At 47.4% G+C, this 142671-nt stretch overlaps 1 protein-coding gene, 1 long non-coding RNA gene, 14 other non-coding genes and 2 pseudogenes across 17 annotated transcripts in view; 2 read left to right on the top strand and 16 right to left on the bottom strand.

The window, feature by feature from the left end:
* Positions 1–17419: 17419 nt before the first annotated feature.
* On the top strand, positions 17420–95325 carry Liprin-beta (liprin-beta 1). Of its 2 annotated transcripts, none has more exons than XM_084602554.1 (18): positions 17420–19600; positions 24452–24532; positions 25273–25386; positions 26835–26966; positions 30475–30616; positions 31964–32016; positions 35749–35895; positions 52719–52935; positions 62735–62849; positions 65073–65195; positions 66619–66766; positions 67585–67794; positions 85714–85839; positions 91362–91490; positions 91575–91763; positions 92019–92186; positions 93995–94051; positions 94825–95325. In XM_084602554.1, exons 1-18 carry the CDS (start codon positions 18866–18868, stop codon positions 94873–94875), a joined length of 2937 nt encoding a protein of 978 aa, XP_084458680.1. In that variant the 5' UTR covers positions 17420–18865; the 3' UTR covers positions 94876–95325. The 2 variants fall into 2 exon arrangements, with proteins under 2 accessions (XP_084458680.1, XP_084458681.1); XM_084602555.1 differs by having other exon boundaries at positions 52719–52878.
* A 27163-nt stretch (positions 95326–122488) lies between these two features.
* Positions 122489–122607, bottom strand: LOC146192667 (5S ribosomal RNA). The gene has a single exon (XR_014707125.1). It is a non-coding gene; the product is annotated as a 5S ribosomal RNA (ribosomal RNA).
* Positions 122608–123171: 564 nt separating this feature from the next.
* Positions 123172–123290, bottom strand: LOC146192668 (5S ribosomal RNA). Its single transcript, XR_014706920.1, has one exon. It is a non-coding gene; the product is annotated as a 5S ribosomal RNA (ribosomal RNA).
* Positions 123291–123862: 572 nt separating this feature from the next.
* On the bottom strand, positions 123863–123981 carry LOC146192669 (5S ribosomal RNA). The gene has a single exon (XR_014706931.1). It is a non-coding gene; the product is annotated as a 5S ribosomal RNA (ribosomal RNA).
* Positions 123982–124550: 569 nt separating this feature from the next.
* Positions 124551–124669, bottom strand: LOC146192670 (5S ribosomal RNA). Its single transcript, XR_014706942.1, has one exon. It is a non-coding gene; the product is annotated as a 5S ribosomal RNA (ribosomal RNA).
* Positions 124670–125241: 572 nt separating this feature from the next.
* LOC146192671 (5S ribosomal RNA) lies at positions 125242–125360 on the bottom strand. The gene has a single exon (XR_014706953.1). It is a non-coding gene; the product is annotated as a 5S ribosomal RNA (ribosomal RNA).
* Positions 125361–125936: 576 nt separating this feature from the next.
* LOC146192672 (5S ribosomal RNA) lies at positions 125937–126055 on the bottom strand. The gene has a single exon (XR_014706964.1). It is a non-coding gene; the product is annotated as a 5S ribosomal RNA (ribosomal RNA).
* A 571-nt stretch (positions 126056–126626) lies between these two features.
* On the bottom strand, positions 126627–126745 carry LOC146192673 (5S ribosomal RNA; annotated as a pseudogene).
* Positions 126746–127957: 1212 nt separating this feature from the next.
* LOC146192674 (5S ribosomal RNA) lies at positions 127958–128076 on the bottom strand. The gene has a single exon (XR_014706975.1). It is a non-coding gene; the product is annotated as a 5S ribosomal RNA (ribosomal RNA).
* A 569-nt stretch (positions 128077–128645) lies between these two features.
* Positions 128646–128764, bottom strand: LOC146192675 (5S ribosomal RNA). The gene has a single exon (XR_014706986.1). It is a non-coding gene; the product is annotated as a 5S ribosomal RNA (ribosomal RNA).
* Positions 128765–129337: 573 nt separating this feature from the next.
* On the bottom strand, positions 129338–129456 carry LOC146192676 (5S ribosomal RNA). Its single transcript, XR_014706997.1, has one exon. It is a non-coding gene; the product is annotated as a 5S ribosomal RNA (ribosomal RNA).
* A 571-nt stretch (positions 129457–130027) lies between these two features.
* Positions 130028–130146, bottom strand: LOC146192677 (5S ribosomal RNA). The gene has a single exon (XR_014707008.1). It is a non-coding gene; the product is annotated as a 5S ribosomal RNA (ribosomal RNA).
* A 565-nt stretch (positions 130147–130711) lies between these two features.
* Positions 130712–130830, bottom strand: LOC146192678 (5S ribosomal RNA). Its single transcript, XR_014707020.1, has one exon. It is a non-coding gene; the product is annotated as a 5S ribosomal RNA (ribosomal RNA).
* Positions 130831–137069: 6239 nt separating this feature from the next.
* On the top strand, positions 137070–139782 carry LOC146192679 (uncharacterized). The gene is made up of 5 exons (XR_014706776.1): positions 137070–137598; positions 137764–137907; positions 138058–138204; positions 138345–138478; positions 139589–139782. It is a non-coding gene; the product is annotated as an uncharacterized LOC146192679 (long non-coding RNA).
* A 746-nt stretch (positions 139783–140528) lies between these two features.
* On the bottom strand, positions 140529–140647 carry LOC146192680 (5S ribosomal RNA; annotated as a pseudogene).
* A 561-nt stretch (positions 140648–141208) lies between these two features.
* LOC146192681 (5S ribosomal RNA) lies at positions 141209–141327 on the bottom strand. The gene has a single exon (XR_014707032.1). It is a non-coding gene; the product is annotated as a 5S ribosomal RNA (ribosomal RNA).
* A 573-nt stretch (positions 141328–141900) lies between these two features.
* Positions 141901–142019, bottom strand: LOC146192682 (5S ribosomal RNA). Its single transcript, XR_014707043.1, has one exon. It is a non-coding gene; the product is annotated as a 5S ribosomal RNA (ribosomal RNA).
* A 569-nt stretch (positions 142020–142588) lies between these two features.
* Positions 142589–142671, bottom strand: part of LOC146192683 (5S ribosomal RNA) — a 119-nt gene continuing 36 nt past the window's right edge. Inside the window, exon 1 of the ribosomal RNA XR_014707066.1 lies at positions 142589–142671. This exon is cut by the window's right edge and continues 36 nt beyond it. This is a non-coding gene — a ribosomal RNA (5S ribosomal RNA).

Genomic DNA, 142671 nt, shown 5'->3' on the forward strand with positions numbered 1-142671 from the left:
CTTTTTGTGCACTGCTTTCTTAATTCCCAGGCCTCCATTTGGTTCTTAAGCTCGATTGTTTCCCTTTTTTTATTGCCTGTCATATTTCTCCATTTTTCTTCGTCTTTAGCTGCCTGCTTTCTTCTCCATCGTGCGTTTGCTGCGCCGCACGACAATTCCAAACCTTTGTTCACATTCGCGGTCGCTCTTTTCACTTCTTTCTCCCTCCCTTGTAGGCGACACGTTTCTTTTCTTTTTTTCTGTGCATCCTTTACTTCCCACTTCTTCCACCTTTCCTGACCCACTGTGTTTAGTTATTTAGTAGCCGTTTACCTGGTGTAGTGTCGTTCGTTTTTGATGTCTCTACCTCTATGCGGGGTAGTCCATATTTATTTCATTCAAACTGAATGCCGACTTTTCTTGTGGCTTCAGGTGACTTACTGTAGTCGGCATAGTCTGCGCTTGAAACAACGGAATATACCATGTTTGACTGTTTTGATAATGGGGTTACTGTGGCCAGCTTTATTCAGCGCTCGAACGCACATGCTGCATGTTCGACTTTTTCATACATCCTGCCTCCACACGGCCCTCTTTTCAAAACGAGTGCTTTTCTGAACATCAATTAGGTGCTTCAGGAATGCTAAAGCAAGCTGTACGGCGAGTGAAGCGTGGTGTGCGAGTCTGAATTTGTACGCCCTCTGCCATGTTCCTTCCGCGAGGTGTTGCCGACGGCCAAAAGGGAAAATAAATTAGGTGATTGCTAACAGTACTGAGCCCCATTAATGGGCATATTTATAAAATCTTGTCGCGAACAGCTCGAGACGACGCACAAGCAAACAAGAACGTACAGTCCGCGCGGTATCCACCCTGCTGCACAGCGCGCCTACGCGGACGCCCGGACGGCTGACACACCAGTTGCTGGTGGCGCCCTCTGCGCAGCGGCGCCTCCGTCATCGCAAAAGCGGCCCCCCGCTCCCATGCATTTCGCGGCGCGGTCGACACACTGCCCAATCTTCTAGAGCACTATAGCAGCGTGTCTCCACAAGTGTGCAACACATGTCATCCGCGAAGACACGGTCCTATTTTTGTTTTCCTCGCGGTGATCCCCTGTTCGCGTTCGTCGTGCCGTCTAGTTGGGTTCTGTAGCTCCAACGTCGACACCAGACAGTACGTTGCGTCAGGCGTGAGGCCAGAAGGATGCATGTACGCTTGAACCGCTTGAACGTGACCGTAGGGCAAGCGCCGCGCATGTGAGCCCGCCATAGAGAAAGAGATTGAGCCCGCTGCATGGTGTAGATAGACTGTCAGTTAATATGACTTCTGCTTTGTGTGTTTTTATCTGACTGCTTTTTTTTTTTTTAATTCCAGGAGACCTCCCATATGTTCCAACAGTTCAGACCGTGTACAGGTGAGTTTCGCATGACAAACGAACTAAAAACTAAAAGGTGTAGAGATGTTTCAAGACGAAGGAGGCTAGCAGGATTGCAGTGGTTGACAACAGATTCACATCTTCAATACCTGCATATAAACTAAAGTGAAAGCTGTCCCGTTAAAGCGCATAAAACCACCATGTATTTTTTTTTTTTTTTCGTTTCGCCCCGAGTTCTTTTGTTGTTGCCTCCGTTCGCTCCACTTTTATGATGCAAACGTATCACAAACTGCGCAATGAACAATTGGCTGGCGCCAGTGACAAGAGAGAGCATCTGTTTTTTGTTTCATTCGACTAAAGTAATGAACCTTTAATTTTATTTTTCAAATTTATTTACACCGAATTTAAGCCGCAGTTTCGGTTTCTGCGCAATCATTCTTGTTCTACTGTTGCACGTGCGGGGGCGCGGGCAGCGCATAAATTTCAGGGCGCGTTACAAATGGCTGAATTTATGGCAGACGACTCGCTAACAAGTTCTTGACGTTGGTTTTTGTTTATTGCAATCATCGCGCAGTTGCTTCTTGGAAATTCAAGGCGTTGGCTGGTAAGCTAACCTAAAACATGCGGCTCATTTCTTCGTGTTGCTACACGGCACCTGAGGGAAACGTGCGAATTCGTAGTAATGCTGACAAAGTGGTGGGTGCCGTAGAATAAAATTTGCCTATGTTGTCGAAATTTTCTAAACTTCGTTTATTTTTTAAACATTATTTTAATTGACTCAGCGGCTCCTGTAGCTTGTGCGACTTTTGGTAGCCGACGAATTGACAGCTGTTCATGCGTCGCTGATTGTTCCGACCCAATGACCAACGTAGTGGTCGGGAGTGTTGGTGATATGGGTAACGGTTCATCGCGTGTGTCCCCTCGAACTGTGGAGGTCAGTGCGCTTGAATAGCTGAATAGATTGCACGTCCTGTTTCATTTCACTGTCGATCTGACTGAAATAAAAACGCTGGAGTTGTACGCTCGTGTTCCACTTGCGGTCTGAAATGTGGGCGCAGTCCTTCCTTTTGCCGTGTTGCATCGCTTTGCTAATCTAACTGCTGGCAGTGTGTTTCCTGGCGTCACAACTTATCTGCGAGCGTGCAGAAACAAACTCACTTGGTAAGGTAATGCTGCTGGTGTCATATGCTGTAGTGGTACGGATCGTGTAAAAAAAAAAGCGGGCACACCTTGTGCGAGCAGCGGATCGTCATATTCACTTCGCGATGAAACGTAGAGCCATTGTTTGGTCTCGACAGTAGGCGCGTGATCTGCGGAATCAAGTACTAGGTATTTTTCTTTGGCCGAAAATGAACGTAACGGTATCAATCCGTTGGGGTGAAGCACCTCGGTGGCGGCCAGAGGGGTGGTTTCAGAAGCGAGATGCCTGTGCTCGTCAAAGAAAGAGCACGCTGCCGATGCAGTCGACCTTCATAATCCTTGTGGCTAACTCGCGCTTGGCTCGATGTACTGTTACTGCTGCACGCCCTTCGGTTCGCACAATGCGATGCGACCCGTCTGTTGTGCGCCCTGCCCCTGCTGTGCCGCATTGCAGTCGTGCGGGAGCCACCTTGTGTTCGTTGTGCTTGATCATACGCGCGGCCCTTCACAGGCATGGACCGGGAGTGCGACGCCAGCCAGGTGTTGGCAGCAGCCCTTCAGCAGATGGACGGCATCATCTCGGGTGAGTGCTCTCAAAACTCTCGCGCACCTACCTCTCTAACAACTGTCCACGGTAGCAGTGGGTGACCGTGATGTTTGTTCAGCGTGACGGTGGACAGCTTAGTAAAAACATGTTACTCGTTCAACACCAGCAACGTTCACAGGGCCACATTCGTTGAGCACCATCAAAGCCAGCATTATCTGCACTAAGGCAGTGTGGTGTGCTGCTGTTACATGGACAGATTCAGCATGTGCTGATGGGTCTTGCACTTCCTTCCTGCTGTTAAAACCCTTAACATGTCAGAAAGTACATGTTCAGTGTATGCTTTGTCTGGTGCAGCGCAAACAGCTGCAGTGATTATCCGCAGCTTTCCACCAAGGCATTCCACTCAGCCAGAATTGCTTCGGTACGTTAAGGCCTATTACTCAAACCATACCTTGCCATGGCACACATTGTCACAATGCATTTTTTGTAGGGAATATTATGGACTAAGGTCGAGTCAATGACTGTTGACCTACTTGTTTTCAGCTGGTTTCCAGTAAGAGAGTTTCACTGTTGATGAGCTTTAGCGGGCATTTACCTCATTGGGGTCATTAATCTCTGTTGTTACTAATAGTGCCCGCATGGACTGTACAGAAGCAATTGCTAATTGACTTGGGGCATGCTTTTGGACACAGAAGAAGAAGAGAACAGATGTTTGTTTGTCCTGTAAAGCTGTTCTGAGGCAGCAAGAAGAGAACAGATGTTTGTTTGCCCTTAAAGCTGTTGTGAGGCAGCATCTGACAAATTTTAACCACTTGTAGATTCCGCATGCCTTCCTATTGCTGGTCCCGTTAGAAATCAACATTGTGGAAAACAAGACTTAATTATTGTGGATTTTCTGGTGTATGGGAGATTCACAGTTTCCTTCCATAGACACGGAAACAAAAACTTGGTCACTAAACCAGAGTACCCAGGTTCAAATGGCGGCTTTGTTGTTGTCATAAAATGTATCATAGTGATATCAACACTGTATCATTTTGCTATCGCTCTGTAGAACAAAAAGTTGATGTTTGATAAGGGTTCTATAAAAAAGTCTGTTACTACTGTTGGGAGGGAAATGTGGAAAGCCAAAGCTGGTTAATATTAGTTTTGTTAAACTGGCATGTTGTGCCGTACTGTGTTACTTCACACAAGATTAAGGAATTGTTAATTTGGTTGTCTTTTGAAATGCTTCAGTTCCATTCACAAATTATTCTTGAAATTTTTGACAGGAAATTGTGGAGCATGAAGAGGTTACCCTTCACTGAATGCGGAGGCACATGTTTAGGGCTTTCAGTGTGTATATGAGGTGTTGATATTTTGGCATTGTTTGAAATCTGGCATTCGCTTATATTTAATCTTTTGTTGCCTTGATTGAAGATAGGTAAAAGGCAGTATCTATTTCATGTGTCTTGCAAGGACATTTTTTTTCACACAGTGCCGTCTTATGCAAAAATTGCTTTATCTGCTGGACCAGCGAATAACATGTGCAGCTCCATACCAAGCAGAGTGTGTGGACAGAGCTGCTAGAAAATCGGGAATCTTTGTAGCTACTATCAAGTTATTATTGGTTTACTAATGTTTTGCATTATTTTTGTATTCCCTGCCTCCAGGCGCTGCGCTGGACTGTGCAGAGGATGAGAACTGTAACGGCCGCAGCGGAGTCGACCGACTGCTGGCAGAGCTGCGGCATGCAGTTGAGTGGAGCCGCTCATCCGGTGACGGCAGCATGCACTTCCTGGATCCTGCCACAGCCAAATTTGTCCATTCCTGGCTTGACCAGGTTGTGAAGGCCACACCCAACGGAACGGTGAGCCTGTCTGTTGTGTTCTCTCACTCTCTCTGAGTCATTAGAGCCATTCCTTTTTAACCTACACTAGCTGCACCAGTATAGCAAAACAATTGGAGGTACTGGAGATTTGCTACACTAGCATAGTCGGTGTAGGTAAAACAAATGGCCCTATTGTCTTCAGGAGCCATGCGCATGCTGACCTCTTTGTAAACAGGTCCTGAAAACCTCTACATGTGGAGCTCAGAGTAGACATGGCTGTGAACAGCACTGTTTGTTGAGGTGCCAGCGAAACACTTAAGGAGCTAATGTGGTAGCGAGTGATAGAGGTACTAAAAGAGGAGCCGTATAGTATGTGTCCCATGATTGGCGCATGGGTCTAAAGGTGTGTGCATATGCCTTAGTTTGGGTGAGTATGGTGGCTGCCCAACTGGCAGGAATGCATCGAGACGCAAAGGCTTCATATGATGGTGCGAGTAGCTGCACGTGGAGGTAAGACAAAAAGATGTGGTATATGTTCATGCCTAAATGACGTCTTGTAGATGCTTGAGGATATGCGGAAAAAAGAAATGGATGTGTACACACATCAAAGGGAAGATGGGAAATTAAAACCTGACACATGCAGCATTATTAGCTGTGCTGTCTTGGGAGAAGAACTGAGGTATTTTACTTGAACAAATGTCATCAGGACAATAAAAAGAGTAAAAAAATGAGCTTAGCACTAGGTTTAACGGCAGCGATGAAAGATGAGAAACAAAGCTAGCACGTGTGCACCAAGTTGCAGCCTGCACCACTGTGTGTCTATGTGTGCACAGTGGCAATGTGCCACACATCATGTGCATCTTTAGGCTTTGTATTCCTTGTTTGCACCTGTTCTTAGTGTTCATGTGGGCTCCGAAATTTTCACTGCTACAGTGCAAGTATAGTTGCTTCATCCCAGACATTTGCGTTCCACTGCATTGCCATCCTTGTAGGAAAAAGGTGGTGCCAGTTGTCTAGCGGTAAAATGCCTTTATTGCCCCAACTTCAGGGCTTGTTTACTTTCCTTAAGGAATCTGGCTGATCTGATGCCAATCTGTGGAAATATTGTCAAGCTGGAGTAGACCACAAGGACCTCAAAGAAGGGATGGCCTTGTTTGCAGGATCTAAAGAAGCCTGCTCCTGTCAGGACATATGAAATACATTTGCTTACTTGGCTCTCATTTGCATAGGCTCTCTTTTTGCACCACATATTAACACCGCATTGGAAGGAAGTAGCTGAACGTGGTCAACAGTGCAAAAAAACGCATGGACAAAAGAAGCATTCATTTCAAACCAGCCAAAAGACAAGACACAGAGAATAGAAGCGAACAAGACGAGGCTGGACTAACAACTGAAGATTTATTGAAGGAAAGAAGACAACAAGGATTCGCACTGAGATGCGCGCGCACAATACGGAAACCAGTGAAAGGGCAGAAAGAATTCAAAGTCATGGCCTAACTATCGATTTATCTAACAGAGCCAGCCTCGTCTTGTTCACTTCTGTCCTCCGTGTCTTGTCTTTTGGCTGGTTTAAAATGAATGGTTACCAACTCGCCCAGTTGTCCATCTTGTTGACAAAAGAAGACTGTGCAGGACAAGCAATTTTAGTGCGAAAGGACAAATCCGGAAGTTTGAGGCTTAGCAATATCATCTAACATCTGCATGTCCTCATATAGCGCTTTCACACTACTTATATATAAAAAAAGAGAACAACGGAGCAGTGCGGATTCAAACCGGTCAGTTTCAATAGCTGAGCGTCTTAAACACTGAGCTTCCGCAGCGGGTGTTTTCACTTGATACAACCAGGCTTATTTAGGGCTTAGCCCCCACCATTTTTTGTTCATGTCTTTTTGCTGGTTAGGGTGCTGAACCCACGGACACGGGTTCAGTCCTGGTTGCGGCGGCTGCTTTTTGGTGGAGGTGAAAAGGAAGGCACCCCTGTGTACCATCCATGTACTGTGTGACGTCAGTGCATGCTAATTAAACGCAAGGGGTCGAAACTTCCTAAGCCCACCACTACAGTGTTCCTTGTAGTCTGAGTTGCTTTGGGACATTAAACCTTATAGTAAACCAAAGCATGTCTTTTATTTTACACTGTTCACTACCCTTAGCAGTTTTGAACCAGCGAGCCGAGCTTGCCATTTTTGGCCCAGCAAAGTGGCAGCAGCTAAGTATATGAGCAGTGCCATCTGGAAAATGTCCAACCATGGACATATTCTTGATGTTGCTGAGAGTCAAGGTGCTGCTCCAGTTTTCCCATGCCTGTTTTGATACATATTTTTATTTTTGCAGCAGCAATAGTATGTCTTTTGAAAACATATTTTTGGACGTACAGCCCCGTCCACTTCTAGCTATAACAAGATCCCTGCTTTCAAATCGTTATTGCGTCCGACCTGGCCGCGCAATAAAGTTAAGTGAAGGCCACTTGAACATATTCTTGATGTTGCTGAGAGTCAAGGTGCTGCTCCAGTTTTCCCATGCCTGTTTTGATACATATTTTTATTTTTGCAGCAGCAATAGTATGTCTTTTGAAAACATATTTTTGGACGTACAGCCCCGTCCACTTCTAGCTATAACAAGATCCCTGCTTTCAAATCGTTATTGCGTCCGACCTGGCCGCGCAATAAAGTTAAGTGAAGGCCACTTGAAGTTCAGGCCACGTGAAGCAGCACGTCTGGTTGCCTCTGTGCTTGCATCGTTTTGCATCGATATGCGTCTGCGTGCGACACAGTGTTGCTGTGAAAGCAGTGACCATGTTATAGCTAGAAGTGGATGGCCCTGTACATGTCGGTGAAAAAGAAATTCTGACTGGTTTGTGCAGCTGTTGATAGCTCTGCAGTTTTTATCGCATTTCAAAGGATTTCAATGGGTTCTGAAAAACTGGTTTGGTTGGTTTGGTTAATGGGGTTTAACGTCCCAAAGCGACTAAGGCTATGAGAGACACCATAGTGGAGGACTCTAGAAATTTCAACCACCTGGGGTTCGTTTATGTGCACTGACATTGCACAGCACACTGATGCCTCTTCGTTTCACCTCCATCGAAAGGCAGCCGGCGGCAGCCGAGTTCGAAGGTTGTGCAAAACTGCTTGCGTTTTCTTTCCATGCGTAAATTGAACAATGAACAACATAGATGTTTATCATTGTCAAACCTAAATAATTTGATTTAGTGGTTATTTGAACACACAGATCCCCTTTTAAAAATTATGCATAAATTTTTAGGAAAGTTTTGTCGTATACTGAACTCCAGTTTCGTGCTCACTCAACACACCGAACCATGCACAGCATACAGGAAGATATGGTTCTCCGAAGAGGTTCACATCTTCCACAGTCATTTGGCAAGCAGCGGCGCGTGACATCTGCATACCAAGTGCTTGAATGAACGATAGGGAACTGGTTTGGTAATAGTTGGTACGGACCAAACGTAGCCATTGCGGGTAGGTTGAGGGAGAGGGGACACGACGCGGAAGAGTGAAGCGCGGGAGTGTGTTGGACGCACACTAGCTGCAATGATGCGTGCCGCCATTCCTGCTGAACTCCCTCCCTCTTTTCATTTGCTCATTCGCAGCAGTGCGTACTGCGCAGCTGCCAATAAGCCAGATAAGCACATGGCAGCCAGAATATTCGACGTTTTCTCCTCCAGTGTGTATAGTGATTGCTCTGTGCATGGTGTGTGTGAAGTCATGCTGAGCGTGCAGCTTTGTCATGTTGCATAACTATGGCAGCTGCGGATGTTAAATGGAAAAAGTTGGCTTTCACAACCAAGTTGGTGGCCGTGCAGAGTGTAAAAAGAGGCAAGAAGGTCCAAGTGGTAGGTGGGTTTGATGGAGAAATTTAGGTATGCTGCTTTAAAAAAAGTCAGACACCAAGCTCTACTGTGCCAAGTGGCTCTGAAGTGTGTTGTGCACACCGTGGGCTTTTTAGAAAGTTGTGAAAGCATTTTATGCATGGCTTCTGGAGGTACAAGTTAAATATATTTTATGGGTGGTCCCATATTTGTGAAAAAGCTAAGGAAAACTTTTGTGATTGTACTGGGTGGCTGTAGATGTTCAGAAGCCACCATAACATCGTGGGAAATGCAATGACAGCCTCACGTGAGGCTGTTAGTAGCCGGGAAATGCAGAAACGGTTTTCCGAGTAATGGCTGAAGATTGCCGCAGAGTTTTCTACCGCAGCAATCCTTAATGCGGATAAGGCTGGACTCCAACCTTTGGCAAATGTTGCCGTGCAAGACGCTCGACCACTGAGGGAATTCATGTTATGATGGGAAGATGAGCAAAGTGCACATGGCTGTTGTGCTGGCAGCAAATACTAATGGATCCTGGAGACTGGAGCCATTTGTAATTAGGAAAAGCATGCGACTTCGCCATTTCAAGAGAGCAAGCAGCTTCCAGCACGCTACAGCTTTAACAGGAAAGCATGAGTGACAACTTCTTTCTGAATGGCTTCAGGCACGGGAAATTGAGTTAGGCAAATCAATCAGCGGAGTTTGCCTTCTCGTCGACGACTTACACCGCCTCTACATTACTTACAAGCTGAACCGTATAGAACTGATTTTCCTTCTTCCTAACATGAGAGCAAGATTACAGTCACTGGACAAGGGCATTAAAAGAGCTCTTAAGGGTCGGCTACTGGAGGAAACTTGTTCCATAGGCTCCTAATTAACCTTTGCATGGGAGTAGATCTGAAAGTTGGCATGCTGGGGGCCGTTCACGTGATCACCAGCCCTTAGAACATCATGGAACAGGAAGTGGCTAGTTGTTTTCACAAGGCAGATCTTGCAGTTGCCATAGAAGGACGTCTAGAAGCATAGGACAAATATGAATATTTATGTGAGGAATTTGGCAACTTGTCCTGCTTTCCCGGTGCTATCCCAAAGTGGCTGTTAATGATTTTCTTAACACTGACAGCAAAGTTAAAGGTGTAGCCGCTCAAGTTGACTAGGAGATTGTGGCGAGAATTGCTGGCACTTGAGGACGAAGGCAGTCCTAGTGGAGACGGGAGACCGCTGCGGTCAGGAAGAAATGCACCCACGCACAACCACTAAGCTGGTGTCAGCACATTCAGTTCTGGTTCAACATTGTTGCAACGAAGTGGAGTGTGCCAGCCTCTCGCCTCTCGTACCTGGACAACCTCAACAAGATCGAAACCAATGTCCTCAGCCTTATTGTTCAAAGGAAGAAGCAGTCAAATATTAGTTTTTTTTTTTTTTTTTCTGTGAAACAAAATGTTCATTTACATTGTGTGTATGGGCTTGGTTGTTCTTAAATACTCTAGTCGTTAAGCTGCCATTTGTCACGACAGAGAGCAGTGTCTCAAATTGATTTCTTTATATCAAATTATTGATATACTATCAAGCTATTTTCAATCCTTTTCGAATTCAGTCCATTTGAGTTCTGCTGTAGCTCACTCTGTAAAGACAAACTTTGTTGGCTTTCTGAGCTAGTGTGTTCATGAAATAGCTCTGGTTAGTCGACAAACTTCAACTGTACGGGCTATTCTCGCACCTTTGTGAAGGCTTCAGAAGTTATCTTAACAACTGTTCGAATATTGTGTCTGATCTTCAAGATACCTTATGCACTGTGTTGTGTCGAACTGTCCAGGTTTGTCGCTGTTATCCAATATACTTGTGAACACTGTTTTAGTTTATGTTATAATAGTATAAGCCACCATTTCAAAACATCATTTTATCCAGAACAACCTGGCACATATGTGTGACCCTCCGAACAGAGACGAGTGATTATGGTGGGTATATACAGATGAAAAAGGTGAAAGCTTGCGCACTGCATTCACAATATATTAAAGACTTACGTGCTTCTGTTAGGACAAGCTTAGTTAATTAAGACGAATTCTCAGGTTCGATGAATGGTGGGAGACGATTTGGTTGGTGTTCCACGGGGTCCAGTGTAAAAAAAAACAAGTACGGCCGATTTGCTTAAATAATCGAACGAAGTGATCCGCTAATCGCAGAGCAAGTAAATGCGCATGATGGCGTGCACGGTGGTAAGCGCAGGCTGCTTTACGATACGACGCAAAGCTGAAGTCTAGGGAGCACAACGCGTGCACCTCTGCTGTTCGTGAAGCCTCAGGGGTGACTGATGCGGGGGAGAGGCAGAAATTGAGCAGCGCGAGCGACATGCCACTGCTAATTTACGGCTTCGCAACGCCGCGCGGTAACATGCGTGGCAGCCACAGCTGTGATGCGCGCCTCTCTGTTGGCTGCAGCTGAGCGGCCGCTCCGCCTCCTCTCTGCTAAGCCGCGTGACGCGCGTCGCCACCTTCTCTCTCCTCTTCAGGTTCACGCAGAGAAAACGAGAGAGACAGCAGCGAAATCCGTGATTGCGGCTAGTGGCTACGCGCCAAAAAATACCAGTGAGATGGACAGCTGCTCAACATGCTCTTTGTTCAGTTTTTGGTCAGGACGAGCCATGGCGCGCTTTACGTAGTGGCACTCAATGGATATCTGTGCAGCTCTGTCAAGGAAGGAAAAAAAAAATATTAGCGAATTTCCTAAGTCTTACAACGGATACCCGCCCTCCGTTGGGAACTGTGCCGTTCCGGAGGGTGTGCCCAAGCAAACGCGATGGGACACGGTGCTTGCGGATAACCGGCGCCTCACCGCTCGGCAATCGCCTTGCATGGTGGTCGTTACGCTGACGTCATCAAGCATGTACGACACTGCCGGTGTAACCGAGGTGCTCTTAGGCAGGGCACATGCAGTCACTCGGCGGCGACACGCGATGCTCCTATGGCGTGGCGACGCGCCAGCCGCGTGTCTCCAAATGTCAGTGACCGCTGGCATCTCTGTGTGCCGCGGCCTTTGGCACCTGCACATTCTCTTGCAGCTTTGCTAGAGTCCCTGGAACTGCTACTTTTGCTAAGTCGCACAATTAGTGGAGGCATGCGCTGAGGACGGAAAATATTTCGACTGCAACTTGTCACCTGCTGGCACGTTGCCCGAGTCCGGATATTTTGGCCGCGGTTAGGTTCGCGCATCTCTGCAGTTCGTCGAACCCGAAAACGATGACGACTGAAGCGATGAGTTTTGTTCGCGTATTTTTGCCTGCGTTGGTGATGCGCGCGTGTCGGACAAATGAACGGTCGAACATGGATGCGTGTTGCTGGCGTTTCCGACCGGGATCAAGTCATTACATTCTTTCACTGCGTGCGACAGTCGGTGACAGTCGGCTTCATTGAGCTGACGGTCGCAACGCAACGCCCCCACGCACGGCTTCGAGCAGCGGATGCGCCCCTCTTCCCGCGGCGCCAAGGTCGGGGAGAGAAGAGCGACGGTGACCCCGTTATACGTGCTAACCCCTCCTTCTCGGCCCTTGATGGACGCTCATTACGGAGACACATGGGCGCTGTCCTTGGCCGAGAAGGCTGCGGCAGCGTACGCCGCGACAGTGGCACGCAGACCCATCGGCGCCGTGCGACGATGACTGCTCGGTGGGAGCCGCTTCCGGACTGCCACACAGAGAGACCTCGGCCTTTGCGGAGCCTCGCCTACTGACCGTCCGCAGTGCGACCGCGGGCCACGCGGGACAGCGCGCTCTGCGCGCACCTTGAGTATCGCCAGCTCCTGTTGCATTTTCGGATGCACCAAGAGCGATGCGATGCCCATTGCGACGATTGATGAACTGTATGTAACAGTTTGCCTAACAGGTCTATTTTATGCTGTGGATTAACGGTGCCCGAGTGCGGACGGCTTCTGTGGTCCCCTCGGATACGTGATATCTTCTTGGCGCACACTTCAGTTTTTTGAAATACAATGTGCAGCAGAATTGTGTAGTAACTTGCACCGAGGACTCGACTTCCTTCGCGGCATCAACCTCTGTCGATAGTGGTGTAGTGGAAACTCGCGTCTCTAGAGCGGGCTGTGGTTGCCGCACCGTGCGACCGCCATGATCCTTCCGGACCCGACGCCGAAGTTTGTGACCCACAGGCCGCCGCGAAGTCCGTCCCCTCGCCCGAGTCTACGACGCCGCGAGGCGTCTCCACACCGTTACGTCGCCCGCAGCAGGCGCAGCTCGGCCACGTCCTCGTCCACGTCGGCCGCCAGCGGCGAGGCTGACGATGGTGGCGACAGCAGTGACGGTGGGAGCACCGTGAGCGGGATTTCTGCCGGATCGCGCTGCCAGCTGTCCGCTGTGGAGGATGCCTTCCGCAACCCGTGGCACTGGGGCGTGGTGGCTTCGGCCACGCCGCTCAGACCCCGGTTAGCCCCTCCGCCGCGGCCAGCAGTCGGCCGCCGGTACCCGGAGAACGCCGCGTGGCTGTCACCGCCCTGGTGGTGGCCTCCGCCACCCGTCGCCGCGATGCCTGTTCGTACACCCGTGAGTCTACACTCGCTATGGCGCAGGACCGCCAGCTACACTGTGCGGCCGTGAAGGTGTTGAGGGAAAACGCGTGTTGTGGTCATGACATGCGGTACCTCTTCGGGGTTGCAGAATGCATTTTATGGCATTTTAGACGCTCGTCGAAAAAAGTGACGCCGCGGCCTGTAAAAACAGCTTTTACGTTAGCGTCACTTATTTTCCTCGTGAAGGTAGGAGGAAGTCAGGTGTACACTGCTGGCGCTGACAGCGCCGCGAGTGAGGTAGAGGAATATAGGAGATCGGCTACCCTGAAAGCAAAGACTGCACCACGACGACACAGCTAACTCCTTCAGCAGGTAGCAACAAGGTGATGCTCTGGAGACTGCTGTTGTAAGCCTTCTGCCCTGCGTGTACATGGTGGCCAGTGTACACGTGCGAGTCTGTTGCACCTTCCAAACGGTAGATGTGGTCTTAGTATTTACAGAATACGGAGAAAGGAAAAATTATACATGCCAGTCCTTGAAATGTAAGTAGCTAAGATGAGTGCGCGGCAGGAGTAGGACGCACATAAAAGCTAGGAACAAGGGAAGATTGAGTACGAGGAATAAAATGTTCAGATGTAGGAATTTTTGTCTCGTCTGGAGAATGTGGATACCATTAGCTGCCGTAGCTCGGATACTGAACTGGTGTGACAATAATTGGAACAGCGAAAAGGCACTTTTTATGGAGAGCATATTTAAGTTGCACATCGTGGCGCGTCCCACACATTGCATATCGATATGGGAATCATTTTGCAGGAGCAGAGCAGTATGAAAGGCAACGTTAGTGCCAAATGCACCATGAAGTGCTCATAAGTGCACTGCAGAGTCGAACTTGTTTCTCGAGAGGAAATAAAGCATGACGTTACGCTTTTCTGACGCTCTTCCGTAGGATGTTTTATGGCGGCGGATGCATTCCCAACCGTCTGATACGCCCACACCGCGGGGCGGCTGTGGTTTTCGTGATGTAGTTAGTGCCAAAAACGAGGACAAAGGTGAGAGAACGTCCGTTGTCCTCGTTTTTTGGCGCTAAGTACACCGTAATCATATTCAACTCGCCCAACTTTACGGTTTTTTTTAGAATATTTTCTGCGCCACTCCGTGCTTCCTCTCAAATATATGGCGCTTATTTTTGGAGCACCGCCCAAAGAGTTAGCCGCGGCTGAATTGCGTTCTAGCGTGTCAGCGTGCAATCAGAGCTGTGATCTCCCAACCCACGGCGCGGTAAGTCGCCACCACGGAGGATACCATGCCAGAGAGGGCAAGCATCAAGGAGCAACAGCAAAAATGTAGCCAGGGAGATTGCGCTCGCGTGCATGGGAGAGGAGCGTTAAGCCACGGCCAGTGTCAACGCGCGCGCTCGCTCTTCTTGAGGGAAGCTCGCACGTCGAGATCGGCCGTGGTTTAACTCACTTCGCGCGTCTCCGTGCTCGCTGCCCGCAGCGGTCAGCGCATGATAGCCGGACGATGGTGACTGGCTCCTCGGCGGATGTCTTGCACGTCAACCCGCCGATAGACGAGAGCCCCAGGGGAAACGCTCTCCTCGTTCCCGTGCTGTGGAAAGGCCCCTACGAAAGAGGGAAGGCCTCCGCGATGGCGTAGCGCGGTAGTGCGAAAGGCAGCTGGGCGGCGTGTGTAATATCCCTCGAACTTTTGGGCGTTTCTGTCTTCCACTTGCCAAGCTCCATGCGCATAACACGATGGGCGGCCGTTACTTTACCGCCGCTTTTGACGTCACCAACGCCCGCTGAGGTGGTCGGCGGCGTGTTTTGGCTCATGCTCGCGGCCGTGACCCTGTTAGTCCGGCTACGAGAAGTGCCACACTTTGCGAGATTGCGAGGTCATCGGCCATGACGCCCGGGATCAGGAAACGCACATCATAATTCTCCTTGTCTACCGTGAGGAAGGCAGTTAGAAATAAATATGTCCTGTCTCCACCGGGAATCGAATCTCCATTCCTTGGATACCCAGCCGAGCGCTTTAACCAACTGCAACACATACGTAATTCTCCTTGTCTACCGTGAGGATGATGGTAGCGATGGCAATGACGCTGCAGTTAGTGATAATGACAATGATGACATTGTCAATTATAATGACGGTTCATTTAGTTGATAATGAGATCAAACGTGAAGCACCGTGTGCACCTGCAACGCTTTTGCTCTCGCATTTCTGCAGTGTAGATTCCACAGTGCTCTCGGAATTCTTTATAGCGCCACGGTTGTACGGGGCCTTTTTCCCGCGCCCGATTCTTGGAATAGAGTGTCAACATCCGGTCACGTGACCGGCGTAAGGTACGTTGCGATTTTGCAGCAGGCCTGATTGTCACCAAGTTTGTAAGTCTCGGACTTTACTGCAGCTCTTCGCCAGTAGGCAAAACGCATGCAGGCAGCACCACGGCGACAACTTTCGTGTAGTGCAGCAGGGTGTAAGCTCGGGCAATGTTCGTGCTACCCACGATGTGGATAAGGCTTTCAGTGAATTATGGCTGTGCGGGCTGGTTGGTACATGGTTGAGTTGGAGAGTTGAGTGGCATGAGCGCAACTCCCTGCGCTCATGCCACGCTCCATTTTGTCATGCATATGAGATCAAAGGGTTCCCGATGTGATTAACGGTGCATTCCAGATGATGATCCGGAGCGGAATCATAGACAGATCATGTTTCAATTGATAATTTTCCGAGTCGTACGCTGCGTATGCGGACGAGGGCAGAATTAAAGGATTTAAAATAATGGCTGCGTTTGGGCGAGTTAGCCGTGTCGATCGTGAAAGCGCAAAAAAAAAAGGCGAGGGGGGGGGGGGGGGGGGGGGGCAACAGTTGTCATGTGCTTATCTTTTGCTGTTGTCCGTACTTTTTTTTTTTTTTGCACTGTCACGATCAAGAGGTAAAATTAACGGTTTTGCGTCCAACCGTTGATTTGGCTCCTTTAACTCTGCCCTCGTCACATAAGCAGTGCACGTCCTGAGAAAATTCATGCCCTCAGTCCTGATTGGAGCCTAACCTTTCCAGTTAGGCATCTTCACGGAGACGACTGCCAGTCATCCGCAATTTCACGCTAGGGGATGAAACTTGATGTCAGAAGAACTGGTCGACGCTATTGGCTGGATGCCTTTGAGCGACGTTCGTTCTCGATTTGTATCAGGCTATGGCAAACAGTACGAACACGTGGTTATAGCCGTCATCAGTTTTGTCATCTCCCGATTGCAGTACTCGCCTTCGAAGTGGTCGACGTGACTTTTATTTAGTTTTTTCATTTCATATACCTCACCTACTGAACTACAAATTGCTATGAAGCACTCGCGCTGCTATACTGATTTACATCATCTGCGTGAGAGCAGCGAATGTGGCCTAATCGCTGAATGTCAGAACAGAACCGAGTTCTGTTCCTGCGAGAATGTTCTGTAACATTACACCTTGGTGTTCGCAATGTATTTGTTGTCGCCTCGGGAGATTTATATATGGCCGGTACGCTTTAGCTTCTGCTCGAGGATAGCGCGAAAATCCTGAATTCTCAAAACCGAAACACGGCAAGAGCTATAAAAATTGTCGCAGGGCGTACTATGTCGGCTGGCGAAGGTACCGGGGTGGTGTCATACCATTTCACTTTCGGTTGTATTTCCATCTTCTAGTCAATGTGGAGGCTATATAGTTTGAGATAGGTATTCGAACCAATGAAATGTACAAATTGTTGATGGAATATTTAGAGGAATCCCTCCAGGTGGAGTAGATTTTTAATAAGAAAGTCATCATCATCAGCCTGACTATACCCACTGCAGGGCGAAGGCCTCTCCCATATTTCTCCAATTAACCCGGTTCTGTGCTAGCTGCATCCACTTGACCCCTGCGAACTGCTTAACCTCATCCGCCCGCCTAATTTTCTGCCGCCCCCTGCTACATGCATAGATTGGTACATAGGAGAGTAACTTGTCCCTTATGTACCGATTGTGTGCCGTTCATTGCAAGTGTCGCGGTGTCCACCGAGAAGCGAAGTATATATGCTGCGCGTTTATTTCCTAAAAATCGAAAAACTAGAGGCGTCTAACACTTTGCCAAAGTCTGGCAATCTGTCAGTGCCAAAAAAATTGTGGAATGACAAGGTGGTTTTGAAGGCGCGCTGCCGCGTCTACTTTTGAGGTGAAGCGTCCTTTTAATTTTTTTTCGTTGCCATTTCGCTCGTTTCCTGATTTCAGCTACGTTTATTTATTTATTTGTTTTTTGTCGAGGATGGCATGCAGTCGGCTGAGATAACTTTATTTTTGTTTCTTTTTTGAAAACTCCACATAACCTTTAATCATTGAAACTGTTCGTGAACAGTTAAATGAGTCCAGTGACTGCGCGATCGCCCCCTACGTGGTGCCGAAGAGTGCCGATTCCGGCCTTTATAATCGTTGGCTACCTTCGGGCGCACGCATTTCACTTTACGCGAGGCATTGGCGCTGTAAGGAGAATCGCGCGCCCAGCAGTGGAGCGTGGTAATCGAATAGCGCCCTGAGAGGCCACCCCTCTCGGACCTGAAATAACGGTACCTTTTAAGGAGCGTCGTGCGAGAAGGGAGGAGGGGAGGTCTGCAGAAGAAGCCTGGTCCTCCGCCGCGCTCCCGCCCAAGTCGGCCAGACTGGCACTCTTCCGGCGATGTCTCGGGAGGACACCGGATCTTGGCAGCTCCGGCTGTCGAACCGCGGACACCGGCGATCGTCTTCGACGGCCCGCTGTCCGGAGCGATACACACTCACGTGGCCGGCAGACAAGGGGATGGGGAGGGTTGCGGCCAAGAGCCGGCACGGATCCCGGCTCTATTTGAGGAGCGCGGACCCCGGGGTCTAAACTTAGCGCCGCTTCCGCGCGGCACCACGAACTGCGGGGAATCCCTTCTCGTGCGCGCGAACGAAGCGAAGCAGCGCGTGTGGCGAGGAGCTCGCGCACGCGCCTGCCACGCCACTTTCGAAAAACGCGCACAACGCGACGAACCGACCGATATCGACTCGAAGAAGCCTGGCTCTTCCGTGCGCTGCTCCGTACTGCCCACGGGATAATTTTTCTCTTGCGCTCGAGGAGGTTCCGTCTCAAGCACCGCACGGACCCATCTTCCGAGTGCGCCATCGATAGCACCGTGCGGGGCAAGCTGGATACCGTCATGCGGCCGGCAGTGCTCTGCGTGTGGTCACGACGTCGGCCGTCATGACGTGGCCAGCGACGGCGCCAGTGCGCGCGCGAGTTCCTCCGGCGAGAGTCCCGGCACGTGTCCGCGAGTCGACGGTGCGGCTCTAGCCCGGGTGCACAGGATGACGGGGAAAAGACGGCGCCCGGCTTAAGCCGCCGAACTGCGGCCTCAGCGGACTACTGACAAGAACCAGGAACCGCGTGGATGCGCCGACGAACTTCACCCTCTTTTCGACAGCGCTCGTTCGACCACAGCAGTGCGGATTCAAGCCACTAGTGAACGTACGGTGCTTGTGCGCACCAGTGCCTGAGGGCCGAAATTCGCTTGCAACGAAGTGACGCTCTCTTGTGGGCTGGACACTGGCAGACTTGGAGCAGCGATAAGGATTTACGCCGGGATCTTAGGGAGGGAACCTGGCGCCGGCTTAAGATTCCGCTCGGCCGCTTGGAACAGAGACGCGGCTATGGCCCGTGATGTACTACGGTCCGCGACTGCAGTCTAGCATGAGCCGGCGGGCATGGGCCGGGCCCGAAGGCGGTGGCGCCGACATGAGCGAGGACCCGGCCAACTCGTCGCCCAGCACGTCCGGCTACTCGACCCCCTGGTCCGCGTCGCTGCAGCGCTCGCAGGGGCGCCGCCGCTTGGACCACCTCGACGACCGCGCTGACGACGACGACGACGACGACGGGGGCACGAGCACCCCAACACCGCTGCACCAGCCGCAGCGTGCGGCGGTGCCTCCTGGCGAGGGTCCCCCTCCGGACTGGGGCGGCTCTGACTGGAGAAGCAGGCCCCCGAGGCGGCGGCGCCCCGCGCGCGCCTCGGAACACGAGCGGTCTCCCCACACGCGACAGCCGCAGCCCTCCTGGACAGACGAGCGTCGCAGCCTGGATGGTGGAGTGTGCGACTCGCACCTGCTGGCCGTGATGGCGGCGGCTGCACAGCCCTGGATAGCCGCCGCGGCGGCGGCGTCGTCGCCTCCTCCGACGCCCTGCTGCTGTTCGCCGCCACCGCCACCACCCTGCGGAATGGGCTGCGCATCGCCCTGGACATCCCACCAACAGCAACGCAGGCGCAGCTGCTGTTGCGGCGGAAACGCCAGTGCGAGTTGGGCACTTCCACCGCACTGTGGCCACTGCTCTGCCGAACAGCTGCCGGCGTCCCGCGCGTCGCCCTGCCACTCATGGCTGCCAGGTGGGCGCTGCAAGGTGCGTGAGTACGCGGCCTCCAGGCGGCGCTGATGGCCTGCCCACAGTGGCATTGTATTTCGCTTGAGGGACACGGCTGGAGTTAGGCTGGTTCCTTCCTCATTCTTATCTTCATGTGATGATCACCTGGGCTGCAGCGGCAGGAGTTGTATCTATGAGGATGCAGGCCATGATGCATCCAGTGCTATGTGTATTGGATTCCACTGTGTTCACATGGAGCGCGGCAGTGAAATTTTAACCCCTTTGCATCAGCTACAGAAAGCAACTGAGCTGCTTGTGAGTGTATTGGCGTCTTGGAATGCCTTAGGGTCACTGGATTTTGCTAGCTGTGATGCGGTTAGCACTGGCCTTGACTGACTACAGAGCTCTACTCTACCTTCTGCATCATTTCAAGCCTTGCCACTGAGACAGCTGCACCATGGTTGCTGTGGTGTGTCCTTGCCAAAGACTACCTGCATCCCAATAGCGGATACACTCTGGCTGTGCCTGTGTAGCGTGGTGGTTCTTGAGGAAGAGACACCTGTGGCAGTATGGTGCACTGCGGCTACTTGTGTCATTCTTTTCCCTCAGTAGCGAGGAAGAGCCTCAAGGTGTTTGCTAGCGTATCAATTTAAGCCCCGTAGGCGAGCTCTCAAAAAATTTGTTGGTTGTTTGCTTTCCTTCTGAGAGAGAGCTGCCAAGCACAGATCATAACCAAGAACTTACTGCCAGATAATCTGCAACTAATTCCTTACATCTTTCTGTGGGGCAAGCAGCATTGCTCTTGGGGAGTGTGTTGTAACTGAAAGCTGCCACTTGAAGAAGAGATGAAAGTGTCTCAGAATCAACGGAAACACGAAGCTGCGTTAGCCTTCAGGAGGACCGCCATCGTCTCTTTGCACAAAGAGCTGACAGCAGTGCTAAGAGGACCGCATATAAAACCCCCATTTTCTCTCAGATTTGTGCGGACCCACACAGCGGCAGTGATGCTTAAATCGTCATGAGGTTGTACCTCCAGCAAATCAGGCAAATAGTGAGTATCCTGCCCAGTTAGAGAAAGCAAGAGAAAAACAAAACCTCTTCCCCCTGACTACACTGTATTTCATTTCAACGTTTGTCAGCAGGTGGCAGCAGTAAGGTGTTAGTTGTGAACTTACACCTTTCATGTTAATTGGCATGTCAACTAGTAAGAAAAATTTTGGGGGACTCTTAAGCTCTGCCTTTCAGAGTATGACACAATAGCATAAGGTACCTACTGACATATAAAGTCCCGCTAACCAAGATGTATGAACGTGCCTGCGTGGCCTAGGGGTAAGCATGCCTCCTGACTCAAATTGCAAGGATCCTGGCAGACTGATTCTGATATCACTCATATGATACCTCCCATATGAAAGTAGTGGCCCGAATCGGCCGCTCCTGCCAAACGTAACTCCAGACAACCCTATGTCCTATCAGTGCTCAGCCAAGTCGGCTGCCGGCGCCACGCCAGCGCTATGCTCGTTATTTTTTTGCTCACAATGCTGACGCCGGATTTTCTGATGAATGGGGCCTTTAACACTATTGCATTAAGAACAGGAGGGACCCTGGGAGCTTCTGTTTGGCTTGCACTTTTGAACTTGCTGTGCCAATGAGCCATTTCTGGCTGGCAGAGAAATAGTAAATCGACTAGGCGCAGTTGCAGGAATGTTCGATGGGTATCGTTATAACGTCTTACTCTGGGTAGTGTTTTGGCTTTCTTGTACTTTGCTCGTAGTTAAAGTCATATTTGCAATCTTGGGACACTAGTCTGCCCGTCTAGCTGATATTTTCCTATACTTTCCTAATCTGCTGATCAATTTAAAAGGCGTGCACGTGGCACTGGGCATTCAAGAATTTCCTGGTGTGATTTTATGCTAGGCACATTGCCAGGATTTCCTTTTTTTTGGGGGGGGGGGAGGGGGGGGGGTTTGCTTTCTGAAAAAGAAAAGATATTTGTGCCTTTTGTATACAACTTGGGTGACTCCTATTCAATTTTGGTACTCTTCAGGCCCATCTTTCAATTCCCAATAGCATCGCGTTTTCTTATAGCCTCACTCATTTCTCAACTGGTGATGTGTTCCATGTTTGACCTGAGTAGACTTCTCTTTGCTCTCGTTATCATAAAACAGTGAGAACAGAGTGCAGTTGACTGCTCACCACATTTTTGCTGCATGTGTCAAAACCGAGGCTGACCTGCCGCAGAAAGTTGATCAGTCATTTAAAGTCCATCTTAACTCCAAACTGGATCCACGACACGTCTGCTAAAGGTTCTTTTCCGATGCAGCAAGTTAGCCCGGTACACTTTCATCAAATCCTACATGTGGCATCGTTTTCTCGCTGTGTCCACTCTTTGAAGCTGCAATGATTGTAGGTGATCCTCGTAATCTTCACCCAGTAACTCACTTCTTGTGAATTTAAACCCGCCTTTAAATCTCGATGCTCATGATGAAGCGTGTTTGCAGCTCTCGTTCCAAAGTTTTTTTTTAACGGAGGTGAGAGCTTTGTGTAGCTTGCTGTAGATGCGTCTTCAGGCTAATCGCAAAGCAAATTTTTTGCACTTCTTGGTCTTTTTGGCTTTATCGATCACCATGTTAATTTGTCTGCAGTGATGTTAACCTGCAAGTAAAAGCTGCAAGTAAAAGTAAGTAGCTTGCAAGTAAAAGGTTTACTTTTTCATATTCCACGACACCTAACCACTGCCAAACACACACATGTCCAGCCTTCATGGTTGGAGAAAGCCAGCTTCTCTTGCTCTCTGTCGCAAGCATTCATTCGCTGATCTTCCTTTTCGGTCCTCCCAGAAACATAGTTACATTCTCACATTCTTAGCAATTTAACTCGATTGGAAACAAGGGGGTAGAGTGCAGCTATCAATCAATCATTGGGGGCATGCTTTGCCACTGAGGAGGTCCGAACATTGCTCAGGCTTTTCGCAAGGAATGCAGCTTAAACATTTTCTCAGAAATGCTGTTGATTAAGCCATATTCAAAACTGATACACAATCAGTCTCCTGAAAGTGATTCCCTAACCTGCTGCCTTGACTTCAACACCACTGCTACTTCAGTAGCTTGCAACTAAAAGGTTTACCTTTACAAATTCCACGACACCTAACCACTGCTAAACACACACATGTCCAGCCTTCATGGTCAGAGAAAACCAGCTTCCCTACCTCTCTATCACGAGCAATCATTCTCTGGTCTTCCCTTTCGGTCCTCCCAGAAACAACAAACATAAGAGGCTTGATCAAATTGGGGCCCTTGCATACACAAATTTTGAGGACAATAGCTGGGCCCAATATTTAACCTAGACGTGGAATTAGCTGCCACCTGTGCATGATGGCATTTCTACCACTAGCGCTGTATTAGACCACTGTGTCCCTGAAAGCCTGTGTACCTGGTTCAGTGTCCGAGCAGCCCATCTGTATGCACACATTCGTTTTTCTTTTTGGCAAGCTCTGCTGTGCTTGGCGTCACTTGAACTGCTTGAGGTGGTTAGTCCGCCCACTTTGCAGCGATGTCTTAACATCAGTATCTCCTAGGGAACACGAGGGGCTGTCTTTTGTAGACCACAACACTTTCCAGTTCGTCTTCAGCAAATAGTTTGTTTTCACGCTTTTCTTTTTTTATAACTTTCTGACAAATCTAGCAGGCTAAGCAGTCTTTCACAGGTGGCTGTTTTGGATGTCCCGCAGACATAAACACTGCAAAACATACAAACACGCTCAGATTACACAAAGTCCAACGGGCTGTGTCATCTTGCCAGAGGGGTTCATTCATGCAGACAAAACTGGTTGCTTGCCCTGCCGGGAGTGGCTGGATACACTTGTCAGGGAACAGGGGGACAGAGAAAACGTGCAAAAAGAAAAACGTGATAATAAATGTGAGGTCCAATGCCAGTCATCAAATCCAGCTGCAGGGTTTCTTTGAGTAGGGTGGGGAACCAAAAGAGCATACTAAAGGATTACTTTGCGAGGGTTGGTGTTGTCGCACTGTTATCACAGTGGACAGTGAGTGGGAGAAGTCCCCGAAGGAGGGGTCAATCCCATACCGTCACCATTTTTCACTTTAACCAGGTAGAGCATAGTGGACAAGGGTTACACTGGCTTTTTGCCCTCTGATGGGCCAAGCTTGGGAATATAAAATGTGTTGATAGGCAGTGCGTAGCACATGTAAAAATGGCTTTACTGGCACATGTAAAAAATGGGATTTGACACTTTTTTTTTTCTCGTTACTTTTTGAAGGGCCTTGAAGACAATGAAAAGTGAGGAGCAAGACATGCATTGTACCTAAAGATGTATTGAAATCTTGAAGGCCCAAGACAGAAAATGTTTTCACTTATTTTTTGAACAGAAATATGAAACCAGAATGAAGCTGATGGAGTGCCTGATTTGCATCGCATTCAAATTGCTGCTTCCTCGGCTACTGTGATTTTTAAATGTTGCATTCTTCAATGCCCACACACACGCTGGTTGAATGTGGAAGGAAACAGCGCAATTTGTACAGGACTAGCACGGAAGGTCACAGACACAATGTTGACTTGCAATTAACTCATGATTATTGGGTTGTGCGGTTCATTCCAATGTTTGACCATTTATCAGCTAGCTCAAAAAGCACCAACAGGTTGTCTCTGTCATATAACGAACGTGGACACCACTTATGTTGGACTGGCTTTCATTGGTCATTTTTTATTCTTGTGTCCGTAAAAGAACAGTGGGAGATACTTCATGCTACGCATGTGGCAGGGCACCTCTTATGCGACAACACATTAAGAGCCATACTACTTTTTCAAGCGAGGCACGCAGGCTTAGATGTGTACTCAGAAGACATGACCATTTTTCATTTTTCCAACTTGCAGACTCCCCTCTCCGGTGACTATGGTGACCTGCAGGAGAAGTTGTCACACCTGGAGGCTGAGAAAGAAAACCTGACACTGCAGGTATCATATTTCCACATAGTCATGATGGCAGTAAAGCACTCAGGACGACAAATGCTTCCTAAAGAAGCGCTTTACAATATTGGGTTGATTTGTGCCTGCAAAAAAAAAAATTAACAATTCAGCAGCAGTGACAGCAGCAAAATAGGCTCGGTAGCTGTCGAACTGCGTGCTTAATTTGAAACTGGGAAATGCCGAGATTAAGCCGTCAAAGACAACTAGAACGATCTGGAACAATGTGGAAGTAGCTGCACGTGGCTGGAATCATTCGGGATAAATCTCAATGCATCTTGCATCATTACAAAGAAAATGATAAAGCCATACCCTCGCGGCATTGAACATGAACAGACAGGCAGAACAAAGCTTCATGGCAGTATATAACATGAACTTTCATCCAAGTCCAATGTTGCGCTTTTATTTGGCTCAAAGGCAGCGACGGGATAAAATCCCTGAGGAGTTCTCATTTTGCGTCACATGTTTTAGTCCCTTGCTTGCCATCAGAGTACCAAAAGTTACGCAGAACAAGAAGGGCAGAACAGCCTGTTGTGTGCAGATCATGGTCCTTGTGTGTCCTTTTGTGTTTTTTCCCTTTACACGTAAAGTCTGGGCAGATGTCTCTCCTTGATAAGTGAATGCAGTTGATAAATAAATTAATGAAATGATGAATAAATGAATGCATCCAGCTGCAGCTCGAGATTTGGCTATCGTAGCAGCACTGTTGGCGTGTGGTTTGGCTGCCGCAGGTGAGCGTGCTGAGCGACCAGCTGGAGCTACAGAAAGACAAGCTGGCCGAGCTGGAGGCAGCCCTGCTCGACAAGAAGCTCCTGCTCGAGCGCACCGAGCAGCTGCTCAAGCAGGTGAGGGCGCTTTTGGGTCACCGCAGGTTTCTGGTCTGGCTCCCGGGAAATGCTTTGAAGGGGTGTCAAGGGGTCCTACCCTGTGAAGCATTTCAATGGCAAACACACTTAGTTGCTGAGCCAATGCATCCTCCTCGGTGTGATGAAGTGCAGTCAGGGCTGCCGTTAAGCAGGTAGTACTCGAAGAAGCCAGCATTGAAGCTCAATGTAGCCAAAAGTAGACAAGCCGTTTTATCTAGAGTGCCAGATTTGTAGCCAAATAGAACAGCATGAATGGCACCAAAGTTTAGTGGTATTGCTTGGTCTTCAAGTCATGGGCACGTTGCAAAGAAATAAATAAAGGATTAAATGTTCAGTGCCCATGCACACACACTTTATCTAGAATGGGTGGTGTTCTTGCCAAAGTAATTTTTGGCTGAAACGTAAAACATTAACAAGCAACAATTTGGTGGGAACATAAAACATTAAAGCACTGTTTTCTTGGGCCTGTAGACTGAATTTGAGTCATAGAATTGCCATAAAGAGGTCCAACTTCAGGGCGCGCAAGAACACACCGTCAAGTAACAAACTGAAAGGAACTGGTAGTGACAAAAATTCCACTGCAAGTGGTGCCAGATGGGGAAAATAGAATTCATGCTACTTTGTACCACAAGTTCAAACAGGCTGGATCATGTACACCACTGTTGGGCAGTCATATTTTTTTTTGTACACGTCACTCTTCATAGACATTATAAATCAACAAAACGCCAGTGGGGAGAGCCTGACATAGCCATGATGGGGTTAATGAGGGCTACATTATGATGTGAAACATCCTCATCAGTGTTCGAATGAAGCGCTCGGCACACGTTTTCGTGGCTCTACGAAATTTTTGGGTGGCTACCACTTTTTGCACAACACTGGGCTTAGCATGCCTGATCCTCACGGGGAAAGTACTTTAGATGCGGTGCTCTCTAAATGGCACACCGTTGACGCTCACTATCCCCACTCGCGGACCGATGTGCCTTCAATGTCTACCACGACAGCAAAACTTGCAAATAAGTATTTATTGGCTTGCTATTGTGTTTCTCATTACTACAGAGTGGCTAGTAAATGTGTCAAAAGAGATGTTTAGAGTAGTCATAGAGCCAAACTAAAATTTTTATCACCGGACGGTTGTAAGGTAGCAGTTTAGCCAATTCGGCACAAACTAGCCACTAATGGCAACCTTGGGTGTCATTGCAAATGGTCCTATTGTCTTTCCATCATTGCCTGGGAACAAAAAATAATGACCATATCAGTTTGGTTTTTGTGCGATTGCATTTGTGCCTTTTATAGTAATAAGTTTCTTACTCAGTTATCTGTCACATGCATATCTATGGTTTGTGTGTGGTTTGCCTACTTGTGCTTCTCTTTGTGACAACAGTGATTAGCTTGCTTTCCAAGTGCTTAGTAGTCTTCTTTGCTGGCAGGAGATGATGCTGAAGAAGAAGATTGAGGCAGACCGGCTGGAGCTGCTGGCAGACGTCCCGGCGCTCAAGCTCAAACTGGTGACAGCCGAACGCGAGAAGTCCGAGCTCGAGAGTAAGGTCAAGAAGCTTGAGGTGAGCGGCCCCCCTGCTCGGTCAGTAAGCCCAGGTGCACTCATCACATTTGCCGATTGCCTTATGTTCCGAACTTTGGCCTTGTTGACCAAGTTCGTTTTTCACTGCCGTGTGCCCAGCAGGGATTAGCCGGATTTTATACCCCTTTCACATGGCCAAGCTCTTGACTCAGTGGCTGTGGCCACTGAGTCAAGAGCTTTTGATGTTCTCAATCGCTATTGAGGTCAAAGGAGTTGTGCCTCTGCTGCACAGCAAATTCGATCATCATTGAGAGATTCCATCACCTCAGACCAAGGTGTTGCTGCACCACTGTTGCCCTCAATAATTTTGCAGGTATCTAAGCAATCAGCCTACAATCTGTGGGGCCTTTGGCTCCTCTGCCTTGATGCAAACAACGAACTCATTCCATCATCAGAGCGCACTTGGCCGGCACCAGCCTCACTGCACGTGTTGGGCAACTTGGACACTTAACATATAGGGGAGAAAACCTGCGCCAGGGGGCGCTGCGCCGCTCTGTGCGTCAGCGCCCTCCATGGAGACCCCGTCAAAATCTACGCGCAGCCCGGCCGCGTCGTCTGCTAGCCGCCGCATAGAAAAGCATGTTGTCGTCTGCTCCGCGCTGCTCTCCAGCACGTGTTTGCGCGCGCGCGCTCGGTTGTTTCTCTCCTCCTCCGGCCGCATTGTGGCCACCGTCGCGCTCTAACAATGAGGGGGGAAGAAGAAAGAAAGAAAAGAACTAGAAGGAAAATAATGACGGCGCACTTTTTTCGCGAAGCTTGTGTGGAAACGGTAATGGGATGGTTGTGGGCCTTTCTTTTTTTCTTTTTTCTTTTTGGGGGGGGGGGGGGGATATCTCGTACCGTTCGTGTGTCGTACTTCTCTAACTGACGGTGCTGAAGCAGCCATCGTGGAACCGGGTCGGCCTCAAGAAACAGATATTCGTCATTAATGCGATCACTTTACGTCAATCATCCTATCCTCATACGCGATCCTGCTTTGGGAGCTCAAAACTGCGCGTTCGCTATAGGAGATGACTGAACTAGGAATTGCGCAGCGTAACAGAGGAATTAAGAAGACAAAGATTTCCGTGGAGAGATGTCCCCGTCTGCATGGAAAGTCGTCAGACATTTCCTCGCTGTTCGTCTCGTGGAGAGGAAACTGCCGCAAAAATGGCATGCCTCGGCTTCTGGGGAATGACCCAGGTCGTTAAGAAACCCCTCATCGTGAACGGTAGCTAGGTCATTGATTTCGGATGGCAGCGCCGCAGCAGTGAACTTCCCCTGGCCGGTGTCGGCAGGAACCAAAGGGTAAGGCGGCATGCTTTGTGCCTTTGTAGGGAACGCATCCTAAACGCGCCGAAAACAGGCCCCACGGCGCCGGCAGCACTGCCTAAAACGTTTGTCCCCAAAGAGCTGAATAGGCCCCTTTCAAGTGACCAGTCACAAAGGGAAAGGAAGGAGCACTCGAAGGCTGGACCCTTCATTCTGTGAACATAGACAGAGGCATCAAGAGGTGCCGCCTCAAGTCCTTCAAGATACCTGTCGTTTGCCTCCCGCCTCCAAGCAGCGAATTCGCGTTCTTTTTTTTTTATGTATGTCTGAGCCTGCCAACAAGCGCTCTTTGAAAACAATGTCTGGCGATCAATTAATCATAATTTCTTGCTTTCAAAAGCACCGATAAAAAACATGCCTCCAGCCAGCCTCTATGTCAGCCGGGGCACAGAAAAAAGCAAAATTAAGAAATCCCACTGGCAAAGAGCGCCGGCTTTGCGCGCGAGAACGCGCCACCAACCCCCCTCGTCCTCACTCTCCTTCTCCCGCTCCGCGTGCACGCGCGGCTGAACGTAGCACGCGCTCCCGAGCGAGCGGGCTGCGCAGACTCCGCAGACAGCCACGCGCAGCGCGGGCGCGGATGCGCGTAGGTTTTGTAGTTCCTCTCCGCTCCGCTGGAAACCGAGCGCTGGCGTCGCGGAGCAAACTCTAGCTTTGGTTCCCTATAGGGCGCCATGTGACCTGACCAGTGCTTAGATAAGCCACAAGCAAGGAGGCCCCTTGTCACAGGGGCCTCTTTCAGCCTGAGCAAGGGCATTCACCGGGAGCTCTGCATAAGTGTGTGCACCAGTGAAGCAGTGGGATCTATCAGCAGGAATGCCTTGCTGCCTCACATCGACCTTGACCTTTTTACAAAAATAAAACCCTTCTTGCCTGTTACCATAAAATCTCGGTGATGCAAATCCGGTTGATACGAATTCGCGAAATTTCTCGGCCGGAGTGCATTGTGTACAATGTAGAAAATTTTGGGTGGTCCGAACACTCTCCTATGCCACTTCGAATGGTACGAACACAAACTGCGAGCACATCGTTGAATTTGCGATCACCAGCTGCGCTGTACGTACACATCACGAGCAGTTTGCGGTGACTCGTGACTTGCACCTCGCCGATGTCGCGATTGTCTGTTGGGCTCACGCGCGAATGGTTTCTAGCGGCACGTGGTCCACAAACCACAGATGTCATAACCGCAGCAGTCATCGCAGTCATCGTCATCGCTCCAACCAATTCTTGACCAAGTATATTAGTGCATCCTACAAGTGTACCTCTCACATCTGTACATAAGAACCACCAGTGTCTGCTTCAAGTCTCTTGATTCTTGTGCTGGGGGACAGCGTGACAATTTTCACTGTGATCCGAAGGATAATAAGGGAGCAATTACTCGTTGGCATCCACCCAAGTGCAGCCATACGGCTACTAAGGAAAGCTATACAGCTTTCTCAGAAACTTTGTAGTTAAAGAAAAGTTCGTCCTGATCCGGGAATCGAACCCGGCACCACCGCCTTTCCGGGGCAGTCGCTCTACCGACTGAGCTAACCAGGACGGTCAGCAAATCAGATGGTAGGGCGAGAACGAATTGATCTATAACTCGAAGTGGGAAAGGTGTTGGTCAAATATTTAGGGGAATCCCCCAAGGTGGAGTAGATTTGTAATAATTTGGCCTAAATATTTGACCAACACCTTTCCCACTTCGAGTTGTAGATCAATTCGCTCTCGCCCTACCATCTGATTTGCTGACCGTCCTGGTTAGCTCAGTCGGTAGAGCGACTGCCCCGGAAAGGCGGTGGTGCCGGGTTCGATTCTCGGATCAGGACGAATTTTTCTTTAACTACGAAGTTTCTGAGAAAGCTGTATAGCTTTCCTTTGTAGCCGTATGGCTGCGCTTGGGTGGATGCCAATGAGTAATTGCTCCCTTATTACAAATCTACTCCACCTTGGGGGATTCCCCTAAATAATTGACCAACACCTTTCCCGATCCGGTAGATGTTTTTGAGCACGTTGGGTACGGCAAGCAGCAGTGTGTGATACTCACATTCATTGGCCACCAGTGGCCTTCTTTCTTCTATGTGAAATCACCAGCCTGTGCTTGGTGGAAAAGGGGGTAAAGTTACATCTTTCATGCATTTCTGCCCCCCCCCTCCCCCTCTCTGTCTGCTGATGTGAAGGGTTTGTTTGTGCAGACGGATGTGGTGCTACTGCGCTCCCACCTGGCCGAGCGGGAGGCAGAGCTCATCACCCGATGTGGCCGGGTGGCCAGCTCCCACCATGGCTCAGTGTCCTCAATGGCTGACAGCTTCCGGGGTGCCACGCCCACCAAGCTGGGTGAGAGGCAGCGCCCTGCACGCACACACACACACACACACACACACACACACACACACACACACACACACACACACACACACACACACACACACACACACACACACACACACACACACACACACACACACACACACACACACACACTGTTAGTCTTTATCGGCTTCACAAGCTGTACTCTTTGTGGCGGAGTCTGTGCACTCTTTCTCCTAAGGACCTCTTTGCTAACGTGAGGTTGGGGCTCTAGTTGAGCGCACTGGTAGGGATGTGACCAGATGGCTGCCACATACAGTGTACACAGTGTCCTTTGAGGTACTTGTGCAGTAAAAACAGAACAAAAATGCAATGGAAAGGGCTAAAGACGCAATGGGATGCTCTGAAAGCTGCGGTTTGGGCCATTCTCTTGAAGAACACAGAAGCAAACAGTGACTGATTTCAAAGAATGCGCTGGAAAACCTGTAGTTGTCCAAGTGTAGTGTCAAAGTAGATTATTTTATCTCAGTTGAAATACAAGGAAGGGAAGGCAGTGGACGATCACTGGTGAATGCCCATTATAGAGTTTGCACATTATACTAGCAAATTTCTCCTTCGTTAATTGCGTCGGCTAGCTATAATTTTTGTTGTTACAAGTCGCCAGCATGGGAGCGCAGAATGGGAGCCAGTATGGGAGCACCCTGCCAGTCGCAGCAGGTGCTGCTCTTTGCACCCATTATTTTGAAAGAGGTTGTTGGGAGTTTAGCATAATTCGTGGTTGTCCTCCTAGGCAGGTTTGCATCTGGAGGATGAAACTGTGGCCTTGTGTGGTTGTTAAGCTTGTAAAGATGCATGCAGTCTGGAGTACTAGTTAGATTTGTGGTTTGTTTTAGGCTTCCTTGGTGCCATTGCATTGATACTGCACAGCCAGTGTCAAATCATAAAACCAATCCACATTAACCATACTACTGCTAGTGTGGTTCTGTGGGTGCTGGTCAAGTGGTTGCAGAGAGTTAAATGTCACAGAGGTGGTCGAAACATATGAGAACTGTTAGCAGGCACGGTCTTTTAAGTTATTAATGCACGTTGCCATATGTGGCACATGGATCAATGGTGACACGGGCATCTTGCTGGTGACAAACTCTTTTTACCACTTTGGATCATTCACCTTGCTGTAGCATTCCCTGTCCTTGAAACCAGCCCTGCACGGTTCTGTCCCCAATGGTGGTCACATTTCTGGGCTTTCCATGCTTGCTCACGAACCTAGCCTTTGGTGAGGCTGGGGCACTGTCTAGGGAGTATGGCTTAACGAGCTTGTCACAAAGCCCGCAAAGGCCAGTGGGAAAAACTGACCCTTGGATGCCTTCCTTGTAGGGGCAGACTGGAAGGAACGTTCACCAGGCCCTGGCGATGGCGAGAAGCAGATGGTGAGCCTCCTTGTCGTACTATATTTGTTTGCAGCGGGGCATTGCAGCTAAGGCTGGATTGCTCAGTTGGGGCTCACATTTGGCAGCAGTCAGCCAGCCAACCACTCTAGTCAACTGCATTGTCATCGTCCAGAAGAAACTTGTTCTTCATGGCCTGAAAAGTAGAGACCACATCTGCTGCATCACCTTGATATGCAGAAGTGCTTGTCATGTGTGATGTGAAAATGCGGAAGTTTAACTACTCGCTTGCCACATATTCGTTATTTTTAATTTATTTGACAGAACGAAGCAGCAAGTTCAACACGCTCGAGGAGTTTTCTGAATGCTTAAAGCTGTCCTATGTGTGTGCACCTCAGCAATTTTCTAACCTTCCACAAGAGCACCTATTTCAAAATTTTGAAGCCTCTCAGGGCAGTGCATTTGTACCAGGTAAGATGTGTTTGTCTCATGCCAGTCGTGCTTGAAAACAATGGTTTGCTGTGATTCCGGCTCATCGCTCATTTAATTTTTTTTTATGACAGTGGCAGTTTTGAGGACTGCATCTACTCAGTCATTTCTTGACACCGATGTTTGAGGCAGTTGACCCATCAAAAAAAAATAAATAAATAAAAGAGACTGAGCATGACCTTCTTGTCACAGAGAGGTATCAAAACTCCACATTTTGCTGCGTAAAAAGCAAAGCTGAATGGGAGCACCAGAGAATACGGAACATGAAAAACATGTAACATTTTCATAGCTGCCAGGGTCTTTTTCAGTTAACTGAGACTAACGAAAGACGGGGCATTACCATGCCACCACATAGACTAAGACTACATATCACAGAAGAATTTGTGAAATAAAAATATCCTTAAAGATCTTTGACAGCAAGCTATAAATAGTTAAGTTAGGCACGCTTTTCATGAAGATGACTCTTGCAGTACAATTGTAGTTAAAAGTGATGAAACAGGCTAAGTAATTCTGCAGAGTCCTGAGTGCAGTATGAAGCTAGCGGAACAGGGATCTGAAATTAATGAAACGTATTCCATTTTGTTGTGGAAAAATGTTTTTGTTATTAACATATGAAGGCTGGCTCACTGACCGGGTCAAAAAACGAAAACGAACGTTCCGGGTCTCATACAGGGCCATTGTTCACAATAGGACTTTCTTGGAAGAAGGAAAAGCTTATTCACTTCAGGATCTTCTGTAATCTTTCTCCACTATGCAGAAAGGACCAGCGATACATAAAAGAGCACCAGGCCGACGTGAGAAACAAGCGTGCAGCAAAAAATGTAATTGTAGAGCATGTGCTAACCACTGGCCGCAAGATAGGCTGGGATGAGGCGGCAATCTTGGCAGCTGATAGAAACACATCGGTAGTACTACATTTGAAATTCCTAATCATCCAGACAATGGCCTATATGCTAAGCAAGAATCAGGGCATGTTTCATCAGATCTACGGAAAACGATTATGGCGGATACTGAAACACATATAAGCTATTGTGACAGTCCTATTGTGAACAAGGGCCTCGTATGGGACCCGAAATGTCATTTTTGTTTTTGGCCTTTCAGTGACCCAGTCTTGTATGTTAGTAATGCTTGACCAGACGGTGTTTCGTCGAACGTTAGACTATGTAAATGTTTTTGTATAACCTGAGTTTTGGAGAGGACAGGACAGTGGAGAAATTTCAGTAACATAGCCCAACATGTCGTTAGTGTTGTTAAAATTATTGTGTTGATATGGAGTGACGAAGCGAGAGAGGAAATAATTTGAACACCAAAGTAGTGATATGATGTAATTGGCTTAAGTAGAGAGTATTAAGATAATAAAGGTGTTCCATATTTGTCTTTCTGAGTTTTGAAAATTCTCCTGCGCAAACTAGTACTGGACTTTTCGGGCTCGAACGCCAACCAGAATCTAACTTATGATCGTTGTAAAGTTAGCTTCTCCTCAGAGCTGCTGAGCCAATTTCAAATTCAAACTTTTTGTTTTGTTCTTTTTTTTCTGGAAGAGAAAAATTTGCTTCACGATTCTAGATACTGGCTTGCGGCAAGATAATTTCATGGAAAGTATGCCATCGCGGCCGGACACACTTTACTACTATAAAACGCTAACCGCATGAGGCGACAATTCACGGCGACATGCCGCGCGACGGGCTGAGGGCCTCCAAAGCATTGTCGCTCAGTTCGTGGGTTTTTAGAAAGCTTCGCATGTCGCCCGGAAGGGACTCGCGAGGAAGCCAATCGCAGAAGGCTTTGCGGTGATCAACTTCCGCTCTGGCTTTTTGTTTTGCTTTTGCGTGAGAAGTTTGTTTCCCTAGTCCGGTTTGGGCAAAGAACCTGGTGCCTGCACGTGCTCATTTCATCTGATCCGTGTATATATGAGTGCATCAAGACAATTCAGTAAAAGCTTGGAACGGTAGTAAAAAAAAAAAAAAAAAAAAAAAGCTAGTGTGGCTAGATATTGTTAATTTTCGAAAGGAGCGGGAGAAAGTCACTGCTTGCAATGCAAGTCGGCATTGCAGTGTAGTCATGGTAGAATTAGTAGTAGCGCATCGCAGCGCTGTGACCCTCTAAAATGTGATGCGTTACAAAAAATTTCATCAGTGTTTTATCGTACTTCATGCTGTTTAGTGTTAGAAACTGTATATATAGCGTAATTGCACTCCCCTTGACCGAATGATGAGGCGGCGCTAGCAGAGCAACGCTGAAAACGTGCCTCTCTGTCGCTGAGCCACGTTGCTCTTTGCGGTATACACCAGCGACAACAACAGGTGTTGGCGGTGGTGTCGCGCGACGGATCGCTAGGGCCTGTTGCCTCATGCAGTTACCGCTTAACTGATTTTGTCAAAAATGTCTTTACTGTAAAGGGGGGAAAAATGTACAGTCATATTATAATGGAAGATGATCTCGGATATTAGTTTTACTTTACTATATCTGAGTTTGCTGTAGCGGAGTTCTACTGTAGGACCCATTTGGCTTGAAGTAACCATTCGCCAGAACCTCTTAAGGTCAGTGGAAAGTGTGTCAGGAAGATTGCTGTGATTAACATTATTATTTGAGCTTGTAAGTGCAGTTGTGTAAGTGTCATTAGCTCCATGGTAGGACTCCCATCTCTGTTTGGAACGAGACCTTGTGGCAACTTGTTAAAAATGTGTTTTTTTCTGCTCGGCAACCTTTTGGGATACAAGCTGTACTGTGGAGCTCGAGGGTGGGGAGAGATTTTATCGTAATGAGATATAAGGCGCCAGTTTTGTAAAAAATTATGAGAAGCCGAGGGAGCAGCCATTGGTAAAGTAGTAGCTGCTCCCTTACCTGCTCATGGTAAGGTTTTTGCCTCCTTGTCAAGAGCCCCACGAGTTTCACTGAGATGATATTATGCAGTGTCTGTCCTATTAATGTCAGTTAATGTTTCATTCATCTTTCTGTATTTCAACTTTGTCGACGTGTGTCACATGCTTTTGTATTGTTCGAATCCTATTGCACAGTTTGTTTCTCAGGAAGGAAGGAACCTTATGCTGTGCTGTATTGTTTGTTTGCTTTGCTTCTCTCTCGCTTCAGTGCCTGCAAATTGAAATTTTGCTTTACATTTGCGTACGAAGCCTTGCCTGCTTGACACAGTAATAGGCCTGACATATAATGAACAAATGAATGGGGATAAGGAATTTCTGTGAGGGAATGATAAAAAGAAAAGAAAGAGAGAGGAAAAGCACTAAAGACTGCCTCTCTCCTTTGCTCGCCACCCTGTGCGTGCAGTTTGGTGAAGCCCGTCTGCATGAGAAGCCCCCCATGTGCCCCTCGAGGAGCACGTCGGCCACGCTACCCTCGCCTCCAGGTGCTCTGCGGTCCAGTACACCCCTGCAGCTCTCACCTCGTCCCAGCAGCGATGATGGCTCACATGCGGTGCGTGGCTCATTCAGAACTCTCGGGTATTAAGCGGTCCTCATCCCTTGAGAACCATGTGCAGAGAAAAGAGACCCCAAATCAGGGCATCCACCATAATGTTGTGCCTAACAAGGTGTTTTTCTGTCATTAGACACCAAAGGTGTGAGTGCAGTAGGCAGCAAACTTGAAAAGATGGCCTCTTTCCACTGATTTGAACCACCACTGCCACCCTGGGTGGCACATATTCCTGCTGCCTTCTCAGCTGTTGGGGCACATGTTCAGTACTAATAATGCATTGTCGCGCAAATAGGCTATGAGTAACTGTCGTCTCACGGTAGTCTGTAAAATCAAGAAAAAAAACTAGTGAAAGCTCGTTAATTCGAACCTCGATAATTCGAATTTTCGGATAATTCGAACTACACTACTTGGTCCGGCCAAGCTCCATAGAGATCTGTGTATAAAAAAGCCCGTTAATTCGAACGCGAGTCGGTTCCGCTACGGATAATTCGAACTACGCGCTGCCGCGTCTGGGCGGCTTGGCGCACATCACGCGGCAAAAAAAAAGAAAAAGGTAAAGAAACACCTCCGCGATCAGTAGGCATAATTAGAGGCTGCGCACGTCCAAAACGAGGACGGAATAAGGAACCATGTAAAACCATGGAAGAGTAGGTAAAACTTAAATGGCGTCATGACCGGCGTGGCGGCTGCGGCAAGGTCAGTGCATGGCCACGCGGCGGCGGCTGCCTGCTCTCTTCTGCGCAACCTCCGTAGCTTGCAACTAAATACTTGTTAATTCCAACCCTGTTAATTTGGAAACAGGGATAAGTACTGTCGGCGCGCGGTCCCAGCCAATGCCCATAAAAGGCTATGATCTCGGACGGGCACTATGGGTTAAACTTTTTTTTTTTGCGATAGCCATCCATCCACCCTTCAGTCGTCAACCAACAGAAGCACGCCAGTCAGCCGCGATTATGACGCCTGCTTGGCTTCTTTTAGCACCGTTGGCTCCGATGATTGGAGTGGCAGTCAGTAGACAGCGCGGCCCGCCCAAGTCGCTCATAGCATGATAAAGCGAACATACTGAAAAGGAGGCTTGCACAGCCGGATAAGCACTGGCACTTTGCCAAGTTCACTTTCCTCCCCCCTGCCCAAGCTAAAGTCAAAAGATAAACACGCTGTTATCACCACGCAGCATCTTGGCGCACTGCCAAGAAATGTGTTGTGGACCCTGAAGGCGCGAAACACTAACGACTGACGCTTTTATTATTATTATTTTTTTTTTTGTCAGATTCGTAGGCTCAAATCGGGGCTGGGTGGGTTCATTATGTGAGCGAGTTCGTTACGCAGCTAAATCAACTAAATACGGTACATTTACCATAGTAAAAATGGTTTTGGTCAGTTTTTTCGAGGCCATTCGATAATTCAAACATCGGATAATTCGAACTTCTTTCTCAGTCCTGTGAAGTTCGAATTAACGAACTTTTACTGTACTTCTATGTAGGGCTGAGCCTTATCAGCTGTGTAATTTGGAATTCAGAATATATGGGCAGAAATATTCATACGTGCACATATGCAAATATGCATATAGTGTAGCGCTCAAACACGCTGGAACGTCAATTTGACTGACGCTTTGTAACGATGCTCTGTTTGTAAAAACACAGCAGTTGGAGCAGGATTGGCTGGCACCGAGGTCCTTATTCCGAGTTTGCGTGCGTTATCGAAAGTGTCACTATCTCCCTGACCTCGGGTCATCTCATTGGTGGAAACACCAGAACCCGATGTCACTACCACTTCCAGTTCCAGTGTTTCTACCAATCAGATTACTCAAGGTCGGAGAGTAGCGACACTTTCGATAACGAACGCAAACTCATAACTCGGACCATAGTCTGCTGATCTTTCTCGTTTGCCTGCCTGAACGAACGCAAACTCATAACTCGGACCATAGTCTGCTGATCTTTCTCGTTTGCCTGCCTGGTCACTTTGCTCTTGCTCAATGATACAGGAGCATCACATTTGTTGCACTGCATAGTATGTGCTCTTAGTTTCCTGCTCCTTATTTCCTCCTTACTCCCTTCTTATTACAGTCAAACCCACTTATAACAATGCTGGTTTTAACAATATATCAGATATAACAATGAGCAACCGCTGCATCATCAGGTTTGCCATGTGTTCTATGGTAAAATAAACCACTTATTACAATGGTGTCATAATATTATTATTGGTTATAACAATCAATTATGGTCACTGAAAGTCAACAAAAATGCGGAAACGTGGCGACCACAATAGCGCGTGTGTATACGGAGACACCGAAAACGCCGATGCAGCGACGATAAAAACAAAAAAAATCGGGGCAGAGCGCGTAAAGCCAGTGCATTGGTCGGGTGTGCCAGGAAAGCTTGCATGTTGTGGAGACGCGAGGGAGGACGGAGCGTTTCCTCATGCGGAGGAGGAAGGAAGGCTTAAAGGCCCACTGTCCACCCTCCGGTCGAAAATATTTTCTTCCCCGGTGACTGTGAGACTTCGCCTTTAGAACGCAAGGCCGCAAAATTTTTTTGAAAAGAGTAACTAATAACGCAGTTACAGCCACCGCAATCACCCGATTCTGTCATGCCTCTCTCCTTCTGTTCCCTCGCAAAGGTTTTTCACTCTCCTGCCCGAGGTCGTCTAGCCTCCGCAATACAAATTCCCCTTCCTCCTCCGCGTTTGGCGGGAGGTGGGGCATGGCTCTCCGCGAGCGCGGGAAAAAAAAAAAAAAAAAAACGGTCGAGGGAGCGCGCGCCGCTGGATTCAGTCTGGCCGTGGCGAGGGAAAAGCGCGCTGCGAGCGGTAGACACCCATCCTTCTCCCGTCAGTCAGCGAGACGGACCAATGGACATCGTTCGCGGTACGTACGTCATTACTGTGGCCCGTCGGGCCAGCGCAGGAAACGGGGAAGCTGGTTTCCCAAAGGAGAGCACGAGACAGCTTTGAATTGTATTTTCGATGCTTTGCGGCGCGCGTGTCACTGTAACATTTTGCACAGACTATCTCCGGTACCTGATCGAAACACTGGGCTCCTTTGCTTAAAAGGGCCTTTCCTGGACAGTGGCCCTTTAAGGTGCTGCTAGGCACGGCTGTTTTGAGGGAGAGCTTTGAGTGCTCCCCCTTGCGTCCTCTCTGCCTCTGCACTGTGGAGCAGTTCATTCCGAGGGTGCACTAACCGTGGTGCGCTGCACTATCCTCCCCTATTTGCTTTGTCCATGGCTCCTGCTTGCGGTTGCACATGCTTTGTGGCAGACATGCAGCAGCCTTCGTGCACGTGTCTTTCTAGCCTGGTTCTCCTAGGCTGCCATCATCGTTGCCACGATCTTGCTGGCCCAATTCATTTCCGTGTACAGCAATGAAGGATCCTCCTTCAGGAAGCGCAACACAACTGGTGCAGAAGAGGAAGCAAACGGCAATACCACTACAAGTTAAGCGGAGCATTGTATAGACCGTTTTACCGAGAGCAAGCTGGAGAGGAGAAAAATACTCTCTAACCAAATTCCTTGCGCCGGCCCATTGTTGCCAGTACCGAGTGGGCTGTGCATTCGCACACTTCATGCATAGCAGAGCGGCCTTGCACCTCGGTGTATTGTTGTTTGAGAGACTTAAATACTTTTATTAGCATCCCATTTAGTGGTAATGGCATCGGGACAGCGATGCGTGATCGGGGACTCCACAAACAATCAAAGAAATTGCAAGATGATTGCCGAGAGCGTATGCGGGAAGCATGCAACGACAGTGCAAGTGCAGCTGTAATATGTTTCTGCTTCTCCGCGTTCCTGTCTATCCTGATTTAATTCGCCTATGAACGTTTTGTGCAAGCCATACAGACATAGTACCAATGATGAACTCACGAATATGATGCCTATTTTACATCCTCCGCCATAGTTAATACGCACGCTGGGCAGGTCGTACCTCCTGCAAGCCCTCCGCGCCAAGGATACGGTGGATCTCTTACGTCAGTGCAAGAAGAGCGTGCTAAAATCTGTTCTTCACTCAAACTAGGCCGACAGCAAAAAAAATAAAAAAATCTTTCTTGGAAATTTCTGACTGATACCGTGTTATTGATAATTGCAATACAATTAAGTTTCGCAACACATTGCTGCTGGTGCGACACGCAGCTCATCGTCTGCACGCTGGCCCCGCTGCTAAAGCGCCACCGAAATTTACATCTTTCTTTTACTGATACAATGGGATCGGCAGTAAGGCAGTTACGTGAGAGACCATTTACTCTAGCGCTGAGCAATTACAAAGCACCGTCGGATGTGCCTTCGATGGGCAATAATTTAGGCCTAGCGACGACTAGGGATTAGCGCTCGGCGAGAGTGCATTCTCGTATTCAGATATGTGGCGCAAATAAACACAAACACAGGAGAAGATACACAGCACACGCGCACACTACCAACTGTAAGAAGAACCGGAAAACACTTCCTCTTCTACACTCAGGCACGTCTCAACTTCCTCTTCTTCTCATTTTCCTCTTGTTTGCCCAGGGGGAAAAAGGCACTCACTTCGTCGCAGACCTTAACCTTGTCCAAACATGGCGGTGACCAATCTCTTCTTCCTCTTCTTCTATTCTTCCTCTTCTTTCCCAAGGGAATATTGACACTTTCTTCCTCTCAGCCCGAAAACATCAACCAAACATGACAGTCACAAAATCTATACTGTCTTGTAAATCCACACCTCTGCTTTGCCCAGCAGCTCCTACCACGCTGGACAGGCAAATATCACCACAAAGTCACAAGTCATTCACTAAAAACACCACCACACATATACAGTAGGACATGTCCATCTACACCCCATAAACTTAAGTAGTCCCTATATAATGAGCAACTTTATCTTGCCAACATCTAAGAAGCCACGAGGCCCATGTACTTGAGGGGAAAAATTCTGTAAACTCCCATGGCCCCAAAACGTAAGATGAGTCCAAGAATAACAACTTTAGGCCAAGATTAACAGCTAGAGGCCCGATAATAATCTCATTCTTTGCATAACTCAGGAGGATTGCTCAATAAAATTAAATTCTTTTCTACGTAAACTCAACGAAGCTTCACTAATGCATCTCTCATCTTTCTTCTGTATCCAATACGCCTCTAAAATTTCACGTGCCATCTTATCCCGACTCTTGCCTAATATGTTTAGCCTGCTGAACATCGGCTCACACTTGCACTTTTGGCAGTGCAAGGCTAAATTTGACCCTTTGCCATTTTCTATGGACTTCTCATGTTCCCTCATTCTATCATTAATACATCTTCCTGTTTGCCCAATATATAGATTACCGCACGTCAGAGGAACCTCATAAATCACCCCCACCCGACATCCAATAAAGCTCTTAACATGCTTCTTAACGCATTGCCCTTTGTTTTTTCTTCCTATTATTGCACATAACCCACCCAGTTTATTGGGTGCAGAAAACACAACTGGCACCTCAAACCTACTAGCCACCTTTTTCAGGCAGTGTGCAACTCTATGTATATAGGGGATCACTTGTGGTCGTTTGTTCCTCAACATATCTGGCGATCTTTTTTTCCCTACAAAGACATAGAACAGGTGCTCTACCAGTGGTTCTTGAACGTCCGTGCAGCGAACCTGCCAATTAGTGGCCTGATCTTAGCGGAGAAGACGAAGCACTTTGCATACCTCCTGTACAACACCGATTTCCAGCCTGGTGGTAGTTGGATTCAACGGTTCAATGAGAGGCATGGAATTGTCTACAAGGCAGTCGTGGGCGAGGCAGGATTGCTTGATGTCGATGATCGGCAGAAGTGGCTTGAGGAAACACTGCCCCGCATCTGAGAATCATACGCGCATCGAGACTTGTACAATGGAGGCGAGACTGGGCCGTTTTTCCAGGTGCTACTGTCGAAGACGCACGCTGTCAAAGGCGATCCCTGTAAGGGCAGCAAGCAAAACAGATTGCGCATGACCATTTTCTTCTGTGCCAACATGGATGGCAGTGACAAGTGCCCCGCCTTCGCCACAGGAAATTCAAGAATCCCCACTGTTTTTGTGGTGCCGCGAGGATCCTGGTTCGCTACCATCATAACGGGAATGCATGAATGAGGTGCAAACTTCTCCGCGAGCTGGTCGAGTTTGATCAGCGGATGCAGCGCGAAGGCAGGAAGGTGCTCGACAATTGCACTGTGCACCAAACAGCTCAAAAGCTCTCGCTTCTGCAGGTTTTTTTCTCCCACCTAACACCACTGCAGGCTTGCAGCCTATGGATGCAGGCGTCATTGCTTGCTTCAAGGCACTGTATCGTTGACGTGTTTTGAGCAGGCTCGCGCTGAAACTCGACATTTCTGTTTGAAAACGCTGGCCGGCGTCAGACTTGAAGATCTCGCTCCTGATGGCAGTGCAGTTCATTTTTGGAGCATGGGCAGAAGTACTAAGCTCTTCCACCAACATGAACTGTTTCAGGAAAGCGGGCTTCGCTGGGGATTCCAGCAACACGGAAGGTTGCGAAGCTCCTGCTGATACAGCGATGACCGAACTTTGGTCCACAGTGCTCTGTATTGACAGTGATGCGTCGGTACTTGAGGATTTTTTACATGCTGACGATACAGTTGCAACAGATGAAGAGCTGACAGATGAGGGTGTCGTCGCAGCAGTCACTGGCGTGGAGGACAGTGACAGTAGCGACGACGACATACCAGAACCTGTGCAGGTTGCGTCTCACCAGGAGGCTTTGAGAATGATAGACTCCCTGCGGGACTTTATTTTGCTAACAACCTTTCACTGCAGTATGTTCAGCAGTTGGATGCCCTGCAGAAAGATGTCAACCAGATTGCTGTGAAACAGACAACGCTTACGGATTACGAGTTTCTTCCCGCTACGAAATAAGAAGCATAAGCTACGTTGTTCTCTATAAATGTGTAGCTTATAATGCTTCCTTTGTTTTTTTTCGGCCTGCCCAGTTATAAAAATTATCGGTTATAACAATGATATTTCCATGGCACTTCAATATTGTTATAAGTGGGTTTGGCTGTATTTCAATCTCACTAGTATTTTGAAAAGCACCACATGAAACAGCAAAACATCTTGCAGGTACTGCCTACCTGCTTAACCCTTTCATCGTCGGCATTTTTCCTAGGGGGGTGTGCCCACAAGGAAGAACACTTTCAGCGACACAAACAAAGTAAAAACAGCAACTTGTCAAGAAGAGGGATGCAACGACCTTGGCCTGCTGCTGAGAGCTGTGGGCATGCTCGATTTTTCAGTTCCCGACTATTTGCTGACAGATCTCGGCTTTCTTTCTCACAGGAAGCAATGTCATGGTTACGTGATGTGATTGTAGGCCCTAATTATTGTACCTGCCTGCCATCATTTGCAGTAGTAGACGATGCAGGTAATGCAAGCCATCGACCACCACGATGCAGTTCTTTCTCCGTGACACCGCGCGCATGTTTATCTCCCGACATGCATATATAATACTGAGGCAAGAATCAGTCGCTGCTTTTCACAAACGGAGCACGAGAGTTTTGGCAAAGACGTTTTCGCAAGGTCGAAGTAGCCCAACTCACTGTGCTCGGGTTGTATAGAAAAGATAGAAAAGCAGACAAAAGCATTTGCAAAGACTTCTACAATGATGTGTTTGCTGCTGCAGCATGCTAGCTGCTCGCTTGTGGTGCTTTCAAGCCTGTGCACTGACAAAATGGCAAAACTGGTGAAGAACTCCTGGCGCCAAATTAGGCAACGATCTCATCACAAAAAATGGTCACAAACCTGTCAGTTAGCTCCCGCTTCTATTGGTCAACATGTCTACCTGTCTGAATTAACCAAGAGAAGCGGGGAAAAGTGCTTGTTTTTTGACGGTTTTTCACTTGTGATTATTGTGTAATGCAGCCCCTGGATAGCATCAGCAAATAATCCATGCTCTGGGCTTTGAATGCATCTGCTTGTATTAAATTTTAAGACAAGAAAGCATAGAGGACAAGGTTCAAGAGTTGCAGTCGTTTAGATACCAGCTGCAAGGCTAGTGTCAAAGTTTAATGCAGGATGCCACTGCAGTAATACAAAAGGTATTCCTGCTTGCACTACTGGGGCCTGGAAAGGCACTACTTTCCCAGGAACTGTATTGGGGGGCAGAGCTTCTTGGCTGCCTGAGAAAAGTGTGGGGCTCGTCGGCAAGTAGCTCGGGACTGACCTGTACTGAAATTCGAATGTGCCCAGTGAGTGATCTCTAGCATGGATAGCAGTGCATGCTCTGTACATTTGACGTCTTGTAGTGGACAGAAAGAGACAGTGGTAAAAAACCTTCTACAATGTTATAACAGATGGCAGAACCACCCTTAAGAATAGTTGAATGAAGAATACCAAGTGTAGGGGTGCCCACAGGAAGAGAAGCCTCCACTCCTTTTGCAAGTTTAGCATGCAGCTCTAGCGGCGAGATACAATGCCCCTCCTCCTCAAGAGAGAAGAGGGTCTGATGCAGTTTTTCTGCAATCCTCAGCCTTTGACTGACAAACCCAGTAGAGAGATGATACTAGGACAAGTTTCTGGTAATATCATATGCTACAGGTGATGGCGCTACCCTACGTGTGCCAGCACTTGTGTTCTGAAGTGCATTTTTGAATGCCGAGCAGTGTGTGTACATGTGTGTTGATGATGTTGAAAACATTAACTGTGGTGCTGCTGTGAGTAAACATATCATATTCACTGGCTTCTAGCCAAGCGGCAGTCATGATGGTGATTTTCTTTTTTTTTTTTTTGGTATGTATGTGTGTGGTCATCATTATTGCATGCCAGGTATAGTGAATGTCCATATCACCGGTTGTGCATTTGCCAGTCAACGTTTTATACATTTTCATCGTATTCAAGTTAAGCGGTGGCTCTTGGCACCCAAAAGTTGTAGTCTGATTTTGGTGCTTTTCTCAGTTTGGTTTGCACATCTATACTGTATATCAGTTATACTGTATCACAGATATGTATACTGTATCGCAGCACTACCGAAGCTGCGATGAGTGCAGAAGTGGCAGTCCGACGCCTGCGAACGTAGTGCCATTATAAAGTGGCGGTAAACCAAATGGGATGACATGCTTTAAATGCGCATTACAAAATGCTATTTCAAATCAAACCTGAACGTCAACTCGATTTACATATGCTGTTTCTTGAGTTTAACGTTTGCAACTCTTGCTTATGCTGAAATTACATTTTCAACATGGCAGCAAGCTTCAAAGTAGTCCGTTACACTTTGCAGTTAACATGCCGTTGTCATTGGTGTTTTGGTTTCTTCATTGGTCATAAATGGCACATCGGGCATTCATTTGGTCTCATCTCACCTACAGCAATATTCATGAGCATTAAATTATCTTTATATTCTACAGCAATATTCATGAGCATTAAATTATCTTTATATTCTATTTCGGGCGAGGATTTCGCCTTTTCCAAGCATAAAAAAGAAAATCAGTTTGTTGACAAAAATGGATTCAGTTTCGACAACCAGATGGCGTCACTAGGCTAAAGTTGCTGAAGGGATAACAAAGTAGAAATTACGTGGGAAGGGATAAGAAGTACGGAAGATGTCAAAGTATGCAAAGGATTAAGACAAGGCTGTCCTCTATCACCGCTGCTGTTCATGCTTTATATGATAAACCTGGAACGGAGGTTACAAGACAGTAACCTAGGTTTTAACCTGTCATATAGATTCGGTGGAAAGGCGGTAGAGCAGCGCCTCCCCGGTTTGATGTATGCAGACGATATTGTGCTGCTAGCTGAGAGTCTGGAAGAATTGCAAACTCTAGTCAAGTATTGTGGAGACGAAGGGGACGCTCTAGACTTCAGTTTTAACGCAGTTAAGTCGGGTATGATGATTTTCAATAGCTCAACTGATCAGGATACAAGGCCATGAAATACCTAGAGTAGCAGAACATAAATATCTGGGGGTATGGGTAAACGAAGGATTGGCATACATTGGAAAGCATGAGCAATCACTTAAGGCCAAAGGGCAAAGGAATGCCGGGATAATGAAGCATAAGGCATTGTGGAGATACAATAGGTATGAGGTTTTCAGGGGTATTTGGAAAGGAATTATGGTTCCTGGACTTACTTTCGGAAATGCGGTTTTGTGTCTAAAATCAGAGGTACAGTCAGCATTAGAAATAAATCAGAGATCCGTTGGACGATTAGCACTAGGTGTCCACGGCAAAACTACAAATGAGGCGGTACAGGGAGATATGGGCTGGGCACCTTTCGAAGTACGGGAAGCTCGGAGTAAAATATTATATTAGGAACGCCTGAGGAAATTGGACAGTAACAGATGGGCAGCTAAAGTATTTAAATGCCTGTACTTAGAAAGCGTTGACTCACAATGGAGGAAAAGAGCTAGGAAACTAACTAGTAAGTATGCTAGTCACAAGGACGGAGAAATAAAGAGCATTAAGCAACAGGTGAAAAACACAGAAAGTAAAAATTGATAAATTCGATGGAAAAGAAACAGAGTGAGGAATTATACCGAAAGTGGAAAATGCAGATCACGAAGAAAGATTTCTTTGATAACTCAAGAGGCAGTGCCCTACCTTTTGAAGCTAGATCGGGGTGCCTTAGAACACGCAGCTACAAAAAGAAATTTAACAATGGAGATGACGCATGGTGCTGTATGTGGTAACTCCAGTGAAACGATTGACCATATTGTCACGTAGCCGTTTAGGCCCGTAACCAGAAGGTTGGTTTTAATAGGGGGGGTTGACCTAGAAGGCACAGAAGAGTAGGTCCAGAGAGAGCACTGAGAGACAGCAGCCGACTTCAGCTTCTTCTCGAACGCCACGAGACCACTTCTTCCAGTCCGCGCACGAGACTCGATGAGCTGCCGCCTAGCGGCTGCTGTTGCACACGCTACATTACCCCCCTCTCTAAAAAAAATAAATGCGAGTTTGATGAATTCAAAAGCAGAAAGAAAAAAAAATTAAGCAAGAAACATGCGGTAGGCGGTGCACTAATTTTCTCGCGAAAAGTACGGTTTCATGCGCACGACATGAGCAACCTCGGATTTCTGCTGACGACGAGTAGAAGAAAAGCCGTCCGGAAGCACTTCGTAAGTCACGTCGCTCAGCTGACGGAGCACTTTGTATGGGCCAAAGTACTGTTTCAGAAGTTTTTCGGATAGTCCCCGACGTCGAATCGGAGTCCAGAGCCACACTCTGTCGCCCGGTTCGAAAGTCACTACACGATGGCGGTGATCGTACCGCTGGGCGTCTCGACCTTGCTGGTTCCGGATGCATGCCCTCGCCAGCTGTCGCGCTTGTTCTGCGCGTTGAGTGAACTCCTCGGCGCCAACTTCGAGGTCACGGCCGTCGTGGGGCAACATGGCTTCGAGCATTGTCGAAACTTCACGGCCATACAATAAGGAGAAAGGCGTCATTTGCGTTGTTTCCTGCTGCGCCGTGTTGTACGCGAACGTGACGTACGGGAGGACGTCATCCCAAGACCGATGTTCAACATCCACGTACATGGACATCATGTCGGCGAGAGTTTTGTTCAGACGTTCTGTCAAGCCATTAGTTTGTGGATGGTAGGCTGTTGACCTGCGATGGGTAGTGCCGCTTAGCTGCATGACAGATTCCAGTAGCTTGGCAGTGAAAGCAGTGCCTCGGTCCGTTATTATAACTCTCGGGGCGCCGTGCCTGAGGACTATGCGTTCGATGAAAAATTTCGCTGCTTCGATTGCCGTACCACGCTGGAGGGCCTTCGTTTCAGCGTAACGCGTAAGGTAATCTGTAGCGACAATTATCCACCTGTTGCCGGAATCAGAAATTGGAAAAGGACCCAACAAATCCATGCCAACTTGTTCGAATGGGTATCTTGGCACTTGAACAGGATGTAGTAAACCGGCCGGTTTCACAGGCGGTGTTTTTCGTCGCTGGCAATCATGGCATGTTCTCACGTAATGGCGTACTGCGGCCGCAAGGTTTGGCCAATAATAACTCTTCTTAATTCGGGCCAGAGTTCGAGCATACCCCAGGTGACCCGCGGTGGGCTCGTCATGACATGCCTGTAAGATTTCTTCGCGAAGAGACTCTGGTACGACGAGGAGATAGTCTCTTCCCGTCGGAGCGAAGTTGATTTTGTATAAAACATTGTTTTGCATGCAAAACGACGAATGCGTTCTGGCGAAGAGACGGGGAATTTCTGTAGTGCGCTCTTCTAGAAAATCAATAAGTGGTGCGAGACCCGGATCATTACGTTGCTGCTGCGAAACAGTGAGCGCGTCGACGGCTGCGATAAGGGGAAAGTCTGGTTCTTCGTCTTCCCGCGCAGCCTCGACAGGTGAACGGGACAAGCAGTCAGCGTCGTTGTGCTGACTTCCAGACTTATACACGATGGTCATGTCGAACTCCTGTAGCCGTAAGCTCCATCGTGCAAGGCGTCCGGAGGGGTCTCGCAAGTTTGTTAACCAGCACAGAGAGTGGTGGTCACTCACAACCCGAAAGTGCCGGCCATAAAGATAGGGTCGAAATTTCATCACCGCCCATACAACGGCCAGACATTCTTTTTCGGTGGTTGAATAGTTTGATTCGGCACGGGACAAAGTCCGGCTTGCGTATGCGATAACTCGCTCGGCACCGTCTTGCCACTGGACGAGTACAGCGCCTAGACCCACGTTGCTGGCATCTGTGTGGACCAGAGTCTCGGCATTCGCATCGAAATGGGCAAGTACAGGTGTTGTCTGCAAGCGGTGCCGTAACTCGTCGAATGCCTTTTGCTGTTCGTCCGTCCAGGTGAAGGTGACATCATCCCGGGTGAGACGTGTCAACGGAGCGGCAATGCGTGAAAAGTTTTCAATAAATCTGCGGTAATAGGCGCAGAGGCCCAAGAAACGGCGAACTGTCTTCTTGTTACATGGAGTAGGGAATTTGGTGACGGCAGCTGTTTTAGCGGGATCGGGACGAACTCCTCGATGGCTGACGACGTGGCCCAAGAACATGAGCTCTTCATAGCCAAAGTGACACTTTTGTGGTTTTAACGTGAGGCCGGCAGATCTGATAGCCCGTAGCACAGCGGAGAGACGTTGGAGGTGTTCCTCGAACGTTGGTGAAAACACAACAACGTCGTCCAGGTAGACTAGACACATCTGCCATTTAAGACCAGATAGAACTGCGTCCATCATTCGCTGAAATGTCGCTGGAGCGGAGCACAATCCGAAAGGTAGGACTTTGAATTCATAAAGTCCTTAGGGCGTGACAAACGCTGTCTTCTCGCGATCACGTTCATCGACTTCGATCTGCCAGTAACCGCTCTTGAGATCAAGCGATGAAAAGTAGCGCGCGTGGCGCAACCGGTCTAATGAGTCATCAATACGTGGCAGCGGGTAGACGTCTTTTTTTGTGACCTGATTGAGCTTACGGTAGTCCACACAGAACCTTCTTTCTTCTTAACGAGGACAACAGGCGAAGCCCAGGGACTCCTCGATGGCTGGATGACACCGTCATTTAACATCTCGTCGACCTGTTGAGCAATGACTTCGCGTTCCCGCGGTGACACTCGGTAGGGGTTCTGCCTGACTGGTCGGGTGCGGTCGTCGGTTATTATGCGGTGCTTGGTCAAGGGCGTCTGTTTAACCGCGGAGGCGGATGAGAAGCAGTCTTGAAACTGAAAGAGTAGCCCAACGAGTCTGTCCTTCTCTGCCGGTGATAGAGCGGGATTCACATCAGGGTCGAAGTTGGGCGTTTGGCTGGCAGACGTGTTGGTCTCAAGAACAAAGCAGCCGTGGGCTGCTTCTGCGACACCTTCAAAGTAAGCTACCGTGGTGCCTTTAGCGATGCGTTGCCGTTCGTTCCCGAAGTTCGTAATCAGTACGTGAGCTAGACCATTAGTCAGATGAACTATACCGCGTGCAACACAGACTCCATGACGTAACAGAAGCTCTATGTTCTGTTCGGCAACACCGGCAGCACAGGACTGATCGTCGCACCTGACTGCGACGAGAGCAGACGAACGCGGCGGCATGAATACATCCGCGTCAACGATGCGTAAAGGTGCGTGGCGTCTTTCTGAGTCAGCGGTCATCGTTTCAGGCGTCGAAAACGTTACAGTACGGCGAGGAACATTAATAATCGCCCCATGCTCACGTAAAAAGTCCATGCCGAGTATGAGATCCTTGCAGCAATGTGGCAGGATAACAAAAACGGCTACAAAGGCTGAATCGGCGATGGTTACTCGGGCAGTGCATCGTCCGATCGGCGTCATAAGGTGACCGCCAGCAGTACGAATTTGCGGCCCCAGCCATTCAGTTTTCACCTTAGAGAGCCGATCTGCGAAATTTTTGCTTATTATTGAGAAGTCTGCTCCGGTGTCTACCAAAGCTGTTACTGGGTGTCCGTCGACGAGAACGGAAAGGTCGGCGCTAACAACTTGATCGGCTTGAGGTTGATTGGGAGTTTCGGATTCATGTGGCGGCGGCGGCATCCTAGTCACAGCATCGGACTGAGTCGTCACGGGGGGGTCTTCGGGATATCGGTTCCGTTCGTCAGCAACCTGCCCCCCTGAGGTCGCCGCCTTCAGTTTCCCCGGTGTGGGCTTGGCGACCGGCGCCTCGGCGCATCATTAAAATCACGGCGGCTAGGTGACGAGTAGCGCGCGGGAGAAGACTGTGTACGGTTGCCTGAAGGGGTTGCACGGGTTGCGAGGTACTCCTCGATTTCTGGAGGGCGTTCGCCGACCCGGGGACGCGGGGAATCCCGAGAAAAACCCCGAAGACCGAGCTCACGGTATGGACAACGACGGTACAAGTGGCCGGGTTCTCCACAGTGGTAGCACAGCGGCCGTTGGCGAGGAGTGCGCCAGACGTCTGCCTTCCGAACCGGTGGCTGCATGACGGGGCTCTGCTGGGGCGGTGGCTGGTAGGAAGGCTGGTAGTATAGTGGCTGAGGAGCGGACGGCTGTATGACGAGGCTCTGCTGGTATGGCGGCTGGAAGGACGGTTGGTAGAACGGTGGCTGCAAAGTGGGTGGCGGCTGTGCTTCGAATCGAAGCTGTTGCGCAGGAGGCACTGCAGGCCGACGAAGAGCCGCTGCGTAGTTCATAGAACGTGGCTCCGACGGTGACTCAGGCGGGGACAATGTCTGACGTATTTCTTCCCGCACGGCTTCGGTGACAGCCACGGCAGTCGGGTTAGGCGATCCAAGGTTGAACTTGAGGAGCTCCTCGCGAACTACCTCGCGGATCAGCTCACGCAGAGAGTGATCGTCAGTGGATCCGTTCAGTGTGGCCACACTGCTGAAGGGCTGACCACAGGCAGACTCCGTGCGCCGGTATCTTTGCTGCAGGGCTCGCTCAATGAGGGTAGCTTCATTGATGAAGTCCGCGACGGTTTGAGGTGGACTCCGAACCAGACCAGCGAAGAGGGGTTCTTTTACGCCCTGCATCAGGTGGCGCAACTTCGCTGATTCCGTCATGTCGGGATCAGCCCGTCGGCAAAGACGCGTCACGTCCTCAGCGAACATGGCCACGCTCTCGTTTGGTAGTTGGACACGAGCTTCTAGGAGGCGGCGTGCGCGATCACGGCGGTCATGGCTGGAAAAAGTGTCCCGCAGCTGCTGGCGAAAGGAATCCCAGCTTTGAAGACTGGCTTCCCTATTCTCATACCATGTTTTGGCGCAGTCCTCAAGGGCGAAGTACACATTGTGCAGCTTCTGAGCAGGGCTCCACTGATTGAATTGTGCCACTCGCTCGAACTGGTCGATCCAGTCGTCGACATCTTCCCCAGTAGCGCCATGGAAACTGGGGGGCGTACGAGGCTGCTGAAGCAGCAACTGGTGCTGACTTGCCTGTGCCATTACAGAAGTCTCGAACTGCTGATCAGCTGGCGTCGGTTCAGGTAGAGGGGCAAATTCCGGCGCCAGACCTCGGAGGCGACGGCTGCAGCGATGAACGGGTGTCGACACGAGCGGAAGCCGGTTGGGACTCGATGAGCGGCTGCGAGAGGCCCGAGACATGTAATTCAAGGCCTCACCTCCACCAGTGTCACGTAGCCGTTTAGGCCCGTAACCAGAAGGTTGGTTTTAATAGGGGGGGTTGACCTAGAAGGCACAGAAGAGTAGGTCCAGAGAGAGCACTGAGAGACAGCAGCCGACTTCAGCTTCTTCTCGAACGCCACGAGACCACTTCTTCCAGTCCGCGCACGAGACTCGATGAGCTGCCGCCTAGCGGCTGCTGTTGCACACGCTACAATATTATACTTGAATGTAATGGTATCCATCCGGAAGTTGATGCAGGCACAATCACTGTTCCTGAAGCTCTGGGGTTTAGAAATACCAGTGGCCGGGTGAATAAACCGGCGGTGGAAACTAGCAAAAAACGACTGGAAGATTGGTGGCTTAAAAGCAGAAAAGTGACATAATGTTAGTAATGTAGAAAGAAAAATTTAATAAATAGAATGATGGTTTAGTTAACCAATCTAAATCAATAATTAAGATATAGGGAGAAAAATGAGCATGATAGCTACTGCTACCACTCCGTTTCAAAGGGGACGCTCCTATATTCCATCCATCCATCCATCCATGCTGCTGCGGCTTCATTTGCGAGCAATGAACTAAAAGCATGGATGTGACAAACATCATAACGTTACTCAAAAGACTATTCTGAATTTTCCAAAGGTTTTTCAAGGTTCCGTACGTATGCAAAATAGATTTACACTCTTACTACTTACGCTGCAAGCAGATGACGTGCAGACGATGTGGCGTGGAGGAGCACACTTAAAGCTCCCTCGCAATTGGCTGAGCAGGGCACCTTGCTTCCGCACTGTTACAAGGAAGGGATGAGATAGAGTTATACATGGTAGTATCTCAAGTGATGTGCCGTGTGTTCCCCTCCTCTTGCAGCTAAGCAGCGTGCGCCAGTACAGCAACAGCCTGCCGCGCTCGCATGGCCACCAGGTGAGGCGCTCTGAGGAGGCCGCCCCCTCTTCGCCCCCCACTGCCCCAGAAGCCAGCAGCCGAGAAGTGTTTCGGAGCCGCAAGAGCTCGACGGGTGTCTCCTTTGGTAAAGGCTTTTTCCGCTTGCGGTCCTCGCGCCGAGCCTGCAGTGCACCCGAACTAGGTGACGGTTTCTCCTTCTCTGCACCTCCTCTCTCTCTGTGTTTCTCGCACCAAGTGGGAAACTTTTCACTGGGCATGCCTGTTTCATTCCTCCTCAGTGGAAAAACCTTTGATCCATTTCTGCACCAAAGGAGCGTAGGGCAGTCACTCACAGTACAAGTTGTGGGGCATGCAGGAGTTATGGCGGTGTAGTAGCGAGTCATTGCTGATATGGGAAACTAGGCATTTGTTCATGTTTTGCTCAGCAAAAAAGCACTATATGGAGAGCTGGCTGAGTTGGAGTTGTGATGCTTTCGTGGGCGCAAACTTTACAGAGACACGGAAAGTTGCACTGGAACGGCACGTGTCCTAAACCTTCTTTCTGCACGTGTGTAAAGTTTGCTTCCACTAGAACAACGTAAGGACACTGGCTCACACATGTCAAGCTTAAAAAGGGATCCTAAATTTGTATTCTGAAGTTTCAGTGTTTCTAGCATTGAGTTGCGTCATTTATGCTTCTTAGTTCTGTTTCTGCCAAACTCATTGGCCGCGCCAAGGGAGCATGCTTCATTCTCTTTACCTTGCAATGTACAGTGAGCTGTCTTTAATTCTGCCTTCAAGGAAATAGAAAGAGAAGCTCAAATTAACCGAAAGCTTGGATTATCGGATGGGCCTGACAACACCGCTGAAGACCATTTCCATCACTGTAATTTTATCTAATGAGCTCCTATATGATGGTTGTCTGCATTAGAAATGAAACACAAGTAAGAATGACAGTGTTTTCATTCTTTGTTTTTTTTTTTTTTTTTTTTTTAAGTGCTTGATTTTGCACACGCAGTCAGGAGCGTTGAAGAAGCACTCCAAAATCGTAGAGGCCTCTGCCAGCTCTTTCGCAGCGCAACGCAGTTGCAGTGCTGCCTCTTCACGAGACAGCCCCATCGCATTTTGAGGATGCTTTACTGCATAGTTATCGTGGTGGAACGCACTGTTTGGTGAGACTGCACACAAGTGTGTGTAGTTTCAGTGTACCGGAGGCAGCATCTAGATGCACGCGACAGGTGTATATGTTGGTGTTTGAGCAGCTTGACGCCACCCCAAATTACAAATAAAGTAACAATGACAGGCTAAGGAGCATCCAAAATGCGACTTGCGACTTGCAAAGTGCGACTTGCTGACACGCGCTTCCGATTGCAGCCCCGGGAAGAAGTGAAACTGAAACTGTGTGACTGAGTTGCATTTAGGAAATGGGGAGGTTTTCCCACCATCATCTTGCTTGCCATAGTGCACAAAAAGGGCAGAGGTACCATTGTTTCATGCAATTGAGGTTTGGGGAGGCATATTTTGGGGATTGCAGGCTGCGCAGGTTGTACCTCAACGCGATCCGCCGTGCGAATTAACCAGAGTAAAGCTACTTATTGTTCGAATTAACGATCGTCCAACGTCATAAACTTACATAAGGCTGCCCATTGTTTGAATTAATGATTGTCCGACATCATAAACTTACATAGGCTTCGCCTAGGACTGCACTTCTAGTTCGAATTATTTGAATTTTCGAATTAACGGGGTCTAAATTAAGGAGATTTCACTTTATAGGAGGACAAAGCTATGCTCTCTAATGGAAACAGTTTGATTTGTTAATTGCCTGGCATGCTCAGTGGAAAGCAACTCTTCACTTGTTTTCTCTATTGTATCTCGTTTCCAGACTGTCTTCAAAGCATGTAGTGTTGGTGGTTCTCTTGACTGTGTTGTTCTGTTTTGCATGTTTTTCTTTTTATTTTTTTCTGGCCCCTCACTTCATCAAATAGTTGATTGGCTCATTTTAGTTTTCTTTGAACTCTTTCTGGAAAGCCTGTTCATAAGTTTCACTTTTCTCTGCTGTCTCGCTTTCGCTGTTGGTGACTTCTGTTGGCCATAATGTCCCTGGTCAAAAGGACATAAGTGCTTTTTGTTTCTTGCAAAGGTGGCTGATGATTATACGAGCAGGCATTATGAGCACTATGGGAACTATGAAAAAGTAAGAGCATGCATTAAGTAACAAATATACAGTAGTAGCTCGATTATACGACCTTCAGGGGACTGTTCGAAACTGTCGTATAATCTGGGCGTATTATAATATGAAGTTTAGCAGAACTCACGCACTCGTGTTATAAATGCATCCGCTCCTCTTGATGCCAAAATTGATTCCTTCCCCTCACATACATTATGAAAGCGCCCCTATTTTCATTCAGCAAGAGTTCGTGCATTTTGTGCGCATATACTTCCTTCAGATTAAGGCTGCCAAATGAGGGTGCGAAAATTACGCGATTTCGCGAGCTCACCCTAAGGGTCCTTCCTATAAAAGGGTCAAAACAGGCAGTATATACTACATAGATTTCTGCATAAGCGTCGATCCCCGAACTCGTATTGGTCATTGGCAAAAAAAAAAAAAAAAAGTTTGCTCTGAAATTACGAATCGACGCTGACACATATCTTCTGCTCTGCTGCCTCTTTTTTTGTAATATGAGGGTGTATGCACAGCTCAGAGCAATGAACGCACAGTGATGCAAGCTAGCAATCTGAGGTAAATGGAGATAAAAGGCAATAAATAACAAACCCTCGTTCGAGACTTCAGTGGCCTACCTAACTCGGATCTGTAGTTTTGGATTCCAGTTAACGCGTCGTTGCTTACCGCAAAGCACTATAAATACAGTCGAACCCGGATATATCGAACTCGAAGGGGATCGCGAAATAGTTCGATATATCGATAATTCGATATACAGAAATCGGCTTGTGACAGCACTTACAATGCGAAAAAACGATGCCGTATTTGTCGCGTAATCAACCCACTCGCATAATGAACCCACCCTCCACTTTTGCACTCGGGAATTTAAAAAAAAAAAAAAAAAGCGTTAAGGCCAGCTCGCTCACATGCAAGCGACTGAGCGATCTCAGCGACGAGCGGCAGCGACAGAGCGAAAATTTTCAAACTTGTTGGAACTGCGTCTCTCTCGCCGCTCGAGCCACCGCGGCAGCTCAAACAAGGTTTCTATTTCACCGTGGTGGCAGAAATCGCGAACTATTTCGCTTTCATGTCGATGGCGCGTCACTCTGTTTCGGTTGTCTCATCCACAGCTCATTGGCAGCATACCAAGATGCTGTGCAGCGATAACGTCAGGGCGCGTTTATCTTTTGATAGCTCCTGGGGTGGCGGGGAGCGAACTTGGCAGAGTGCCCGTGATGGCTTGATTGCACAAGCCTGGTTCGATTTATTACGCCGCGCGCGCTTGGGGCAGGCGTCATGATCGCAGCAGCTGACCGCGTGCTTTCGCTGATTCATACATGCAAGGATAAAAAAATAATAAATAAACATCCCCGAAAAAAAAAAAAAAAAAAAAAGAACCTGCCGCTTTTTAACGTCCGCAGCCGCCATAGCCACGTCCGCCGCCGCACGCAGAGGGTTCGCAACACACGCTGGAGAAAGCGTCCAACGTCTGTCTGAAAACGGGCTGAGCTGGCTTGGCGCATGCGTTGCGCGTGCTGAAGGAGAGAGCTCGGCAAAAGAATGGGCACACCCACGCACATGGCTTGCAAACGTCATGTGTTGGCACGCGGGAAACGACAACTGCAGATGCGCGCGCCTTTGGAGAATGGGCGCGGCGCTGCCCAGACCAGCCGTCGCCGAACTGTCCCCCTCTCATTCCTTCCGCGCGTGGCTTGAAAACGTCACGCAGCAAACGGCCAAGGGTGATGCGATCGTCTTTGGGGAAGGCACACTTTCCAGAGCGTGGTGCGGAGTTCGATATATCGAACGACCAGTGAAATTGAGTTCGATATATGACGCGGCTTTCCTATACTTTTACATGGGATTTTCAAGGGGATATTTCGTGAGTTCGATATAACCAAAATTCAATATATCCGGGTTCGATATAACTGGTTTCGACTGTATACCTACTTCGGCTATTTGAAGGCGTTTTACAATGCGCAGATTGGACAGTACGGCCAATGCGAGCGACATTTGTTCCTGCTGAGACTCTTTAGAACCGCAGTCACCCCGTTGCAGCACTGTCTGTATTAGGCAGTCACATCATTCTGAGGAAAAAAAAAAAGAAAATCTTATTTGCCTGCGGCGCAAGTGCACCCATGCTGGCGGCGTGCTCCCTGTAGCGATGTGCGGCCCACCTGGTGACGGCTGTAATGTGACGCAGCAGCGGAAGGTGTTTCAAACTAGCCACCACTGATCCCAGGCGTGTCTGATCTCTTATTACCGCCGACACAGCGACTTCATTCTACGAACGTAAAACTTCATTTTTGTAATGCTGACATGCGCGTAAAAGTAGCCTAGTTACAGAGACCCGCCACGCATCAACGAGCAGGGATTGTATGCGTGGAGTCAGAGCTGTCGGCAGAACTGTCGCTACAGGCCGTTGTACACTGGATCGCATCACTGTGCGCACTTGTCCCCATCATAATTGCAATTTGGAACACCTTGGGGTGACAGGACGTCTGCCAGTGAAAAGCTGCACCATCATCTCTCATTCCAGACAGATTCCGTCGGTAGTAGTACGAAGCGGGCCGTGCATAATTTTGTGCCGTATAATCAATGTTTTTAATAAGTTATCCCTATGGAGAATTTGCCGGGCCCGATTCGTCAAAAATGCGGGTTGTCATTTGAACGGGGTACATATAATCGGGGCTCCACTGTGTATATAATATTTGTTCAATGCGCATGACAAGAGTTTGTTCTAGTTAGCTTGGAGGCAGCAGTATTAATAGTAATGGCCCTCAACCTTTGCTGCGCTCCTTATACCCTGTGACAAACTTGAATATCTTGGAAACAGTTGCATGCGGCAGTAGTCACTGTTAAGAGATGTGGTTGCTTCTCATTAAACAAGCATTAGGGCCGAGTGCTGATAGTGCTGATGGCTTTGTGCAAAGGACATGAAAAAAAAAAGCAAATACTATCATGGAGCTTCAGCTGCAGTGTTTTTAGACCTGTCAAAAAACACGGTTCTAGTAACATGTTAGTTCTTTGTACATTGGATATTGCGCACTTCATTTAGTTCAAGCAGTGAAAGGAGAGGGTTATGCAGGGTGACATATGTGCTGTGAAGTGGTATAACATGCAAGCAGTTGAATCGAGTGTCTACTGGTGTTCACTTCGCCAAATGTTGACTGCACGTGCGCCAGTGAAGGAAGGGCACACCTTGAGATTAATATGAGCAACTGGAGAATTTTATGCATTGCCACAAGGCACCATGGGGTTTGCACAGCCTAGGCTCTGAAAAATGGGCCAGACTCGTGGAACTAGTGCAGTGGAACGGTCAATTGATTTACAGGAGAGGAAAGGTGGAGTATCTATCACACTTCCTCTGTGGACACCTGAACCGTGCCACAGGGAAGGGACGAAGGTTGGAGTAAAAGCGGAACAAGAGAAATGGTTGCCGTAGTTGAGGGCTGTGTAGTATTTTTGACCACCTGGGAGTCATCTTTAATATGCACTGACATCGCACAGTACACGGACGCCCTTCTGTCTCACTGCCATCGAAACGCAGCCACAGGTGGTCAGGTTTGAACCTGGGTACTCCGGCCCAGTACTCGGCTGCATTTCGGAAGAGTGGCAATATAAACTCAATGAAAAGCTTAAGTATGGAACATATGCTTGTGATATATTATTAATGATAATTTCCAAGTTGTTAATACACTAAGTAGGTGGAGTTTAGGAGATAATCAAGGCAGTGAATCAAATTTTGCTGGGCCAGCAATGCCATTCATAGGCAAGTTAACATGTTAGCTAACATGTGCTTTCATTTCAACGATGCGTGAAGATATCTATGTTCAAGGTATGTTTGTTGGTGACAAGTGCCATTTAATCATTTAATGCATGTGCACCATGCATGTGCAGCATCCTGCTCAACTGCACAGCTTCTGCATTGAGGTCAGGGAAAGCATGTCGCCGTTTAAGCCCATTCTGAAGCGCAGAATTTGACAGCACCTTCTCTTTATGTATGTATGCCACGCACATGTCCAGGCATGTTGAATGCAGGGTTGAATGACCTTGCAGCGAGGTTGCATGTTCGCTCCTGGGACAACACAGTCCCTGTGTGGCTTCTGCACACGTAGTTTTCAGGCCTTTTTGTTGGTGTCTTTCTCAGTTATGGCAGAAGGACGGGCCCATCACATGTAGTGCTCGTGGACGTGTGTGTGCCCATGCGAAATTCTGGTTTGTGAAAAAGCAGGCAGGGCTCACTGAATAGCTGGAGCAAGGCCACTGTATGCAGATATTTTTTTTTCTTGCACAAGAACTTATTAGGTGTTTAATGTAGCTGTTGCTTGTCTAAATGTGCATATATACAACAGACATGCGTGTAATTTTAGTAGACCTTGACCGGTTTGACAGTGTTTGAAATGGCGGTGTTTGTTATATCAGCATGGATAGAAGAATGTGTCTGAAGGAGGCCCAGGTGGGCTGGCAAGAAGGAAGTTCTGGGAGTTGTGTCTCCTTGGGAATTTTGGGAGAACGGTTTTAAAGGTAGCAAAAGGTCAAGCTGTGTTCCCCAGTGCATGAGTTACATGACAAGCCTCAGCTAAACTTCTTGTAATAGTATTGGTTAAATTTCAAGGTTTTTACATCGCACAGTGTTCTCCGATAAGTGACTTGTACTAGTCACTGCTTATATCTAGAAAAATTTCTAGAAATTACTGGGTAGCCGTGCGTTATGTTCTGTTTGTAAACTGAAGAACATTGCATATTGAAAAGTTTAGTATCATGTTCTATGAATTTTATCTTGCTGACTGAGTTGAGGTCACATTGCAGTTGATGGGAGTCGTTCACACAAATGACGTCATGGTAGATTAAGCAGTAATCAGCGTACAGTCTCACACGACCAGAAGCATGCTCAGCTACATTGTTGATAAATATTAAAAGAAGGCCCAAAACGGATCCTTGGGTGAAACCTGATAACACTGTAACGTCCAATTAATTCATCCCTTTGATAATGACGCATTGCTTTCTACTAACAAGGTGTGGTTTCAAGCCATTTTATCAAGACATGTGGAACTTTGAGCATACACAACTTCAGCAATAGTAAATTGTATGTGACCAAATCAAAGGCTTTTGGAAATCCAAAAAGACACAGTCAGTATGTTTATCACTGTTAATTGATAGAGCAGCTTCATGTGTAAATTTTGTCAGTTGTGTATCACAAGAAAATCCTTTTCTGAAACCATGCTGCTACGTGGGGAAACAACAGTTATCTTGGAGGTGAGTGATGAAGCCAGTGTAAATAATGTGTTACGATTTACCGTGTTACACTTATAAGAGAGATCAGTCTGTAGTTTATTTATAGTTCGTGTTTTGTTGCCACTTTTATAGACAAGGACTACGTTGATGCTTTTCTGGTCATCAGTTAAAGCGCCGACATCAAGTCATTTCTGGAAGAGAGTTACAAATGCCTGCAACATACTACAGCCAGCAAATGTTATAATGCAGCTTGTATGCACACATTTGAAAGGGAAATGAGGGGCTCGTTGTTGTAGAGTTTAAAGGAGCTGACAGTCTTTGAGTCCAATGCAAACGTTAAGGAATTTTTTTTTCATATTTTTTTTTGGTTGGTATTTATTTGACAAGAATAATCTTATGGTGATTATCGGAATAAAGAATATTGAATGCAAAGCGGAAGGAAAAACAATGCGACGATGATGGGAGACTGTCAGCTCTTTTAAACTCAATAATGCGGATTGGGCACTCATGTAATATTGGTGTTCAACCCGATTTAATTGGCCAATGCAGCCAGTATTTTATCAAATAAGAATTTCAGCAGAATTTCAGAATTTTTTTTTTAACCTAATTTGATACCGTCGAATCCACCTATAACGGTATTCAAGTGCCACGAAATTTCTATTCTTATAACCGATAATTGTTATAAACGGTTTGCACGAAAAAAGCATAATTGCAGAGAGAGGTCACGGATGGCAAGTGACATGCGAGCTCTGCCGAGACATCGTTTTGGTGGCCCCGAAAGGGGTCTTGTAAAAAATATGAGAAGGTTGCCGCGGCTGCCCCTCAGCTTCAGAAATCCTGAAGTAACGCTGAGGTGAAGAGAGAGAGAGAGACGAAACTTTTATTTAAAAGCAGAGGAGATTGCAGCACGCAGGCCCCTGGGGTGAAATCGCCACAAGCATCTCACCACGTACATCTCACTGGCTTGCACGAGAAAACCCCATGTTCGTTAACCTTACTTGCCTCACGCAAAGCGTGTCGACATCCTTCTCCATGGCATCTAGGTACACCACGTAGTGCAGCGGAAGGTACCTCGCGAAAACAAAGCCCCAGAGGGACTGAATCAACTGCAGGGCCTCTTGTGAGAACAACGTTAGGCTGCCTGCCCTACCGCGTCATCGTCACTGTCGTCGTCAGGCGCCTTGTCAAACACGTTTGCTCCCACCGTCAAGCGAGGACTTTTCTTTGTCGAACTTCTTAGCGGAGCAGATGATTGTCGACACCGTCGGTTGCAATAGTGCGTACTCCTTCACGATACTGCACTTCGTCTCCAAATCGATAGCCGTGCGCTTTCTTTTCACCGGCAACGTCGTCCGTTAATCAGCATATGGATCAGTCATCTTCCGTTTAGGCGGCGATTCAAACGAGACGGAGAAACCGCATGGCCAGGAACGACTTCGACGCAATCAACTTGCTCTAACAACCAAATCCGTTTGCAGAACTGCGCAAAATGAGGGGTGAGCGGGCGAGTGAGCAGATCAGCGGATCAACGCTGTCGGTGCGTTGGCGAAGTCCATTTGTGTTTCGGAGGGTGGCGCAGTGCAGAGCTATGGGCGCAGTCCATTTGTGTTCCGAGGGGTGGAAGGGCAGCGGGAGAAAGGCGCGCTTGGCTTACAATGTGGAGAAGGCCAGAAAACATGTTCTATTGTATGAGCGCGTGGCAGGGAGGGTGCAGCAGCTGGAATTTTTCTTTTTTTTTTCTTTTCAAGGATTTCGCATTCCACTACCTTTTGGCACGAGAACTCAGGAGCCAGACTTCATGGTTATAATCGATAATGTGGCAAGGGGGCATTGTAGTAAGCGGGTTATTTAACCATAGAAAACATACAAAAGTGGACAGTACAGCAGGTTTTCATTGTTGTAACCGATATATTGTTAAAACCGGTATTGTTATAAGTGGACTCGATTGTATATGGTCTGGGCCAGGTGCTAAGTTCACTGCAATAGAAACACGATTCCATGTTTTGAAAAATGTTTGTCACCCATTTCCATGAACTTATTTACTGTTTGTGAGCCGTTAGAAGTGCAAGCCAAGTGAGAGAAAATTGATTGAAGATACCATTTAAATTGCTCAACTTTATCTTCCGAATCTGTGCCATAGTTGACGCCATATGTGGTCGCATGCCCACTATCAAGGTTGGCATCATGTTGGCCAAGTGCTGCTGCTCATTGCTCCCAGTGCCTACCCCATGCTTAGCAATCCCGGCCACGGGCAGTGTTCAGTGCTGCAGGATATGGTTCTTCTCCAGTTTGCACCTTCGTATCATGCCAAAAGTTTTTGTTGACTCTGGATCGCATCATTGTTGACATTCTGCTGTACATATTATTTCTATCCTAAATATGCGTTCATGTAAAAAAAAAAAATTGTCTTTGCAACTTTCGTCTTAGTAGGGGTTCACTGTTGCTTTGTACTTTATTTGGCCTTGCCAAGGACCTTTCCCCCCCTCCCCAAAGAGGCCAGTACGTACGTATGTTTGCAAGCTGGATGGGTTGGGCAGACGGTGACCGCAGTGGAAGAAACTGACAGCTGGAAATCACTACTGCTTTCTTGCCAACTGCACAGCTCAGCCTGAGTTGGTGGTGGCCCGACCAGGCTGCCCCACATACTCGGTGCCCCCTTCGGCCGCCTCCACCCTCAAGCACAGCAAGGGGCGGGGCCTCAAGAAGATACTCGGAAGGTGGGTCTCCTCCTCCTCCTACTGGCTGTTTTGATGCGACAGCGTTAGAAGGCGACTTGGCCAAAAAAAAGGAGGGGGGGGGGAGGAATCTGGCAGCATTTTTGAAAAATTTTCTGATTGGCTGCCGGGATGTGTGACATCATAAGAATTATGTGGCAAGGCTGAATGTGGTGATGGGCTCCCCATTAGTTTGAAGCTGTGTTTGACTGTGTGCAGTTGCATGTTGATAGCTCCGTGTATCAGGTTGTAATGTAACTGAAATTAAAGCTGCGTACATCTATCATAATGGAAGGCCCCCCACAAGTGGAGAGTGCAACCACAGAAGCATATCGCTGAAGATGGTATATATCAGCAGTGCACAGGCTGAATTCGTGCACCACACAGAAACGACAGAGGAGGGGAAAAGCATGCACACCTTAAACGGGCGACGTGACGTTCGCCAGACTGCGAAATTCCAGCTGACCTCTAAGTTCTTTACACCTTCCCAATGCCCCAAAGCCGAATCATAATGACGAAATCATAGCGCATAATATTTTAATCCAGTTTTATAATCAGTATTTTGGCACCGATGTGAGCGGCATACGACAGCGAAGTTCGCTAACGGATATGACATTTCCTTTTCGCTTGGGCTGCTCGGGCGCTGCTTCACTGATTGGTCGAGCACACACATTAGATTTTACATTCGAGTGTTCTTCAATTTACTGTGCAGAAAATAAATAAAAGGTGTTTTAGTTCTGCATATGTTCTTGAAGGATAGCTTCACTCCCGCGGGCTCCTCAAATCCCAAGGCAGCTGACAACGTTCGGATCTCGGAGGTCGGCAAAATCGCTGGACAGTCGAAGATCACGTGGCTGATCGTTTCTGCCGACACTCCACAGATGGCGCAAGTTGTGTCGAGATCGCTCGTGAAGTGCGCTCGCCACAGCCGAGTCAGTGGCACTCCACAGCAGGCCTCCGCCAGCAGCCCACTGCCCAGGGAGTTGTCATATAGTAGTCGTTTCCGGCAGATGACCTCCTTGCTGGCCCTGTACATGTATGTGATAGGCTTCACCTTAGCTCCTGTACGCCACTCCTTCGCTTCTGCCTTCACATTCTTGTTCTCGAATTTCACACAGGTAGCGCTCGAGTGATCCACGGCAGCACCAATGATAAACGCCAGAGGAACGCCAAAACGGCGTTCCGGCGAGTTTCGCCATAATAGTGATGTGAAATCGTCAGCATAAACAAGGGCTGGAATGCAAAACCCGACACCTCAGCAGTCATGCAACACACGTGGTTGCTGTGAACCATGGTAACGATGCTGCCAAAAAGTGCGGCTACAAGTTGAGTTGGACAGGCAACCATGGTAGATAGCTTCCGACATGTCAGCAGAAAGCTGCATTTCTCATAGTTTCTGCCCAAGCCGGGCGCTGGGCGAGCGAAATGGGAGAGGGGCTCCCTCTCACACCAGCTCAGACGCGCTGTTCTTTTGTTCTTGTATTTAGAATTTTATAAACCGAATAACTCTCGTTTCCGTGCGCCAATTTTTGTAATTTTTTTTAACTGACATCGGCACGGTGCAAAGAACCTAGAGGTCGACTGGAATTAGGCCTGATGAACATCACTGTGCCCCTTTAATGCTATAGCACTCTCAGCACATAATGCAAATAAATACCTTCCAATATTTTTCCAATACTTTGCAATATTTTTTTTTCTTCTCTTTCCCCCTCCCCCCAGATTGTGTTGAAAAGGGGGGGGGTTGGGGGGGCTATGCAGGGATAAATACAAGATCAAATTTTCTACTGACCTGTCCAGAGCCTGCAAGGATGGTGTTGATTTTGATTTTCTCTTGCCTGAACTAAGTGCAAGTATCACCTCCATCCCCCTAGACAGCTGTATGAAAATTTCATGTTGCAAGTTTCAAAGCTTTCCTACTCCAACTATTTAACATGGTCTCACCACCATAATAGTACTGTTGCACCTGCAAATTGCTGGTGTCCTGCACATAAAGCTCTTGCTACTGCCCGTTGGGGGAGCAGGGGTGAGTGCCACAGTGGTCGCCGTCACCCTTTTTCCCTCAGTAGATGGTGGCAAACCCGGTTACAGTTCCTGTCTAAATGGTGCCCACTTGCGATGAGACTGCTTTCCTTAATGCAGCTCTAACACTTGCATACTTGTCCTCGCATTCTGGGTTCCTTGGCCCTTTGGCGAGTATAGTGCATCACTGCCTGACTCTGGCCGCAGGTTAAGGCGCAGCAACTCGCACACCATGGACGTCTCTGACAGCTTCCAGCGGGGAGGACTGCGGGCAACCACGGGTCCACGGCTAGGCTGGACGCCCATCACTGTCCACAACAACCACAGCTTGTGAGCACGCCACGCCCTTCTACTTTTCGCTATTTCTTTGCCTTCTTTGATGAGTTTTACTTGTTGTATTAGTTTTATGGAGTTTACGCATGTTTTTTTTACCTGATGTGGCACTTGTTGCTATTGTAGCAGCGTATTTTAGCTTACTTGGATAGGTGCTTCAGTTCCTTGTTCAGTGACTTTCTTTCTTACTTTAACAATATACAGGCTTTGGCTTGATACTTGCTTTTCCTGTTCATGAAACTGAAAGGGTCATAATGACTATATTAATGGCTGAGAATATGAAAGCGTCATAATGACTATGATTAATGACTGTGTACAATGTTTGTGCATGCTGTCATACTGCCAACCCTCCCTATTTGCTCGACAGACTCCAATTTCGAGTGCAATTTCCGCTTGTATGAGCACACTGCGCTGGAGCTTTCGAGAAATTGTCGCAGCGCGTGCGAAAATAATTTTTGCGGAAAACTTCCTGTGGAACCCGCAGCCACATTTCAATCGCCAGTATTATCATCAGTGACTGTACTAGGGCCATCGGCATCATCAGATAAGCGGCTCACCTGGAGAGAGGAAAGAATTTAGGAGAGGCTGTTGCATCGCATTTTTTGAGGCAAGGCGTGGGGGCTTCTCTCTGCCATTTGGCCACGGGTCGCGCATGCGCCGCTAGTGCCACGGAGATCGGGGCCAGTCTGGGTGAGCGTTCTATCCTTGATGGAGGAGACGTGTGAGACAGCCCACGAATCCTAGTAGCCCGTGCAAAATCGCGTAATTTCCGGCACGTTTTCTTGCCATGCAGTTCGGATAGCGAGTGCCCCTCTTAGGCTTTCCATCCACTCCACGGCAGCCAACGAAAGTTAAATCAAGCCAAAGTAGTGGTGGCTTGTTTGTTGGCACAGCAATCTTGGAAGGCTTTGCAGTGGAAAAAGTGGCATTCTTCCCATGAGGCTTCCCAAGCAGATGCTGTGGTCCTGGGGTAGTCTGCAAAATCTTTGCTTCCAAAGGATTGTTTGCACTCAGCACGAAATTTAAAATGTGGCCCCCTCTCTCTTGGGTATTGAGCCTGGCCCTGTGGATCTTTTTCATGTCTCAATACAGTGAATTCCTATTTATATATATTTTTTTATTTCGAAGGAAAGTCCTGCTCACCCACCGATGGCAGCGTACTGGCAGCATGCTAATGGAAAGCATGCCATTGCAAGAAGTGCAGCGCTAGTGTCTGGGCTCACTATTTGCTTCTGGCTTACTAATACGCTCAACATTAGCACATTTTATGTATTGAATTATCAATATATCGTACTGTTTTCAGTTCAGTATATCCAGTATCAACTGTACTTTGTCTCAGTGTGTTGCCGCTTGTAACTTGTGGGGTATGGTTGTGGGGAAGCGAGTGCCCGGAGCGAACCCTGTGTTTCCCCTTGTGCAGCACAGACAAGCCCGTGAGTGAGTGGGGCCCCGACACCATTGCCCAGTGGCTGGAGCGGCTGGGCTTGGCCGTGTACGGGGACAGCAGCAAGCCGTTCCTCAGGGACGGCAGCCGCCTCCTCAAGGTCACTGCCTCAGAGCTCGAGAAGGTACTGACATAATGCATTTCCAATGCTGCCCCATACTTGTGCACCTGCATCACCGTTTTAGAGCTCACCATTTGCACTTGGTAGTGTCCACCAGTGTGGTGCAGATGGCATCTCTCGCCAAACATTTGATGCACACTTAGCGAGAGCATCATTGTTGCTTCACCATCTCCACAATTGAAGTTGCCGTGTGGCCATACTCGCTATCAGTATGCTTTCAGTTTGCTTTTAATCGGTACACTGATAAGTGGGTTGTGCAGCAGCATGATCTTGGAGGGCACTCTGCCATAGTTGCGACCACATAGTTTCTTGCCCTGCACCGGAATTGTGGAACAGAAGCATTTATGCATTTCACTTCCTTTGATGTGTACCTGCTGCAGCGAAAGTTGAGTCTGGAAGCCGATGCTTCTCTGTCAAATGCCGTAGCGACAGAGTGCTCTAACGTTTGTTATGGAAATTGCACCTGCTGATATTGCTTTCTTGAAGCCGCATAATCGTCGCATGGCAAGCATTGAATTATGTGGAAATAAAAAAGGTGCCAGGTTACTAGAAACCTATTGCAGCAGCTTTTGACTGGCATTGTGCTTCAGTTCGTCATTTTGTAAGTTTTTTCTGAGGTATTGTTACGAGCGAGAAAGAAGCGGGCAGTGGCACAAGCAGAAGCACTCTCGCTAGGCCAGCCGCGATTCATTAAATCATCTCTCAGTTATCAACCATCTTCTCTCTGTTTTCTGTGTGCGTCGGTTTGCCGCCCCGTAACAGTATGTGCAGTGCTTATGGCATTTGCTTGGTTTGACGAGCTGTGGTGCGCACCACTGCAGGAACTGGGCATGCGCCACCCATTGCACCGCAAAAAGCTGCTGCTGGCCGTCGAGTGCCTGCGGCCAGAGGCGAGCGAACTCAGCCGGGCAGCGGCCGCGCTGGACGCTGCGTGGGTGCTGCGATGGCTGGACGATGTGGGCCTGCCCCAGTACAAGGACGCCTTCGCCGAGGCCCTGGTGGACGGTGCCATGCTGAACGCCCTCACTGTGGTATGTCCTAAGGGCTGCATAGTGTCACAAGAATATGCGCACATTGTCAAATAGCTAAACGAATTCAGCGACTTCAGTTTAGGAGAAACATGATACACAGTGTGACCACGGCAGGCCTGTTAAGCCACATTGTCGGAGTATTTCCGACTTTCCTGGCTGTACTTACTCTATCTGCTCACTGTGCTTTTCTTCAGCTTTTCTCGAGCGTTCCACAACCTCCAGTCTTTCACCCAAAGTGAATCAGTTTCCTGTGGTGCAAACAACGCCAAAGCTTTTCTTTGGTGATTAGCATAGTGTGGTTACGGCTTAGTGCCACTTTCTTGTGCATGGTTTCGTGAATATCTGCAACCGTCGTCACTTGGCAAGGTTGAAACACACCGCTCATCTTGACTTGATATGTCATCTCAGTCACAGTAGGGTTTCCATTTCATGGTAAATTAGAGGCTTTTACTTTCATCATCATCATCAGCCTGATTATACCCCCTGCAGGGCGAAGGCCTCTCCCATATTTCTCCACTTAACCCGGTTCTGTGCAAGCTGCATCCACTTGACCCCTGCGAACTTCTTAATCTCATCCGCCCACCTAACTTTCTGCCGCCCCCTGCTACGCTTTCCTTCCCTTGGAATCCAGTTTGTTACTCTCAGCGACCATCAGTTACAGTTGAATCCCGCTATAACGAAATTCACGGTGCACGAAAAAAAATTCGTTCTCGCGGAACTTCGTTATCGCAAAAATTTGACGTGAAACGCAGAAAGAATTGCCCAAGCAGCAGCAAAGGCGTTTAATGCCAAAAATCTGTAAGCTTGGTTTGCTTACGCTTCACGGCGAGCAACGCCGTCACGCGATTTTCGCACTCGGTCAGCAAACCCATTGCAACATCGTCGTCTCGGACAGCAACGAAATTCCTGATGACATCAAAAGCGTCCATCACCTGTACGGCGGTTGCCGCAGCCGGCGCTTCCTGTACGTCGTCGTCTTCTTCATCGGAAGAGTCCTTATCATTCCGGGCAGCTTTTATGATCTGCTCATCACTCACATCTTCGTGAACAACAACACAAGCGTCAGCGCCGATGTATTCGTCGAGCTCGAGATTAGGCGGCACGGTTCCTATTTCTCCCAGCGTTTTCCAGGCGGCCGCGATCCCCGGAGCCGGTGACGCCTCTTCGTCGTCGTCTGTAACGCCTGGTGTTAAGCCAGCAGAGTGTACGGGTCGACCTTCGGCAAATCCGGCGTGCCTGAAACAGTTCACAATTACTGAGCGCCCCAGTGTGCTCCAGGCAGCAGACATAATCTGCAGTGCCACGTACAAGTCCACCTTCGTGTCTCGGCCGGTTTCAGTGTTGAAAAGCAGCCGCTGAATTAACCTCCCGCGGTAAGCGCGCTTCAGGCTAGGAATCACGCCCTGATCGAGAGGCTGTAAGACAGACGTGCAATTGGGAGGGAAAAACCTCAGCTCCGTGTTAGTGAGCTTGACTTCGTCGGAGTGATGCGCTGAACAATTGTCCAAAAGCAAGCAAACTTTACGGCCCTGCCGCTTCATGTCGCGGTCGAATGCCATCATCCACTCGGTGAAAATAGCGCGGGTCATCCATGACTTGTTGTTCGCCTTGTACTGCACAGGTAGGCTACGAGTTCCCTTAAAACAGCGCGGCTTGGCACTTTTGCCTATGACTAACGGCGGACGCTTGTCCGAGCCATCCATGTTTGTGCAAAGCAGCACTGTGATGCGTTTTTTGCTGTGTTTGCCGCCGTGACAGCGCTGCCCCTTGAAGTCGAGCGTCCTAGCCGGCAACATCTCGTAGAATAGCCCGGTCTCGTCGGCGTTGTAAATGTCTGCAGGCGCGAAGTTGCTTAAAATTCCGGCCATGTTACTCGCCTTCCAAGCAGCTGCTCCGTCCACGTCTGCTGACATTGACTCGCCGCACAACACTTTTCCAACGATGTTATGGCGGGCCTTGAAACGGTTTAGCCAGCCAATGCTGGCTTTTAAATCATCAATGCCAAGTAGGCATGCATAGTTCAAGGCTTTCTGCTGGACGATGCTTCCGGACAGGGGGACGTTGTTGGCTCGTGCTTCCACAAACCACGCATGCACTGCTTTGTCCAACTCTTCATGGAGGGGCCGCGTCACCTTTTTGTGCTTCGAGGATGTGCCTGAAGCAAGTGCCATTCTCACGCTGTCCTTATTGCCTAGAATCGTTGACAGCGAACTTGCAGGAATTCCGAAGTCTTCAGCAATTGCCGCTTTCTTCCTTCCGCTTTCTGCTTGGGCGATTATTTGAGCTTTTTGCTCAAGGGAAAGAGTTTTGCGTTTTTTCACTTGCGTTGCCATCGTGTCCTGCGGATGAAAACTCGTCGTTGTCGAAGAGAAAGGCAGCGAGTGAACAACGCGACCACGACACAAAGCCAAAATGGCGGAACTGCAATCACGTGATTTCATGCTTGATGTGGCTTTGGATTTGACTTGGACTTCTCGCCAATAAAACTACAGTATTTCCCGCTCAATTTAATCCAAACGCCAGACTATTTAATCATAGCGCCATGGAATTTAATCTAGGCGCCACAGAAAATAATCCAAGCGCCAAACATTTAATCCTGCCGCCACTGATTTTAATCTGGTCGCACTTCAACAGTTCCTGGACAGCCAATACCATTAAATCTATTTCATCAACCCTATAATCATGCGCATCAAATAATTGGGCTTTCTGAGCGTATTAATATGAACAATGTTGTCAAGCGATTTTGGTGGGTCATGTGACAGTGTAATGTGATTTGGTGTGACATGTGCGATAATGCGCCCATTTTTCAACTGTATCATCATGGGTGTCAAATGAAAGGGCTTTTCGAGCTTAATAAGGCGAATATAGCAGTAAAACGATTTTGCTGAGTTACATGACAGTGTAACATGATTTCTCTTGACATGCGCGATAATTTGCTTTTTCTTTAACCTTCCAATCATGGGTATCAAATGATCGGGTTTCCTAGCGTATTAAGATTAATAACGTTGTAAAACACTTTCGATGATTCATGTGACAGTGTAACGTGATTTGGTGTGACATGCGCGATAATCCGTCCCTTTTTCAACAGTATCATCACGGGTATCAAATGAAAGGGCTTTACGAGCTTAATAACGCGAATATTGCAGTAAAACCATTTTGCTGAGTTACTTGACAGTGTAACATGATTTCTTTGGACATGCGCGATAATTTGCTATTTCTTTAACCTTATAATCATGGTATCAAATGATCGGGCTTTCTCAGCGTATTAATATGAATAAGGTTGCAAAGCGATTTTGATGAGTCATGTGACAATGTAACTTGATTTGGTGTGACATGCGCGATAATGTGCCCATTTTTCAACAATATCATCACGGGTATCAAATGAAAGGGCTTTTCGAGCTTAATAACGCGAATATTGCAGTAAAACGATTTTGCTGAGTTACATGACAGTGTAACATGATTTCTCTGGACATGCGCGATAATGTGCTTTTTCTTTAACCTTATAATCATGGGTATCAAATGATCGGGCTTTCTCAGCGTATTAATATGAATAAGGTTGTAAAGCGATTTTGATGAGTCATGTGACAGTGTAACGTGATTTGGTGTGTCATGCGCGTAATGTGCCCATTTTTCAACAATATCATCACGGGTATCAAATGAAAGGGCTTTACGAGCTTAATAACGCGAATATTGCAGTAAAACGATTTCGCTGAGTTACATGACACTGTAACATGATTTCTCTGGACATGCGCGATAATTTCTTTTTTTCCAACCCTATAATCATGGGTATCAAATGATCGGGCTTTCTGAGCGTATTAAGATGAGTAAGGTTGTAAGGCGATTTTGATGAGTCATGTGACAGTGTAACGTGATTTGGTTTGACATGCGCGATAATGCGTCCCATTTTTCAACAATATCGTCACGGGTATCAAATGAAAGGGCTTTTCGAGCTTAATAACGCTATTATTGCAGTAAAACGATTTTGCTGAGTTACATGACAGTGTAACATGATTTCTCTGGACACGCGCGATAATTCCTTTTTTTCCAACCCTATAATCATGGGTATCAAATGATCGGGCTTTCTGAGCGTATTAAGATTAATAAGGTTGTAAGGCGATTTTGATGAGTCACGTGACAGTGTAACGGGATACGTGATATTTTTAGCTTTTGGCACCCTATAGTCATGTGTTCCTAATGATTCAGATTTTTGAGAGTAATGGAGCGAATGTTTCAGTAATATAGATTTGTTGAATTACGAGGTCGTGTAGCGTGATATGGTGTGACATCCGCAATTGTTTCCCTCATTTTGAACCGTACAATCACAGGTATCAAATGAGTCGGTGCTTTGAGAGCAGAAAGATGAGTACTGGGGCCGTATTACGCGCCGCTCTCAAACGGATCGCTCTCAAAATCGCTCTCAAAGGCCTATGTCCTATTGGTCAGTTCTGACCGGTCAGTTCTGCGTCACCGGTGGACGTCATCAGACGTCATGAACACGAAAGAAATGATGACGTTGAGCACCTAAATATGGCCGCCAACTGAGCGCCTTTTTTTGAGAGCGACACAAGCAGTCTCAAACGTTTGAGAGTGAAAATGGCGGCCGCGTAAATTGCGATGCGCCGCTTTGAGGCATTGTATCGGCGATCCACAGCGAAGAATGAAGCACGAGGACGCGTTTGACTTGCCGGACAAGTTGCTCCGGCTCTGTTCAACTCGGGAACAAGCAGTAAGTGTAGTGACTGCCCGACGATTGCCGACGAACATCGATGAACGGCGGCTTGCGGGCGAGTGCGTCGTCACCGCGGCGGCAAGCGCACCGCATTTTTTTGCTACCGGAGGCTTCCAACCACGATTATACCGTGCTTCCAACGTACGTAGGGAATGTAAGATCGTTTGCATCACGCAGTGCGTCGGTAGCGGAAGCCATCGGGCGTAACGATGATTGCCGTCAAGGAAACGGAAACAAGTCGCTAGGCAAGGGGTTCTACGCACGTTGTGGACATCACAATAGTGAGTAGATTTTGTTATTGACTGCGTGTGTTTGCCGAAGAGTTCTGAAGATCATAGTAAACTTGTATTTTGCCTGCTTTATCTCAGATCTGCGAAGCGAACACGCGCATTTCGTGACCCTGGCTGCCCTGCCGGACCAACGCCTCCTCCACGGCGCGTTCGTCTAGCGTTTGTGAATGCGCCGTAAAAACGCCTGCTTCTTTTCATTTCATCCTTCTGTCAATTATATATGCGCGAATCAAAAGCGTCCAAAATAAAGTTGTAAGTTCAGTGCAGTTGTGTGCGTCCCTAGTCTTGTCCTTGTCTGCCAGCGCTGCGACACCATAATGTTTGATAGCGGTACTCCTGTGCACCGAAAGGTGATCGAAGGTCTGCTGAACACCTGCGTCTTTTTCCTGATTAAGCTCTAAAAACCAGTGTTGGTCATCGAACGATCTTGATTATATGCATTGATGTGTGCAATACCACTTGTAAGTCGGCTTCTCTCCAAGGCTTTTTTTCCAACCAAAAGGTCTCGTTCCAACTCGTGCGTTGTTTTTTAACAGTTGTCTTCAAAATGACTAGCGAGAGCTGTCGAAAGGGTTCTGTATACCTGCCCTTTATATGTAAAGCACAGGATGAAGGGACTATTGATTGTCCAGCGCGCCTTGCTCCTCGATGACTGGTTACGGGACATTTGTCACGCTCCCTGCCTGCGACACATTCGTGGCTTGAAAGTGAATACGCCGTAAAAAACACCTGCTTCTTTTCATTTCTGCAAAGACCGGGAGTCTTTTCTGAGGACAAGACTTTTTATTTTTTAAACAAGCCTTGCAGGGAGAGACTGACTTAGATTTCGGCTTCGGCAAGAGATACATTTCCTGAATATGCTGAGACGGGCTATATGCCAAAGAATGCATGTTGCAGTGAAATTTTGTTCATGGCAAAAGCAATAGGAGACAAATATCTTCTGTTATGCAGGTAATCATCACTACCAAGTTACAAGGCTGCCCTTACAATGATGCTTGCCTAAACAGCATTGGCACACGTTGTAAGCATTCCTGCGAATGTTTACGATTCTGGCTGTGGGCTACTTAGTATGGATCTTCAATTGAGTGCTAAAGCATGGTCAAAAGCTGTTGAGATTAGCAAAAGATGGGCCTAAGTGGATGTCATATTTTGGTTACTCATGAGACGGCAACTACCCACTGAAGTCATGGCTGATTACAAAAGCGCCAAGCCATCCCAGTCCCAGCTCGCTGTCTCTTCTCTGCTACCGTCTTGCAGCCTGGTACAGTTGGCTGTGGTCACTGTGGTGTAAACATGCTTAAACTGAAAAGTGCAGTATTACAGCAAGGCAGTAAATGTTCATGAGGCTGATTGTAATCAGAAAATACTACCAACAAAGATCCTTTTTTTTTTTTTTTACTGCCACTTATATTCAGTAGAAACACTTATTTCTTGGCAGCAGCATTTCACTTGAGTGTTTTTACTCCAAAAGAGGCAGCATATAGAGAAGAACATGTACCTTGATATACATTGACCATACAACATTGACATGTACATTCGAGAATAAATTACTAGGCGCAAAGAAGCCATTCCATTGCATATTGAAGCTACCTATACAAATAGGTACTGTATGCATGGTGCAGTATACAAAATGCTTATATATCAGATATAACAAAGCTGTAGCTGCTGCTGTGCTGTAGCAGCTGCTAGGAGAATAGTGCATTTTACTTGGCTTCAGTGCCCAGAATGACTCCTGAATGACAAAAATCTTAGTGACAATAAAATAACTGCAATCATAACAAATGCATTGCTGGGGCTATGTGTGAATAAAGGTTATTTTACACTAATAAAACGTGCAACACTGTCAAGAAGAATATGCTAAACAGCTTGAAGACAGTAGAGGAAGCTGAACTATAAGCATCCAATAAATGACTACGCCATAAATGTGTGATATACACATTTTGCACACCTACTTTTGTCATTGGCATTTATTTTCTGTCTTTTCAACAAATAACCAAAAAATTCATCTTCTGTTCAAACTGATATTTTAATAGAAAAGGCTTGTACATAATTCACACAATATTGAAAGAGAATGCGTAATGTGTGTAAAATGAACATATTTTGAAACACTAAAGACTCTTTGATGGATATAAAGGCACTTGAAAGCTAGTTGTCATAGTGCGATCGCAGAAATTGAGACGATTTCGAGCTCGCTCGCGGCATCACATGCATGATACGCTTGCTTTTCCTGCCGACAGAGTGGACACCGTCTCGCACGAACAGAAACTATGACACCGTCAGAGAGGCCTTGCAACAATGTGCGACCAACACCATCACTCTTACCGCTGCGCGAAATGCAACATACTAGACATCCCTGCTCAGGCCTACCTTTATCGCCTCAAGACTGAGGTCTGGTAGAACAAACTCGTTCTCGCCTCGGTGACAATTAAAAAAAAAAGAGTGCTTTCTTTCTCTTGAACAAACCAAAACGGAGCGTAAACGTCGGTCTCTGTGCCTCACACAGAACACCAGCTACTGAACATGAACGGAATGGAGCAGCAGTAGCCTCAATCGCAATATGAAGAACCGATTTTTGCCTTGCTTGTCTTTCTCTCCTTTTCCAGCTCTCGTTGCTAGGTTCAAGCTGGAATGTCATCAGCTATTATACTAATAACGGCTGCAGAACCATTGACTAATTCATTTATAAATAACAATAACCGATTAATTTGGCAATATCGTCAAAGTCCTAAAACGCATTCCATTGGTAGCATTCTTACGCTGATAAAGTCGATCTACTTTAACATCATGAGAAGGCAATAAGAGGGTCATTTACCGCATGTCAAGCAAAAGTAGGCAAATTGAGAAAAATCTGAAATTATTTCACTGCATTCGGCTAAACGCTCAAGAAGCCGAGTAAACTTATGCCCCTAACAAATATATGAAAAATTAGCATATTATCGGCTATGTCCAAGCTAATGACGTAGCTTCGTACAATAATTTAGCAAAATTATTTTGCTGCAGTTTTAGCCTTTTACACCGATTTATTCACATCGTCTCATGACTCAGCAGAAAAGCTTTACTGCAAAATAGTTTGTCTGCACTCAGTGGATGATTCTGGCAAATATCATGATAACATTGAGAATGTGATGTATTACCGCGTATCTAAAAACAAACCGCGTAACTGTGCCAAATCACTCAGAAAAAAAAAGGTATTACTGCAGTATTTGCCTTGGCGTGCTATAAAAGACTATTCATCACTTGATACCGGTGCTGATAGGGTTGAAAAAAGTGTTTATTTAATGAAATATCAACCGTGTCAAGTCAAAATGTCTCATATTTCACCAATATTTATTCATTCCAGTACTCATCTTTCTGCTCTCAAAGCACCGACTCATTTGATAACTGTGATTGTACGGTTCAAAATAAGGGAAACAATCGCGGATGTCACACCATATCACGCTACATGACCTCGTAATTCAGCAAATCTATATTGCTGAAACATTCGCTCCATTACTCTCAAAAATCTGAACCATTAGGAACACATAACTATAGGGTGCCAAAAGCTAAAATTATCACGTATCACGTTACACTGTCATGTGATTCATCAAAATTGCTTTACTACCTTGTTAATCTTAATATGCTCAGAAAGCCCGATCATTTGATACCCATGATTATAAGGTTACAGAAAAAGCAAATTATCGCACATGTCCGGAGAAATCATGTTACACTGTCATGTAACTCAGCAAAATCCTGTTACTGCAATAATCGCTTTATAAAACTCGAAAAGCGCTTTCATTTGATACCCGTGATGATACTGTTGAGAAAGGGACGCATTATCGCGCATGTCAAACCAAATCACGTTACACTGTCACATGACTCATCAAAATCGCCTTACAACCTTATTCATCTTAATACGCTCAGAAAGCCCGATCATTTGATACCCATGATTATAGGGTTGGAAAAAAAGAAATTATCGCGCATGTCCAGAGAAATCATGTTGCACTGTCATGTAACTCAGCAAAATCGTTTTACAGCAGTAATAGCGTTATTAAGCTCGAAAAGCCCTTTCATTTGATACCCGTGATGATATTGTTGAAAAATGGGCACATTATCGCGCATGTCACATGACTCATCAAAATCGCTTTACAACCTTATTCATATTAATACGCTGAGAAAGCCCGATCATTTGATACCCATGATTATAAGGTTAAAGAAAAAGCAAATTATCGCGCATCTCCAGAGAAATCATGTTACACTATCATGTAACTCAGCAAAATCGTTTTACTGCAATAATAGCGTTATTAAGCTCGAAAAGCCCTTTCATTTGATACCCGTGATGATACTGTTGAAAAAGGGACGGATTATCGCGCATGTCACACCAAATCACGTTACACTGTCACATGACTCATCGAAATCGCTTTACAACCTTATTCATCTTAATATGCTCAGAGAGCTCGATCATTTGATGCCCATGGTTATAAGGTTAAAGAAAAAGCAAATTATCGCGCATGTCCAAAGAAATCATGTTACACTGTCATGTAACTCAGCAAAATGGTTTTACTGCAATATTCGCGTTATTAAGCTCGAAAATCGCTTTCATTTGATACCCGTGATGATACTGTTGAAAAAGGGACGGATTATCGCGCATGTCACACCAAATCACGTTACACTGTCACATGAATCATCGAAAGTGTTTTACAACGTTATTAATCTTAATACGCTAGGAAACCCGATCATTTGATACCCATGATTGGAAGGTTAAAGAAAAAGCAAATTATCGCACGTGTCAAGAGAAATCATGTTACACTGTCATATAACTCAGCAAAATCGTTTTACTGCTATGTTCGCCTTATTAAGCTCGAAAAGCCCTTTCATTTGACACCCATGATGATACAGTTAAAAAATGGGCGCATTATCGCACATGTCACACCAAATCACATTACACTGTCACATGACCCACCAAAATCGCTTGACAACATTATTCATATTAATACGCTCAGAAATCCCAATTATTTGATGCGCATGATTATAGGGTTGATGAAATAGATTTAATGGTCTTGGCTGTCCAGGAACTGTTGAAGTGCGACCAGATTAAAATCAGTGGCGGCAGGATTAAATGTTTTGGCGCTTGGATTATTTTCTGTGGCACCTAGATTAAATTCCATGGCGCTATGATTAAATAGTCTGGCGTTTGGATTAAATTGAGCGGGAAATACTGTAGTTTCGGTTTCGATTTTGAACGCGAAAATTTTGTTGAAGCGGAAACGCTCTGCAAAAATGGTTCGTTGTGCAGAGAAATTTAGGCCATTAATTCTTATAGGATACTCGCAGGGAATAAAAAATTATTCGTTGTCGCGGAAATTTCGTTGTGGCGGTATTCGTTGTGGCGGGATTCAACTGTATCCTCTCTTCGCACTACATGTCCTGCCCATGTCCATTTCTTCTTCTTAATTTCTACTAGAATGTCGGTAACTTGAGTTATTTCTCTGACCCACTCTGCACGCTTTCTATCTCTTAATGTTACCCCTACCATTTTTCGTTCCATAGCCCTCTGGGTTGTTCTCAACTTAAGTAGAACTCTCTTGGTTAGCCTCCACGTTTCAGCCCCATAGGTGAGTACAGGCAAGATGCAACTGTTGTATACAGTACAACCTCGTTAATTCGAAGTCATCGGGACCGTGAGAAATCTTCGAATTAAGCGGGTTTTCGAATTAACCAAACACACCAAGAAATAAGACTTAGGCAAAAAAAATTCGTTGCAGGAACGTGTTACCTTTATTCGGCATATTTTGAATTACTACTGAAAGTAATCAGAGATGCTGGTTTGCTGCGTCTGGTAGTTTGCGGCTCCTAAGGTCATGCTCTCGAGTTGGTCAAATAGACGAAACATCTCTGAACTTCCACCGCGGCACTCAACAAAACTGTGGATAACGTTCAGCAATCCAATAACTTCACCAAGAGCAGGTGCTCGGGGAGGCTCGTCGGTGTCGTCGTCGCTATCGTCGCTGTCATCGCGCATGTTCGTACCAGCAGTGATCTCACTCTCCAAGTCAGAGTAGCCAGTCTGCTCTTCGCTCTCAATGTTGATATACTCGGCGAAGCCAACTGCGTTGGACTCATCCTCGGTCTTCGAACAAGCGGCCAACTCGGTCTTCGAACAAGCGCTCTTGCCTGCTTCCTGGATCAAGCAGAACTTCTGCTGCAGCGTTAAAGTCTTGTACTTTGGCATTTCTGCACTGCTACGGTCACAAAGCTAGCACTTCTGCACAGTCCCGCCCCAAAAAACGGCACAGTAGCGGACCCCTAACCACAGCGCACAACACAAAGAAATGGCGCAGGCGAGACCGGCGCGGCGGTGGTTGTGGCGTACTTGCAGCGTCGGAGGCATGGGGGAAGAGTGGGCGAAGCACACCAAGGGATGGAGTGGGGGCGAGGTCACGTGATAAAAACCGGTATGCCCGCCGTGTTGCAGTGAAGCACGTCTTTTCCTCCGCAGGCACGTGTTTCGGCGGTGCGCGAGCCGCACTGTGGACCGATTTTTGTGCAGGGAGTGCTCCGGCTGGGGCGCTTCGCCTATAAATCATCACCATTACTATGTGGCTTTGCCTCGTGGCTCCGTAGGGCCGTCGTTTCGCCGGGTTTGCGGCGAAACATGGATCAGGCATTGCCGCATAGCAGTCCAAATTTTCGAATTAACCGGGCTGGCACAGGCCGCCTGTTCGAATTATCCGGCCAAATTTACATTGGAAAATACGGGACCGCAGAAAACCTTCGAATTATCCGGGATTTCGAATTAACCGAGTTCGAATTATCGAAGTTTTACTGTACTTTCCTCTTGAGCGATACCGGTAAGCTGCTAGTCATAATCTGCGAGTGCTTGCCAAATGCGCTCCATCCCAATCTTATTCTTCTTGTTATTTCCTTTTCATGGTCCGGATCTGCGGTTACTACCTGTCCTAAGTAGACATATTCATCCACTACTTCCAGTATTTCGCTACCTAATGCAAACTGCTGTTCCTTCCCGAGGCTGTTGAACATTACCTTAGTCTTCTGCATATTACTTTACTAAGGGTGATAACCTCATTAGAATATTGGTGACATGAACCTGACAGGGTCGCAAGAAAATTTGCATTATCGAAACAAACTGTAATCATTATTTAGAAGCATAGTACATTGGTGTTGTTTGTAAATGCATGCACACAGATATGTGGGCCACTAAAGTCTACAAGCCACTCACCGCCACGAACTCCTCACAGCGTGCACAGCGTGACGATAGGTCATGATCTTAGCAACGTGTGCCTACATTCCGCTGCAGACTGCTCCTTGCGCATACAGTGCGACTAGCAATCATGGAGTAAACAATATGCGGGTCATGTGTGCCTGCTGTATGTGCCACTCCCAACTGCTTGTGGCGTGTAGCACAGCTGGTGATTGCGACACTGGCAATGTGCGGGCCGCGTGCTGCCTCGTGCTGCCGCAAACCTCTCGTCATCCCTATATTTGTATCAACCAGGCTCATATCATTGAGATTGTGGTGAGCTGCACCAACTTCAGAGACTGTCCAGTGCTCTAGGTAGAATGGCAGCACATTCATTTGGCTTTGTTGTAACTGAATTAGAACAATAACTTTACTTGAAGTGGGTAACCTTATTTCCATTGCATCTTCCAAGGACCTCACATGCAGAATAGGAACTGGACTGTCTGCAAGCTGTCACTGCCACCTCAGTTTTTAGAGCAGTGTTTCATTGTTCTAGACTTCTCATTATGCTGTTACCTAGCTACTTGTCTTCAAGAAGTGAAGCACAGGGGTAGCCATGCACATTTCTATCTGTACATTGTTGGAATCTCAGAGAAGACGCACTGCAGCCACTGAGGGGCAGGTCTTTGTCAAGAAGTGCTTTGCCATGCTTGTCCGGTTTGCAAGCCTCCTTTTCAGTATGTTCGCTTTATCATGCTATGAACGATTGGGGCGGGCGCTATCTACTGCCACTCAAATCATTGCAACGCGCTATAGCAGCAAACGTGCCTTTGAAGCAAACGATGCTAAAGGCGGCGTTATGATCGTGGCTGACGGCATACTTCTGTTGACGACTGATGGGTGAAAGGATTAACGGCTGTCGCAAAAAGAAAAAAAAAAACTTTACCCGCATCGCTCATTCAAAATCAACCTTTCATGGGCGTTGGCTGGGACCGCGCCGACAGTACTTATTCGTATTTCCAAATTACAGGGCTGGAGTATTTAGTTGCGAGTTCCGGAGGTTGCATGGGAGAGAGAGCACGCAGTAGCCGCCGCGGCCGCCGTCCCCTTTCTCTAACGCCACTGGCCGCCGCATCCTCATGACGCCATTTAGGTTTTACCTACACGTCCACGGTTTTACCTGGTTCCATTTTCTTTCCCCATTTTGGACTTGCGCAGCCTCTAACTATACCGCCTTTTGCGGAGGTGTGCTTTTTTTTTTTTTTTTTTTTTTTTGCCACGTGTTGCTGCGCGGACACGGCAGTAGTTCGAATTATCCGTAGCGGAACCGACTCGCATTCGAATTAATGGGTATTTTTGTACACAGATCTCTATAGAGCTTGTTCAGACCAAGTGGAGTAGTTCGAATTATCCGAAAATTCGAATGATCGAGGTTCGAATTAACGAGTTTTCTCTGTATATCGAATCTTCTGCTGCCGAACGGGAGTTTAATAAATGAAAACAGTACTTTTATACTTTCATGTGGGATTTTTAGGGGGTTATTCTGAGAGAATAACTTGATAAGTCCAGGCCTGACTATAATATGCTGCAGATGCACGGATGAATTATTAACTTCTAAACGCCGATTATGCACTTAGCAAGTTTCACGTATTTCTGCATGTGTATTTGTTTGCTTGCTTTCTGGGTGTAAATAAATATACCGTAAAAACCCGCGTATAATACGAACCCGAATATAATACGAGGTGAAATTCTGGAGACGCGAAATGGAAAAAAAAGTTTTTACCGCATATAATACGAGAGAGAAAAAACAAGACATTTATTGAAATCGGACCTCACACTTCAATCACTTTCATCTTCAGCAGCGCTTTCCTTGGAAATTTCTTTGTCGGACAAATCATCCCACAGGTACTCATCTTTTGTGCCATCGAGGGCGTTTGAGATGCCGCACTTCTTAAACGAACGGCGCACAAGCTCCTCTGGGATGCTTGCCCACGCGTCCACAATCCATTTGCACAGCGTGGCTGGCGATGCTCGCTTCAGCCGCCCGGCCGGCGTCACTGCAGGCTCACCTGACCGCATCCATTCCGTGTAGCATCGCTTGACTGCGTCCTTGAAGGGTTTGTTGACACAAACGTCGAGAGGCTGAAGTTGTGAGGTCATCCCACCCGGAATCACAACAAGTTCTGTGCGGCAGTCGCTTAGCAGCCTCTTCACCGAGTCGGCCAAATGGCAACGAAACGCGTCCAGCACGAGGATGGATGGAAAGGACAACAGTGCACCGGGCCGTTTGCACCACACTGACTTCACCCAGTCGAGGACAAGATCCTCGTTCATCCAACCTTTTTCATGGCATCTCACGATGACATTCTTCGGCAGCTCCTCACCTTTCGGCATTGTCTTGCGCTTGAAGATGACATAGGGCGGGAGTTTGCGGCCGTCTGCCGTGCACGATAGCATGACTGTAACCCGCGTCTTCTCGTTTCCAGTAGACCGGATACAAACTTGTTTAGAGCCCTTCTTATGGACGGTGAGGGGCGATGGCATGTCCAGGTAAACCGGCGTCTGGTCAGCATTGCCTATTTGCCCCAGCTGAAAGTTTTTGGTCTTTCGCAAAGAAATCACGTGGCGCTGAAAAGCCACCAGCAGCTCTTCGAAGGATTCGGGCAGCTTTTGTGAAATCGAGGTTCGCCGGCGTAGCGAGAATCCAGCACGGCACATATAGCGATGTATCCAGTGCTTGCTTGCTTTGAAGGCGGAGCTCGGAATTCCCTTTTCCCTTGCAAGCTCCCTAGCTTTTGCCTGCATAAGCTCTACGCTCACAGCTAGATGCGATGCTCGCTGTTCTCGTACGAACTCCGTCAGAGCGAGTTCAATTTCCGGGAATGCGCCATTCTTTGGCCCGCGAAAGCTTCTTCGCATTCCCTTGCACGCGAAAAGGGCTTCTTTCTGTCGTCGCCATCCGCGAATGCTTCCCTCGGTGACGCCAAACTGCCTCCCGGCCGCACTGTTGCCGATGTTTTCAGCAACTAAAATCACCTTTCTCTTAAAGCAGCCGAGTACTGTTTCCGAGACCCTGGCATCTTGCTCGTTCACTTAAAGAAAAAAGCGTGCACTTTTTCGCGAACCGTGGTTTGCACGAGAGCACATGCGCTGATGCTGTGCGCACTCGACAACCCAACAACGAAGAGACGACACCTCGACGTCGTGGCCACTGCGGGGTGCGGCCACGTTAGGGCAACGAAGCCAAGCCGTAGCCGCACATCGATAACAAAGCCAAGCCGTAGCCACGCGGCAACAACGAAACCAAAACTTCTCGCAAAACTTTGACATTTTGGTTGGGATCCACAAATAATACGAGGCGGAAATTTGGAACGCTGAAAGTTGGAAAAAAAACTCGTATTATACGCGGGTTTTTACGGTATATAGTAGTCATACATCTGCACTTACTTGTGATTTGCCCGGAAAGGTTCATGGGGTCACACTACACACAGCCGGCGGGGAAGGCAGCTCCCGCGCCAACTACACGCAGGCGTTACTCGTGCGCGACAAGTGTCTCTAACCCATCGTGCAGAGGCGCGGCCACGGCAGGTCTGGACAAAATAGGCAACGACTGAACATGCTAGGTAACAGTTTATTTACCCTAACATAAGGCAAAACACACACAACGGAAGAATTATATTCGATAAAATAGAGTTTGGGTGGCTCACTGGGTCGTCATAGTTGTCAGCCGGGAAGGGAAGGTCAGGGTCGTTTGTCGAGGGTCTCCGGGTGCAGGTGGGGCAAGAGAGAGACTTTCCCGTTGTGAGCACCCCGGTTTTATCCCTCGGTTGCTTCTCAGGACCAGACAACGAGAAGCAAGTAGTTCCTCCTCACGTTTGGAATGCATCCTTCCCTAAGTGACCAGCGTGATGCCGTGACGTCGGAGCATTGTATGGAGAGCGGAGGAAACACTATGCGCCTTCTCCCCCACCCTCTCCTGGCGAGTGCGTGTCGTCTTGTGACTCTTGCACGCTCGTCGCTGGTTAGGAAGGAGAGTGGGATATTTGTACGCATATTCTCACAAGTTATGATTCTATACTGAATTTTGTGATTGAACAACCGCTGGACCACATCTCCCAATAAGTCGCCTATGCCCACGCAAGGATGGTTTCTGTGGAACCTGCACCACAAAATCTACAGCTGCACTGTAATCGCCAGAGTCTCCATTAACTACTGTACCAACGTCTTCAACTAAGGAGCCAATTAAAGCCAAATCAAGCCAAAACCAAATTAGCTAGACCACCTATATATACGGTGCACAGTGTAAAGTTAGAATTCTCGTGTGCTTGATAACATTGTTTCGAAGTCGTAGCGCTATTAAAGCCCAATAGGAGATATTTGCAGAAGTCTTTCTAATTTTATGCTTCTAGAATTTCTATGCTTTATGACATCGAGTAAAGGCGAATGTTCTGCATTTTGCACATTGTTTGGATTTGATGTCAGCATTTTCTCATGTAATAGAACAGCGAACTAGAATAGACAGCCTAGCAGATCGAGGTCTCTGTGTATCCCCAGAAATGTACCTCAGTTTCAGTTCGATTTCAAGAGAGTGCGGTTGCAGTGATGCCGGAAATCTGTGGATTGCAAAAATTACCTTGAAATGAAACTGAAACAACGGAATTCATCTCGTTAATGTGGAAAACAACCTCGAAGAGCGATCACTCTTTCAGCATTTGAGCAGAACCTGCACCAAAAGGTTTCTGAAGGTAGCAAAGCGTGCTGCTGGGTAGCCCCCCCCCCCGCCCTTCCACTTTACCCGAAACATTAAACCATTGAATGTGGCCTGCCCCCTCCCCCCGAATAAAAAAAAATAAATATTTACAAATTTTCGATCTTGCCAAATTTGTAGGCATGCCTGCAGTTTTTTTTTCATTATCTTTTTTTCTGCTCTTTCTTTCTTTCTTCCTTCTTTTTTTTCCCATTTAGTGAACTCAGTCTTAGCAAAAGGCTACTTGGATTTTGTATGTCTTTCAGTTCTCTGCGGAAGAAGTGTTTTGTGCAAAAGATTAGCTGCACTGAGGACACCCAAAGTGGGCTACTCCCTTTCCCCACTGCTCAACTTAACTAAGGGAGGTGCTCGCTTTTAGCCAAGTGCTCAGCTTATTGTCAGGTTTGGTGTGCCCACCCCCCTTTGACATCTGCTTAAGAGATATGAAGCAGCTGCGGATCGGGCAGTATTCACTCCATCTTACAAGGTGTGAACTGTTTCTGGAGATAAGAAGTGTAGCTGCCCTGTTGTACTTAAGTTGAAGACAACACAGAGGGCTATGGTACGAAAAATGGTAGGGGTAACATTAAAAGATAGGAAACGTGCAGAATGGGTCAGAGAAATAACTCAAGTCACTGACATTCTAGTGGAAATCAAGAAGAAGAAATGGGCATGGGCAGGACATGTAGTACGAAGAGAGGATAATCGATGGTTAAGGCTTAGGGTAACAAACTGGATTCCAAGGGAAGGAAAGCGTAGCAGGGGGCGGCAGAAAGTTAGGTGGGCGGATGAGGTTAAGAAGTTTGCAGGGGTCAAGTGGATGCAGCTAGCACAGAACCGGGTTAGTTGGAGAAATATGGGAGAGGCCTTCACTCTGCAATGGGTATAGTCAGGCTGATGATGATGATGATGATTCTTTGTTGGGTAGCTTCAGCAGAGTGAGTGAGGACACTGCCCTCTTCCCTCGTGAATGCAGGAGGACCTCCTGCGGCTGAAGGTGACCAACCAGTTCCACCACCTGAGCATGAAGCGGGGCATACAGGTGCTGCGGCTGAATCGCTTTGACCCCAGCTGCCTCAAGCGCCGCTCACTGCCCGACGAGGCAAGTGGTGATTGCTCTTGTTTGCCAATTTAATAGAAGACAAGGCTGCCAGTGGATATGTGGTAGCTGGTTTCAAGCTTTATCCCATTAATTCCCAAGTGTTCAAAACGTTCAATAGAAGTAATGAACATCCAGTATTCCATCCCTAATGGCCCCTTTATCGTGGAAATGTGAAAAACTGGGAGATTTTTCTCTGTGAATTTTAATGAATTTTTCTCTGTCTCACATAACCTCTGAAACTGATTGCTGCTTGCGGTTACTTGCGTGATATGCACTGGTACCCGCTTTGCAAGTTTTTGTTTTTGTGCAATAGATGGCACCGCCAGTGTGCCAGGCTTAGGGTGCCTAGATGTCAGCGCCGCCGTCCAGGGTGGAGACAACCTCGCCGACGCTGCCATATTGAAGCACACGGGATCCGCTGCGCTAGCATGCGTAACGGCGCCGTTCTTGATTTCAGCGCTTCAGGGGTTTTGAGTTGAATTGTCTTTTTTATCAGTATCGCACTGTGTGGAATTTCACTCTCAATAGCCATTTTACACATCGGATTGTCGAATACGTAATTGTATGACTCAATTTTACGGCCTCAAGTGACCAAGATTGTGCGGCTGTGGGATTGGAAAACCTGTTACTATTTAACAGATCCTTTCGCCAGCATGTTCTGCTGCCCTGTGCGGGTTGAAGAAAGTATCTTATTGTTTTCCACATGGCCTTTTTTTTTTTATCCGTAGTTTTGTTGACAGCCGCTTGCGCCCTGCGGTTGGATTTGCTTTCTTTGCGCGGGCTGTATCTCTTTTATGAGCTCGCAAAAACTGATGTCGGTCTCTTTCTAATCATTCGAAGTGAAAATGCGAGTTGTTTGGCCGTATGTTGCTTACAAGGAGCAATTGCATCTGTTTACAGGCAGACGCTGGTATGCACTAATGATGCGTATACGAACGTTGCGACAGCGTTTTCTTTTTTTCTTTTTTTCTCGGCTCCCTCGAAAACCGACTTCTCTAGTTGTTGATAGCATACATGATTAAGTAAGGTTTTCACTCGTTTCGTTTTCCTCCTGGGCGCCCATTCGCCGGAAGTCCGTGAACTTGCTCGCATGTCGAGTACGCTTGCATCATGGACATATGCAGCGGTTGCTCGACTGCTATTCATCTCCTTTATTTTATTCATGGCGATCTCTAGTGATTATTAAACTATGCGTGTGAACCTACGCAAATGATTAATTTGAGGTGATCACAAACTATAGATGCTGTTTTCTGAAAATTTTAAATCCGAAATTAAGAGTAATCGATTTAAAAAAAATCATTCATTTCAAAAATAAAGCGACCATAAAGGTTTGATTGAAAAAGCTGCATTATTTTGGCTGTGCCTGAATTACATTTTCTGATTGGGTACTGAACAGTCAGGCTGCTGTAAAAATAAATGCTAGACGCCTAAAAGTTGATGTTTATTGCTGATGCAGACAAGTATGTAACGTAACTTATCTATCTCACCCCTAGCAGACAGTAAAGACAACAAAGCCGAATACGATGCGAATTTGAAAAGGCGTAGCTTGTTGATCCAGTTGATGCCTAGTACGTGAAAAAACAATAGCCGAAACGACATGTTCATAATAAAAACAAGTACACCGGTTGACGCTAGAAACACCACTGAATTTTTTTTGCATGAAATTTTATTTTGTGTTTCCAGCGCCGCCCCTGTACTCTTATGAACGCGTCGTTTCCGCTGTTTTTTTTTTTTTTTTTACGTAGAATGCAAATAATTTTTCTAATGTTGAGTGCAGTCGAACATGGAAAAAATGCAAACTGTAATATAAATTACCGAGCCGGAAGGACATATATATTGTGTATGCATAGTCGATTGTAGCTCTTGTAGAAAAGATATGAAAGCAAAGCGTGAAAAGAGATGCAACTCACGAATTATGTAACAAACTTAGAGCAAAAATTTTGATGTGCGCAGTGTGAAAGCATTCGCATCAATAATGAAAATGAAAAAAAAAAAAAGGAAAGACATCAACCACGAACTAGCGAGAAAGAAAGACTGGTAAATTTGATGTGTAGAGTGTGGTATAACAGTTAAAACAAAACACTCTACACCAAGCTGACATCAGCACAGTATAGCTGCCATAATTGTCATCACAATCCTCAAATTCGCTTAGCCGGCCTCTGCACCAACAGTTGAGGAGGAGCTGCTGTCTTCCTTTCCAGGAGGTGTACGTTACGCAGGCCGTCTCGCAGAGAGTTTACTCGGCTTCTGTTGAGCTGAATAAATAATTAAAAACAAGTGCTATTGTTTTGAATCACTGGAAATTGAGGAAATTATACTCTCCACTAACATCTACAGTAAAAGAGCATGGTAAAAGCTCTGAAATTTAACAGACGGCGTCCATCCTATCAATATCTCTCCAAACTCGTCCTCATCTAAGTGCTACTAAGGAAAGATAAAGCACCAAGCGTGATTAGTAAGGTTAATTTAAAGTCATACAAAGAAATACTTTGAAAAATATTATCCAAAGTAATAAAGAGAACGTTTTCATAAAAATTTTGCTGAACATTACCGAATCTCGCATATTTATAAACAAGGTGCAGTCTACGACAGATGTCGATCCAGAAAACCCAGGAAAAATTTTGAGTAATATAATGCGTGTTGACGGCATGTTTACATATGTCGCATCATGCTTAGGCATTTTGCTCCGCAACATAATAGAAAGCGCGGCAATGAATGAACAGCGCATTTATCGTGTTGCAAATATATACCCGCAAAAAAAATTTCGCTACATCGCTTGCGATTACAACGGTGCAATACGTACTTATCTAAAGAAATAAGTTAGGAGCCTTGACTTGAGATCCGCGAGACATCGCTACCAAAAAGCATCTTCATTCGACTCTAGCTATGACACTACGCGAATAGAAAAACAATGTTTAAAACAAAATACAGGTCAAAACTGTCTTGAAACTTACATCGCCGGTATATGACTTAGTTATTTTCCGTCGGTCCCACTTCTATCTTCCCTTTCAGCGCCAGGGGAAATGAAAACAACCTAGTTCTTTACGGGTTCACCCAGTGCATATCGGCACACTCAAATTCTTGTAATGCTCATTTTGTTGACCTGACAAGCTTCTAAGACACGTGGTCTAACAATCTCAAATAAGTAAAACCACCAGCGAGTTATCCGCAGCCTCGAAAAACGCAAGCTTAGCTGCTTGCCCCATGCAACTGCGACCGCACCGATCGCCCGTCGTGATTCAACATGGCGCCGCAGCGCGAAAGAGGCGGCATGGGGCCGGTCAAAGGTTGGCACCACCCTGAACGGCGGCGCTGACATCGAGGCACCCTAGCCAGGCTATAGTGAATCAGTCGCATTGCATCACTGCTGACGCTCACAAACGAAATAAATAGGAATTTGTGCTTGTGTTTTATGTGTGTGTTTTTTCTTGTGCCAAAATTTTTGAAGACTGAGATGCTGGGTGCAAGCAACTGTAGATGCTGAACCATTATTGGAGCAAGACGTCAGCAGCAAAAAGCATATAGTATGAAAAGCACACTTTTGACCTTCATGAAGACGACGTTGGTTTTGTTAGCTGGCATTTTGGGGTTGCAGTGTGAGAAAATCAAGCAACATGCAACTGTTCTGCTTTACTGTCCAGTCCTTTACTGTCCAGTCTCTGGAAAGTTGCCCAACTAGGATCATAGAAAAGCAACATCAGTTATCATTGTTTTGAATTTGCCTAATTCAGGCTTCGTGTTTAATAAAATTAATGATTTGATCCCATCTGGGGAGAGGGGTGTGTTAACCTTTTCGCTATCACGAACGTACCAGTACATTTTCGCACTTCCCTCCCCACAGTGTGTCACCGACATACCGGTACATTCTCTATCGTTCGTTCAAAACTTTGCGCCTTGGCGCAAAGCTGGTGCGCTTAGACTGGCTGCGCTATCTGTCAAATCTTTCTACAAGTTCGCATTTTCGCCCCACGCTATGTTAGCACGTATTGTCACGTAGTGGTGACAAGGCCGTACACGCCAAAAGAAGACACAGGCGTGATGGTACTGAAATAACTCTTTATTGGGGCTGACTTGCGCCCGTAAAATAGCTAAGCAACTCGGCGGCGGCGATAGCAACAAACGCGCTCGTCGGTCGTCGAACGAAGAATGCTCGTCACACTCGTCAACGCTCAATTTAAATGCTGCACAGAACAATCTAGATAACGTCACACACAGCTACCAGCACGGGCTGGAACATTGTGGAAAGACACCCGAGTGGCCGGAACCTTCGAGACAGATCTCGGTGCATCTTGCGCTACAACAAAACTGATAAAGGTGTGACTCGCGACATCGAGCATTAACAACAAAGATTACGGAACTGATACGCGGTCCAGAATCAGAGTGATAAGCCTGTATGCCGGCGGCTGTTAAAAAACAACAAATACTGTTTTGAAGGTTTCGCGGCAGTATATACTCAAGACTATGGAGCGACCGCGCCCACCCCCGCCACCTTCTTTGCTGGAGGGCGCAGTCGCTCAGCGCGCGCTACTCTCTCGCGCTAAGCGATCATGCGGCACGCGCGTTTTGCGGTGCGCATGTGTGGTTACGTGTTCAAGGGTTGCCCTGCCATCTGCCGTAGGTTTGCAGGTTTTTATTTTTATTTGGTTGGCATGTCTGCTACAACGTATCACGTTCAGGGGCGCACACCGTTGCCGCTCCAATAGGTCAACACATTACTCGCTGCTTTCGCTCTCTCTCGCAGCGCCCCTGCTCGCAGCGAGCAGCAGCAAAGGAGGTTGTTTAAGCCTCTTTTCATCTCCCTCTGTCATCTTTATTTCACAAAGGGCCATTTCTCTCTGTTGTGCGGGCCACCGAAAGTGTGCCCTCCGTGCACGCAGTTACTTTCGGATGGCTGACCGCGCAGGACCTTCGACTGCGGACTGGAGCAATGGCTCTTCTTATTATGAATATGACCCAAGCTCAGATTCGGACTCTCAAGAAGTATCAAGCAGTTTTTTTTTCTTATATTACCTTCATTTATCTAATTTGTAATCAGGCTGATGATGATGGTGCTAATTAGCAACACTTTCAGAACACTGAAATGTGCATATTCCATTGGCTATGTTATTTGTATAGCAATCATAATAAAAAATAAATCGCTATGCTCGTTCCCTGATATGCTCCTTCCCTGAAACCAAGCTGACACTGGGGGTGCGTCACAGCCAGAAACTCCCGACAGCGAAAGGGTTAAAAAGGTGTGCCTTAATTCATGGCCTGCATAGTTTCTACTAATTTTTTGTTTCCTTCTGGTTGAGATGTGAAGGAGTTGCCATATAGCTTAGTGAGCTGGATTCTACTGCTAAATGAGGCGAGGCAAAAAGCTGTTGTCTTTTTTTTCTTTACTTCAGGACATGTTAATATAGTGCACTTCCTCTGGATGTCTTTGCTCAACTGGGGCACGAAGCCTGACCAACAGCCTCGTTCAGCCGATGCAGCTGACCACCCCTAATAGCAGTGCCATCACATGTTGTGTGCGGATGCAGAGCAAGCAGTACAGCCCACTGGACGTGTCCCTGTGGACCAACCACCGGGTGATGGAGTGGCTGCGCACGGTGGACCTGTCCGAATATGCGCCCAACTTGCGAGGAAGTGGCGTCCATGGGGCACTACTGGTAAGGAAGCACCTCTGCATCGCCCGTGTGGGGTTAATTACTCGCTTGTGCCTGCATATGTGACCCTTGTGTTGGGGGGCTCAGATCTACGAGGACGGCATGACGTGGGAGGTGTTTGCGGCCGTGCTGAGCATCCCGGGCAGCAAGACGCTCTTGCGGCGCCACCTGTCGCTCCAGCTCAAGCAGCTGCTGGGGCCCCGCATTGTGCAGCGCAAGCGGGCCCTGCAGGCCAGCCCCGACCACGTGCCCCTGTCGCCTGCCGCTAAGGTCAAGGTAGGTGCATACGCGCAAAGCTGAAAGCCACTTGCGCAGTGTGGAAATACCCCAGCAAGAAAGAAATGGATTAGTAGAATTATGCTGGGAATGCAATGCAAAAAGCATATGACTGTTGTGCTAAGGTAAGAGCGAGAAGAAATGTTTCAGGGAGTTTATGTAGGGAGCTGAGGAAATTCTGCAGGGGCACAGCGAGGATGGCACGTGTTTGTGACATAAACGCGGTCCACGGGTTATGGGCATGTGTTTTTGCAGGCAGCCAAGAAGAGCCCCCTGCGTTGGCGGCGAGCCAAGGGTGCTGACGGCTACCTGTGTCCCTTTGAGGCAGATGCTCTGACCGAGGACCTGTCCTCATGCGACTCCTCGGCTGCTGACACCTCACTCGACGACTCGTTCTCTTCCTCCGGCGCCCGGAGTGAGAAGGTAATGCATGCATTTTTCACCATGCTTGCTTGCCTCAGATGTAACAGTACAGGTTTGCGTTTTATATCTGATTCAGTGCAAGACTATGTGGTGTTTTGCCGGTCAGTTCAGGAAGACTAGGTGGGAAGTACATGTTTAGGACCCAGTCTTGCATTGAGTCGGCATTGAGGAACATGGACTGCTGCCCCTGCAATCCCAGTTGCCCGAGATCGCAACCAATGAAGAGCTCTGCTCGCTTGTTTTTTTTTTTTTCTGACTCCTACATATTGCAGTAGGAATAGTTATCATACTGAAGTAAGTATTTATGTGACTTGCAAGATACTGAGGCTGGTGCCCAGGTTGTTGCACGGTTAGGATGGCCAAAGCTTTATTCTTAGAAGGGGGAACAACAAAAACGCATTTAATACATACATTATTTATGGGAGGCGAGAAAAATAAATGCAGACAGATGTGTGTTCCTAAGAGAAAGAGAGAGAGCACTCAAGTGTCTATATCACGAGACCGTAGGGGTTGTCACGAGTGCACACTACCTGCATCCAGTGCAGGTTTTGTTTAGTGGTTGCATCACTCCATAGGGTTATTAGGAACAGGCATAATCAGTGTCTGCAGCGTTTCACTCTACATATGTATAGTCACACTGTGCCATGGCACGTGTTTTGCGCACAGTCAGTTCCTGCCAGTTAGTTGCTCATCTCGCCGCGCTGTTGCTCATTCAGATTGAGAACAGCTGCACTCCGGCAATCTCCAGTATTCATATTAATAGTAAAGTCACCGACTGATTTTTCAGACACCCAATTTTTCAGACTTGCTTGATTATTCGGACTCTGCCATGTCACCGTCACATGCTCCATGGAGTCAATGCATAATGCGAACCAAAACTTCAGATGTTTGAAACTTTTATCTTTCGATTTTCTGGACTTCGTCTCTCGACCGCAGGTCAGAAGAAACGAAAAATTGGCACAACGTCGCTCCCATTTTGTTTATCTGTAACCTCAAACCCGCGCTGCATCCTGCATACCCGCTATACTCTGAATTGCTGGCACTGCTAACTGAGGAGTTAACGGATGCATTACTCTCTGAAATCAGGCTGCTCCATGGTTCTGCTGACCGGTGTTGACAGGGGACGGGCCAGTAAGTGTGAGCTTACTTCTATCACGTGACCATATGTCACAGCTTATGTGTAGCCAGCGGTGCAGGTCACTGCGATGGAATGAGGCTACTTGCAGACGGTGATTTGCAGGCATGGAGGGATTAGAAAAGGTTGCGCGCCTTGACTAGTGCTCCGAAAAGTGCCTGCTGCCAACTGACGGCAGACGCTGGTTTTAATTCATTTTGCAGTACATTGCGTGTCCCAACTAAGCACGGCCTCTGTGAGAGCTTTGCGTGAAACACATTCCAGCTTCAGACGGCTGCTGGAGCTCGCGAGGCAGTGTCGCTTTTCTTTCTATTTTTCGTCTTGAACGCAGCGCATGGCAGGTGACTTCTACTGCTCCCGTGGAGACAGCCACCACTGCCACTTTTTTTTTTCATGCGAGAGAAAAAAAATGAAGGCGAACGTAAAGTGGCTTGCCGGTGTCCCGCGCTTGGTAGATAAAGCAATATTTTTATTTTGAAGTCTTTTTTTTTCTTTTTTTCGGAATGCTTCTTTTTCGGTCGGTGATTGTATTAGTGGCTGCAATTGTTTTTGTGTTGGCTGACCAAGTTGTTTGAGGGCAGTGAAGTTCACCCATTCTTGGACATGTTAGGGTGGGTTTCCTGCCACTGTGTGTTGATGTGATTTTATTCACTCCCCTTTGCATTTTTTTCAGGACCCAAAGATGGCTCAGGAAATTGAGGCCGTGTCCAATGAGATATCTTCATTCATGGTGAGCCTCCCTCGGCTTGGCCCGCTGTGGATCATTGTAATCCTTTTCCCGGGAATAATGGACACGAGCGGAAAAATGTGCAGGGGGCTTTTAGTTGGCCCCCACAGTGGACCCTTCCAACTCGACCATGCCAGAACTGTTGCAGGAAAGGAAGTTAGAAAAATTCATAAAAACTGTGTTGGTGGGATGTAATGTTGACAATGCCAGAGATTTGGCCACTGAGGAATGTCTGGCAGCACCCCATTTTTTCTTATCTAGTTGTCACAGCTGTGTTCTGTGGACATGATGACACCTCCGTGACTTGCAGCAGTGGACTGCCAACCTTGGCTCTGTCACCCAAAAGCATCGCACACAGGCTTTACCACAGTAGTCCGGGCTCTGAGCCTACTGTCTTTCAGATTTTAGTGAGTTTCCAAGTCCAGATGGTAACACCGCGAGACTTGGTATGAGAACACAAATGGTGTCTTGAGTCCGAAGGTTTATTTCCAGTGTGTTTGACTGAGACAAGAATTGCAAGCTTCGTGCTTCATTAAAGTTGTTCTGTTCTGGTGCAACTTTTTCAACTCGGCAGAAGCCTCGTCAGCTGCACCCTTTTGTGGGTGATCCTAACCAGGAAAGAACGATGAATAAAGCGCATGGTAGCATTTATAACTATGGCACAAACCATAAGCGTTTTCTTGTTTGTTTTGCGAAGGTTATGTGTAGAAGCTAGTTGCTGTAGGAGGCCTGTATGGGAACGGTTTATTTGTGTCTCCACCCTCCCCCTCTCCCAGAAACTGCAGGAGGTGAAGAACCTGGACAAGCTGGCCTCAACCAACATATAGGGACACCGGGCACCGTTCTGATCCTGCCCATACCAAAGCGCATCATTGCCTCTTATATAATATATATATATATATGTACACACATACACATCACGCGTAGTGAGATGCGCCTATTTTTATTGCCATTTATAACGGTGCTAGTATTGCTGACAGAATGTGGTGAGTGAGGTTGCTCATAAACTAGAGGTACACGAATGTGAAGGGGAGGGGTCCGGGGCGCGGGGAGTGACTTACACTGCTGATACTGGTCACGTCCTTGTCTCAGTCTACAAGCATATGTGCCCGCATACTGCATTAGAGACCTGGTGCCATGCACTGCTACCGAGCAAGCAGAATTCCACTTCTCAGTGTGGCACTTCATACAGTAGAACCTCAGTGATACGAATCACAGGGTCGCAAAAAAAAGAAGTATCATCCAAACATCCGTGTCATCAAAACGAACAAAAATCAGCATGCAGAAGTATGGGAAACGCGTTTAAGCTGATCTGTTTAAGGCCGGACGGCCATAGTGCACTTTGCGTGGGGCACATGGACCAGCGACAGACAATCACGACATTGACGATCCGCGAACTTCTCGCAGCACATACTGGGAGTGCCCGTCATGTCATAATGGAGGCTATGGTACAGCACGACAAGAAACAGTGACATTGGTGATGTGCGGGACATGTGCCGTCACAAACTTCTCGCAGCATGTAGAGCTCGACAGGCAATTGCGACAGCGGCAATGTGCAGGCCACGCGCCACCGCAAACTGCTCCCTGTGCGTACAGTGCGAGCGGGTGTCACATAGTGTCCAAGGCAGCAGTCACTATTACCACGTTCCTATCAATTGAAGTGGGGTGGTAGAATGTTCAGAACATGTGAAATTCTTCACATTATACACAATGCACTCCGGTCGGGGAATTTTACATGTTCACATCATCCTAAAATTTGCCTGGATTCTTATCACTGAGATTCCACTGTAGCACCTTGGCACTGCCAGTGCTATACCGGGCAGCCTTGAAACTGGAACTTTTCTTTCACTCAACGATCGCTTGGCATTTTATTGTAAATAAGGGTGTGCAAATATTAGAAATTTCGAATACCAATTTAATATGTTTGTTCGATTCTGATCCGAAAAACTAGTATTTGGAATTTTTTAAATTACCGAATATGCAGAAAATTTTTGATTTCCCCACAGTGCTATTGCACTGCGCGCTGCAGTGAAGCATCCTCAAAACACCATGAGGCAGTTTCGTGAAAGTATCCCTTTCATTAAGAAGGCCTTCCTGGCACTGTGCGCAAAAAAGCACTTGATGATATCGGGGAGAAAAAACTGTTCTCACTTGGGTTTGATCTCAAATGCTGACAGTCATCATACATGTACTCATCAGAGAAAGTTACTGTGATGCAAACAGTTTTAGGCAGGTTTTTTTTTATTTATTTATTTATTTATTTTTTTTTTTTTTCAGGCCTGTTTGATAATTGAAGCTTTCACCATATTTGTACATTTTTTTCTGGCCCCTTGATGTTTGAGGTAAGAGAAGCTGACTGTATTCAGCAGCATAATGACAGCTCCACCCGATGCAGAATACTGCATGAAATTTATGACAGATTTTTCAGCAGGATATTTCAATATTCGCACACCCTTAATTATAAGGCATAGCTTTGAGATCCCTACCCCGTCCTGAGCATTCCCTGGGCAGAGGTCAGTTGCTCCAATGTGCAATGCATAGTGCCTATCAGCCAAAGCTGAGCCATGACAGAGTCAAAGCCAAGTTGTTTTAATGGGAGCAGCCATGTGTGACACTGACTGGCTTTCCCGAGGCACTTCCACGTGGCTCAGCCTGACATTTGCTTTGCAACTGCCACTATTTGGTCCTCTGAAATTTCTCCAAGCACAGTAGAAGGTCTGCCCGGGACTGACTACAGGGAATGGTGTCTTCGTCGACGCCACCAGTGCCTCGTTTTCTACCCAGAAGGCAACGCTAGTTCCTTCCATCATACACAAGGCAGCTAGCCGTGCTGTCCTCTCTGCTCACTGATTGCCTTGTGCAAGATGCCATATGCGGCATCGTGCATTTCTGTTCTGTCGCCGTCTCGTAATCGGGTTTAGGCATTGTAGATGTTGTCAAGCTTCACTTCTACAGGTTGCTGTCAAGCATCTGGGCATTAGAAGAGCCTGCGAGACCTTTCGCGTTGTAATTTGCAAAAATTCACCACACTTCCACTTGCATATTGTCAGCTGCCGATTTGCTGACTGGTGGGAACAGTTCCTGGCAGCCATTTTGTAACGGTCTTCCTTTGTCGTCATTGTCTTTTGTCCAGTGGGCCAGTGTGTTTTTACAGCTGGTGGATGTCTTTGTCGTCCACACTTTGGTGTGGCAGGTAAACTGTGCAAAGACCACTGAAAACAGATGGCTGATGTGAAGGTCAGCCTTGCTGCTCTTGCTGTGTGTAAGTTTGCTCTGGGGTCTATTGAAGGTTGTGAATGAAGTCAACTTTTATGACTGTTTTATCATTGTACTGCACTAGGCAAGCCACGTTAGGGTTGATGGATAGCTATCTGTAGCGGTAATGCACAAATAACCCAAGTGAAGTTGCTCCAGTGGCAACTGAAAAAAGTGATGATGAGAAATTGCAAGTGCTACGGAAATAAACCTGTGGACATACTTTGACATGGTTGGCAATGCAGTTTAAAAGCATGGTTCATTGTCGCTTCACTGAAGGTTTGTGGTACTTGCAGCATGCATGCCTTGGTCAGTGCATGTGTAACTTGTAGAGCATGCTTACTTCTAACAAACATCATTTTATCGACTTAATATGTAGGTGAATGCAGTCATCATTTTCTCAACCAAAATGAGGAAATCTTTTCGTGGTATTACCTCCTCTGCCGCTTCAGGGGTGGTAATTAGCAGAGACTCTGGAAAAAGCATTTTAGTGTTTCGACAAACCTTAACCCAGTGATTGGTTAACGTGCGAGTGATAACCCTGTGACTAAACTAGGTGACATAGCGTGCCAACTACGGGCATTGTGGCTTTTGACTTTTAGCCTTGCTGCATTTTTTCTTTTTTCTGAAATTGTATGCATCCTGCCAGGCGTATTTTTGTGAATGTAATAATAACACGTTATAGCCCATTTTCGCTTGCACAGTGTTGTGTGTTCACTGAAGAGTCATAAAAAAAATCTCGCTTCGCACTGTCAATGATTTTTTCTTTCTACTGCCTATGTCAGATTGAAATGCAGTGCTACGCAGCGTAATGCCAGTAGAACTGGTACAAATCTTTCTCGAGAACTCTGCTTCGGTATGTGGTCCTCCAAAATCTCAGCCAGCAAAATGGTGAACCAAGCAGAAATGGTAGCTGGAAGCAAAAATAAGTTCATCATAAATCCCAGGGGCAGTACAGGGCCAGTTTGGTTCAAGGAGCCTGGCTTTGAAAGAAAAACTAATCTAAAATACCAATAAAGTGAATAGAAAATGCTACGACAGTGAAAGCTCATTGGTACAGTCCCACTTAATAAGTTTTTTGGCATAATACATTTTTTTTCTCCTTCCAGACCGATGCCCTGTAGAGGCAATTCTGTTTTGTGCAACTGATACATTCGTATTATCAATGTGGGTTTGTATAATACGGTCATGAAAATAATGAAAAACTTGCTTGATTTCGAATTTTCCTCTAAGAGAAAGTGAAAAATTCTAGCTGGGGCAACAGTAGCTCGTGGCCAATGTTTCAGTGCTATTAGCTCACCTACTGAACCCCCACATTCCGCTTTTATGATTGAGTATTTATTTTCTTATTCTCTTCAAATTTTCATTTTGGAACAGTCAATTTCAAGTCTTTGCTGTCACAGTCTGCAGGGTTGACCTTGGTAACCTGCCAAGGTGCTGTGCACTGATAACATCTTTGTTTACCTTCTGGCGACATCTCCTGCGAGGGTGATGGTCAGCAAAATTTGCAGAATGCTATGTTTTGGACACTCTTTGCACCCCTGTCAGAGGGGGGGGGAAGGGAAGGGGGCTAAGCAGTGAAACAACTGCGACTCCCGTTTCTATCAATTAGAGAAAAGCTTGCTTCTGGACACTGAGAAAAACAAAAAGTTAAGCACAAAATTACAGGTTATTTAGAGCACCGTAATTAAATTAAGTTTTGTGCTCAGTATGTTTCATTCACAACCTTTCTGGGGCTGGTTTGGATGCAGTTGATCTCATATCATTGAAAGCCCCATGCAAAAGTATAGCAATTGTGTTTGCCTGTATACTATATATATCCTTGACATCTGGGTAATAAGGATGCCCAACAGCTGAATACACTACAGTGGAATATCGATATGATTAGGAAATATATTATGAAGATATTGAGAGGCAACTTTGACGTACAGTCTTAAAAAGGGGGCTGCCATTGAGAGATATGGCATTATTAATGGTAGGATGAGCTCTGCAGAAAGGACCACAAAGCCAAAGCAGAGTTGATTAAAGACACTTCATGACCAGTGCCTGCACTGGTCATTCAAAGCAGGCGCTTGTAATCTGTATTAATAATAGTAGTAGTTTTAAGTTTGCCTAGGTGCCGACCAATGCTGTGCGTTCTTGGCCTTGAGTGAAGGACGGGCAGCGCAGAGCAAAGACGAGTGCTGAAACCTCTTTCAGCTACTGCCGCTCACTTCAGTGCCTTCGTGAGAGCCATATTTTTATAAACATTTTGTGGGTCAGTCACGGTTGCACTTATGACAAAGGGCCATCAGTGGCCTCTTGTGAGGCTCCATTTTGTCAGAAATGCTGTGCCGGAGTCTGTGCGATCCTCACTGCAGCAAGCTTTGTGCAGTGTTCTCTTCGGTTGTTGATGAAAGAGAAAGGCTGCATTAGTGTACCATGTATGTCATGAATGGGCTCGAATGGTGGTTCTGGCTAACATGGGTCGTGTGTGCTTGTTTTATCGCACTCTTTGTGGCAGCTGCTTGTATTATGTCCGGAGTGGCGCAGCTTAAGGTATGAGGCCACTTTGAAAACTTAACTTTTTTTTAAAAATCAATTTTTTGAATATTGTTTTAACAAATTACACATTCTTTTCTGTGTGATTGGCAAAAAGAATTATGCTTCTAACTAAACCCATTCCAATGATACAGACAAATTTGTAACCCCCTGTGCATTTTGCAAAACCGAAACTAACACAGTTTCGGTTTCTACATACCGAAAAATATTTGACTTCTTTGGCAGACTTATCTTTTTTTGCACCATAATGTTTCAGTTTACAATAATTTTAAGTTTTTCTAAGCATGTATGTTTATTTTTGTTTTCATTTATTAACAAAAGTGCTCGCAAGAGGGACACACAATGTCTCAATCATCATCATCATCATCAGCCTGATTATACCCACTGCAGGGCGAAGGCCTCTCCCATATCTCTCCACTTAACCCGGTTCTGTGCTAGCTGCATCCACTTGACCCCTGCGAACTTCTTAATCTCATCCGCCCACCTAACTTTCTGCCGCCCCCTGCTACGCTTTCCTTCCCTTGGAATCCAGTTTGTTACCCTCAGCGACCATCGGTTATCCTCTCTTCGCACTACATGTCCTGCCCATGTCCATTTTTTCTTCTTAATTTCCACTAGAATGTCGTTAACTTGAGTTATTTCTCTGACCCACTCTGCACGCTTTCTATCTCTTAATGTTACCCCTACCATTTTTCGTTCCATAGCCCTCTGGGTTGTCCTCAACTTAAGTAGAACTCTCTTGGTTAGCCTCCACGTTTCAGCCCCGTAGGTGAGTACAGGCAAGATGCAACTGTTGTATACTTTCCTCTTGAGCGATACCGGTAAGCTGCTAGTCATAATCTGCGAGTGCTTGCCAAATGCGCTCCATCCCAATCTTATTCTTCTTGTTATTTCCTTTTCATGGTCCGGATCTGCGGTTACTACCTGTCCTAAGTAGATATATTCGCCTACTACTTCCAGTATTTCGCTACCTAATGTAAACTCCTGTTCCTTCCCGAGGCTGTTGAACATTACCTTAGTCTTCTGCATATTGATTTTCAAGCCTACCTTTCTACTTTTCCTGTCTAGGTCATCAATCATTATTTGCAGTTCATCTCCCGAGTTGCTTAGCAAGGCAATGTCATCAGCAAATCGCAGATTACTGAGGTATTCTCCATCTACCCTTATCCCTAACTGCTCCCATTCCAAGTCTCTGAATACTTCCTCTAAACAAGCTGTGAATAGTACTGGGGAGATTGTGTCTCCTTGCCTAACACCTTTCTTTATGGGAATTTTGTTACTTTCCTTATGCAGAACTATGGTTGCTGTGCAGCCACTATATATATCTTCCAGCACTTTCACGTACGGCTCGTCTACCCCCTGATTTCGCAATGCCTGCATCACCGCCGAGGTTTCAACTGAGTCAAATGCTTTTTCGTAATCAATGAATGCTATGTATAAGGGCTGGTTATATTCCGAGCATTTTTCTATCACCTGATTGATGGTATGGATATGATCGATAGTAGAGTACCGTTTCCGAAACCCTGCTTGATCCTTTGCTTGATTGCAGTCTAAGGTTGTCCTGATTCTATTAGCGATTACCTTAGTAAATACCTTATACGTAACAGACAGTAAGCTGATTGGTCTGTAATTTTTAAGGTCCTTAGAGTCCCCTTTCTTGTGAATGAGGATAATGTTTGCATTCTTCCATGCTTCCGGTACCGTCGATGACACCAGGCACTGCGTATACAGGGTGGCCAGTTTTTCTAGCACGATATCCCCCCCGTCTTTCAGCAAATCTGTAGTTATCTGATCCTCTCCAGCTGATTTCCCCCTTTTCATAGTTTCTAGTGCTTTCTTGACCTCGTCCTTCGTCACTGGTGGAACGTCTGACTGTTTTTCCCTACCGCCAATCTCATTACGGTCCTGACTGCTTTGGCTATTGTAGAGATCTGTATAGAACTCCTCGGCTACTTTGACTATCTTGTCCATATTAGTGATGACGTTGCCCGCCTTGTCCCTTATCGCATACATCTGGTTTTTGCCTATGCCCAATTTCTTCTTTACCGCTTTAAGGCTTCCCCCGTTCTTTACAGCATGCTCAATTTTCTCCATGTTATACTTCCTTATATCGGCCACCTTGCGCTTATTGATTAGCTTTGATATCTCGGCCAATTCGATCTGGTCTGTTGGATTGGAAGCTTTCATACTCTGCCGTTTCTTAATCAAATCTTTCGTCTCCTTAGACAGCTTACCGTTATCCTCTCTAACTATCCTACCGCCTACTTCTACCGCGCACTCAGTAATGATATCTCTGAAATTATTGTTCCTTGCCTCTAGGGTAATGTCGCCATCCTCAGTTAGAGCTGAATACCTATTCTGTAGCGAGATCCTGAACTCTTCTGCACTCCCCCTCACCGCTAATTCGTTGATGGGTTTCTTTCTTACTAATCTATTGCGTTCCTTCTTCAGATTTAGGCTAATTCGGGACCTCACCATCCTGTGGTCACTACATCGAACTTTCCCGATTACCTCTACATCCTGCACAATGGCGGGGGTTGAACACATTATGAAGTCGATTTCATTTTTAGTCTCTCCGTTAGGACATTTCCATGTCCATTTTCGGTTCTTCCTTCTTCATGATTCGTAAGTTATTGCGCTCTGCAAACTCAACTAGTAACTCCCCCCTGCTATTCCTAGAACCAATGCCATAGTCACCTACTGCTTTGCCTCCTGCCTGTTTTTTCCCTACCTTGGCATTGAAGTCGCCCATTAGTACAGTATACTGCGTCTTTACTTTTCGCATTGCCGATTCTACATCTTCATAGAAGCTTTCAGCTGCCTGGTCATCATAACTACATGTAGGTCCATAGGCCTGTACAACCTTCAGTTTATACCGCTTATTAAGCCTAATTACGACGCCTGCAACCCTCTCATTAATACTATAGAATTCATCTATATTACCCGCTATATACTTATTGACAAGGAAACCTACTCCTAGTTGTCGCCTCTCTGGTAAACCTCGATAACACAGTACATGCCCATCCTTCAGTACAGTATATGCCTCATTCGGCCCCCTAACCTCACTAAGCCCTATGACATCCCATTTCATGCCCTCTAGTTCCTCTAACAGCACTGCTAAACTAGCTTCATTAGCTAGGGTTCTAGCATTAAACGTTGCCAGGGTCAGTTTCCAATGGCGGCCTGTCCAGCGGAGCCAGGCTTTCTTAGCACCCCCTGATGCGTTACAGGTCTGACAGCCGCCGTGGTCAGTTGTTCCGCAGCCGCTGGTGACTGAGGGCCGGGGTTTTATGGAGCTTATCATAGGAGGTTGTGGCCAATTACTGCACCAGGGTGGCCAACTCCTGTTCTGGTGAGGGAGTGCGTTGCCGGAGGTGTTCACCGGCATCAGGTCGCACCCCAAACCTGTATATGCAATTCCATCGACACGCGGATTTTTTTTTTTCATTTGGTGGAGAATTGCGCGGCACCGGGATTTGAACCCCGGTCCTCTTGCATGCGAGGTGGATGTTCTACCGCTACGCCACCGCTGCACATATGTCTCAATCATGTGAGTTGTCATTTGTGTACCCTGGAGCGTTCCCGCACAAATTGAAGAATCTGCCGACTGTGCTTACTTGGTGCCTCGTGTGCTTCAACTATTTCACTTCGTTGTTTACGCGCTTTACCCACGTGGGAAAGTTTATAGTGCAGAGGAGGTGACCAACAGCGCATCAAGAAATCCTCCCATCATTCTACCGATGCCTCAAGAAACGCAAGGAAAAGGAAAAACAAAAAAACAAGCAGACGCACGAGCGAAAGGAAGTAAAGACAAAACAAAGGATGACCTGAGCTACAAATGTGGTCGATTTTAACCCTCCGGGATATTGCTGTATGACATTTGTAGCTATATCAAATCTTTTTTTGTTGTTTTTCTCGAAACTTACTTTTCTGCCGTTTCATCTTGCGCGAACATTCATAACTTTTTCCCTCAAATAGATTTTTTAACGAAACTTTGAACACCTATTCTTGATATATCAAGCTGTGCAACCAACTACAGGAAACAAAATTGTGCGATAAGATTTGTTATTGCTGCATTGTTTTAAAAACATTCCTTGCTGAAAACCGTTGTTTTTGGTAATATTGTAAATAAAAAAAGACAATTGATAGTATTGCAATTATTTTAGTTCGTTGCACAGCTGATGGCTTTATGTACATTACTGCAAGAGGAAGATCCCTTGTGGCCAGCTATATGTGACTTATGACTGCTGGCGTGGGATGCATTATTAGTACATTTTTCGAAAATAAGAATTAAATTTTTTTTTTTGTGTATTTAAACATTCTGATTTGAATACAAAAGGCAATCTTTAAATATAGATCACTAATTTTCTCTTTGTATTCGCTACCAGAACTTTTCTTCTGAAAAGTGGCCTCATACCTTAAATTGACATGTGCACTTCAGATAGCTCCAGACGGCAGAAAAATTTATTTTTCACCATCCTCAGTTCTCTTTTGGTGTGGTAATCATCACGAAATAAGCACAGCGTGAAGAAACAGGACACAGGACCTGTTTCTTCGCGCTGTGCTTATTTCGTAATAGTTATGAACCAACTAGCCCAGACCAAGATCCTAAGTGGTAATCATGCTTCTGAGATTCAAGTTCTGCAAAGGTGATGTACGAAGTTTCCATCCTTGTCTGGACCAGTTTCTAAGTATACTGTTGCAAAAAAAGCAGAAAGCAGCCTGGATGAAGCACGAATAAAACCGGATGTGCAGTTAACTATTATAAAAAGAAATGCTGTATTTCACTTACGTATGGAGATATTTTCGTGCATCTAAGCACCCGTTACCCTTTTCTCAAAAAAAAAATAATAATAATAAAAATATTCATGCAAATCTAAGCACGCCCTTTTTTGCAAGGAAGAACTCGTATCCGAGACTGCCAAGCACGCTTGCTCATGCTTGTCATCAAGCCAGAGTTGTCAATAGTCCCAAGGTGGCACCAGAGCTTTTAGATCATACCAGTTGGGAAACCCCACTTCAAAAAGTAACCAGTTTTAGTGACCCGAACATTACAGTGCCAGTGTTCAGGTCTCCGGCGAATTCATCTTGATGGCAGTGCGAGGCAGTCATCACTATGGGCATTCTTTTTTCTGGCGGTGCTTGTGCATTTCGTTCAAAGAAGTGTCACTGTTTTTTCCCTGCGTTGAAGAGTGTGCCAGTTGCGTCCGTGTGCTGTGCCACAGCCGCTCGATGGAAGCGCACTAGCTGCGGCCTCTCGGACGCATGTGATCAACCATGCTATGTGTTTTGAATGCCTTGGCACATCACATACTCTGTATGATGAGCCAAAACATTCTTTTGCTGATCATGAGAGTACACACTGGATTATGTTGGAGGTATTACTGCTCTTTGGTGGACGCTAGCATTTTTTGAGGCACGGCCTGCCTTCTGGTTGGCATACACTGTCAGGCCTGTCTGGCGTGTATTCCTGATGGCGCGACTCGTCTTGTGTCTTCCGAAGTAAAACGCCAAATGACACGTGCAACATAGGTGTTCATCACTCCTTGTGTTTTGTTCAGTCTTGGGCCACTGCAATCGTACCACTACTGTTCTCTGTTCAGCTGAAGCAAGAGGAAGTAGGGAGGAATGCAAGAACCCTGGAGACAAATCAACATGAGCATACACACACACCATGTGTTGCAGATGCACATATACGCGCAGGCACGGAGCAGTTGATTAAGCAGTGCACAAGTGGTAGTGTAGCTGGACAAAAATGCATTTTCGATGCTACGCCAAAAATCTTAATTTCTCCGGCTTCTTTTTCTGCTAAAGAGCTGGCATTATTTTTGCATGTATTTATGCTGTCTGATGCTCCGAATTTAAAAGCACTGTGCGGCGTTTCAGTGTTGAGGGCTTTTTCATAAAGTATGCTAGCATTGAGAGAGTGTTGTCTCCCCTAATTGCGGCATCCTATTTCTACACAAAACAATGTCATGTTGTCGATAATAAAGGTGTCTGCTTTACAAATGAACCCCTTTAATGGACTCAAGAGAAGGCTTTCTGAGTACTTTTAGAGGGAAAGATGGCAGCACTCCACTTTGTCCACCTTGCGAAGGTACAGGATTGCCGGGGAGATGGTGTCTCACATTTCTCTTCTCTGTTTTTAGCCATAAAACATGGTTTACCTGTCACAACACAAGTCTTCGCGGAGAAAAGCACAAAGGAATAGTGTGAAACATTCCATACCAGCCTCACACATCGGTTAAATTTATTGAAGACATGAAAAATACACTACTGAAATAATTTATTCTGCACACAAAAGGTATATTGCACCTAGCTGCTGTTCAGAGAAGGAAGTCATGTTGTCTGGCCAACATTAGTCAAGCTGAATCCCGGCATTCCGCCCATGGAGGAGGTGTTTGATAGTTTCTTTCATAGAAGATAGCGCCAGTTTACAATTCAGTTAACTGCAATTTAGTTTTCTTTCCTCAAGAAAGGAAACCAAGGCTAAAACATGCAGGAATGGCTTAAAAGGGACCCAGGAACCTAGTAAAATAGGCAATACAATGGAATTCAGCTAAGTGGCAGCTATTCTAGAGAGGCTATTCAGTGCATGTAAATGCGCTGAACAAAGAGAAAAGAAACAATCTTCTTCCCTGCATGAATAGAAAAGGAGCATGCTTAGCACTGTTTACCGAAAAATAGCAGTAAAATACAGCATTCGGGACAGTACTTTATTTTGCAACACAAAGAGTCGATGCACTGTGGTCAACTTGTCTAACAAAGAAGGCAAGATGTGAAGTATAGACCTAATTGATGTGCATGTTAAAGAGTTTCACACAGTTTTGAAGGACCGATTATCATGCTCATATAAGAATTTTTGTCGGTTGATCAACCTGTAATGATGCAGATGAAATGAAATGCTTGGGGAATACCATGTTTCCAAAATAGCACTAGTGGGATAAGAATAAGTTACATTAGGTACCTGCAACTGCTCACTTTTGTGTAAGATTAGTTTGAACTAGTTTGTCCCTGTGGTACACTACATTATGAATGTAAACGAGAACAGAAATAAACATACTACTAATATATTCAAAATGCTTCACTGGTAATATACTACATGTGTGATTCTGGATAGTAATTCCAATACCTCATGCTACACGAGATGCAACATATTTTTTTTTTTTGTAATTCAAGGTTCTGGGCATCTTTACACAGCGAACTAGTTCAATAGCTCCCAATCCCACATGCATGCTAGAGTACTTCCCTATTCATGTTTCCCACGCAGTGTCCAAAACCTTTTTTCTTTTTTTTTATTCTATTAATGTAACCATTGGCTTTTCATTCCTGCTCGCACACACACAAACGCGCGAGTGAATGTCACCATTTGAAAACCACTTGAACCACTAATTTGAAAACGCTAATATTTGCGTCAACTCCTATCTCGCGTAGTACATAAATCCATTTGATCAAAACAGCTATGACTAAAAATCGTCCCCTTCATACCCCTTTGCCACACACGGCAGCCCGGTAGAATTTTGGCAAGTGTACCCCTGAAATGCTCATAAGCCGCCGTGAGTACACCAGACGAAATTGTGAACATTTTTTTCTCGAGTGCGTGGCTTCTCGGCGACAGTTTGACGCGTACGTGCCTCATTAACCAGTTTGCAGTGCAACGTTCACAGTTTTTGAGACCATTTCCAGCGCCCACAAGCGCACAGTTCGGGCTCATCGGCGCACGGACTGCAGTCTGTGCACCATGCATCCATGTGTAAACAACTCGCGATCGTTGCTCTCGCACTGCTCTTCATTTTTTGGAGTGCCAAAGCGCGCTCGGTTCGCCAGAATGGCTGGAAACAGCTCAGAACATGTAAATGAACACTCGGTGCCTCATCACAAAGACAGCGCTTAGCTGCATGTGTAGTCAATGAGGCGTTAAAACAGTACATAAGCCGCTCAAAACGACTGTTTCTCGCCATCGTCCTCCGAATAAACGTACCCTATCGGACGAGAAGGCGTATGCCCGAGGTAAAGATATCTTGAAGATAGACTGTAAAGGAGTAACGTCATACGATCATTCATCAAGCGCGCCTTCGAAGAACACTATACGTAGCTTTTTCGACACCGAATTCCCGATAAACCCGGGATTCAGGAAGATTTTTTGTCGGTCATGCCTAAACGTGATCAGGGGAGGTTGAACAAGCCATTGACGATCTCAACCCCGGAAAATCACCGGGTCCGGATGGTCTGAGTGTTGCTTTCTATAAAGAGTTCAAAAATGACATCGCAAGACATTGCTGCCATCGTTCACCCATGCCCACACCGTTTTAATACCTAAAAGTAAAGATGAAGTTACACTTTGTCGATTACAAGGTTCTCATGAAGGTGTTCGCGAGAAGGCTCCGTCAGTAATTAAGGATTTAATCAGGCCTCACCAGACGTGCGGGATAAAGCACAGAACACATTGTGACAGCGAATTCCTCAGGGTTGCTATGCTCTAGATTGATTTGGCGAAGGCCTTTGATAGAGTGCCGCATGAAATACTTTTTCTTTTGATGAACCATGTGGGTTTAGGCTCGGTGATATGCGAAAGAGTAAAAATGGCCTACATGAATTGCACCACGAGCCTGAACCGAGAATTATCAAGGCATATAAATGTGCTCTCTTTGGTTTGCCAAGGTTGCCCACTGTCACAGTTACCTTTTAGTGAGGAGGTTAGAGGCATCAGTTTACAGTCATGTGAAGTCCGAGTACTGGCCTACGCGGACGATGTTGCTTTTTTTTGCACGGGACAGAGACAGTATCAGGGCTATACTAAAAATAACGCAGGACTACTGTGCCAAAAGCGGCAGCATGCTGAATTTAACTAAGTGCGTTGGATTGTGGCACGGTTCATGGGACAAGACACCAGGGCCGGCTTGCACAATAAAGTTCGAGCTAAGCCCAGATTTAACGGTGTCTTTAGTAAGACCAGACTTCTTTAAGACGGCTCTGGTTCCGAACGCTTTGGTTCGGCTCGTGCTCACCAGAGTGGCTTTCCAGAACGCCCTCAGCAACTACTTGGGGCATTTTACCTCGTAACACAATCTTGAGCCGCAAAAAACAATTACACAGATTTTATGCGGCCTAAGACTGACGGAATGTTTACATCTTACAGCAGGGACAGGGCCAGCGCATCCCTGTATTTCTCTAATTTTTATACTTGGGTACCTGGCGTCCTTGTGTCTTAACTAAGACTGCACTAGAGTCGCAATCGTGCAGGCGACTTATTCAAGTCAGGGCTGAAGCCCAGTCTAAGCGACCATGCTAGTGGCCTATCATTTAGACTCGGTTAAGTCTGAACTTAGCTAAGACAGTCTTAAGATCGTTTCGTGCAAGTGGGCCCAGCTGTCTTTGAGAAAGTTCAATGGTCTACTACACCGAGCACCTATCTCGGGGTGCCGCTTGAATGCTACCGGGAAAGTGACTCGACCTGGAGCAGAAAGGCAGTTGAGATGAAAAAGCTGACGGCTCATTGGGGTGGCCGCAGCTTGTCCGTATTCGCGCGGGTGGCAGTGCGCAATGTTTTTCTTGTTGCGAAAATTATGTATATTTTGCAATGCTTGTATTGCTCGCGGGGGAATGTCCAGAAATTCCACCGCATTTTTGCAACATTCATCTGGGGGTGCGATTGGGAGAGAATATTCCGAACGAGCCTCTTTCGAAGAGTAGGTGGCGGGGGCCTTGGCCTTTGTCATTTATATGTAAGGCAGATTGTTCTGCGCTTCATGTTTCTACGCAGAATACGACATCCCTTCCTCCATACTTATGTTCAGTACATGCTGTCGAACGCTTCACCGGATTTAATAGTTTCATCAAGCGAAGGGGGTCGTTATGGTGTGTCGCGCTATCTCCGAGATGGTGGCGTCTTATCGCTTAATTTCTTGTCATGCGTTTTACAAGAGAGTATTTGCACACAGTAAAAAGAAAGCAACTTAGGAAAAATCTGATTGACATGATGTTTCCAGTTCCCTGTACCGACAAAGTTTCATAGCTACTGCTGGGCAAGATGTGTTGAAGAGGGTGAGAAAGATGTGGGTCATGCCCGCAACCAAGACCTTTTTTTTTCCACTTACACACTGGAATTCTACCCGTTAAAACTTGTTTATATAAAAAAGGCATATATGTACCATGGGGGACAACCTTTTTTGTGTAACAAACCAGAAACAATCAAACATAAGTTCCTTGAGTGTAGCAACGCTATCTTCTTTTGGGACGTGTTGCAGCGTGCCATTCAGAAGGATCTTCCTCATACACCGCATGATCAGGTTTCTGCCAGTTCAAGACGATACAATACCATATGATGCCATATTCCTGCTGGGCCTGCATTCTGTGTGGCACAGTGCTATGGATTACCGGCACGGTGACACCCGTGCCAAATCCGTGTATGAATATTTTGCCAAGTGTATTGTGAAAATACATGATGTTTTGAAAGATATAGAATGTGATGCTCAAATTGGGGTGATATTTAGAAATCTTTCCAAAATGAAACGACTGCATTTTTCGCGGCCGGCAAGCGGCCTGCCAACCTTGTAAATATTTTGTATTGTATGTATTGTATATTTTGTCATGTTCATTTAGCAGTAAAGAAAAATAATCGGCCATGCCATGCTGAATACGCCGCTTCTCGTCCGATCACCGAAGCTAAAGGGCTTGTCACACTAGCACGACACGACGCCGACGTATCCGACGACACCGACGGTCGGCCAACTCGTCGGCCGACTGTGTCTGCGGCCGACCAAGCTGTCACACTAGGCCGACGACGACACCAACACGACCGAAAACCAAATGTCTTCCCAGTGTGACAGGCTTTGAGGGCGGGGACACCGACAAAACCAGTCTGCCGACTGTCGGTGACCGAGTCTTCCCGAGATCAGCCGCCGAGCAAAAACTTTCTTGAAATGCATAGCCGACTCTGTACACCACGTCGACCGCGAATACCTTTCAGCACTAATATACGTAAAAAAGTAGATCAGCGCCTAATCCCTGACCAAAGCGCGAGCCGCCAAAGTATACTCGGTGCCACCGAATGCCCGTGGAATATCAACGGCAGTGTTTTTTTTTTCTTTTTCGGGGCGAGTGAATTCGAGGTGCATAGATTTGCGGCGCGCGTTGGGACCGTGAGCAATCTTTCCGCGTTTCCGAACAGCACAGAACAGTGCAAAATGAACATAGTGCGTGACAAAGAAATTATGAAAAGAAGCGATTATTTTCCTGAAGCCAGCCTAAAGCTGCTAGAGCTGCCGATCCCCCTGCGCACTTCGATCGTTGTGTTTACGTCATAACGTCTAGTCGCTGTGTCTATTTCAACGCTACGTTACGCATCACGCAATAAATTTTTTGTTCCATAATTCAATGTGTTTCAAGAATTGTGCGCGCAAACAGCGCAGAACTTGCGTTTAAACTTTACAACAGAACCAACAGCAGTCGTGGTCCCGCGGCCAGCCCTGTGAAATCCGCCGGAATACATGCGGCGTTTTTTTCCACGATTTTCGCGCGTCGAAAACTGCCGCGCCGACGCGACGCCCAGCTCGAGATACATGGAACGACGAAGCGGCGCGAGCGCCGCCGCGGATCCCTCGATGCAAAGCAAGTGCAGCAGCGAGCGGAAATAACCGCAGAGCGAGGTACTAAAGCCCCTTGATGCTTTATCAAGGGACTTTACGAGGTACGTGATAGAAGCGACGCTGTCCCCTGTGGTAAAATCCCGAAAGTGCTCATTCTAATCAGTTCAGTTCAGTCGTTCAGTCGTGTCCAACTCTTCGTGACCCTATGGACCATGTCACGCCACGCTTTCCGGTCTCTCACCATCTTCCTAACATCACATAACTTCATCTGCAGTACCTCGAGGATGCCATCTAACCATCGCGTTCGCTGCCTACCCCTTCTCCGGCGACCCTCAACCTTTCCCAACATCAAATCTTTCTCCAGCGACTCCTCTCTTCTCATCAGATGACCAAAGTAGCTGAGCTTTAACTTTAGAATTGGACCCTCCAATGAGCAGTCAGGGTTTATGGTCGACAATATCGACTGATTTGATCTTCTGGCAGTCCAAGGAACTCTCAAGAGTCTTCGCCAGCACCACAATTCAAATGCGTCAATTCTTCGGCGGTCAGCCTTTTTCACAGTCCAACTCTCACATCCATACATCACAACTGGAAAGACCATAACACGAGTTATACGGATCTTGGTTGGCAGACTAATGTCTCTGCTCTTTACTAGGCGGTCAAGGCTAACCATTGCTCTCTTTCCCAGAAGCAGGCGTCTCCTAATTTCATGGCTGCAGTCTCCTTCCGAGGTAATCTTGGAGCCCAAGAAGAGAAAATCTGTCACAGCTTCCACTTGTCCATTGATGCTCCAGGACTTGATAGGGCAAGACGCCATGATCTTTGTCTTTTTAATGTTCAGTTTAAGCCCAAACTGCTCACTCTCTTCTTGTACGCGCATCAGAAGTCTCTTGAGTTCCACTTCACTTTCTGCCATTAAAGTGGTATCATCCGCATATCTAAGGTTGTTGATACGTTTTCCAGCAATCTTCACTCCAGCTGAAGACTCGTCCAGACCGGCCTTCCTCATGATGCACTCTGCATATAGGTTAAATAGGCAGGGCGACAGTATGCAGCCTTGCCTCACTCCTTTCTCGATCGGAAACCAATCAGTAAGACCATGCCCAGTTCTGACTGTGGCCTCTTGCCCTTCATACAGGTTCCTGAGGAGACAGATGAGGTGAATTGGAACTCCCATCTCTTGGAGAGCTTGCCACAATCTGCTGTGATCTACGCAGTCAAACGCTTTTGCATAATCAATAAAGCAGAAGTAGATGGGTTTCTGGAACTCTCTTGCTTTTTCCATGATCCAGCGAAGGTTGGCAATTTGGTCTCTAGTTCCTCTGCCCTTGCGAAACCCAGCTTGCTCGGTTTCTCCCGATCCGGAGCTCCCGATCCACATACTGCTGCAGTCTACCTTGGAGGATTTTCAACATCACCTTGCTAGCATGCGAAATAAGCGCGATCGTGCGGTAGTTGGAACAATCTTTGGGTTGGGGATGTAAACTGACCTCCTCCAATCCTGTGACCACTGCAGGGTTGTCCAAATCTTCTGACATAATGTATGCAGAATGTTAACAGCGTCATGGTTGAGGTTTTGAAGCAACTCAGCTGGAATGCCATCAATTCCGCTAGCTTTGTTCTTAGCAAGGCTGGCTAAGGCCCATTCAACTTCACTCTTCAGGATGCCCGGCTCGCGATCAGTAATCACAACCGTCTTATGTTGGGTTTGCACATTCGGGTCCTTCTTGTACAGTTCTTCTGTGTATTCCTGCCACCTCTTCTTTATCTCTGAGGCTTTAGTGAGGTCCTTGCCTCGTTTGTCCTTTATCACGCCCAGCTTAGCACAGAGGCTTCCTTTGATATCTTTGTCTTATACAGAGCTCTTGTGTTCCTTAATTGGCTGTTGTCCTCAACTGCTTGGCACTGTATGTTCAGGAAGGCATTCTTATCTCTCCTTGCTATTTTCTGAAAATCCGCATTGAGAACCTTGTATCTTTCTCTTTCCCCCATAACGTTTGCCATCCTCCTTTCCTCAGCTATTTGCAAAGCCTCTTCAGATAAGCAGTTTGCTTTCTTGAATTTCTTTTGCTTTGGAACTGCCTTGGTAGCAGCTTCTTGTATTATATCACGAACATCGGTCCACATCTCTTCGGGCTCTCTGTCTTCTAGATCTAATTCTTGAAATCGATCCCTCACTTCCACAGCATATTCTAATGGAATTTGATCCAGATCATACCTGAAAGGCCTTCTAGTTTTCTGCATTTTCCTCAATCGAAGCTTAATTTTGGCAACAAGAAGCTGATGATCGGTGCCACAATCGGCCCCAGGCCTTGTTTTTAGTGCTTGTATAGCGCTTCTCCATCTCTGCCGGCAAAGAATATAATCGATCTGCTTCCTGTACAGACCGTCCGGTGTTTCCATGTGTACAGGCGCCTCTTGTGCTGTTGAAAATGAGTATTCGCTATGGCCGGGTTGTTTTCTTGACAAAACTCTACTAGCCTCTGCCCAGCTTCATTTGGCTCGCCAAGACCGAACTTGCCTATAATTCCGGATATTTCTTCACTCCCGACCTTAGCATTCCAGTCTCCTATGAGAAAAACGACGTCTGATGATGGGGTGCGGTCTAAAAGGCATTGTAGGTCCGCATAAAATCTCTCAACGTCAGCTTCTTCAGCAGTAGTGGTTGGTGCATAGACTTGGATGCATAGACTTCATGGATCACTGCCTTGTCGTGGCGGAGGGGCTTGCGAAACTCGATGAAGTCGTGAGCTCTGCTGTGTAGGGCCACCCAAGATATACAGGTCACGGCAGAGGGTTCTGACAAAATGTGATTCACTGGAGAAGGTAATGGCAACCCACTCCAGTATTTCCTGCCAAGAAAACACTATGGCCAGTCACAATACCATTAAAGATATGGTGCCGGAAGATGAGCCCCCCAGGTTGGAAGGCGTCCCACATGTTACTGGGGATGAACAAAGGGCGATTCCTAGTAGCTCCAGGACGAATGAAGCGGCTGGGCTAATGCCAAAAGGACGCTCAGTTGTGGATGTGTCGGGAAGCGACTGGGAAGTCCGATGTTGCAAGGAGTTATATCAAATAGCAACATGGAATGTAATCTATGACGCAAGGTAAACTGGATGTCGTCAAGCGAGAAATGGACAGATTGAACATTGATATCTTGGTATCAGCGAGCTCAAGCGGACCGGAATAGGAGAATTTAACTCCGGCGACCATTATGTCTTTTATTGTGGGCATGAATCCAAGAGAATGAATGGGGTCGCTCTCATAGTAAGCAGAAGAATGGGCAAAGCAGTGCTAGGGTACAACCCCAAAAACGACCGAATCATTTCACTTCGGATCCAAGGTCACCCTTTCAACATAACAGTTATCCAAGTCTATGCTCATTCTAATGCTACTGTGCTAAATGTAGAAAGCATACATAGGTGCGCAAGGATTTGGCTCGCTCGAATGAACGAAGATACTTCGGAATGCCCGCTCGGATACCAGCGGCACCGTTTTCTTTATTTTTACAAATTTCACTCCAGGGAGCAAACAAACACACAGCGATCCGAGAGTAGGTCGTATACTCACAAAAAAGCGACATTCCGTGCTTGATTAAGCGTTTATTTTTACGATAATCACATTTCTGCGGCCAAACTACCCCATACCTCGTCAGCCATGGCGGCCATGTTGACAGCGGCCGCTCAAACCGGAAATGTCAGCTTTCCGCGCTCCTATTGGCTCGCGTCGACAGTCGTTTCCGGTTCGAGAGGACGCCGTGCCTCCCGTGCGTCAAATATCTGGCAGGGCGAGATCGGTAGCGGCGCGCGTTTTTTCTGACGCGGGGCGTCTAGTGCGCGCCGTCGGGCGCAAAACGCCGGTTTGACGCGGCAAAAACGCTCCATGTATTCCGGCCTGCGCAACACGGCATGATTCAAACTATCTGCAGTTAACTCTCAGCAAGCTCGCGATTTTCACACTACTAGACAGCATATTAGCCAAAACCATATCTCAACCTCTGAAAGCTGCGATTAGGCTTAACTTTTGCGGTGCAATGGTTAATGCAGCTGGCTATCAAACAGGAGGTCGTAAGTTCGATGTTAAAAGGTAGAGTTTTTTTTTTTTCAGCTTTTAATATACACTGTCTCTTATTCGCCGTGGACAGCTTTTATTTTTCGAACACTGACGTTCTGATCCGGCAACCAGAGCCGTAAAATACTGGGCACTATTCAGTCTCGGCCCATAATCACGACTGTTGAGGCGCATCTTTTGGTATGGTCGAATATATGAAATAGAATTAAAATTAAGGCCAGAATACATGCGGCGTTTTTTTCCACGATTTTCGCGCGTCGAAAACTGCCGCGCCGACGCGACGCCCAGCTCGAGATACATGGAACGACGAAGCGGCGCGAGCGCCGCCGCGGATACCTCGATGCGAAAGCAAATGCATCAGCGAGCGGAAATAACCGCAGAGCGAGGTACGTGAGAGAAGCGACGCTGTCCCTTGTGGTAAAATCCCGAAAGTGCTCATTCTAATGCTACTGTGCTAAATGTAGAAAGCATACATAGGTGCGCAAGGATTTGGATCGCTCGAATGAACGAAGATACTTCGGAATGCCCGCTCGGATACCAGCGGCACGGTTTTCTTTTTTATTTTCACAAATTTCACTCCAAGGAGCAAACAAACACACAGCGATCCGAGAGTAGGTCGTATACTCACAAAAAAGCGAGATTCTGTGCTTGATTAAGCGTTTATTTTTACGATAATCACATTTCTGCGGCCGAACTGCCTGATACCTCGTCAGCCATGGCGGCCATGTTGACAGCGGCCACTCAAACCGGAAATGCCAGCTTTCCGCGCTCCTATTGGCTCGCGCCGACAGTAGTTTCCGGTTCGAGAGGATGCCGCGCCGCCCGCGCGTCAAATATCTGGCAGGGCCAGATCGGTGGCGGCGCGCGTTTTTTCTGACGCGGGGCGTCGAGTACGCGCCGTCGGGCGTAAAACGCCGGTTTGACGCGGCAAAAACGCTCCATGTATTCCGGCTCAATAAGATAGGGAATAGCTACAGAAAGGAGAATTTCGCATGGTAGAAGAAAATAAAAGGATTAAGAAAAGGAACGTATAATGACACGAGAAGAGAGTGAGAATGAGAGGGCCTAGTCGGTGGGAGGTTTCCCACTTTGTCTGGCATAGGAGTTAAGCGACCGTCGGCGCAGTGTGACATAGACGCAGACATCAGGAAGATGCGCAGTTGGCAGACCAAATCGGCGTCATGTCGTGCTAGTGTGACAGGCCATTGGGCTCGGTCAGTACTTGGGAAGGAGACCACCTGGGAACATCGAGTGTTCATTGCACTTCTTTGGTGTTTTTTCTCCCTGTCACTGGCGTCGCAAATTCCACTGGCTGCAGATGAGCCGAGCAGGCCAGGTGACGTTAATTTGTGTGTCGATTCAATCATCACTTTGCGCGCATGCACGGAGAGATGCGACGCGCATATGTATACGGCGCAGAATTACTCGAGGCAATCGCGTGCGTGGCTTCTCTGTGACAGTTTGACGCGTACGTGCCTCATTCACCAGTTTGCCGTGCAACGTTCACAGTATTTGAGACCATTTGCAGCGCCCAGAAGCGCACAGTTCGGGCTCATCGGCGCACGGACTGCAGTCCGTGCACCATGCATTCATGTGTAAACAACTCGCGATCGTCGCTCTCGCACTGCTCCTCAATTTTTGGAGTGTCAAAGCGCGCTCGGTTCGCCAGAATGGCTGAAAACAGCTCAAAACATGTAAATGCACACTCGGTGCCTCATCACAAAGACCGCGCTGAGCTGCATGTGTAGTTAATGAGGCGTTAAAACCACGACCGGTTAAAACAGTACATAAGCCGCTCGAAACGACTGTTTCTCCCCATCGGCCATACCATGCTGAGTGCACTTCCGGCTTCGCTAGCGAGCGGACGTGTGTGTAATGGGCTCCGTCGGAGCGGCTTCAGCGGTTCAGCAGGGCCGCGGTAACAGGTCTTTTGCCGCTGTTTCTTCAGCAGGGTGTGAAATCCAGGTAGTTTTACCGAGTTTGCCTACGGCGTTTTGTTGTGAACACAGTTTTTTTTGCACTGTGATATCAGGGCCCGCCCTTACCGGGTGGAAGATTTCCGCGATGCGCTCGCGGAATTATCGCTCCTACCGGAAATCATCGCCATTGGAGCCTACAGGATGAGCTATGTGTGGGCGGTTACCTTCAAGGATGAAGACGCCGTGAAGAAAATTGTCAGTTCTGGTGAGCTGGTTGTGAAAAAGTGTCGGTGTCTTGTTATCGACCCAGCTAACCAGGATGTACGAAGTAATAAAGCCGGTCGTGGTACGCATGAAAGTACACTGGCTTTTGCACAGTGTTCCGGACGAAGACGTGAAGCTCGCATTTGCAGCATTTGGCAAGGTCATCGGCGTCGCCCGCGAGCGGTGGCGCGTGCAGGGCATGGTGGACAAAGGGTCAACCACACGACATGTGACCCTGAATCTGAAGCCGGGAGTAAAGCTCGACGACATCCCCCACCAGGTGAGTGTCGCCGGCGAGCTGGCCCTTGTGGTCGTGCCAGGGAGAGCTCCGCTCTGCCTACGCTGCCGCGGCAACGGCCACTTTCACCGGGAGTGCTGTATACCAAGGTGTGGTGCCTGTCGACGATTCGATCACGAGGAGGGCTAGTGCGAGCGGACCTACGCAAAAGTGACCGGGCCCGTGAACGCTCAGGACGCATCCGCCTTGTTCATGGACGAGGCGGATATGGAAGAGACATCTTCCGCTACGACTGAAACAGCTGCAGGTGAGGGGAAGACTGCCCTGGGGGTGCCGCAGCAGGAGAAATCCGTGGTTGAGGCGGACGTCGGGCCCAAGTCGGAGGGCGAGGCGAAATCTTCAGTCGACACTGAGGCTCCTTGCATTCCTCCAGATTCTGAGGGCATGGACATTCTTCTCGGTGCGGCTACCTTGGTGGCCGGAAAGCACCCCCACGACGACGTTGACAGCGGGACGCTTCAACAGGACCACAACGGGGGAGACGGACCGCCGCCCAAAACACCAGGTTTGAGGCGACCTACCCTGAAGCCGCGGCCGAACATTTCGGTCGATATAAGGCAGGCGGGAAAACTGCCTTCATAGTTTCGTGTGCAAAGTGTCATTTTGGGCTAAGGGTATTGAGGGCAGACACCATTTTATAAGGCGTTTTTTTTTTTCTTTTCGATATGGCGATCACAATAAGTGAAGCACTGCGTGTAGCAACTATTAGCGTGAGAGGCTTTGGAGGAAGAAAGCGGCAGTGTCAGCTTAGTCGCCTTCTAGATAACGATCTACATGTAGTCGCAGTGCAAGAATCGAAAATGGTGTCCGCTTTCCGTACGCAATTTGATGCATGTGTCTGTCATTCTGTAGGTGCCTCTGGTGGTTGTGTACTTTTTCTTCGCAATAATCTTGGTAATTATGGTACAGTCGATTTTCTCGTGTCAAAGCAGCCGTCACCTTGTCGTTGATTTTTTGCACTGCGGCCTTGATTTCCGAGTTATTTGTGTGTATGCACCAAACGCAGAGACTGAGCGAAAATTATTTTTTGAAGGATTGGAGTCATACTTAAACAGTGACAGGGTGTTAATCCTACTGGGCGATTTCAATTGCGTTTGCCAAGCTTCAGATCGCGCCAATAAGTCAATTGTACGTGATAAAAGTGCTGATGTTTCGAATGAAATCGTCCATGGCCATGATTTAGAAGATATTGGAAATTTATTTACTAATGGCACTTATACGCAGTATACCCATTTTCAGGGCAACGGCCATGCTCGATTAGACAGATTGTATGTCGCAGCTGAACTTGTACCACTTTGCATCTTGTACCTGTGGCTTTCAGTCATCATGCTTTAGTGATTGCAACCTTTGGTAGAAAACAAAGCAAAAATCGGTTTAATTGGCATTTATGGAAACTTAATAAGTTGTTGGAGGACGAGAGCTTTTTTAACGAAACAGATCAAGAATTAAATATATTACTTACAGCGAACCCGTTGAGCTTCGCTGCAAAATGGGAGGATTTTAAGCAGGGGCTAAAAATGAGAGCGATTGAAAAATTAAGCACGAAGTTAAGATACGCAGAGAAGCAAAAAGAAGCAGAGCTTCGTAAACAGCTCGAATTTCTGACGTGCATAGAAAACGCCCAAAGAGGCGCATGCTTTAATGAGATCAGGGGTGTCAAAGCCCAGCTTGAAAAAATGGACACAGATAAGTATAGTGCGGCAGTTATTCGGGCGCGGACGGAACAGCTGTGGGCGGAGGAAAAACCAACAAAGCGTGCGTTATCAGACGGAAAACGATACGCATTCCGAAAGGAAATACGAGAAACAAGAACTAGCACAGGTGTTTTGGCGGACAGTAGTGTAATCAAGAACGCAATCTGTGATCATTTCGCAGATATGCTTTGTCAGTCGCGAAAAACTGAACGGGGCTTCTATAGTGAATTCCTTCCACTTATGCCGAAACTTGAGGAAGAAGTTAAAACATGGCTTGAGCGGCCGGTTTCCGTGAAAGAAATTGAGGATGCAATAGATGCCCTGCCAGCAGGTAAAGCCCCTGGCCCTGACGGACTGGGTGCAGCTTTCTACAAAGTGCTCAAACCTGCAATAGCCCAGGCTCTGCTGAAGGTTGTTGTCGAAAGCTATGAGAAAAAACTTGTTCCGCTGTCTTTCACAACATCCCACATAGTGCTTATTCCTAAAACCGATGACCCTGATAAGCGCCTGTTGGTGGGGTCTTATCGCCCGATAATCCTCACCAACGTCGACTACAAAATTTTCATGCAGGTGCTAGCGAAAAGATTGCAGGGTGTTATAACAACGCTCGTAGGCACGCACCAAACATGCGGCATGAAAGGGCGAAGTATCGCCACTAACATAAACGTGGCCCGATCCATACTAGAATGCTGTGACTCATTTGGTGACCGAGTGGCGATGATACAACTAGACCTGGCAAAAGCCTTTGACCGCGTTTCTCACGATGTTTTGTTTGCCGTATTAGATCATGTAAATGTCGGCCGAATAATAATAGAGGGCGTTAGAATGGCATACGAAAACTGTACCACACGGATTGTTGTGAATGGAGAACTCACTGAAAGCCTCCAAGTGCGATCTTCTGTGAGGCAGGGTTGTCCACGGTCGCCATTGTTATTCGCAGCCTACCTTGAACCGCTTTGCTTGGCCATCCGGAATAATGAATGCATAACGGGATTCACGCTACAATCAGTGCGTGTGAAAATCATGGCTTATGCCGACAACATCGCTGTCTTTTGTGCAAATAGAGAAAGTATTTCTGAGGTGACGAATGCAGTACAGAAATTTTGCAGCTGCATAGGCGCCCAGATAAACTGGGGAAAAAGCTGCGGTTTCTGACATGGTAGCTGGGAGGTCACACCCGAACACTATTCTCGGATGCGCTGGTCAACCACTCCATCATTGTATCTAGGCGTGCCCCTTGATTCTTACCGGGACCCAGATCCGTGCTGGCATGACCAAGCATCGAGGGCCAAGGAAAAAGGTGATGCGTGGCAAGGAAGGCAGTTATCCATGTTCTCGCGTGCCACTATATGTAATCTGTTCCTTACTGCTAAAGTGCGGTACGTGATGAATGTGCTGCTTCGATGACAAACATACAAAAACTTCACCGTGTTTTTGCCGTTTTCATTTCGGCGTCGGCCTGAGAAAGGACGAACCGAACAGATTTCTTTCTCTCCGTACGAAAAGGAGGGCTTTGTCTGGCGCATTTGTTTTTGCGGCAAGTTGTCTCGCGTTTCATGCACCTTCGTGACCAAAATGATGTCTTCCTCAGAATAGTAATCCAAGTTCGGCTTGGTCGACTCCTTCCTCACTTTCTTGTCAGTTCGTGTCTAAATATAGGTGGTACAGTAAGAGGGTGCTAGCGAGAAGGGGTGCTCGCGTACAGATTGCTGCACGTGCGCTTTTCCATGGAATATTTGTGCAATGTTAAGCAGAAAAAATAGTATGCTGACCTAGTGGACACAATGCTTCCTGTACCGATATACCGTTTGTCGCACTGTCCACGCCCAGGAGATGATGTCCTCAAGAGAGTTGAAAAAATGCCAATATCACCACCAGTCAAATCATTTTTCTTTAAACTGCACACTAGCACATTGTCAGTCAAAACACGGATGCACGCTAAAGGCCTTTTCGTCCCTTGGTCAACATACTGTTTCTTGTGTAACAGACCTGAGACAATAGAACACGTGTTTTCGGACTGGGGATGCCATTTTTTGTGGGATGTGCTTCAGAGAACTTAAAAAAAGAGCTACCTCTTGATGCATATGGCATACGATTTTTACCTTTTCCTAATACAGGCCCAGGAACATTGACACAATAATGTTCCTGGGCCTCTATAGCTTGTGGAAAACCAGAATGCAGTTTAACAATGCAGATATACAAGTCAGTGCTGTAAAAGCATGGTATGGCCGATGGCGAGAAACAGTCGTTTCGAGAGGCTTATGTACTGTTTTAACGCCTCTGACTACACATGTAGCTAAGCGCTGTCTTTGTTATGAGGCACCGAGTGTTCATTTACATGTTCTGAGCTGTTTCCAACCATTCTGACGAACCGAGCGCGCTTTGGCACTCCAAAAATTGAAGAGCAGTGCGAGAGCGGCGAACGCGAGTTGTTTACACATGGATGCACGGTGCACGGACTGCAGTCCGGGCGCCGATGATTCCGAACTGTGCGCTTGTGGCCACGCCAAATGGTCTCAAAAACTGTGAAAATTGCACTGCAAACTGGTGAATGGGGCACGTACGCGTCAAACTGACACCGAGAAGCCACGCACGCGATCGCCTCGAGTAATTCTGCACCGTATACATATGCGTGTCGCATCTCTGCGTGCATGCGCGCAAAGTGATGATTGAATCGACACACAAATAAACGTGACCCGGCCTGCTCGGCTCATCAGCAGCCAGTGGAATTTGCGACGCCAAAGTGACAGGGAGAAAAAAAATGAAGAAGCCAGCTGCGGGCTGGGAGAAAACAAAAACAAAAGAAGTGCCATCAGCACTCGGTGTTCCCAGGTGGTCTCCCTCCCAAGTACTGACCGAGCCCAATGCTGCTTAGCTTCGGTGATCGGACGAGAACCGGCGTATTCAGCATGGTATGGCCGATGGCGAGGAACAGTCGTTTCGAGAGGCTTATGTACTGTTTTAACGCCTCTGACTACACATGCAGCTAAGCGCTGTCTTTGTTATGAGGCACCGAGTGTTCATTTACATGTTCTGAGCTGTTTCCAACCATTCTGACGAACCGAGCGCGCGTTCGCACTACAAAAATTGAAGAGCAGTGCGAGAGCGGCGATCGCGAGTTGTTTACACATGGATGCAGGGTGCACGGACTGCAGTCCGGGCGCCGATGAGCCCGAACTGTGCGCTTGTGGCCACGCCAAATGGTCTCAAAAACTGTGAAAATTGCACTGCAAACTGGTGAATGAGGCACGTACGCGTCAAACTGACACCGAGAAGCCACGCACGCGATCGCCTCGAGTAATTCTGCACCGTATACATATGCGCGTCGCATCTCTCCGTGCATGCGCGCAAAGTGATGATTGAATTGACACACAAACGTGACCCGGCCTGCTCGGCTCATCAGCAGCCAGTGGAATTTGCGACGCCAAAGTGACAGGGAGAAAAAAAATGAAGCCAGCTACGGGCTGGGAGAAAACAAAAACAAAAGTAGTGCCATCAGCACTCGGTGTTCCCAGGTGGTCTCCCTCCCAAGTACTGACCGAGCCCAATGCTGCTTAGCTTCGGTGATCGGACGAGAACCGGCGTATTCAGCATGGTATGGCCGATGGCGAGAAACAGTCGTTTCGAGAGGCTTAGGCACTGTTTTAACGCCTCTGACTACACATGCAGCTAAGCGCTGTCTTTGTTATGAGGCACCGAGTGCTCATTTACATGTTCTGAACTGTTTCCAACCATTCTGACGAACCGAGCGCGCGTTGGCACTACAAAAATTGAAGAGCAGTGCGAGAGCGGCGATCGCGAGTTGTTTACACATGGATGCAGGGTGCACGGACTGCAGTCCGGGCGCCGATGAGCCCGAACTGTGCGCTTGTGGCCACGCCAAATGGTCTCAAAAACTGTGAAAATTGCACTGCAAACTGGTGAATGAGGCACGTACGCGTCAAACTGACACCGAGAAGCCACGCACGCGATCGCCTCGAGTAATTCTGCACCGTATACATATGCGCGTCGCATCTCTCCGTGCATGCGCGCAAAGTGATGATTGAATCGACACACAAATAAACGTGACCCGGCCTGCTCGGCTCATCAGCAGCCAGTGGAATTTGCGACGCCAAAGTGACAGGGAGAAAAAAAAATGAAGAAGCCAGCTGCGGGCTGGGAGAAAACAAAAACAAAAGAAGTGCCATCAGCACTCGGTGTTCCCAGGTGGTCTCCCTCCCAAGTACTGACCGAGCCCAATGCTGCTTAGCTTCGGTGATCGGACGAGAACCGGCGTATTCAGCATGGTATGGCCGATGGCGAGAAACAGTCGTTTCGAGAGGCTTATGTACTGTTTTAACGCCTCTGACTACACATGCAGCTAAGCGCTGTCTTTGTTATGAGGCACCGAGTGTTCATTTACATGTTCTGAGCTGTTTCCAACCATTCTGACGAACCGAGCGCGCGTTGGCACTACAAAAATTGAAGAGCAGTGCGAGAGCGGCGATCGCGAGTTGTTTACACATGGATGCAGGGTGCACGGACTGCAGTCCGGGCGCCGATGAGCCCGAACTGTGCGCTTGTGGCCACGCCAAATGGTCTCAAAAACTGTGAAAATTGCACTGCAAACTGGTGAATGAGGCACGTACGCGTCAAACTGACACCGAGAAGCCACGCACGCGATCGCCTCGAGTAATTCTGCACCGTATACATATGCGCGTCGCATCTCTCCGTGCATGCGCGCAAAGTGATGATTGAATTGACACACAAACGTGACCCGGCCTGCTCGGCTCATCAGCAGCCAGTGGAATTTGCGACGCCAAAGTGACAGGGAGAAAAAAAAAATGAAGAAGCCAGCTGCGGGCTGGGAGAAAACAAAAACAAAAGAAGTGCCATCAGCACTCGGTGTTCCCAGGTGGTCTCCCTCCCAAGTACTGACCGAGCCCAATGCTGCTTAGCTTCGGTGATCGGACGAGAACCGGCGTATTCAGCATGGTATGGCCGATGGCAAGAAACAGTCGTTTCGAGAGGCTTATGTACTGTTTTAACGCCTCTGACTACACATGCAGCTAAGCGCTGTCTTTGTTATGAGGCACCGAGTGTTCATTTACATGTTCTGAGCTGTTTCCAACCATTCTGACGAACCGAGCACGCGTTGGCACTACAAAAATTGAAGAGCAGTGCGAGAGCGGCGATCGCGAGTTGTTTACACATGGATGCAGGGTGCACGGACTGCAGTCCGGGCGCCGATGAGCCCGAACTGTGCGCTTGTGGCCACGCCAAATGGTCTCAAAAACTGTGAAAATTGCACTGCAAACTGGTGAATGAGGCACGTACGCGTCAAACTGACACCGAGAAGCCACGCACGCGATCGCCTCGAGTAATTCTGCACCGTATACAAATGCGCGTCGCATCTCTCCGTGCATGCGCGCAAAGTGATGATTGAATCGAGACACAAATAAACGTGACCCGGCCTGCTCGGCTCATCAGCAGCCAGTGGAATTTGCGACGCCAAAGTGACAGGGAGAAAAAAAAATGAAGAAGCCAGCTGCGGGCTGGGAGAAAACAAAAACAAAAGAAGTGCCATCAGCACTCGGTGTTCCCAGGTGGTCTCCCTCCCAAGTACTGACCGAGCCCAATGCTGCTTAGCTTCGGTGATCGGACGAGAACCGGCGTATTCAGCATGGTATGGCCGATGGCGAGAAACAGTCGTTTCGAGAGGCTTATGTACTGTTTTAACACCTCTGACTACACATCCAGCTAAGCGCTGTCTTTGTTATGAGGCACCGAGTGTTCATTTACATGTTCTGAGCTGTTTCCAACCATTCTGGCGAACCGAGCGCGCTTTGGCACTCCAAAAAATGAAGAGCAGTGCGAGAGCAACGATCGCGAGTTGTTTACACATGGATGCATGGTGCACGGACTGCAGTCCGTGCGCCGATGAGGCCGAACTGTGCGCTCTTGGCCACGCCAAATGGTCTCAAAAACTGTGAAAATTGCACTGCAAACTGGTGAATGGGGCACGTACGCGTCAAACTGACACCGAGAAGCCACGCACGCGATCGCCTCGAGTAATTGTGCACCGTATACATATGCGCGTCGCATCTCTCCGTGCATGCGCGCAAAGTGATGATTGAATCGACACACAAATAAACGTGACCTGGCCTGCTCGGCTCATCAGCAGCCAGTGGAATTTGCGACGCCAAAGTGACAGGGAGAAAAAAAAAAAAATGAAGAAGCCAGCTGCGGGCTGGGAGAAAACAAAAACAAAAGAAGTGCCATCAGCACTCGGTGTTCCCAGGTGGTCTCCCTCCCAAGTACTGACCGAGCCCAATGCTGCTTAGCTTCGGTGATCGGACGAGAACCGGCGTATTCAGCATGGTATGGCCGATGGCGAGAAACAGTCGTTTCGAGAGACTTATGTACTGTTTTAACGCCTCTGACTACACATGCAGCTAAGCGCTCTCTTTGTTATGAGGCGCCGAGTGTTCATTTACATGTTCTGAGCTGTTTCCAGCCATTCTGGCGAACCGAGCGCGCTTTGGCACTCCAAAAAATGAAGAGCAGTGCGAGAGCAACGATCGCGAGTTGTTTACACATGGATGCATGGTGCACAGACTGCAGTCCGTGCGCCGATGAGCCCGAACTGTGCGCTTGTAGCCACGCCAAATGGTCTCAAAAACTGTGAAAATTGCACTGCAAACTGGTGAATGAGGCACGTACGCGTCAAGCTCACACCGAGAAGCCACGCACGCGATCGCCTCGAGTAATTCTGCACCGTATACATATGCGCGTCGCATCTCTGCGTGCATGCGCGCAAAGTGATGATTGAATCGACACACAAATAAACGTGACCCGGCCTGCTCGGCTCATCAGCAGCCAGTGGAATTTGCGACGCCAAAGTGACAGGGAGAAAAAAAATGAAGAAGCCAGCTGCGGGCTGGGAGAAAACAAAAACAAAAGAAGTGCCATCAGCACTCGGTGTTCCCAGGTGGTCTCCCTCCCAAGTACTGACCGAGCCCAATGCTGCTTAGCTTCGGTGATCGGACGAGAACCGGCGTATTCAGCATGGTATGGCCGATTTTTTTTTTTTTCAGTAACAAAAACCTTTATTTACACATATATGTACAAGGCAGCAACTCAGCCAATAGCCGAGTGCATTGATTGCTTCTAGTGTCAACGTCGGCCATAGGAAGCGTGAGGGGACATTAAGGACAATAAAAAATTATGTCCAGAGGTCTGGCAAGAAAGGGTCAGAAAAAGTGTAACATATAAGCCTACAATGAGCCGCCACTAAAGGACAAAGGGGGAAACCAGAAAAGTAGAGAGAAAAACCCACAAAAAAAAAAAAAAAAAAAAACGCCACCTGTGCAACGCAGCGTGAAGCATCAGCGGCACCCAAACCGTTCGTACTGGCGTGTCTTGAAGACCATCACAGCGCGGCAGCCTCGCTGTAGTTCCTCCTGCAGGTTTTCGTCGGTGCCAGAGGACTCCAGTGGACTCACTGTCCACTCTGTTTTGTCCAATAGGTGCCGCCACGCTGGTTTCGGCCAACGCACGCACTCCACCACATCCACGCGCGCACGCCAGAGGGCATGCAACGCAAGCACTATCACAATGTCTCGAAGTTCTGGTCGATCACAAGACGCGTCGAGACACAAGAGCCCTGGCCATGTCACTTCGAAATCAGTGGCGAAAAATCCCCTTACTTCGTCCCAGAAGATGGCCGATGGCGAGAAACAGTCGTTTCGAGAGGCTTATGTACTGTTTTAACGCCTCTGACTACACATGCAGCTAAGCGCTGTCTTTGTTATGAGGCACCGAGTGTTCATTTACATGTTCTGAGCTGTTTCCAACCATTCTGACGAACCGAGCGCGCGTTGGCACTACAAAAATTGAAGAGCAGTGCGAGAGCGGCGATCGCGAGTTGTTTACACATGGATGCAGGGTGCACGGACTGCAGTCCGGGCGCCGATGAGCCCGAACTGTGCGCTTGTGGTAACGCCAAATGGTCTCAAAAACTGTGAAAATTGCACTGCAAACTGGTGAATGAGGCACGTACGCGTCAAACTGACACCGAGAAGCCACGCACGCGATCGTCTCGAGTAATTCTGCACCGTATACATATGCGCGTCGCATCTCCGTGCATGCGCGCAAAGTGATGATTGAATTGACACACAAACGTGACCCGGCCTGCTCGTGCTGATCAGCAGCCAGTGGAATTTGCGACGCCAAAGTGACAGGGAGAAAAAAAATGAAGCCAGCTACGGGCTGGGAGAAAACAAAAACAAAAGAAGTGCCATCAGCACTCGGTGTTCCCAGGTGGTCTCCCTCCCAAGTACTGACCGAGCCCAATGCTGCTTAGCTTCGGTGATCGGACGAGAACCGGCGTATTCAGCATGGTATGGCCGATGGCGAGAAACAGTCGTTTCGAGAGGCTTATGTACTGTTTCAACACCTCTGACTACACATCCAGCTAAGCGCTGTCGTTGTTATGAGGCACCGAGTGTTCATTTACATGTTCTGAGCTGTTTCCAACCATTCTGACGAACAGAGCGCGCTTTGGCACTCCAAAAATTGAAGAGCAGTGCGAGAGCGGCGATCGCGAGTTGTTTACACATGGATGCAGGGTGCACGGACTGCAGTCCGGGCGCCGATGAGCCCGAACTGTGCGCTTGTGGCCACGCCAAATGGTCTCAAAAACTGTGAAAATTGCTTCTGCAAACTGGTGAATGAGGCACGTACGCGTCAAACTGACACCGAAAAGCCACGCACGCGATCGCCTCGAGTAATTCTGCACCGTATACATATGCGCGTCGCATCTCTCCGTGCATGCGCGCAAAGTGATGATTGAATTGACACACAAACGTGACCCGGCCTGCTCGGCTCATCAGCAGCCAGTGGAATTTGCGACGCCAAAGTGACAGGGAGAAAAAAAAATGAAGAAGCCAGCTGCGGGCTGGGAGAAAACAAAAACAAAAGAAGTGCCATCAGCACTCGGTGTTCCCAGGTGGTCTCCCTCCCAAGTACTGACCGAGCCCAATGCTGCTTAGCTTCGGTGATCGGACGAGAACCGGCGTATTCAGCATGGTATGGCCGATGGCGAGAAACAGTCGTTTCGAGAGGCTTATGTACTGTTTTAACGCCTCTGACTACACATGCAGCTAAGCGCTGTCTTTGTTATGAGGCACCGAGTGTTCATTTACATGTTCTGAGCTGTTTCCAACCATTCTGACGAACCGAGCACGCGTTGGCACTACAAAAATTGAAGAGCAGTGCGAGAGCGGCGATCGCGAGTTGTTTACACATGGATGCAGGGTGCACGGACTGCAGTCCGGGCGCCGATGAGCCCGAACTGTGCGCTTGTGGCCACGCCAAATGGTCTCAAAAACTGTGAAAATTGCACTGCAAACTGGTGAATGAGGCACGTACGCGTCAAACTGACACCGAGAAGCCACGCACGCGATCGCCTCGAGTAATTCTGCACCGTATACATATGCGCGTCGCATCTCTCCGTGCATGCGCGCAAAGTGATGATTGAATCGACACACAAATAAACGTGACCTGGCCTGCTCGGCTCATCAGCAGCCAGTGGAATTTGCGACGCCAAAGTGACAGGGAGAAAAAAAAAATGAAGAAGCCAGCTGCGGGCTGGGAGAAAACAAAAACAAAAGAAGTGCCATCAGCACTCGGTGTTCCCAGGTGGTCTCCCTCCCAAGTACTGACCGAGCCCAATGCTGCTTAGCTTCGGTGATCGGACGAGAACCGGCGTATTCAGCATGGTATGGCCGATGGCGAGAAACAGTCGTTTCGAGAGACTTATGTACTGTTTTAACGCCTCTGACTACACATGCAGCTAAGCGCTCTCTTTGTTATGAGGCACCGAGTGTTCATTTACATGTTCTGAGCTGTTTCCAGCCATTCTGGCGAACCGAGCGCGCTTTGACACTCCAAAAAATGAAGAGCAGTGCGAGAGCAACGATCGCGAGTTGTTTACACATGGATGCATGGTGCACAGACTGCAGTCCGTGCGCCGATGAGCCCGAACTGTGCGCTTGTAGCCACGCCAAATGGTCTCAAAAACTGTGAAAATTGCACTGCAAACTGGTGAATGAGGCACGTACGCGTCAAACTCACACCGAGAAGCCACGCACGCGATCGCCTCGAGTAATTCTGCACCGTATACATATGCGCGTCGCATCTCTGCGTGCATGCGCGCAAAGTGATGATTGAATCGACACACAAATAAACGTGACCCGGCCTGCTCGGCTCATCAGCAGCCAGTGGAATTTGCGACGCCAAAGTGACAGGGAGAAAAAAAATGAAGAAGCCAGCTGCGGGCTGGGAGAAAACAAAAACAAAAGAAGTGCCATCAGCACTCGGTGTTCCCAGGTGGTCTCCCTCCCAAGTACTGACCGAGCCCAATGCTGCTTAGCTTCGGTGATCGGACGAGAACCGGCGTATTCAGCATGGTATGGCCGATGGCGAGAAACAGTCGTTTCGAGAGGCTTATGTACTGTTTTAACGCCTCTGACTACACATGCAGCTAAGCGCTGTCTTTGTTATGAGGCACCGAGTGTTCATTTACATGTTCTGAGCTGTTTCCAACCATTCTGACGAACCGAGCGCGCGTTGGCACTACAAAAATTGAAGAGCAGTGCGAGAGCGGCGATCGCGAGTTGTTTACACATGGATGCAGGGTGCACGGACTGCAGTCCGGGCGCCGATGAGCCCGAACTGTGCGCTTGTGGCCACGCCAAATGGTCTCAAAAACTGTGAAAATTGCACTGCAAACTGGTGAATGAGGCACGTACGCGTCAAACTGACACCGAGAAGCCACGCACGCGATCGCCTCGAGTAATTCTGCACCGTATACATATGCGCGTCGCATCTCTCCGTGCATGCGCGCAAAGTGATGATTGAATTGACACACAAACGTGACCCGGCCTGCTCGTGCTGATCAGCAGCCAGTGGAATTTGCGACGCCAAAGTGACAGGGAGAAAAAAAATGAAGCCAGCTACGGGCTGGGAGAAAACAAAAACAAAAGAAGTGCCATCAGCACTCGGTGTTCCCAGGTGGTCTCCCTCCCAAGTACTGACCGAGCCCAATGCTGCTTAGCTTCGGTGATCGGACGAGAACCGGCGTATTCAGCATGGTATGGCCGATGGCGAGAAACAGTCGTTTCGAGAGGCTTATGTACTGTTTTAACACCTCTGACTACACATCCAGCTAAGCGCTGTCGTTGTTATGAGGCACCGAGTGTTCATTAACATGTTCTGAGCTGTTTCCAACCATTCTGACGAACAGAGCCCGCTTTGGCACTCCAAAAATTTAAGAGCAGTGCGAGAGCGGCGATCGCGAGTTGTTTACACATGGATGCAGGGTGCACGGACTGCAGTCCGGGCGCCGATGAGCCCGAACTGTGCGCTTCCCAAGCATCCTTGGCCGACCATTTACGTGTGGCCGACGTTCGGAAAATGGTCGGGAGCCTACTTAGTCGGCTAGTAAAGCACGGCAAGCGGTCGGCCCGGAGGTAGCCGCTAGCCATTTCGGCAAGTAGTTCGCAGCGGGCTTTGGCCCGACTTTTTGGCCGGACTAAATGCCGGGCACGGCGCCAGGTTAATGGCAAGAGTGCGGCAATGCGTCGGCCCGACTGTTGAGGCGGTACATTGAAAAAAGGTTATGAAGAGCATGACTGCTACTTTTTTTTTTAAATTTGCCTGTTACTCGGCTTTGGTTTTTCGCGATGTTATGTAATTTGCGCTTAGTATGGAACAAAATGATACATGCTATTTATTGTAAATGTTTTGTTACATTAATTAATGCTATTGTTTGTTTAACTTGTCGCTCACATTTTTAGTGAACCTTATAGCTGTTAGTAAAATTATTTACCGAGTTCTGATAAACAGCACGCCACAAGGTGACCGCGATTTCATGTGTAGATCATGTCATTATACATTATACTGTTTGCTTATTACGAAGCGCAGCTGTAGGTGATGTAACATCAGTTATATTTTTGGCGCACAAGCTCCCGTACACCCCATTTAGCCCGTATCACTCACTGAAATTCGCTATATGGCAGCTGGGCACTTGAGTAGACGCAACTTCGCATTGTAAGGGAGGAGAAGGCTATTGTGTAAAATAAAAGAAGCGGACAGAAGAGAAAAAGCACACGGGGGGCAGAAATTATGCGTAGGGCACTGGCAAGCCTTGGCCGCGGCGAACGCTCCAGCAGGCAAGCAGAGACAAATTCTAAAAACACTACTTCGCAGCAGGAGAAGAGAAATGCGTACACGGAGGGAGACTCGGACGAAACAAAACCGACCTCACGCTCGGACGTTTCGAAGGAAGGGCGGAAAAGAGGGGGAAAATGGGAAGGGCGGAGCAACTGTGTCACCCCCGCAGCTCGAAAGTTGGTGGCGAGCGTTCCTGACTGGGCGAGAGAAGAAATGTATACACGCCGACTTTGAAGAGAGCATGCAGTTTTGTGGTATTTGTATACTATTTTTGAAGGAGCTCTTTTCGAACAAAGTTGTCTTACGATCAAATACATGAAGAAAAAAAAACGAAGGAAAATGATTATTGTCCAGGTTATTAATCGCATACTGTTTTTCTCAAAACAGTCTGGTAAAGCTAAGAGCCGCGAGAAAACAGGCCAGCGTCCTTGTCATTTGGTTTTGTTTCTTTGCGTGTGGCCCATTCATCCTCTTTTACGACCTGCCGGGGTGGGACGGGCGGCTCTTTTCATTTTTTTTTTTTTTTTTCGGAAGTCGGAGGGGCGCATTTTCGCAGCGAGCGGTCCGATTCTACACCGGAAACTAACCCCCTCTCCTCCCCCGCTTCTTGTCAACAGTTCTTGGAAGACTCGGCAGCTTGTGCTCGTGGGTGCGTGCGTGCTTTCAAGTTCGTTGCAGAAGTGTAGAGCGCGACCAAGAGACGATCTCGAGCGCGCGAGGACGCTGTACGTGCGAACGAAATGTTGGAAATGCAAGCGCGTTTTCCAAAGTTGCGCGTTATTAGTTAAAATTACAAGACAGTCAACTTTGTTACCTTCAATAACTAGGCGCTGGACAACCAGACCTCTTTTTCATTCGCATTTATATATTGTCAGGACAAGTGACTGTAATAGTTTTCAACCGCTGTATCCTTTCAGTAACTCCGCCAAGCCATCCTGAAGTAACGCGCTCCTCCGGCGCGTTTGGACAAAAAAAAGATCGAAGATGCTCCGCTTTTTCTGTTTTTCTGTTTGTTTGTTTTTTCCTTTTTTCCTTTTTTCTTTTTGCTCAATAATGGGAGTGTGGTTTCATAGGAACGATACAGTTGATTTTTATTTATTTTATTAGTATTTCGCTTTTGTTTTACAGATTGTTTTGAATTATGGCTTCTATATTTTCTTGCTTGTTACTGTCCACTCCTGGTCCGCGAGAGACATATTTTCTCAACGCATCCTGCATATCAATATGAGTTTGAGACCCCTATGTTATACAGAGTGATTGAAAATTAATAATATTTATTGAGAGCTACACGAGGTACGCGCAATAAAAGAAGCTAATTGAAAAGAATTCTTTCCTGAAGCAGCTGCCGCAATTTCGGGTTTTTGTTGTGGCTTCAGACTAATAATATGGAGAACTTTTAGTTTTAAGGCGTGAACATGTATCGGAAGGGATTAAAGCGAATTATCTGTCGTACGTACTAAGCCGAGAGATCGCTTGTAGAATAGCCCTGCATGTGGAAGGAATGCTGCATAGGTCCAGAAACTTAAGACTTCTGCTTGAAAAGTACCGGGATAAGAGAGTAGAAACGATCATGACGTCATAGGCGTGAACTTCAACCATTTACTTAGCAGGGAACCAAAGAAATCTTATTGATAAACATGGAAATAGCAAAGCACACTGGGACAATAAATAATGTTTCAGTAAAACAGCAAACAGTACCGAACATATAAGGTAGCGGCAAGAAATATATAATGCAGTGAGTTTCTGGTCACACGTTGTATATCAATAATGCGCAGCTGCAACAGGACTCCCTCGGGAGCTCTGACCACCTAACAAATTTCCAGACAGTCGATTGCTCGATCCTTTGTGCTCACACATATACGCGTGAGCCGCAGGCTTGCGTCTTTCAAGACAAGAACCGAGTTCAAATCACTTCGATGTACAAGTGACCTTCCTGAGTTTGATGTGCCGCGTCAACAACCTCCGGATAAAGCTTTGCTCTCCAAGAGCTAACAGATGGCTATATCTAGGTGAGACGCACTAGCATGGGGAACAGTAGACAACGGGGTCACCGAAAGAATACGATCGACCGCGTTCCTATTCTGCCAAATGATCAATCCCACGGACTTCACTACACGTTGTTCGAACGCTTCGCGCGGCCTTCCACTGTGCGACGAAAAAGCTCACGGCGCTAGGCAGCGGAATGTCCAAGCTGCGACACAGTCCTTAAGGACACGTGTGTGTGATTCGACCTGACCAAAGTTGATACAGTGCAGATCAATATGCCAGCTGTAAAGCCTGTTTAATTTGGTGGGGATCGAATACGCCACACTCAGTGCGCCACCGAAAGTCTCTTACAGCATGCGGGAGATTGGGTGCAACAGGCGTCTCCCACTTCGCATACCTTTGGCACATATGTGTAGGGGCGCAGAATAGCAGAGCGCTTCGCAGAGATTAGATACTGCTATGGCTATCCATGCTCCGTCTACGAACATCTCCTCTAACTATGCGAACACGTGCGCCTGCTTCCCCTGACCATGCACTACAAACATCTGCCTTCTACTTCCAAGCCAGTATAAAAGTTAAGGCCGCCCAACGTAACCTATGTGATCCACTAACTCGGATACCCAATAGCGCACAACAAAGGGCATAATGAAGACAAGGCGGAACCCAAATAGGCGCCACCACCTAGCTATAGTGAAAATATAATCAAAGTAGATTGACTTTGCAAGAGGAATACACAAGAAAACACGTGCTAAGCCATGCAGGGTCGTATCATTGGGAGGCTGGATCAATAAACAATCAAGGAACACAGATGTGGGAAAGTTGGCACCTGTGTGCACTAGGCTTTATCAGAAGTATCGCGCATACGTTAATTAGCTATAACTTTAGGATGAACAAGATGTCCGAGATTATTGAGTTAATATCTATCCCTAGTGTGACTATTGTGACTCATGCACGTACGCACGCACGCACTTACGCACGTCTGCAGTCGCACAGAGTAAATTGTTCCACGACCTTACACAGTGGTACGATGGAATAGTTAATAATAATTGAAAGAAGGAAATAAAAATTAGGGGGACGCTCAAGCTTCCCCTTAACGTTTGACGGGATACAACGCCTTCTCATTCTTCTCTCTATCTCTCTATTTCGGTGGACAACCGCAGTTAATTGCAAATTGGTTATAGGAAAGTAAAGGCGCAGCATCTGTCACAGATCCCGGTGGGAACCTGGACCGCATCTGCATATTTACTACCACATTCCGAATATTTCAGACAAAACTCGACGATACTCAAGCGAAAACCGGGTTAGCGAGGTGGCTTTTGGACCAAATGAGCTGTAACGCTTCGCATATATATGCTGCACTCTCGATAGACGAAACTCGGGTATATTGCCGACATGAGGATAAATGGAACAGCTTGGGACAAATATTTGCCCGCCTCAGTTAAAACACGGGGATTAGGAAAGCTTTATTCCTTATATATCAATATGCCGAGGCCGACTGTGTTTATCCAGAACACAAATGTGGTCCTGATAGTTTTCAAATAAAAATGAAAGGCACGCAAAGAGCCGATCGCCCGGACGATTCGCCTGTCGAACGTAACTTCCTGCGAACACAAGCATTGTGCAAAAAGTAACATTTGGTTCTTTTGAGAAAATTCAAAGGGATTGCGTTTTGAGAATCCCGCGCAACATGACGAGGATCGATCGGTTCCTGCACCAGTGGCGGTCTACATTGTTAAATTCTTCAACGTCAGCCTCACACGCAGAAATATGGTATGAAATGCCAGAATATATATAAAGTTCCTCGAATCCCCTTTTCCCCAGCCGCGTATTCACTGCTGCTATAATATATCATTAAATAACATTGTCCATATCAAAGTAAAGTCTCCTGCAATACCGCAGGTTTCCCCTCTACATTCCATGAGGCAGTCGGCTTAGCAGGAGAAAAGTGGAAAATTCGTATCATTGAAACAGCTATTTTTATGCAACATTGAGTTATACCGCGTGCATGATATATATTGACACTATATCATTTGAGCCTGCTGATAGAAATATACATTGCGCAACAGGAGGTGAAATTAACTGTTATTTATACATATTTTGAAATAACGCTTTAACCGCGCGCTAATTGAGCCGCGGCGGGTATGGTACACTCTGTGGTTGATCGCGAGTTGTCATGAACTTATGCTTGAATTTGTGAACTGGTAGGCGCTGATTGTCTGTTTGAAGCATACTTAGTATTAAGTGCCTAAGATTTGCGCGGTAACTGCTATGAACCTACGAATGTAATTGTCCATTTTTTTTTTATGGTTAAATGGTAACCTCTGAATTTAAACAACCTCATCATAAAGTTAACCTATAACATAACTCTAAGCAAACCCACGGTAAACCGAAGAGATCACGTGCCTTTAAGGTTTATATGTTAACCGTCAATTACTTTTGCCAGTGCCCTCGAAACCTATCAATCCTAAACGCCCTTAAATTCGTTTCGCAGCCTCCGTGAGTTTACATTTCGTACGGGGTCAAGAAAAGAGGCGGTGAGCTTTTATGAGCTTTCATCCGGATCCGGTGCACTTCGCCCTGCGACCTTCTACTGATTTTCATGCATCCCTAGAACAAATGGACAAAATATATTTTTGTCAGAAACTTGCAGCAGTTACTATGTGATTCAATCGTTATTTACCAGCTTGAGCTCGAAGTCACGGGCTTTAGTCGAGCTGCAGAAGCCGCATTATGATGGAAACCAAACGCGAAAACGGAAATGTGGTTTGCGATTAATATGACAGCCCGAGGGACTCTAAATAACCCACGTACTGCTTTGGGAAGTATAAATCCGCATGGACTATGTAATCTCTGCAAAAGCACTCATAATATACAGTGTTCTGCAACTTAACCGTCTTGGAAAAGTTTCCAAGACGGTTCCGATAAAGTTACTGAACACTATATACGTAGCCAGGTCTTGCTATTTTGGCTAAATGAAGCTGCAGGTGTTCTACTGCCCCACACTTGGTTTATGTGGAAGATATTCGGTTAAAAGAACATTACATACATTCACTCCAAGCCATATTTTTTTCATGCAAAGAACTACAGCCGCTGGTATCAAGACGGGGTTTCTACAGAAGCCGTAGAAAAAAGAAAAGAAACTACCTCGACGCTTCTTGAACGACGAGGAGGGGGGGGGGGGGGGGGGAGGGGGAGTACGTGAAAAAGAAAGAAAACTGCTTCTCGCTGCGCGGGACCCGCTGCCCCCCATCGGCCCATCTCTTTTCCTTGCGGCAAAGCGGAAAGAACCACGGGGAGGCGAAAGGCATCGAGGCACCCTACCGCGGGGGGCGACAGGAATGCCGAAGCAGAGAGAGATAGCGCGAAAAAAAAAAAAAAAAAAAGAATTGCATGCACCGCACACAGGGAGATTCTCGCTGCTTTTTGCAGCTTCTCTCCCCCCCTCCTCCCTTCTTGAGGTCACATGTCCAAATGGCGGGAAAACACATCCCGCGCGAGCTAAGATGCGCGGCCGCGGCGTCACTCAGTCGACGGCCAGCCTCCGTGTGGGCGCGATGCGTACTGCCTAATCTTATCGTCCGCTTTTATTTCGCGCAAATTCAATCTGTCTCAACCTCCTGGTGCAGTCAGCGTTTGAAAAGAACAGCCCATATATGCAGCTGATGATTGCAGCCGCTTGTACAGATTCTTCGTGCCGAAGTTCACCAAAACATGCGTAAGTACATGATCTTTCGGTCTTGATCAGAGGAGCTTTTTGCTAGATTCGATATTATACTGAACATAATAATGTATTGTTTTGGAGCATATGTTCGTCTTGTTATATACCCCTTGCATCTTTCTTCATATATATATATAATTGGTGTGGGCGCTGATCGCGCAGGAAGACTTGCTGAGCCGTTTGGAAACAAGGCTGCGGCTGGCTGCGGTGGCAGAATTGGCTCATTTTGCAGTCTGGGTCCTTCGGTATCTCCTGCCCCAAAATGCTCGCCTTTTAACATGGAGGGACACTCACTATACCGATCAGGTAAGTCCAATTAGCACATATTTTGTTCGATACGACAATATACTGCAACTGTTTCTGGAGCGCGTATATATATGCGCATCTTGTTACTACGTGCATTTTTTTTTTTTTTTTTTATAATCGATGTGTGCGCATTTCGCTCTGATTGCGCAGGAAGACGTGCTGAGCCGACTTGGAAACGATGCTGTGGCGGTGGAATTAGCTCTTTTCGCTGCAGTCCGAGGTCCGATCTCCTCTGCCCCAAAACGCCCGTCTTTCACTTCATATCGAAGTGCATGCACTGACATGTATACCCATCAGGTAAGTCAAATTAGCGCTGATTTTCTTCTATACGATAATGAACTGCAACTAATTATGTATTGTTTTGAGACTTATGCGCATCTTGTTACTGTAAATGCATATTTTGTAATTGGTATGCGCGCCTTGCGCTGATCGTGCAGGGAGGCGATATCAGCTGATCTGGAAACTGGCTGCGACAGTGGAAGCTCGTTTCGCCGAAGCCCGAAGTCCTTGGTCTCCTCTACACTAAAACGCTGGCCTTTCACTTCTTTATGGCGGTGCACTTGCCGGACAGGTATTAGCGGTGATTTTGTTTGAAAAATTCGATTATCCGACTCACATCGATGGGACGCATGCAACCCAGTTAAATGTCAAATGCTATCACTGATATAAATATTGCAGCACCCCTCGCCATAGGAGCGATCAGAAGCTGTACAAGCATCATCGCTGCTGCCAAGCAAGCTCGTGCCAGGACTGAGTACAATGTTTATGCCGTGTTTATTATTATTATTATTTTTTTTTTTTTTTGCTGCTGTAATGATGTATATACGTGAAAATTGATGATTGAGTGATGCGGTATGCTGGCAAGGTAAGTGAGCCAGTGCGTTCATTTTGTGGATTTTGGAATTATATATGTGATGCACACAGATCTGAGCCGTTTCACATTGATTTTGCTCTGTGCGCTTGCTTTCTGGGCAAGCAGTTGTATTTTCATCGTGCGGATTATTTCCTGGTGCTTACATGCTCATGAGGTGTTCAGCTAACCTGTTTCAAGCTTTAAAAATTTACAACGGGTTCTATAAGCTTCTAAGAGTTGGGCTGTCTAAATAGCCGAATTTTTAAAATAATGCTCGGTTGTTAAATAACGAAAATAAATCAGATGACTTGTCGTTAAATATCCGGTCGCTTTTGCTGTAAAAGTTCCATCTAGTTTCAGAAAATTAAGCTGTATTCTACGGAATAAACTTATTGTAGGTTTCATGTAAATATCGCGGAAACTGTTTGTTCAGCCGCATTGGAATCCCTCATACGCGCTCTATGACAAGCGCGGACACTTGGTTTTGCTAGAATTATTAAATTGCAGCATTAGCATTCAAGAACGCGCTTCGGGAGGATAAGGTTTGACTGCGCTACGGTTTCAAATTGCAACATCATGACTCCAGCAAAACGAAGTGATCGCGCCTTTCTCGCGGATTCACGGATCCTGATTACCTATTGCGGCTTTGCGCTAATGCGTTTTCAGTAGGGTCGCATGAAGTCAAGCGCATAAAATATATTGATGTGATAGTGCAGTTGGTGGCAGTGAGCAGACATTATTTTTTCTACCTTTCACCCTATATTTGCCTGCAATGTAAAAGTCTAGGCGAAAAGGAAATATTTCATTAACACACTTGTCTTCGTACAGCTGACCAAGATGGAACCTGCCGCAGATCCGACCAGTCGCAGACATCAAGTGATCGACAGGCTGCCAAAAGAAGGAGACCAAGCCTCAAGCCCATCTTCCATATGTGGCACACGCGCAGTCATATATCCACGCTTATTAAAAAGCAAATCGCGAGCTTTTTCTGAACGCTGTTGACAAATAAATTTTTCACCAAATACTGCAGCTTTTGTTTCTTCATGGCATCAGAAAAGCTACTGCTTTTCTTGATGCATTTGTATGTGCTACCCCGTTATATATGCATGGCCCACGATATATTAAATGCATGGCATGATACCTGCACGAGGGGCGATGCCGGCCACTAACCGGCGTCGGGAAGCAACCGGCCGACGTATGGTCTTTCGTCAGCAAAATGCTAGGGCAGACGAGCGGCCGACCATTCAGTAACGCTGGCAGACGGCAGGCCCACGTGCGGCAGGTGGTCGGTCACGTCGGGCCAAAAGGTTGGGCCGTAGTCGATTGCCTAAAATCGGCCAACGTTAGGTCAGTGTCAATCCCCGACGCCGGCCCTCATTCGGGTGCCGAAGGTCGGCCGGCCACTTTTTGGTCGGCGAGAAAGGTCGGCCCTATCTTTTGCCACACACTTTTTTTTGCTTGGGTTGTGGCCACGCCAAATGGTCTCAAAAACTGTGAAAATTGCACTGCAAACTGGTGAATGAGGCACGTACGCGTCAAACTGACACCGAGAAGCCACGCACGCGATCGCCTCGAGTAATTCTGCACCGTATACATATGCGCGTCGCATCTCTCCGTGCATGCGCGCAAAGTGATGATTGAATTGACACACAAACGTGACCCGGCCTGCTCGGCTCATCAGCAGAAAGTGGAATTTGCGACGCCAAAGTGACAGGGAGAAAAAAAATGAAGCCAGCTAGGGGCTGGGAGAAAACAAAAACAAAAGAAGTGCCATCAGCACTCGGTGTTCCCAGGTGTTCTCCCTCCCATGTACTGACCGAGCCCAATGCTGCTTAGCTTCGGTGATCGGACGAGAACCGGCGTATTCAGCATGGTATGGCCGATGGCGAGAAGCAGTCGTTTCGAGAGGCTTATGTACTGTTTTAACACCTCGGACTACACATCCAGCTAAGCGCTGTCGTTGTTATGAGGCACCGAGTGTTCATTTACATGTTCTGAGCTGTTTCCAACCATTCTGACGAACAGAGCGCGTTTTGGCACTCCAAAAATTGAAGAGCAGTGCGAGAGTGGCGATCGCGAGTTGTTTACACATGGATGCAGGGTGCACGGACTGCAGTCCGGGCGCCGATGAGCCCGAACTGTGCGCTTGTGGCCACGCCAAATGGTCTCAAAAACTGTGAAAATTGCACTGCAAACTGGTGAATGAGGCACGTACGCGTCAAACTGAAACAGAGAAGCCACGCACGCGATCGCCTCGAGTAATTCTGCACCGTATACATATGCGCGTCGCATCTCTCCGTGCATGCGCGCAAAGTGATGATTGAATTGACACACAAACGTGACCCGGCCTGCTCGGCTCATCAGCAGCCAGTGGAATTTGCGACGCCAAAGTGACAGGGAGAAAAAAAATGAAGCCAGCTACGGGCTGGGAGAAAACAAAAACAAAAGTGCCATCAGCACTCGGTGTTCCCAGGTGGTCTCCCTCCCAAGTACTGACCGAGCCCAATGCTGCTTAGCTTCGGTGATCGGACGAGAACCGGCGTATTCAGCATGGTATGGCCGATGGCGAGAAACAGTCGTTTCGAGAGGCTTATGTACTGTTTTAACGCCTCTGACTACACATGCAGCTAAGCGCTGTCTTTGTTATGAGGCACCGAGTGTTCATTTACATGTTCTGAGCTGTTTCCAACCATTCTGACGAACCGAGCACGCGTTGGCACTACAAAAATTGAAGAGCAGTGCGAGAGCGGCGATCGCGAGTTGTTTACACATGGATGCAGGGTGCACGGACTGCAGTCCGGGCGCCGATGAGCCCGAACTGTGCGCTTGTGGCCACGCCAAATGGTCTCAAAAACTGTGAAAATTGCACTGCAAACTGGTGAATGAGGCACGTACGCGTCAAACTGACACCGAGAAGCCACGCACGCGATCGCCTCGATTAATTCTGCACCGTATACAAATGCGCGTCGCATCTCTCCGTGCATGCGCGCAAAGTGATGATTGAATCGACACACAAATAAACGTGACCCGGCCTGCTCGGCTCATCAGCAGCCAGTGGAATTTACGACGCCAAAGTGACAGGGAGAAAAAAAAAATGAAGAAGCCAGCTGCGGGCTGGGAGAAAACAAAAACAAAAGAGGTGCCATCAGCACTCGGTGTTCCCAGGTGGTCTCCCTCCCAAGTACTGACCGAGCCCAATGCTGCTTAGCTTCGGTGATCGGACGAGAACCGGCGTATTCAGCATGGTATGGCCGATGGCGAGAAACAGTCGTTTCGAGAGGCTTATGTACTGTTTTAACACCTCTGACTACACATCCAGCTAAGCGCTGTCTTTGTTATGAGGCACCGAGTGTTCATTTACATGTTCTGAGCTGTTTCCAACCATTCTGGCGAACCGAGCGCGCTTTGGCACTCCAAAAAATGAAGAGCAGTGCGAGAGCAACGATCGCGAGTTGTTTACACATGGATGCATGGTGCACGGACTGCAGTCCGTGCGCCGATGAGCCCGAACTGTGCGCTTGTGGCCACGCCAAATGGTCTCAAAAACTGTGAAAATTGCACTGCAAACTGGTGAATGAGGCACGTACGCGTCAAACTGACACCGAGAAGCCACGCACGCGATCGCCTCGAGTAATTCTGCACCGTATACATATGCGCGTCGCATCTCTCCGTGCATGCGCGCAAAGTGATGATTGAATTGACACACAAACGTGACCCGGCCTGCTCGGCTCATCAGCAGCCAGTGGAATTTGCGACGCCAAAGTGACAGGGAGAAAAAAAAAATGAAGAAGCCAGCTGCGGGCTGGGAGAAAACAAAAACAAAAGAAGTGCCATCAGCACTCGGTGTTCCCAGGTGGTCTCCCTCCCAAGTACTGACCGAGCCCAATGCTGCTTAGCTTCGGTGATCGGAC

The sequence above is a fragment of the Amblyomma maculatum genome, chromosome 4 (assembly GCF_055883805.1).
Source record: "Amblyomma maculatum isolate TAMU_Amacu chromosome 4, ASM5588380v1, whole genome shotgun sequence".
In the NCBI taxonomy this organism is placed as follows: Eukaryota; Metazoa; Arthropoda; class Arachnida; order Ixodida; family Ixodidae; genus Amblyomma; species Amblyomma maculatum.

What these genes read in the sequence shown, in the direction of transcription:
- Liprin-beta (XM_084602554.1), top strand. Translation starts at nt 18,866, where the DNA reads ATGTACTACGGTCCGCGACTGCAGTCTAGCATGAGCCGGCGGGCATGG. An exon ending in AAGAAAACCTGACACTGCAG is followed by an intron (nt 24,533 to 25,272) that starts GTATCATATTTC and finishes TGGCTGCCGCAG; the next exon opens with GTGAGCGTGCTGAGCGACCA. An exon ending in GCCGCTCACTGCCCGACGAG is followed by an intron (nt 85,840 to 91,361) that starts GCAAGTGGTGAT and finishes GTGCGGATGCAG; the next exon opens with AGCAAGCAGTACAGCCCACT.